At 45.7% G+C, this 125513-nt stretch overlaps 1 protein-coding gene across 1 annotated transcript; it reads left to right on the plus strand.

Moving 5' to 3' along the window:
• The first annotated feature begins 1779 nt into the window (after window positions 1-1779).
• On the plus strand, window positions 1780-65612 carry LOC138663861 (zinc finger protein 25-like). Its single transcript, XM_069750217.1, has 11 exons — window positions 1780-1845; window positions 13106-13252; window positions 13382-13561; window positions 13644-13743; window positions 13823-13920; window positions 47332-47481; window positions 47607-47786; window positions 47870-47993; window positions 48077-48174; window positions 49345-49438; window positions 63385-65612. The coding sequence occupies exons 2-11, from the start codon at window positions 13178-13180 to the stop codon at window positions 64515-64517; spliced, it is 2232 nt and encodes a 743-aa protein (XP_069606318.1). The 5' UTR covers window positions 1780-1845; window positions 13106-13177; the 3' UTR covers window positions 64518-65612.
• The last annotated feature ends 59901 nt before the right edge of the window (window positions 65613-125513 follow it).

Here is a 125513-nt window from a genome sequence, read left to right on the forward strand (position 1 = left end):
AAATATTGGACATAGGAAATGAAAAGGTGGTAGACCCCCACAAGACTCACCCTAGCAAGCCATGAGGAGTGGAAAGAGGGTGGGGGAATATCAGATATTAGACTCATCTATCTGACATCGGAGGGGCGCTGGGTCACACCTCTTTTGGCAGAACACGGATGGTGGAATCACCAGCACTCCAATTGGTGGAGAGATAACAAATGATGATTTGGCATCCAAAGAGGTCACTACTGTGGAGGGCACGGTGAAAAATGATGGAGGAAATCCACAAGACCTAGAATAAAACAAAGACATTTTTAGAGAAAAATCCTGCCTAAATTGTACAAAAAGCGCACCAGCGGGGCGGGCGGCACAGTGCCTCACAGCGCCGATGCTGCAAGGCTGAGTCCCCAGGGACAACACCAGTAATTGAAGAGTCCCATATTGGCAAAATGTTCGGCCCCATTGACACTCCGCCCAGGATTCATCTCCACCTATCAAACCTTCCACAGTCCTTCCCACTCTTGGAAAAACTCCACTTCTGCACCATGTCCTCAGCAATCACACAGTAACAGTGCCCATCACCAGATCACATAATAGCCAGCCGCACAAAGAGACCCCCCAACACAAAGAGACCCCCAACAGCAACATAACCTCCTTCCTCATGCAGACTCCTAGCATGAAACATCACCCTCTTCCCCAGGAAGACCCCAGTATGACCACGCAAGCAACATCACCTCGTTCTCCAGACGAGACCCCCAGCACGCACACGCAGCCCCACACAAGCAACATTGCCCCTTCCCCACAGAGACCCCCAGCACGCAGCCCCATGCAAGCGTCACCCCCTTCCCCAGAGATCCCCAATACGCAGCCCCATGCAAGCAACATCACCCCTTTCCCCAGGAAGACCCCCAGCATGCACAAGCAGCCCCATGCAAGCGTCACCCCATTCCCCAGAGATCCCCAATACGCAGCCCCATGCAAGCAACATCACCCCTTTCCCCAGGAAGACCCCCAGCATGCACAAGCAGCCCCATGCAAGCGTCACCCCATTCCCCAGCACGCAGCAGCCCCCCCCCCCCCAAGCAAGCAACATGATCCCCTTCCCCACAGGGACCCAGTACACAGCCCCCTTCCCAACAGAGACCCCCAGCCCCGCTGGCAAGGAACATGACCCCCTTCCCCACAGGGACCCCCAGTACACAGTCCCCCTTGCAGCTTCCCGTGCAAGCAACATGACACCCTTCCCCAGATAAACCCCCAGCACGCAGTCCCATGTAAGCATCACCCCGTTCCCCAGGCAGACCCCAGCATGCAGTCCCATGTAAGCATCACCCCCCTTCCCCAGCACGCAGCCCACGCAAGCAACATCATTCCCTTTCCCAGGCAGACCCCCAGCATGCAGTCCCATGCAAGCATCACCACCTTCCCCAGACAGACACCCAGCACACAGTCCCAGGCAAGCATCACTCCCTTCCCCAGGCAGACTCCCAGCACCTGCACCCCCATGCAGGTTGCCTGCAGTCCCATGCAACCTGCATCCCCTTCCCCAGGCAGACTCTAAGCATGCAGTCCCATGCAAGCATCAGCCCCTTCCCCAGGCAGACTCCAGCACCATGCAGCCCCTTCCCCTGCTGGGGCATGTGTATGAACATCCACTTACCTGATCTGCGACCCCAAAACACTCAAGATCCCACCATGACACCCGCAGCTTCCTCCTGCCTGCTCTGTGTCTGTTCTATGGACTATGAAGAGGCTCCGCCCCTACCTGTGACATCTACCCACACATGGTCACATGGGCGTGACGTCAGCAGAGGTCCTTCTGGCCTGGATTTATCCTCATGGTGTGCGGCTCTGCAGGTGGAGGTAGGTGCTGGAGATTCCCCATTACTGGGGGGGCAGTAACCCCTTCAGCGCTGAGACTGTTTTGGAGCTTTTCTGTTGCCACTTTCTAAGAATCATAGCGTTTTGTTCCTGTTCCTCTGATACATATGACCCAACTGTGGTAAACAGGAAGTAAGGGAACAGGTATTCCTCACATAGCACACTGCCCCTTTCCTGCCCCCACACAGTATAAGGGTATGTGTCCACGTTCAGGATTGCATCAGGATTTGGTCAGGATTTTTCATCAGTATTTGTAGCCAAAACCAGGAGTGGAACAATTAGAGGAAAAGTATAATAGAAACATATGCATCACTTCTGTATTTATCACCCACTCCTGGTTTTGGCTACAAATACTGATGAAAAATCCTGACCAAATCCTGATGCAATCCTGAACGTGGACACACACCCTAATATTCCCACAGTACCGCCACCCCCCCCCCCACACACACACACACACACAGTATAATGTTCCCACAGTACCGCCATCCCCCCCACACAGTATTATGTTCCCCCAGAACAGCCGTCCCCCACACACAGTATAATGTTCCCACAGTACCGCCATCCCCCCACACACAGTATAATGTTCCCACAGTACCGCCACCCCCCCCCCCCACACACACACAGTATAATGTTCCCACGGTACCGCCATCCCCCCACACACAGTATAATGTCCCCACAGTACCACCATCCCCCCACACAGTATAATGTTCCCACAGTACCGCCATCCCCCCACACACAGTATAATGTCCCCACAGTACCGCCATCCCCCCACACAGTATAATGTTCCCACAGTACTGCCATCCCCCCACGCACAGTATAATGTTCCGACAGTACCGCCATCCCCACACAGTATAATGTTCCCCCAGTACAGCCATCCCCCCACATAAAGTATAATGTTCCCCCAGAACAGCCATCCCCCCACACACAGTATAATGTTCCCCAGTACAGCCATCCCCCCACACACAGTATAATGCTCCCACAATACCACCATCCCCCCCACACAGTATAATGTTCCCACAGTACCGCCATCCCCACACAGTATAATGCTCCCACAATACCGCCATCCCCCCCACACAGTATAATGTTCCCACAGTACCGCCATCCCCCCACACAGTATAATGTTCCCACAGTACCGCCATCCCCCCACACAGTATAATGTTCCCACAGTACCGCCATCCCCCCCACACAGTATAATGTTCCCACAGTACCGCCATCCCCTCCACACAGTATAATGTTCCCACAGTACCGCCATCCCCCCACACAGTATAATGTTCCCACAGTACCGCCATCCCCCACACAGTTTAATGTTCCCACAGTACCGCCATCCACCCGCACACAGTATAATGTTCCCACAGAACCGCCATCCGCTACACAGTATAATGTTCTCACAGTACCGCCATCCCCCCACACACAGTATAATGTTCCCACAGTACCGCCATCCCCCCCACACAGTATAATGTTCCCCACAGTGCCACCATCCCCCCACACAGTATAATGTTACCACAGTACCGCCATCCCCCCACACACAGTATAGTGTTCCCACAGTACCGCCGTCCCCCACACACAGTATAATGTCCCCACAGTACCGCCATCCCACCACACAGTATAATGTTCTGACAGTACCGCCATCCCCCCCACACACACAGTATAATGTTCCCCCAGTACCACCATCCCCACACACAGTATAATGTTCCCACAGTACCGCCATCCCCCCACACATAGTATAATGTTTCCACAGTACAGCCATCCCCCACACACACACAGTATAATGTTCCCCCAGTACCACCATCCCCACACACAGTATAATGTTCCCACAGTACCGCCATCCCCCCACACATAGTATAATGTTTCCACAGTACCGCCATCCCCCCACACACAGTATAATGTCCGCACTCCCCACAGTACCGCCATCCCCCCACAAACAGTATAATGTTCCCACAGTACTGCCATCCCCACACAGTATAATGTTACCACACTACCGTCATCCCCCACACACACAGTATGATGTCCCCACAGTACCGCCATCCCCCCACACAGTATAATGTTCCCAGAGTACCGCCATCCCCCCACAAACAGTATAATATTCCCACAGTACCCCATCCCCCACACAGTATAATGTTCCCAGAGTACCGCCATCCCCCCACAAACAGTATAATGTTCCCCCAGTACCGCCATCCCCCCGCACACAATATAATACTCCCCCAGAACCGCCATCCCCCATACACATTATCGCCTGTTTCACATGTCCGTATATTTCTGGTACTGGGAAAAAATAGTACCGGAGATGTTCGTGTGTGTACTACGTGTGCCGCATCAGTACCACATGGACAGCCGCCAGAGAAGAAGCGCTACAGTAACAACTGTTCCCTGGCAGCTGGTGCTGAACCCGGCTGGCATCATTCTCCCCTGCTGCTCTGCCGGCGAGCAGAGGAGAGTGATGAACATTATATTAAAGTCCGAACAACAGCAGGTGGGGGCTTTTGGGCCTGTTGGCCCCATCATCCCAGACCTGCTGCCGCTAATAACAGTGACAGTAGGTGCGGATGATCAGAGTATTCCACAGCCGCCGGCTGCGATCTTTCAGAAATAAATGAATGAAAAACCCAACGTGGGTGCCCCCCTATTTTATTAATCAACCAGACAAAACTCACAGCTGGGGGCTGCAACCCTCAGCTGTCAGCTTCTGCAGGGTTGGTTATCAAGAATAGAGGGGTCCCCACGTTTTTTTAATTTAATTTTGTTTAATTTGTAATTTTTAATTTAATTTTGATGTCACCTTTTAGGTGACATCAAGCCCACGGCTTAGTAATGGAGAGGTGTCTATAATAATAATACTAATCTTTATTTTTATATAGCACTAACATATTCCGCAGCGCTTTACACACATTATCGTCGCTGTCCCCATTGGGGCTCACAATCTAAATTCCCTATCACTATGTCTTTGGAATGTGGGAGGAAACCGGAGTACCCTGAGGAAACCCACGGAAACACTGAGAGAACATACAAACTCTTTGCAGATGTTGTCCTTAGTGTGGTTTTGAACCCAGGACTCCAGCGCTGCAAGGCTGCTGTGCTATGTCTATAAGACACCTATCCATTAATAATCCTATTGTTATCTAATATATAAAGCTGTGTGTGTATGTATGTATGTATGTCTGGGATTGGCATCTGCACCGTCGCAACTACAGCCACAAAATTTTGCACAGTCACATGTCTGGACCCCGAGAGCGTCATAGGCTATGTTGTGAGGTGAAATTTTAACCCCGCGCTTTCCAATTCACCAAACAATTTTGCCCCTATCTACATAATGGGGAAAAACTGAAAGGAAAAGTGTTGGAGGCAAATTGACAGCTGCCAGATGTGAACAAGGGGGACTTAAAGAGTGAGAGCGATGGTGCCAAAGAGTAAATACCGTACAGTTGCTAAGGTGGGGCCCCGACATGGGATACTCACCACACATGGGGATATGAACTGTTGTGAATTCTGCTCTTGGGTTCCCTCCAGTGGTTGTAGGTGGGAATGCAGTTGTCTCTGACTCGCAGTCCTGGCCAGGTGTATCGGATGATTACAATTCTGACTGGGATATTTAGGTGTGCAGGATCCTTTAGCCCTTGCCAGTTGTCAATGTTCCTTGTGAAGTGTTGGATCACTTTCTGGCTTCTCCTCCTTGCTGCCAAATTCCTGAAAGATAAGTATTTGGTTTTTGTGTCTGTGGCACACTGCTGCGTGCTTGTTTCAGTTTTATTCCTGCTCTGATTGTAGGATTCACTGGAGTTGCAGATTTACGCTCCTACATCTTTTGGTTAGATGTAGGAAGTTTTTGTATATTCTGCTGTGGATGTTTTGAAGGGTTTTAATACTGACCGCACAGAACTCTGTCCTATCCTGTCCTATCTAGCTAGAGTGGCCTCCTGTGCTAAATCCTGTTTTTCTGCCTGTGTATGTTTTTTCCTCTCCGACTCACCGCCAATATTTGTGGGGGGCTGTCTATCCTTTGGGGATTTTCTCTGAGGCAAGATAGTATTCCAGTTTCCATCTTTAGGGGTATTTAGTCCTCCGGCTGTGACGAGGTGTCTAGGTGTGTTAAGTACACTCCACGGCTACTTCTAGTTGCGGTGTTAAGTTCAGGATTGTGGTCAGTATAGTGGCCACCTTCTCCAGTGTAAGTTCTCATGCAGCTCCAAGGTCACCGGATCATAACAATGAACACACACACAAAATGCGCCACACACTACCACGTGCTTGAACACATATACAACCCTCAGCACACATTTCACCAACCTCGCCATATAAAAGTCGAAACACAAAAGTCACCACTCAAAACTCGCCACATGCAAAACTAGGCTCACGCAAAACTAGCCACACGTGCAAAACTCACCTCATGGAAAACTCGCCACACGCAAAACTTGTACACGCGGAAACATTGCCACATGCACAAAAGTTGCAACACATGCAAAAGTTGCCTCACACAAAACTTGCACATAATCAAAATGCACCACACATAAAACTCGCCACGCGCAAAACTCACCATGCGCAAAACTTGCTGCACACAACTTGATACACTAACCTGTCACATGCAACTCGACACATAAAAAGTTTGCTACACGCATGTCGCCACACAAAACTCATCTCACAAAAGTCACTACATGCATGTCGTCACAGGCAACTCAACACACACAACTTGACACATGAAATTCGCCCTAAAACACACACAAGTCTGGTATTATCCTTCAAAAATAAAAATCTGATTACCCTAATAAGCAGACAAAAGCCGCAAATGTACCATATAGAAAATCCGGCAGCTGTCAGTCACATGACCTGTCAATTATGTGTATGTGTGAGCTAATATATACTGCCAGGGGGGAGTTCTTTTTGTTGGCTGTGGATTTATCAGGCTGCCAATTTAGCTTACAAATACTGAGGTAAAAATACTGACCAAATAGCGTGTGAAAGAGGTCTAATACAGGAGGAGATGACATACAGGTACATACTATACGAGGGGCGATCCAAAAGTAATGATAATCAATACTAAACACAATGAATATAGTCAAAAAATAAATTTATTTTTCTACATAGTCTCCTAACAAGTCTATACATTTAGTCCATCTCTTTTCTAAACTTAGAATTCCCTTTGAAAAAAATTCTTGATCTTGACCCTCAAAAAAATCCCCAACAGCGGTTATCACGTCGCTATTGTCGTCAAATTTCTTGCCCCGGAGGTGTTCCTTGAGCCGAGGAAAGAGAAAGAATAACTGGGGGCTAGATCTGGTGAATAGGGGGGGTGTTCCACCAGTTCAAAGCCCGCTTCTTGAATGGTAGCCATGGCAACAGCAGCTTTGTGAGCCGGCGCGTTATCTTGGTAAAACAACACTCCAGCCCGCAGTTTGCCGCGCCTTTTCTCCTTGATAGCCTCCCGCAATCTTCTTATTTGTTCTGCGTAGTAGGAGCCCGTAATAGTGGCTTCCTTCTCCAAATAGTCCACCATAATAATTCCTTCAGCGTCCCAAAAAACGGACGCCATAACCTTCCCTGCTGAGCTTGACACTTTGAATTTCTTCGGCGTCGGTTCGTCGGCTCGTTTCCATGTCATTGATTGTTGTTTAGTTTCGGGATCAAAGTGGTGGATCCAGGTCTCGTCCATGGTCAAAAAACGTGACAAAAAATTTTCCTTGTCTGCTTGGAACTTTTCGAGATTTGCTATTGAAATGTCAACTCGTTTCTTCTTTTGCTCGTCGGTTAACATTTTTGGCACCCAACGCGCGGAGACCTTTCTCATATGCAATTCTTTGGCAAGGATTCTTTGAATACTGCCATATGAGATCCCTGTGACCTCAGCTACATGCCTGATAGTCACTCTTCGATCTGCCAATACAACTTCTTCAACTTTTTTCACGTTTTCTTCATTGAGGGACGTGGATGGGCGTCCTTCACGATGTTCATTTTCCGTCGATGTTCTTCCCAGCTTAAATTCCATGGCCCAGCATGCAACTGTGGAATATGGAGGAGAAGAGTCCCCCAATGTTTCCACCAAGTCGCTGTGTATGTCTTTGGTAGTCATTTTTTTCAAGCAGAGGTATTTGATGACAACTCTGAGCTCGTTTTTTTTCCATTTTGATGTTCACTCCTCGGCAGTTCATATTCAAATGAATGTAGCTCCCGGGAATCGTGGTCTATTTAAGTAATTTTTTTTTCCTGGACTAGTGGGTGCCTAAGAGAGAAGAAAACATTTTATTTTAATTTCTGTGTGCAATAGAAATAACCGATTATCATTACTTTTGGATCGCCCCTCGTATACAGGGGAGATGACACACAGGTATATACTACATACAGGAGCAGATGACACACATATATACTATATACAGAAGGAGATGACATACAAGTATATACAGTAGGAGATGATATACAGGTATATACTATATATGGGCAGCACGGTGGCGCAGTGGTTAGCACTGCAGCCTTGCAGCGCTGGAGTCCTGGGTTCTAATCCCACTCAGGACAACATCTGCAAAGAGTTTGTATGTTCTCTCCGTGTTTTTTGGGTTTCCTCCGGGCACTCCGGTTTCCTCCCACATTCCAAAGACATACTGATAGGGAATTTAGATTGTGAGCCCCAACAGGGACAGTGATGATAATGTGTGTAAATTGTAAAGCGCTGCGGAATATGTTAGCGCTATATAAAATAAAGATTATTATACAGGAGGAGATGACATACAGGTATATACTATATACAAGAGGAGATGACACACATATATACTATATACAGAAGGAGATGACATACAGGTATACACTATATACAGGGGAGATAACACACAGGTATATACTATATACAGGAGGAGATGACACACAGGTATATACTATATACAGGAGGAGATGACTTACATGTATATACTATATATAGGAGGAGATGACACACAGGTATATACTATATACAGGAGCAGATGACACACAGGTATATACAATATACAGGAGGAGATGACATACAGGTATATACTATACTAGATGATGGCCCGATTCTAACGCATAGGGTATTCTAGAATATGCATGTCCATGTAGTATATTGCACAGCCCACGTAGTATATTGCCCAGCCACGTAGTATATTGCCCAGTCACGTACTATATTGCCTAGTCACGTACTATATTGCCCAGCTACATAGTATATTGCCCAGTGACGTAGTATATTGCCCAGCCACATAGTATATTGCCCAGCCACGTAGTATTTTGCCCAGCCACGTAGTATATTGTCCAGCCACGTAGTATATTGCCCAGTCACGTAGTATATTGCCCAGTCACGTAGTATATTGCCCAGTCACGTACTATATTGCTCAGCCACGTAGTATATTGCCCAGCGACGTAGTATACAGCACAGAGCCATGTAGTATACAGCACAGACACGTAGTATATTGGCCAGTCACGTAGTATATTGCCCAGCCACGTAGTATATTGCCCAGACACGTATGTAACAGGTTAAAAAAGACTTAAAATAAAAAATAAACATATACTCACCTTTCGAGGAGCCCCTTGTAGTCATGGCGCCTGTGTGTGGTGCACGCGGCAGCTTCCCGTCCCAGAGTTGGTATGAGCGCAGGACCTGTGATGACGTCGCGGTCACATGACCGTGACGTCATGGAAGGTCCTTCTTGCATAGCATCCTTGGCACCGGAGCCTGCCGCTTGCACTGCCGAGGACACCGCGCACGTCGGAGGGTGAGAGTAACGTTTTTTTTTTTATTATTATTATTAACATTATTATTATTTGTAACATTAGATCTTTTTACTATTGATGCTGCATACGCATCATCAATAGTAAAAAGTTGGTCACACAGGGTTAATAGCTGCGTTAATGGAGTGCGTTACAATGCGGCATAACGCGGTCCATTAACGCTGCCATTAACCCTGTGTGAGGGCTGACTGGAGGGGAGTATGGAGCGGGCACTGACTGCGGAGAGGAAGGAGCAGCCATGTTGCTGCCAGACTGTGTGTGCCTGTCGCTGATTGATCGTGGCAATGGTCGTGGGCATTTTGCCACGACTAATCAGCGACTTGGATTTCCATGACAGACAGAGGCCGCGACCAATGAATATCCGTGACAGAAAGACAGACAGATGGAAGTGACCCTTAGACAATTATATAGTAGATATAGGACGAGATGACGTACAGGTATATACTATATACAAGAGATGACATACAGGTATATACTATATACAGGGGAGATGACACAGGTATATACTATATACAGGAGGAGATGACTTACAGGTATATACTATATATAGGAGGAGATGACACACAGGTATATGGTATATACAGGAGGAGATGACTTACAGGTATATACTATATACAGGAGGAGATGACATACAGGTATTAACTATATATAGGAGGAGATGACATACAGGTATATACTATATATAGGAGGAGATGACATACAGGTATATACTATATACAGGAGGAGATGACATACAGGTATATACTATATACAGGAGGAGATGACATACAGGTATATACTATATACCGGAGGAGATGACACACGTATATACTATATACAGGAGGAGATGACATACAGGTATATACTATATACAGGAGATGACATACAGGTATATACTATATATAGGAGGAGATGACATACAGGTATATACTATATACGGAATAGATGTCATACAGGTATATACTATATACAGGAGGAGATGACACATAGGTATATACAATATACGGGAGGAGATGACATACAGCAGGTGTATACTATTTGCAGGGGTTATGACGTACAGGTATATAGTATATGCAGGGGAGATGACATACAGGTATATACTATATACAGGAGATGACATACAGGTGTATACTATATATAAGGGAGATGACAAACATGTATATACTGAGGTGAAAATGAGAGGTGTGAGGTGAAAATGAGAGCTGTGAGGTGAAAATGAAAAAGTCTTGAGTGCAAAATGAGAGGAGTGAGGGAAAATAGTGGAGTGATCGGAAAATGACAGATGTGAGGTCGAAATGAGAAGTGTTAGGGGGGAATGAGAGGAGTGTGGGGGGGAAATAAGAGAAGTGAGAGGGAAAATGAGAGGTGTGAGGGAGAAAATGAGAGATGTGAGGGGGAAAATGAAAGATGTGAGGGGGAAAATGAGAGGCGTAATGGAAAATAAGAGAAGTGAGGTGCTATGACTAACCACAGATATTTACTATGTCCAGGCCACGCCGGGCTCTTCAGCTAGTCTATATATATAATTGTCTAAGGGGTACTTCCGTCTGTTTGTCTGTCTGTAACTAACTTCCGTAACGTAAGTCCCGCGTCACTGATTGGCATAGCCGGCCGGCCGCGACCAATCAGTGACAGGCTTAGTCTGGCCGCGAATTGACCCCTCCCTTCTCTCCTCAAGTCAGTGCCCTCTCCCTACTCCCCACCAGTCAGTGCCAGTGTGTCGCCCCATCCCGGACCAACTTTTTACTATTGATGCTGCCTACGTGGCTGTGCTATATACTACGTGGCTGTGTTATACTACGTGGCTGTGTTATATACTACATGGCTGTCTTATATACTACGTGACTGTCTTATATACTACGTGGCTGTGCTAAGTGCGACATACATACATTCATACATATTCTAGAATACCCGATGTGTTAGAATCGGGCCACCATCTAGTATGGTAAATAAACACACAGCCAGAATAAAATCCTTTATTTGAAAAAATTACAGAGACTCCTTTAATATTCTAAATTAAGCTATACTTGCTGCATCACCCAATTCCTGTGAAGCCCTCGATCTCCTGTAATAAAAGTAAAAGAATAAACCAACAATATATCATATCTGCCCATTATTGTGTGCCACGCTGTAATCCATATCTGGGGATATACAGTTTTCAATCTGGATGGTGCCAAGATGCGACTGTCCCAGCTGAAAACCACTGGTGAATGAGCTGCTGATAGTGCAGCATCATTCACCAGTGGTGACATCATCTCCGGCTTTTCCCACGGTCCAGAGGTCACCTCAGTTCAGCCCGGCTGTGATGATGTCACTGCTGGTGAATGATGCTGCACTCTCAGTAGCTCATTCACCAGTGGTTTTCAGCTGGGACAGTCGCATCTTGGCACCATCCTGGTTGAAAACGATTTAGCCCCAGACGTGGATTACAGCGTGGGACACAACGACAGACAGATATGGTATTTTGTTGGTTTATTATTTTACTGTGTACCTGTCTCCGGTATGTGTGATAACTGTCACTACACGTACCGGAGACAGGGACGTGTGAAAGGGACCTTAGATAGTACAAGTTGTCCCCACAATATGGCACCACCCACCCACCTCCTAATAAATAACTCCTCCCTTCCCCCACTCCTGGTGCAGATACAGATGACCCCAGGACATAGCACCGACCTCCTGGATCAGTTTCCAAGGGCTGGAGATGTGGCCCCAGGGCCGGTGCTATAGATGTATGAGGGGCTGTTATCTGCGGTGTGAGCTGTACATGTAATGGAGACATTCTGGGGACAGGTTAACTCCGGAGTAGAACTTCTTATCTTGTTGGACAATGGAGCTGGATTTTAGTTTATATTTTTTCACTTTCTATTCTTAATGTCTCCGTTCTAGGACCCCATTGTTAGGCCCCAGCTGTCATGGTCATATATTGGCATGCGTTGCTGGGAACAGAGGCCCCGCTACCTCTCTATGCCCCAGATATAGTAAAAAATAATCATATTTCAGAGCGAGCTGAGACCCTCACACAGCTGTTAACCTGTTAAATGCTGCTGTCAGTGTCTTACTGCAGCATTAAACACATGTCAGCAGGGGGTCGCGTCATTCCATGTGCCCATTGGCACCCCCGTGACTTGATAAACCCTGTGTATGTCAGAGTAGAAGAAGAATACCAATCAGGTGATTCTATAAATTAGCTGTGCATATGAGCTAGTGAGTCACCCAGAGCAGATGTCTTGGTGGCCCATCAAAATGGCAAGTGGTGGCTGCGTGAAGTGTGGCATGGATGTGTGAGCTGGCTGTGGGGTGCACTTATTGTCAGCCTACTGCAGTCGCTTAGAAGACAAGTGAGTGTGAGAAGTCCCCATTTACAGTCTCATCCAAGTCACAAGTACAGCAAATGGGTGAGGTTTATGACATTCCAGATTACACAGTCTGAGAATACAACATCTACGCATTCTATCTCCTCATAGGTTTCCCATATTATCTCCTGTAATTGTATTATTCCATGGGAGTCCTTATGATGTTACATCTTCATCTTCTTCACATTCAGGTCTCTACAATATTGGATCCTCTCAGTGGAGATCTTCTATATAGGAGGATTTCTCTGATTGATCCATCAAGGATGGAGAGAGACAGAGACAAGATGGAGAGGATATTACCCCTCACCCTAGAGATCATCTTCCGGCTTACTGGAGAGGTGAGAGATTCTGATGACGTCACATTACATCATTCTTATCTATGGGAATAACAGATGGACGGAACTGGAGAGGTGAGGACTCTGGAAATGTCTGTAGTGAGATTTATTAATGTGTCTCTCCATAACCAGGATTACACAGTAGTGAAGAAGACCTCTATTGAGCGCTGTCAGGACCCTGTGACTGAGGGATGGGGAAGACTCCAGAGCCCAAACACAGGACCTCCACCTCACACCCTGATACATGAGGATGTCAATGACCAGAAGATCCTAGAACTCACCTACAAGATGATTGAGCTGCTGACTGGAGAGGTGACACTGCTGGGAATGCTGGGACATTATACTGTAATGCTATGAAGGGATCAGGGGATGACGGTATCATTGTATGTGTCAGGTTCCTATAAGGTGCCAGGATGTCACCGTCTATTTTTCCAAGGAGGAGTGGAAGTATTTTAAAGAACACAAGGAGGTTAACCAGCCCCTCACATCACCAGGTAATAGGACTAAATACACATGACCTATAATTATCTATATGTAAAGAATGAATTCAGTCCCTGTATTTGTTTCCTCCAGTTTTATCCAGTAAGAGGACAACACCAGAGAGATGTCCCCAACCTCTTCTTCCACAGGACTGTAAAGAAGAAGATCCCAATGTTCCTCAGGATCATCAGGTAGATGGAGAGAAGGTGTCATGAGATCTGCCCTATGATGTGTAGACAACTGTGAAGGTCTTGTGCTCAGTCTTGTTTTATCCAAGTCGCGGGCCAACCTTGATGTAGGCCTCGGAGAAGCAGGCTCAAGCTCACATAGTGTTGAGAGGTGTTTTTATTAGCCTGGATTGTGGGTCCAGGTCTTACGAGCAGCTGAAAGAGCTGGGTGGGATCGGCTGCTCACTTACCTCCAGACTGGATCTTGGGTTCTCTGATTTAAGGCATCTGGAGCTGTCTCACTTGGTCTGTGTGTTTTGCAAGGTGAGGAAGCTTTGCATGTGCTGCTCAGACCCTGCTGGAGTCAGAGGAAAACACTCACATTTAAACAGCTGAACCCATGTGTTATATGGACTTGTTATTTTCCGTTTTGTTCTGTTGTACCTTTGTTTACCTGGAAGAGGCTGATTTAGTTTGTAACTCTGACCATAAACTACAGCTCATCCAGCATCGGGGTTACCACTATGAGACCACCTTGTCTGTCTAAAGTTATTACACCCCCAAAGTACATTTTTCACCTATTAATGCACTGTTCTACAGCCAAACTGCTTCAGAGACAAAAACAGTTGAACGTAACTAATGTTGTGATGAGGCTTATAAATGAATAGGAATATGAGGCTTAAATTTGCTGATTAGCTCTAATTTTCAAGATCCAGAGAAGGTTGTAATTACTTTTGACACCTGTGATGCTGCTATCACTAGCTTGTTGGGTAATACTCGCTTGGCAGCCTCTGCAGACACGGCCTCTCTGTGTGCTGTTCCGGATGTCCGGCCCCACTTGGAACCCTCCAACACACAGGCCACCAGGTCCAAAGCCTCACCATGTGCTCTCCTCCAGGAAGTTAGCACCTTCAACACGTAGGCCTTCCAGCACCTTACACACAGTCCAATCAGACCTCAGTCACATTATAAAGCCGTAACCACTGCCATAGGTGGGAGGTTTGTGTGATTAGTCAGACCCGCCCAGCTCTCCGACTAACCCTGTAAGCCTCCCTTATTATAAACTACACAAAACACTTGTGAGACTACAGGTCCCAGAGCAACATTACTTCAGGCTTACAGCGCAGAGTATCTACTCTGCGAAAAACACACGGGCCATTTACAGTAATGCCAGGCGTTGCCTCACCATCACAGTTATGCCTGCGACTGCCATTCATTCCCATGGCCTCAATACGCCTCCGTGTGTATTCTGAGAAGAGCATGCAGCGCCCCCCCAGCTGTAACAGGGATCACTGCATCACTCACCTTTTACGCAGGCTTATAGGAAAATGGTGTCTTTATTATTTCATCACCATTATTGCATTAATAGCTGGTCTATTACATCATCTATTTAGTATATTTAGTTTTTTATCATCTTAAGGCGACCAATCAAAAAATGCCAACTCCGCTCTGATAAAGTAATCCTAATTACAGTAGTATCACCTACTGTATATACTCGAGTATAAGCCTACCCGAGTATTAGCCGAGGAGCCTAATTTTGCCACAAAATACTGGGTAAGCTTATTGACTCGAGTATAAGCCGGTTATTCATTGCCCCCTGATCCCCCATCCTGATTTGCGTGCTTCCTTTGTCCCTGTCGTGGTATGCATGGCTCCCCGGTCTCTGTCATTGTATGCATGGCTCCCCCGTCATTGTATGCATGGCTCCCATGTCACTGTCATTGTATGTATGGCTCCCACGGTCCCTGTCGTATGCATGGCTCCCCCGTCCTTGTATGCATGGCTCCCCCGTCCTTGTATGCATGGCTCCCCCTTCCCTGTCATTGTATGCATGGCTCCCCCGTCCTTGTATGCATGGCTCCCCCTTCCCTGTCATTGTATGTATGGCTCCCCGATCCCTGTTGTTGTATGCATGGCTCCCCAATCCTTATATGCATGTTTCATATTAAAAAAAACCCTGAACATCCTAATTACCTTTCTGCACGCATCTCGTTCTGATGCCAGCAACTCTGTTTTCTGGCCGAGCGATCACGTGGCCCCGCTCATTAACCCCTTCACCCCCGAGGGTGGTTTGCGCGTTAATGGTCTGGCCAATTTTTACAATTCCGACCACTGCCCATTTGTGAGGTAATAACTCTGGAACGCTTCAAAGCATCTTGGCGATTCTGAGATTGTTTGTTTGTTTTTTAATGACATATATTGTACTTCACGTTAGTGGTCAAATTTGTTTGTTATAACTTGCATTTATTTGTGTAAAAAAAATTGGAAAATTTAGCTATTTTCAAACTTTGAATTTTTTTTTTTTTTATCAGATAGATTTTTATTATCCGCAAAGAATAAACAATCAGAATATTTCTCATGACAATGTTTCATTAAACATTTACAGATAACCTTTTCCCCCCGACTCAGAGCCTCCCCACCCCGCCCAACCCCAGAGACCTCAGCCAGAGCCACCCCACTTCTCATCATCATACAAACATTTGAATAAACATCCGTTATATTTCCATTGAATACTAGGTTCCCTATATTCTCATTTATCATCCTAATTCAAGTCCATCCACGGTTGCCACAGCTTGTGGAAGATGTCCAGCTTATTCCTTTTGGTGTAGATACTTTTCTCCAAAGTAAGTATATGCTCCGCTTGCTTAAGAAAGTCTCTTCTTGTTGGAGGTTCCTCTCTAATCCAAAATTTGGCGATCAATTTCCTAGCAATGAATAACAATCGTGCAATAGCTATTTTAAACATGTTGTCCGCAACAATTTCCTCCACATATCCCAATATGCAAGTCAGTGGAACCCTAGGGACAGAACATCCATACACCAGTTCAATACGATTTAAAACAACTATCCAGAAGGAGGACAGTCTAGGGCACTGCCACATCATATGCAATATCCCCGCCTGTGATTGTGAGCACCGAGGGCATTCCGAGTTCTGCCTAAGCCCAGCCTTGAACAACCTGTCAGGGGTTCTATAGGCCCTATGGATTACGAATAACTGTGATAGCCTGCCAGGTTCACTCATTGATATCTTGGGCACATATTCTAGGACCGACTCCCATCTATCATTGTCAATTATTCCCAATTCAGCTTCCCATTTCCCTTTGGCTCGGATGGGATATTTTTCCAGGAAAGAAAAAAGTAGAAACCCATATATTTCTGAAATCGCCCCCTTCGTGCAGCTATTCTTAAGGATATAGTCGATCATGAGATCAATCTGTACCACTATGGCTCCCCTTTTATTCTGTGCCTGATAAGCATGAGAGATACGATTATACTGGAACAATTCAGACCGTGGCAACTGAAATTCTTCCTGCAACTCCTCAAATGTTTTATGTCTGCCCTGACTTATCAGCTGCCCCAGCCGTTTAATACCTGCTGCAGACCAAAAGTGAAAACCCTCCCTCTGCCTAAATTCCAAACTTTGAATTTTTTATGCCCTTAAACAGATTGTTAATAAATAGCATGCCCCACATGTCTACTTTACCTCTGCACAATTTTGGAAACCATTTTTTTTTGTTATGCAGTTATAAGGGTTAAAAGTTGACCAGCGGTTTCTCATTTTTACAGCAAAAATTTACAAAACCATTTTCTTAGGGACCACCTCACATTTGAAGTCACTTTGAGGGGTCTATATGGCAGAAAATACCCAAAAGTGACACCATTCTAAAAACTGCACCCCTCCATCTAATCATTCAAGAAGTTTATTAACCCATGAGGTGTTTCACAGGAGCAGAAGCAACGTGGAAGGAAACAATGAACATTTAACTTTTTAGTCAAAAAATTATGTTTTAGCAACAATTTTTTTATTTTCCCAAGGTTAAAAGGAGAAAATGGACAGATAAAGATGTTGTGAAAATAAAAAATCATATTTTTTCCACAAACATGATCTTTAGTCCCCAGTTTTTTATTTTCCCAAGGGTAACAGGAGAAATTGGACCACAAAAGTTGTCCAATTTGTCCTGAGTACGATGGTACCCAATATGTGAGAGAAAACTACTGTTTATACAAGAGGCTCGGAAGAGAAGTAGTGACATTTTGGAATGCAGACTTTGATGGAATGGTCTGCGGGCGTCATGTTCCGTTTGCAGAGCCCCTGATGTGTCTAAACAGTAGAAACATCCCACAATGCCCCTTTTTGGAAACTAGACCCCCAAGGACCTTATCTAGATGTGCCCCCTTTTTGGAACTAATCTACTGTTTCCTGTTATGTAAATTTTAAGTAAATTAGTAGTGCATGGAGGTGTGGTACAGTTTGAAGCAATCTTTCATACAGAGGCCAGGTTTTTCAGGGCAGGTGTCGCATTGATAAATGGTTTCCTTGCATATTCCCCTTTTGTAACACACTCGGCACCTTTTTTGCAACTTACCTTTTTTTCCAATTTGTGGGACCACCCCTGAGAAATGATGACATGGTACGATACGAGCACCTTCAGTTCCGGAAGAAGTGGGGCCTAAGTGCCAAATATCAGGACCTTAACCACTATCTCCCTGAACTGAAGGTATAACGTATCGGTGTGGCCTGCACATCGTGACAGCAGGAAAGCGTTGAGCATTGCCATTTGTACGATGTGCACGGCCAGCTTTTTGTACCACATCTTGGCCTTTCTCAAAGCACTGTACGGTTGGAGAAGTTGATAAGAGAGATCAATGTCCCTTATGTTTTTGTTGTACCCCAGTACACAGTCCGGTTTGCTGACCTTTGTTAGAAGTACCTCGTACAGTGCTGAGGGTGCTGCTATCACCATGTATGGTGGTCAAGAAAAAGACATCTCTCTTGACCTTGTACTTGACCACCAGTAGGTGCTTGCTACATTGGGCTCTGCTGTCACCCCTTCTGAGCATCTGCCCAAGTAGCATCTTCTGGAGGCCTCTCTGATTTTTACAGACAGTACTGCAGGCTGCGGTACCTCGTGCAAAGAGGGATTTGAACAGTGGGATGCTGGAATAAAAGTTATCGGTGTAGAGGTGATAACCTTTATCCAGCAGTGGGTGCACCGAATCCCATACAATTTTCCCACTCAATCCCAGGACAGGGGGACATTCAGGGGGTTCAATCCTGGTGTCCTTTCCTTCATAAACTCTATACCTGTGGGTATACCCTGAGGTACTCTCACACCGCCTATAGAGTTTGATTCCATACCTGGCCCTCTTGCTGGACAGGTACTGACGGAATCTGAGCCTTCCCTTAAAATGAACAAAGGACTTAACCACGCAGATGTCCCTTTGGGGCACGTACACTTCAACAAACTTTTTGTTGATGTGTTCGGTGACAGACTGTCAAAGTCGGGGTCCTCTCATGTGGGACACTGTGCATTATCGGTATATTGCAGGAATTTGTGGATGGCCTCAAAATGCGTCTGGACCATAACCATTCGGAACACTGAAGGGTTGTATAAAACATCAACCCTCCAATATTGCCGAAGTTCTGGCTTCTTCAGGATCCCCATGTTAAGGACCAGGCCCTGCATAATTTCAATTGCATCTACAGGAGACCAGTTAGAAAATGATGAACCAGGGTTTTATGCCAAAAATTGACAAGCATATAAATTAGTTTAAAATGAAAAAAAAGAGCATGAACCGCACCTCCAAAAATCATACGTTGATCTAAAGCAGCTAGGCAAAAATTTATATAACTGAACATGAGGTTTTCAGTTTAACATTCTGATCAGACTGTATGAAGCCAACTGCCACGTCACGGCAAACCTCGTAGTGGGTCCTACCGCCCTAACGGAATAGTTTGGCCCACCATGAGGTTAACAAAATCCTCAGAGAAAAAGACTTTGAAAAAGTCTATTTCTGTGAGGCCGGCGGTGTCAAACTTGATTCCTGATTCTGCCACAAAATTAGGAATCAGTGGCTCGTACATTTTGGGAGGCGAGGTCCATATGGGATCTGTAATGGGGTGCGCTGGTTTATCTTCTGGAATGGCTGGTGCAGCCTCATCTTCTGTCCTGGGATGCCTGCGTGGCGTGTTATGTAGGCAATCCAGTAACACAGTGTGCAGCAATCAGAGCACATACAGTGATCTGACAATAACCCAAAAACAATAGAACGAGCTCTGAGACGTGGAATCTCTGTAGACCGCAATACCTGAACCTATCCTAACACAACTAAAGGCAGCTGTGGATTGCGCCTGTCACTACCTATGCAACTCGGCACAGCCTGAGGAGCTGACTAGCCTGAAGATAGAAATACAAGCCTGACTTGCCTCAGAGAAATACCCCAAAGGAAAAGGCAGCCCCCCACATATAATGACTGTTAGCAAGATGAAAAGACAAAACGTAGGGATGAAATAGATTCAGCAAAGTGAGGCCCGATATTCTAGATAGAGCGAGGATAGCAAAGAGAACTATGCAGTCTACAAAAAACCCTAAAGCAAAAACCACGCAAAGGGGGCAAAAAGACCCACCGTGCCGAACTAACGGCACGGCGGTACACCCTTTGCGTCTCAGAGCTTCCAGCAAAAACGAATAGACAAGCTGGACAGAAAAAACAGCAACAAAAGCAAAGAAGCACTTATCTAAGCAGAGCAGCAGGCCACAGGAAAGATCCAGGAGCTCAGATCCAACACTGGAACATTGACAAGGAGCAAGGAAGACAGAATCAGGCAGAGTTAAATAACAAGGCAGCCAACGAGCTCACCAGAACACCTGAGGGAGGAAGCCCAGAGGCTGCAGTACCACTTGTGACCACAGGAGTGAATTCAGCCACAGAATTCACAACAGTACCCCCCCCCTTGAGGAGGGGTCACCGAACCCTCACCAGAGCCCCCAGGCCGACCAGGATGAGCCACATGAAAGGCACGAACAAGATCTGGAGCATGGACATCAGAGGCAAAAACCCAGGAATTATCTTCCTGAGCATAACCCTTCCATTTAACCAGATACTGGAGTTGCCGTCTAGAGACACGAGAATCCAAAATTTTCTCCACAATATACTCCAATTCCCCTTCCACCAAAACAGGGGCAGGAGGCTCAACAGATGGAACCATAGGTGCCACGTATCTCCGCAACAACGACCTATGGAATACATTATGTATGGAAAAGGAGTCCGGGAGGGTCAGACGAAAGGACACAGGATTGAGAATCTCAGAAATCCTATATGGACCAATAAAACGAGGTTTAAATTTAGGAGAGGAAACCTTCATAGGAATATGACGAGAAGATAACCAAACCAGATCCGCAACACGAAGTCGGGGACCCACACGGCGTCTGCGATTAGCGAAAAGTTGAGCCTTCTCCTGGGACAAGGTCAAATTGTCCACCACCTGAGTCCAGATCTGGTGCAACCTGTCCACCACAGAATCCACACCAGGACAGTCCGAAGACTCAACCTGTCCTGAAGAGAAACGAGGATGGAACCCAGAATTGCAGAAAAATGGAGAGACCAAGGTAGCCGAGCTGGCCCGATTATTAAGGGCGAACTCAGCCAACGGCAAAAAGGACACCCAATCATCCTGGTCTGCAGAAACAAAACATCTCAGATATGTTTCCAAGGTCTGATTGGTTCGTTCGGTCTGGCCATTAGTCTGAGGATGGAAAGCCGAGGAAAAAGATAGGTCAATGCCCATCCTACCACAAAAGGCTCGCCAGAACCTTGAAACAAACTGGGAACCTCTGTCAGAAACAATATTCTCAGGAATGCCATGCAAACGAACCACATGCTGGAAGAACAAAGGCACCAAATCAGAGGAGGAAGGCAATTTAGCCAAGGGCACCAGATGGACCATTTTAGAAAAGCGATCACAGACCACCCAAATGACTGACATCTTTTGAGAAACGGGAAGGTCAGAAATGAAATCCATCGAAATATGTGTCCAAGGCCTCTTCGGGACCGGCAAGGGCAAAAGCAACCCACTGGCACGTGAACAGCAGGGCTTAGCCCTAGCACAAATCCCACAGGACTGCACAAAAGTACGTACATCCCGTGACAGAGATGGCCACCAGAAGGATCTAGCCACTAACTCTCTGGTACCAAAGATTCCTGGATGACCAGCCAACACCGAACAATGAAGTTCAGAGATAACTTTACTAGTCCACCTATCAGGGACGAACAGTTTCTCGGCCGGACAACGATCAGGTTTATTAGCCTGAAATTTTTGCAACACTCGCCGCAAATCAGGGGAGATGGCAGACACAATGACTCCTTCCTTGAGGATACTCGCCGGCTCAGATAAACCCGGAGAGTCGGGCACAAAACTCCTAGACAGAGCATCCGCCTTCACATTTTTAGAGCCCGGAAGGTACGAAATCACAAAATCGAAGCGAGCAAAAAATAACGACCAACGGGCCTGTCTAGGATTCAAGCGCTTGGCAGACTCGAGATAAGTAAGGTTCTTATGATCAGTCAATACCACCACGCGATGCTTAGCTCCTTCAAGCCAATGACGCCATTCCTCGAATGCCCACTTCATGGCCAGCAACTCTCGGTTGCCCACATCATAACTACGCTCAGCAGCAGAAAACTTCCTGGAAAAGAAAGCACATGGTTTCAACACTGAGCAACCAGAACCTCTCTGTGACAAAACCGCCCCTGCTCCAATCTCAGAAGCATCAACCTCGACCTGGAACGGAAGAGAAACATCTGGTTGACACAACACAGGGGCAGAACAAAAACGACGCTTCAACTCCTGAAAAGCTTCCACGGCAGCAGAAGACCAATTAACCAAATCAGCACCCTTCTTGGTCAAATCGGTCAATGGTTTGGCAATGCTAGAAAAATTACACATGAAGCGACGATAAAAATTAGCAAAGCCCAGGAACTTTTGCAGACTTTTCAGAGATGTCGGTTGAGTCCAATCCTGGATGGCTTGGACCTTAACCGGATCCATCTCGATAGTAGAAGGGGAAAAGATGAACCCCAAAAATGAAACTTTCTGCACCCCGAAGAGACACTTTGATCCCTTCACGAACAAAGAATTAGCACGCAGTACCTGGAAAACCATTCTGACCTGCTTCACATGAGACTCCCAATCATCAGAGAAGATCAAAATGTCATCCAAGTAAGCAATCAGGAATTTATCCAGATACTCACGGAAGATGTCATGCATAAAAGACTGAAAAACAGATGGAGCATTGGCAAGTCCGAACGGCATCACTAGATACTCAAAATGACCCTCGGGCGTATTAAATGCCGTTTTCCATTCATCTCCTTGCCTGATTCTCACCAGATTATACGCACCACGAAGATCTAGCTTAGTGAACCAACTAGCCCCCTTAATCCGAGCAAACAAGTCAGATAACAATGGCAAGGGATACTGAAACTTAACAGTGATCTTATTAAGAAGGCGGTAATCAATACACGGTCTCAGCGAACCATCCTTCTTGGCTACAAAAAAGAACCCTGCTCCCAGTGGTGATGACGATGGGCGAATATGTCCCTTCTCCAGGGATTCCTTCACATAACTGCGCATAGCGGTGTGTTCAGGCACGGACAAATTAAATAAACGACCTTTAGGGAATTTACTACCAGGAATCAAATTGATAGCACAATCACAATCCCTATGCGGAGGTAGGGCATCGGACTTGGGCTCTTCAAATACATCCTGAAAATCAGACAAGAACTCTGGGACCTCAGAAGGAGTGGATGACGAAATAGACAAAAATGGAACATCACCATGTACCCCCTGACAACCCCAGCTGGATACCGACATAGAGTTCCAATCCAATACTGGATTATGGGTTTGTAGCCATGGCAACCCCAACACGACCACATCATGCAGATTATGCAGCACCAGAAAGCGAATAACTTCCTGATGTGCAGGAGCCATGCACATGGTCAGCTGGGCCCAGTACTGAGGTTTATTCTTGGCCAAAGGTGTAGCATCAATTCCTCTCAACGGAATAGGACACCGCAAAGGCTCCAAGAAAAAGCCACAACGTTTAGCATAATCCAAATCCATCAGATTCAGGGCAGCGCCTGAATCCACAAACGCCATGACCGAATACGATGACAAAGAGCATATCAAGGTAATGGACAGAAGGAATTTGGACTGTACAGTACCAATGACGGCAGACCTATCGAACCGCTTAGTGCGCTTAGTACAATCAGAAATAGCATGAGTGGAATCACCACAGTAGAAACACAGCCCATTCAGACGTCTGTGTTCTTGTCGTTCAACTCTGGTCATAGTCCTATCGCACTGCATAGGCTCAGGTTTAATCTCAGACAATACCGCCAGATGGTGCACAGATTTACGCTCGCGCAAGCGACGACCGATCTGAATGGCCAAAGACATAGACTCATTCAAACCAGCAGTCATAGGAAAACCCACCATGACATCCTTAAGAGCCTCAGAGAGACCCTTTCTGAACAAAGCTGCCAGCGCAGATTCATTCCACAGAGTGAGTACAGACCACTTCCTAAATTTCTGACAATATACTTCTATATCATCCTGACCCTGGCACAAAGCCAGCAAATTTTTCTCAGCCTGATCCACTGAATTAGGCTCATCGTACAGCAATCCGAGCGCCAGGAAAAACGCATCGACACCACTCAATGCAGGGTCTCCTGGCGCAAGAGAAAATGCCCAGTCCTGAGGGTCGCCGCGCAAAAAAGAAATAATAATCAAAACCTGTTGAACTGAATTACCAGAAGAATGAGGTTTCAAGGCCAGAAATAACTTACAATTATTTTTGAAGCTCAGAAACTTATTTCTATCACCAAAAAACAAATCAGGAATAGGAATTCTTGGTTCTAGCATAGATTTCTGATCAATTGTATCCTGAATCTTTTGTACATTTATAACGAGATTATCCATTGAAGAGCACAGAGCCTGGATATCCATGTCCACAGCTGTGTCCTGAAGCACCCTAATGTCTAGGGGAAAAAAAAGACTGAACACAGAGCTGAGAAAAAAAAATGATGTCAGAACTTCTTTTTTCCCTCTATTGAGAATCATTAGATTGGCTCCTTGTACTGTTATGTAGGCAATCCAGTAACACAGTGTGCAGCAATCAGAGCACATACAGTGATCTGACAATAACCCAAAAACAATAGAACGAGCTCTGAGACGTGGAATCTCTGTAGACCGCAATACCTGAACTTATCCTAACACAACTAAAGGCAGCTGTGGATTGCGCCTGTCACTACCTATGCAACTCGGCACAGCCTGAGGAGCTGACTAGCCTGAAGATAGAAATACAAGCCTGACTTGCCTCAGAGAAATACCCCAAAGGAAAAGGCAGCCCCCCACATATAATGACTGTTAGCAAGATGAAAAGACAAAACGTAGGGATGAAATAGATTCAGCAAAGTGAGGCCCGATATTCTAGATAGAGCGAGGATAGCAAAGAGAACTATGCAGTCTACAAAAAACCCTAAAGCAAAAACCACGCAAAGGGGGCAAAAAGACCCACCGTGCCGAACTAACGGCACGGCGGTACACCCTTTGCGTCTCAGAGCTTCCAGCAAAAACGAATAGACAAGCTGGACAGAAAAAACAGCAACAAAAGCAAAGAAGCACTTATCTAAGCAGAGCAGCAGGCCACAGGAAAGATCCAGGAGCTCAGATCCAACACTGGAACATTGACAAGGAGCAAGGAAGACAGAATCAGGCGGAGTTAAATAACAAGGCAGCCAACGAGCTCACCAGAACACCTGAGGGAGGAAGCCCAGAGGCTGCAGTACCACTTGTGACCACAGGAGTGAATTCAGCCACAGAATTCACAACAGTGGCGGTTCCGCAGGATCCAAGGAGGAAGAGGATGAATAATCTGAAATATAAAGAAATGTTGGATCTTCTCACTCGATATCAGTGTCGGAGGCAAGGAAAGCATATTCCTTCTCTACTGAATAACATTGTTGGGACAGGCGGGACAACATTTTATGAATATGGTGATTGAGCACTTTATTTTTAATTGTTTGTGTGTGGTGGGGGGATTGTGATTGGTGTAAACTTTTGTCTGAAAAGAAAAAGCTAAAAAAAAGCACGACCAGGGAGAAAAAATGCCTGTGAAAAGAAAAGTGTAAAACAGCAGACACGAGCTCTGAGGAGTGAACTATTTCACTTATCAAAGTTCGGCGGCTGCTGGATGTGTGCACTGGGGTGACACAAGGGGGGGGTGAGAAAGAAAAATGGATAACAGCAGAGACGAGCTCTTATGAGTGAACTGTGTAACTTATCAAAGTTCGGCAGCTGCAGGAGGTGCACACGGAGGTGGCCCAAAGGGGGTGAGAAAGAAAAGCGAGCGTTAGTGTTGATCGGTGAACTGCGTCGCCAATCAACGCTCGGTGGCTGCTAAATGCGCACACATGCGGCGCAAAGTGGGGTGGATGGGGGTAAAAATAGGGGGAAGGGGGGAATGGGGTGGATAAAAAGAGATCAGGCAGGGATCGGGAATCAAAACACAGTTGTAGTCTCTCTTCTTTCTTCTGTCTTGTCCTCTTTCTTCAGCAGAGATTGTGGCGTCACAGGCTTCTGTGGCACCACAAGGCCCAGCACAAGAGGAGATCGTGTAGCGTGACCGCACTGCAGGAATCCTCAAATAGTGTGAGGACCTGCAGTGCGGTCACAGAGTGGTCACAACACTGCTGTGACCTGTCATTGGTGCGATCAATGATGACATCGATCCTACCAATCAGAGCTGGCCCTGGTGAGGCCAGTGTTGCTAGGTACAGGCCTAGGATTGGAGCTGTGAGCTCCTAGGCTGCTCACTGCGGCTGTGCCCTGTGATTGGCGCGATCGATGTAATCATCGATTGCTCCAGTCAGCAGCTCCAGGCCATGCCTGGCCTTTGCTAGGCATCGGCCTAGGATCGGTGCTCTTACAGCACCGATCCTAGGCAGGTCACCAGCAGGGTACAGCGAGGTCTCACCGCGGCTGTGCCCTGCGATTGGCGCGATCGCTCCAATCTGAGCACTTTTTGCCAATTCCTGGCGTTGCCAGGCACCAGCCTAGGATAGAGTACATCGGTACTCAATCCTAGGCTGAGACATCACTGTTTCAGGCAGTCTGATTGCGTGAAACAATGAGAGAGGCTGCGATTGGCTGTTAAGAATTGAACAGTCAATCACAGCAATTGTGAGTGCGGGTGGGTAGGGACACCCCCCAAGATGCGGACACCATCTACCCACAGGTAAGATGGCACCGGAATTTTAATGCGATCACCGCAACATTGGTCGCAGTGTTGCATTAAAGAATCGACGTTCTATTTCGTCCGTGGTCAAATTGTCCCAGGTCACATGGACGGAATAGTACGTCGGATGGCAGAGAGGGGTTAAGGTAATGAATATGCATTCCATGTCTATGGGAGTGGAGAGACATGCATTACCTTAATGAGCGGGGCCACGTGATCTCTTGGCACAGGAAGAGCTGCTGGCGCAAGAGCAAAGGAGATGCAGTGCTAGTGAGGGCACGCCGTTAGGTAAGTAGGATGTGTGCTGGAAGCAGACAGCTGCGGCTGGCACTGTGCGCTATTACAGCAGCGGCACAGGCTTTAGCCACAGCCGCAGGCTCCTGCCTCTGTGACCCGCCGCTCCCCCTCCCCCCACGACTTCTGGGACAGTTGACTCATGTATAAGCCGAGAGGGGCGTTTTCAGCGCAAAAGAAAAAGTGTTGAAAAACTTGGCTTATACACGAGTATATACTGTACTTCTATACATGCTCTCTGTTTAAGGTATGCAGTTTTAGGATTTCTTAGCTTAGTCTCTTAGCATATTGACATTTTTCTATATGTTTTTTCAGATTTGCCTCTTTCATGCATTAACAAAGCAGATAGTTTTAGCTACATATGTGGACTACAATGACTTGACTACAATGATAAAGCAAGCATACAACTTTTTAGCTGCAGAATAGGAGCTCGGGACAAGAGTTGGGCTCCACACATATGCTGCAATAGATGTGCATCACTTCTTCTCCAATGGTTCCATGGGAAGAGGCAATACATGATCTGGAGAGAGCCAGCCTATTACACTGCCACTTTCTATTTCTGTATGGTGCCCACCATAAAGAAAGTAATTTCAAGGAGGAAAAAGTGGACTTTACAGTGTCCAAACATTCCATCTGCAATATGCCCAGTACCACATACAGAAGAACTGACGGTTCCAAAAGCACCAGAAACATTTTCAGTCGAGTCAAGTTAGGAAGAAGCGGGTGCTTGGTGGCTTGAAGCATCTTACTCTCACTACCTACATTTTCTGACAGCAGCTTCAACTGAATCACACCTAACATAACAAAGTGAACTGAGAGATATTGTTGGAGATTTGGAACTTCCCAAGAGTAAGGCTGAGCTCTCAGGTTCCAGGCTATAGCAGTGGAATCTTCTAGCGGCAAATGTTCGGATTTAATTAAGGTCTTGTCCAATATTTCTTCATGGAAGGTGATGTTGTGGCATGCAACAACATCAACAGTTTAATGGAAGCTCTGAAGATGAGTCATAATTCAGAGGAATGGAGGCTCTTCATTGATTAATCCAAAACAAGCCCATAAACAGTCTTTCTGCATAATGGCAATACATGCTATTTTTCTTTTTCCCCCTCTCTTTCCTACACTCTCCTAATGACATCTCATTACTGAGATAGAAACGCGTCAAGAGGGAATGATCTATTTTGGGGTAATATAGCCAGAACTACACTAGGGTACTGCCCTTGTCAGGTCAGGATCATATGGCCAACACCAAAGAGCTGTCTCGTGCGGTAAGTCTGATTCTGAGAGAGGTCAGGAATCAGCCCAGAACTACACAGGAAGACCTGCTCAATGACCTGAAAAGAGGTGAGACCACAGTCTCAAACATTACTATTCAAAACACACTACGCCGTCATTTATTAAAATGCTGCAGGGCATGCAAGGCCCACCTGCTCATGTCAGCACATGCCCAGTCCTGTTTGATGTTTGCCAGTGACCATCTGGATGATCCAGAGGAGGAATGGGAGAAGGTCATGTGGTCACATGAGACAAAAATAGAACTTTTTGGCATCAACTCCACTTGCCATGTTTGGAAGAAGAAGGATGAGTGCAACCCCGAGAACACCATCCCAACCTTGAAGCATGGTAGAAGAAGCATTATACTTTGGGGGTGTTTTTCTGCAAAGGGGAGGGACAGGACTACTGCACCATATTGAAGTGAGATTTTGGCCAACAACCTCCATCCCTGAGTAAGAGCTTTAAATATACAGTAGATCATGGCTGGGTCTTCCGAAACACACAGCCAAGGCAACTAGGGAGTGGCTCCATAAGAAGCATTTCAAGATCCCTGAATGGCCTAGCCAATCTCCAGACATTAACCTAATACAAAATCTTTGGAGGGAGTGCAAACACAATGTTGCCCAGTGACAACCCTGACATCTGAAAGATTTGGAGAAGATCTGTATGGAAGAGTGGGCCACAATCCCTGCTGCAGTGTGTGGAAACTTGATCAAGAACTACAGGAAATGCCTGACCTCTTTAATTGCAAGCAAAGGTTTCTGTATGTATTTCATGCAATAAAATGTAAATTAGGTAAAAATCATACAATGTGATTTTCAGCATTTTTTTTCAAGATTCTATCTCTCACAGTTGAAGTATACCTACAATAAAAATTACAGCCTCTTCATTCAAGGTTGGAAAACTTACAAAATTTGCCCTGTATCAAATACATATTTTCCCCACTGTATAATTTTTTTTTTATAGCAGAAAATCATCGATGAAACACCAATATTAAAAACTGACACAATGATAAAACTCAGACCGTTTTTTTGCTAGCAATAAAAATCATTATTGTCTGAACGAAGACTAAAGCATTTTAATTGGCATTAACAAATGTCAATAAATCAGTGTTCCCTTACAGGCCTTTGCAGACAGGCTAACAACAACTTAACTGTTCTGTCTCCATACAACATTGTCAAGGATAACAAGCTGCCACCAGCTTGTCAAGGGTAAGCAGCTCCGTTGCCTCCAATCATCAGGAAAATTACTCAATTGGCTAGCAAGTGATGGATGAGGCTGTTTTGCTTCCACTACTAGGCTAGTTACTGAGAAAGTCAAAGTGAGCGTATAGTATATACACCTCAGATTCAACCGTATAGAATATATATCCCCTTGTGCGGTCACTGTCAACTCCACAATAACAAAAAGAACTACTAGCTGCAACCATCAATTCATTTATGGAGGCTGATTCGACATGGTTCAGGTAGCGTATGACTTTCATGATGCGGTTTACAGATCGAGAGGCAGAGTTTTCAATTTTATATAGCTAATCCAGAAAGGTAGGCAGTGTTTATAAAAAATATATATATCAAAATGGAAACAAAACAATACCATATATACAATTACATGAATTAAAATGTATAACAAAAAAAAATTGCTAAACCTGATGTCACTGAAATGACTCAGAGCTTAGCGGACGGAGGTACTTTTTAGGAAAACGGACAGAAACCGTAGCAAGCTGCACCTTCCAGGACTGACAAATGACCAAACCTATATTCTGCTTTTTATTATCTCTAGACTACAACCACACAACTGCCCCTTCCCTACCTGTTGATATCACGTGGGGCTCGACTGTGGGAAGTGCCGAGTCTTCCCGAATTCTATGAGATCCCCAAAATACACTCTCGCCCCTGGTGTGGTGCCAAGGGACAAACACTATCGCCATGATTCCCACCCTCACATTTAGATGAAACAAGGCCTGGACAGCACCATTCATTGGACCGCAACTAAGTTTGAGGAGCTAGAAGGGTCTTAAGATGATGTGTGTGAATGCATTATGTTCGTCCCTTTGCTGTGATTCAAAAAATATATCACCCATAAATATTGGATCAATTCAAACCTCAATCTTTATCACTGACTACTGGCTCCGAAAAGTCTAGGAGACGTGCTTTGATAAGAGGAAACTTATGCCTGGGAAGTGTACTTCCATGTCTCTGTGTAAAGGAATCTTAGTCTTAGTGTATTTTTCCCAGAGGAAATATTGTGTTGTAATTACCCTGTCACAGCAGGACACCCCTACTTCCATGGAGGTTGACATGTCAGTAGTTTCTCTCTTCCCCAGCCACAATTAATCCTACATGTTCAATGTCATGTGATATGTCCCCTCTCCGAAGAGGTCTCATAGATTTAATTTTTCTCTATGACCATTATCATATTTTATTATTATATTTTGCTCATTATTGGGAGATTTCCCGCCTGCGTACACATCTCATCATCGGGAACAAGTGTTTTATAGAAATGCTTGTTTTTCAGTTATCAGCGCCTTTAAATGGGTCTTTAGGCATTCACTTGAGTGGAGTCTGTGAGATAACAAGTCTGGAGCATCTGCTCTGTATTGACAGATTCCTCTGTTATTTCTCCTGGAAACGACTGGCCTACTTGAAGACTTTGTGATGCAACTAACTGATTTCACCTATGGAACTACAGCTGCCATGCAAAACCATTTATTGCATCTTGAAACTCTAGCTCAGTGGTTAAGATCAATTTGTGGCACTTCAAAAAGTGCAGCCGAGAGCTAAAGGACAACTGGGCTCTACTCTTCCCCTTCTCATTGGGATATGTTCTTACACAGTCTGATATTGTGAGGGATAATTGGACACTGCCAGATTGTTGGTACACACAAAAATAGTGGCAATTTATTCAATTAAGTTAGCATTCACACATCTGTGTGTCGCGGTCCTTGTTCAGACCAGGACTGGCCGCAGGTCACTTGATCAGAAATTGACAATCTTTATAGCCTCATATGGATGAATAAGTTCAGGACAGGAGACCTGTGGCCAGTCCATGAATAACTGTCTGCACTCACACCGTGACCCACAGATGTGTGAATTCAGCCTTAGGAAGGGGTCACACTTGCAAGTGTGATGCGAGACACTCGCGCATCAATACCTGGCACTGCCGCCGTCACTTGGACTGGAGCGTGTGGCTGCATGTATTTCTATGCAGCCGCACACTTCGGTCCCGAATGTCGGAGGCAGAGACGAGTATTGATGCGAAAGACTCGCATGAGTTTCTCGCATCACACTCGCAAGCGTGACCCTGGCCTTATTCATAGATTTCCAGGATGTGGTCTCATAGGAAGTCCAAGATTGGTTATTATTTATATAGCACCATTAATTTTCAGGTTTTCAGGTTCCGTTTGAAGGATCCAAATGTGGTGGATATTTGGATGTGTTGGGGCAGAGAATTCCAGATGATGGGGGATATTCGGGAGAAGTCTTGGAGGCGATTGCGTGAGGAGCGAATAAGATTGGAGGAGAGAAGGAGGCCTTGGGAGGACTGGAGATTACGTGAGGGAAGATATTGAGAGATTAGCTCAGAAATGTACGGAGGAGAAAAGTTATGGATGGCTTTGTAGGTCAGTGTTAGTAGTTTAAACTGCATACGCTGGGAAATTGGGAGCCAGTGAAGGGATATGCAAAGAGGGGAAGCAGGAGTGTAGCGGGGAGAGAGATTAATTAGTCGGGCAGTAGAGTTAAGGACAGACTAGAGAGGTGCAAGAGTTTTAAAACGTAGGCCACAGAGGAGGATGTTGCTATAGTCGAGGCGGGAGGTGATTAGGGTGTACACAAGCATTTTGCTAGAGTGAGGGTTGAGGAAAGGACGGATTCTGGAAATATTTTTGAACTGTAGGTGACAGGAGGTGGCAAGAGCTTGGATGTGCAGTTTGAAGGACAGGGCAGAGTCAAGGGTTACTCAGAGGCAGTGGATTTATGGGACAGGGGAAAGTGTGAATTCATTTATTGTGATAGATAGATAGATCACGTAGGGAGGGTATGCGAGATGGAGGAAAGATAATTAGTTCAGATTTGTCCACATTGAGCTTGAGGAAGCGAGAGGAGAAGAAGGAGGATATGGCTGATAGACACTCTGAGATTCTGGAGAGCAGAGTGGTGACATCTGGGCCAGAGAGGTAGATCTGAGGGTCATCGGCATGTAGATGGTACTGGAAGCCATAGGACTTTGAGTTATCCCAGGCCAAGGGTATAGATTGAGAAGAGAATGGGTCCTAGGACAGAGCCTTGAGGGACACCAACAGAGAGGGGGCGAGATGAAGAGGTAGTATGGGAGTAGGAAACGCTAAATGTGCAGTTGGTAAGGTATGAGTAGATCCAGGATAGAGCAAGGTCTTTGACACTAAAGGAATAGAGGGTTTGTAGTAGGAGGCAGTAGTCAAATGTGTCAAAGGCAGAGGACAGGTCTAGAAGGAGGAGTATAGAGAATTGTCTGTTGGCTTTGGCTGTAAGTCGTTAATAAGGTTGGTCAGGGCAGTATCAGTGGAATGGTGGGGACAGAAGCCAGATTGTAGGTTGTTGAAGAGCTAGTTAGATGCAAGGTGAGAGGAAAGTTCAGCATGGACGTACTTCTCAAGGAATTTGGAAGCAAACGGGAGCAAAGATATGGGGTGATAGCTGGGTCAAGAGAAGGCTTTTTGAGGATAGGTGTGATTGTGGCATGTTTGAAAGCAGAGGGGAAGGTACCAGAACTTAGTGAAAGATTGAAGAGATGGGTTAGGGATGGGATCATTGTAGTGGTGAGGTTTGGGAGGAGGTGGGATAGATTGGGGTCAAGTGCACAAGTGGTGAGGTGTGATTTGGAGAGAAGATGAGCAAGCTGTCCTTGAGTGATTTTGGAGAGGGAAGTTGTGGGGTTAGGGCATTGGTCTGGCATACAAAGTATTGTGATGGTTGGATAGCAAAGACTTGCCTTGTTTGGTCGATCTTATTTTTGAAGTGCGTGGCAGAGGTGAGGGAGGTTAAAGGAGGCAGTGGTGGGCGGAGGAGGGAGTTAAAGGTGTTGAACAACTGTTTAGGGTTGTGGGATAAGGAAGATACAAGGGATGTAAAGTAGGCCTGTTTAGCAGAGATGAGAACGGATTTGAATGTGAGTATTGCTTGTTTGATTGCAGTGAAATCATCTTGCAAATGCGTTTTCTTCCAACGCCGTTCTGCAATTCTGGATACTTTCTTAAGCTTTTTAGTGATGTTATTGTGCTAGGGTTGTCTATTGATTCTTCGCACTCTGCTATGCATGACAGGGGCAGCCGTAGCATAGCGCAGCAGGGGAGGCTGTGTCAGAGGGTGTCAGCCATGTTTCGGTGAGGTCCAGGAAGGAAAGATTACAAGAGGTAAAGAGGTTGTGAATCACATGGAGTTTATTGCAGACGGAGCTGGCATTCCAGAGTGATCGAGAGAGCGGGAGCAGGGTGGTGGGCATCAAGGGCACGGGTTTGAGGTGGGCAATATTTCGGGTGTTTATATTGGGTTGGGAGCGATAGAAGGGGGTAATAATGGGAGGTATGAGATGTGGCGGTCCAGGATTGGGAGATATGTCGCCAGCAGTGAGGAGAAGCACAGAGAGACAGAGCAGGTGGGAGAAGGAGAGTGGGCGGCTTGTTTTGTGTTTTATTAGGGGAGATCTGAGGTTGAAGAGCAGGTCAGCGGAGGTGGTCAGGTGGGGAGGCAAGGGGGAAGGAGAGATTATTACTTGGTTAGAGGGTGCTGGGGTTTGGGGATGGAGAAGGAGAGTGAGGAGTAATGGAGCCAAAACTGTTAGAATGTACAGTTAGGGACAGAAATATTTGTACAGTGACACAATTTTCGCGAGTGTGGCTCTGCATGCCACCACATTGGATTTGAAATGAAACCTCTACAACAGAATTCAAGTGCAGATTGTAACGTTTAATTTGAAGGGTTGAACAAAAATATCTGATAGAAAATGTAGGAATTGTACACATTTCTTTACAAACACTCCACATTTTAGGAGGTCAAAAGTAATTGGACAAATAAACATAACCCAAACAAAATATTTTTATTTTCAATATTTTGTTGCAAATCCTTTGGAGGCAATCACTGCCTTAAGTCTGGAACCCATGGACATCACCAAACGCTGGGTTTCCTCCTTCTTAATGCTTTGCCAGGGCTTTACAGCCGCAGCCTTTAGGTCTTGCTTGTTTGTGGGTCTTTCCGTCTTAAGTCTGGATTTGAGCAAGTGAAATGCATGCTCAATTGGGTTTAGATCTGGAGATTGACTTGGCCATTACAGAATTTTCCAGTTTTTGGCACTCATGAACTCCTGGGTAGCTTTGGATGTATGCTTGGGGTCATTGTCCATCTGTACTATGAAGCGCCGTCCAATCAACTTTGCAGCATTTGGCTGAATCTGGGCTGAAAGTATATCCCGGTACACTTCAGAATTCATCCGGCTACTCTTGTCTGCTCTTATGTCATCAATAAACACAAGTGACCCAGTGCCATTGAAAGCCATGCATGCCCATGCCATCACGTTGCCTCCACCATGTTTTACAGAGGATGTGGTGTGCCTTGGATCATGTGCCGTTCCCTTTCTTCTCCAAACTTTTTTCTTCCCATCATTCTGGTACAGGTTGATCTTTGTCTCATCTGTCCATAGAATACTTTTCCAGAACTGAGCTGGCTTCTTGAGGTGTTTTTCTGCAAATTTAACTCTGGCCTGTCTATTTTTGGTATTGATGAATGGTTTGCATCTAGATGTGAACCCTTTGTATTTACTGTCATGGAGTCTTCTCTTTACTGTTGACTTAGAGACAGATACACCTACTTCACTGAGAGTGTTCTGGACTTCAGTTGATGTTGTGAACGGGTTCTTCTTCACCAAATTAAGTATGCGGCGATCATCCACCACTGTTGTCATCCGTGGACGCCCAGGCCTTTTTGAGTTCCCAAGCTCACCAGTCAATTCCTTTTTTCTCAGAATGTACCCAACTGTTGATTTTGCTACTCCAAGCATGTCTGCTATCTCTCTGATGGATTTTTTCTTTTTTTTCAGCCTCAGGATGTTCTGCTTCACCTCAATTGAGAGTTCCTTTGACCGCATGTTGTCTGCTCACAGCAACAGCTTCCAAATGCAAAACCACACACCTGGAATCCACCCCTGACCTTTTAACTACTTCATTGATTACAGGTTAACATAGGGAGACGCCTTCAGAGTTAATTGCAGCCCTTAGAGTCCATTGTCCAATTACTTTTGGTCCCTTGAAAAAGAGGACGCTATGCATTACAGAGCTATGATTCCTAAACCCTTTCTCCGATTTGGATGTGGAAACTATCATATTGCAGCTGGGAGTGTGCACTTTCAGCCCATATTATATATATAATTGTATTTCTGAACATGTTTTTGTAAACAGCTAAAATAACAAAACTTGTGTCACTGTCCAAATATTTCTGGCCCTAACTGTAGGTCAGCATGATGAGTGTAAGTGTGGAGGAAAAGAGAAAGAAATGTAGTATATTTAATAACCGTGGTTAAGCGTACCTTTTGTTCACTTCTGGCATGTTTCTGCTGTATCCTTTTAGAGACACCTCCTTATAGAGACAGACAGTCTCAGACAGACAGTGAACACCAGTACTTAGTAAATCAGACATGTCAGGAGAGCATTATTATGTACTATATTCTGCCTGTGATTTTTGTCTCATCAGTGCCGTATGTGTAATATAGTCTCCATTGTGATAATAGTCTGCAGGCCGTATGTTTTGAACTGGTGTCTAGTCACTATATGGTCACTGCAGCTTACGTATTCAAAGTGGTTGTCCAACATATTCAAGCGAGTGGTGTAACAAGTAAAGCTAAAGTCGGCGTGACCTGTCGTTGATGTACGTTTTGAGTGAGTCCACTTATTGCATATGGGCTGGTAAATTCTGTGTGCCAGGGCTGCTTTTATGTCCCAGTCCGGCCCAGGTCCTCAGTGATTGGTAATTTTTAATGGCTGACAGAAAAACTGGTAACAAATATAATAAGACTGATGAAGAGACCGGAGGAGTCTGGAAAGCGGCTATTTGTTTAGGTACCGTCACACATAACGATATCGTTAATGATATCGTTGCTTTTTGTGACGTAGCAACGATATCGTTAACTAAATCGTTATGTGTGACAGCGACCAACGATCAGGCCCCTGCTGGGAGATCGTTGGTCGCTCGGGAACGTCCAGGACTTTATTTCGTCGCTGGATCACCCGCTGACATCGCTGGATCGGCGTGTGTGCCGCCGATTCAGCGATGTCTTCACTGGTAACCAGGGTAAACATCGGGTTACTAAGCGCAGGGCCGCGCTTAGTAACCCGATGTTTACCCTGGTTACCATTGTAAATGTAAAAAAACAAACACTACATACTCACATTCCGGTGTCTGTCACGTCCCTCGCCTTCAGCTTCCTTCACTGACTGTGAGCGTCGGCCGGCCGTAAAGCAGAGCACAGCGGTAACGTCACCGCTGTGCTTTACGGCCGGCGCTCACTGTCAGTGCGGGAAGCTGAAGGCGAGGGACGTGACCAGACACCGGAATGTAAGTATGTAGTGTTTGGTTTTTTTTACATTTACAATGGTAACCAGGGTAAACATCGGGTTACTAAGCGCGGCCCTGCGCTTAGTAACTTGATGTTTACCCTGGTTACCCGGGGACTTCGGGATCGTTGGTCGCTGGAGATCTGTCTGTGTGACAGCTCTCCAGCGACCAAACAGCGACGCTGCAGCGATCGGCATTGTTGTCTAGATCGCTGCAGCGTCGCTAAATGTTTACCCTCTCTTCAGTCTGGAAAACACAGTACAGATATTTATTTTTCCTGTCAGACAAGATGGAGGAGGCTCTATATCTTATCTCTTTCTGCATCAGGTAAAATAATGGCTGCTGTATTTTGGTTACCTCAGATATAGAAGATTTCTTCTCTCTATCTTCAATGAAGATTGGGGAATGTTTTCTTTCTGTTTTGCCAAAATTTAAGATAGTTTCTTCACTTAAAACATTTTTTTTTAAATTTCGTTCAAGAATCCTCATTAGTGCGATCATGCAACATACAAGCCTCTAATTGCTCCGGTGATGCACCGTTCTACTGTAGTGCGGGGTATTATCCCTGCCTGTCAGTGTAATACTATTAGCCCCACACACGAGATAACTGTTGGCCTAATAATCATTCTCTCCTGACTCCTCCATACACGCAAACATTCTTAGAGACGGCCGGTGGTGATGTAGTCAGTGACGGACTCTTGCCAGATATGTTTCTAGAGCCGTAGTGGAAGATGAAGATGTCTTCCTCATTATGAAGTAGTTATTTATCATATCACGTGTAATTAATATCTCCTGTAGTATTGCTAATGCTGATTCCAGTGTCAGTAAATGAGATGAGAATAAGTGAGAAAAGTCTCTGTGAGAAACTTATTCAGCTGCCGACTCCGAGGAAGAAACTGCTTCTTGTGTGTGGCCTATAATATATAGAATTTATTAACAGATTGAAAGAAAACTGACTACTGTAAAATAATTAAAATAGTAATAGTCATCTAAATGATCCCCCACAAGTCTTGCGCCACCAATTCTTGGGTTTCCCTGCCAGTCTCTGTATTTTGTGGCCACTCTTAAAGGGAATCTGTCACCTAATTTTGGCCCTATAAACTGCTGCCACCGCCATCAGGGGCTTATCTACAGCATTCTGTAATGCTGTAGATAAGCCCCTGATGTAACATAAAAGATAAGAAAAACAAGTTAGATTATATTCACCCTGGGGCGGTCCCGGTGCGGTTTGGGTCCGATGGGCATCACGGTCCGGGTCCGGCTCCTCCCATCTTCATACGATGTCGTCATCCTCCTTGCTTCTGTTGTGGCTTTTGTGCAGGCATACTGATTTGCCCTGTTGAGGGCAGCGTAAAGTACTGCAGTGCGCAGGCACCGGGTGTTAGGGTTGGAGGAACGCACAGAGTGTGTATATATATATATATGTATTATTAGGTACGTTCGCAACCCGGGGTCCACCGTGCAGGAGAGGAACCTGCTGCTGGCAAATGGCGGCGCTATATGGCGGAATAAGCAAACTCTAGTAACTCCACAGAGTCGCTAGAAACAAGATGCTGTGCCCTGTTAACCTCACAGAGGTACACAGCTACCAACCAGAGCAAACTGTGGTCATGCAGTCAGAGAAAACAGACACAACTCCTCACCGGAGGTGCCGGTATTCTAGCGGCTTATTTCAGCCAAGGCCCTGAATACACTCATACAAACTCCTCACCGGAGGTGCCGGTATTCTAGGGGCTTATTTCAGCCAAACCCGAACCGCATCCAGACATGACCACACTGGCGCTGAGCTCATAGACATTGCTTTGATACTAGCGCATGGCCGTGCGGCCAAGCAAACCTTTTATAGCTGCATCAACTTCAGGACCTTCCTAGAGGACCAATGGGAGCTGCTACAGTACCTGAGCAACTTCAGGAACTTCCTAGAGGACCAATGGCAGCTGCTGCAGTATCTGAGCATGTGACCCCCGACCTCCAATGAGAGGTCTTACCCTGGGCATGCTCAGAAGGGGAAAAGCAGGACTTAGTCCCAGAGACGTCTGCTCACCGCTGACCAGTACTGGCAACAAAGGCAGAGCCTGGAAGACCAGTAGTAACCAGTCGCCAAGTATCAGCCTGAGCCAGACGCTGGGACTGACGTCTCCTCTGAGCAGGCTCCACTGCGGCTGGCGAAGAATGGGAGACCGCAGCGGAGGTGGTTTGAGATTCCCCCTCCGCAGAGGCGGGAACTCAACACCTAACACTGTGCCTCTCTGACCTTTCATGACTCCTGCACCCTGCAGTACTTTGCTCTGCCCTCAACAGGACAGATAAAGTATTCCTGCGCAGAAGCCGTGACAGGAAGCAAAGAGGATGACATCATATGAAGATGGGAGGCGCTGGGCCCAGACCTGTGACGCCCATCGGACCGGACCGCCCTTGGGTGAGTATAATCTAACTTGTTTTTCTTATCTTTGAGGTTAAGTCGGGGGCTTATCTACAGCATTACAGAATTAGCAATTCAACTTATGTTCCATGTTATGGATTGTGCTCAGGATCAGATAAATCACAATCACTGAAGCTTCCTCTGTGTAAGTATATTTATTATGAGTAGCTGACAGTTCCCGGAAGAACAAACGTTTGCTCTGTACTTCCTCATTAGCAAATAGCTCCTACATCAAAGGTGAAGATAATTGTCCCTGAGGCAGACTGGACATCTCTAGCATCACATGGCACAATGGAAATGCAAAATTACTATGCCATATCAATATTAACCCCTTCATGACCCAGCCTATTTTGACCTTAAAGACCTTGCCGTTTTTTGCAATTCTGACCAGTGTCCCTTTATGAGGTAATAACTCAGGAACGCTTCAATGGATCCTAGCGGTTCTGAGATTGTTTTTTCGTGACATATTGGGCTTCGTGTTAGTGGTAAATTTAGGTCAATAAATTCTGTTTATTTGTGATAAAAACGGAAATTTGGCGAAAATTTTGAAAATTTCGCAATTTTCACATTTTGAATTTTTATTCTGTTAAACCAGAGAGTTATGTGACACAAAATAGTTAATAAATAACATTTCCCACACGTCAACTTTACATCAGCACAATTTTGGAAACAAAATTTTTTTTTGCTAGGAAGTTATAAGGGTTAAAATTTGACCAGCGATTTCTGATTTTTACAACGAAATTTACAAAACCATTTTTTTGAGGGACAACCTCACATTTGAAGTCAGTTTGAGGGGTCTATATGGCTGAAAATACCCAAAAGTGACACCATTCTAAAAACTGCACCCCTCAAGCTGCACAAAACCACATTCAAGAAGTTTATTAACCCTTCAGGTGCTTCACAGCAGCAGAAGCAACATGGAAGGAAAAAATGAACATTTAACTTTTTAGTCACAAAAATGATTTTTCAGCAACAATTTTTTTATTTTCCCAATGGTAAAAAGAGAAACTGAACAACGAAAGTTGTTGTCCAATTTGTCCTGAGTACGCTGATACCTCATATGTGGGGGTAAACCACTGTTTGGGCGCACGGCAGGGCTTGGAAGGGAAGGAGCGCCATTTGACTTTTTGAATGAAAAATTGGCTGCACTCTTTAGCGGACACCATGTCACGTTTGGAGAGACCCTGTGTGCCTAAACATTGGAGCTCCCCCACAAGTGACCCCATTTTGGAAACTGGACGCCCCAAGGAACTTATCTAGATGCCTAGTGAGCCCTTTAAACCCCCAGGTGCTTCACAAATTGATCCGTAAAAATGAAAAAGTACTTTTTTTTCACAAAAAATTTCTTTTCGCCTCAATTTTTTCATTTTCACATGGGCAATAGGATAAAATGGATCCTAAAATTTGTTGAGCAATTTCTCCCGAGTACGCCGATACCTCATATGTGGGAGTAAACCACTGTTTGGGCACACGGCAGGGCTCGGAAGGGAAGGCGCGCCTTTTGACTTTTTGAATGGAAAATTAGCTCCAATTGTTAGCGGACACCATGTCGCGTTTGGAGAGCCCCTGTGTGCCTAAACATTGGAGCTCCCCCACAAGTGACCCCATTTTGGAAACTAGACCCCCCAAGGAACTAATCTAGATGCATACTGAGCACTTTAAACCCCCAGGTGCTTCACAGAAGTTTATAATGCAGAGCCATGAAAATCAAAAATAATTTTTCTTTTCTCAAAAATGATTTTTTAGCCTGGAATTTCCTATTTTGCCAATGGTAATAGGAGAAATTGGACCACAAATGTTCTTGTCCAGTTTGTCCTGAGTACGCAGATACCCCATATGTGGGGGTAAACCACTGTTTAGGCGCACGGCAGGGCTCAGAAGGGAAGGCACGCCATTTGGCTTTTTAAATGGAAAATTAGCTCCAATCATTAGCGGACACCATGTCGCGTTTGGAGAGCCCCTGTGTGCCTAAACATTGGAGATCCCCCAGAAATGACACCATTTTGGAAACTAGACCCCCAAAGGAACTAATCTAGATGTGTGGTGAGGACTTTGAACCCCCAAGTGCTTCACAGAAGTTTATAACGCAGAGCCATGAAAATAAAAAAAAAAAATTCTTTTCTCAAAAATGATTTTTTTAGCCCGCAATTTTTTATTTTCCCATGGGTAACAGGAGAAATTTGACCCCAAAAGTTGTTGTCCAGTTTCTCCTGAGTACGCTGATACCCCATATGTGGGGTTAAACCACTGTTTAGGCACATGCTGGGGCTCGGAAGTGAAGTAGTGACGTTTTGAAATGCAGACTTTGATGGAATGCTCTGCGGGCGTCACGTTGCGTTTGCAGAGCCCCTGATGTGGCTAAACAGTAGAAACCCCCCACAAGTGACCCCATTTTGGAAACTAGACCCCCCAAGGAACTTATCTAGATGTGTGGTGAGCACTTTGAACCCCCAAGTGCTTCACAGAAGTTTATAACGCAGAGCCGTGAAAATAATAAATACGTTTTCTTTCCTCAAAAATAATTTTTTAGCCCAGAATTTTTTATTTTCCCAAGGGTTACAGGAGATATTGGACCACAAAAGTTGTTGTCCAGTTTCTCCTGAGTAAGCTGATACCCCATGTGTGGGGGTAAACCACTGTTTGGGCACACGTCGGGGCTCAGAAGGGAAGTAGTGACTTTTGAAATGCAGACTTTGATGGAATGGTCTGCGGGCGTCACGTTGCGTTTGCAGAGCCCCTGGTGTGCCTAAACAGTAGAAACCCCCACAAGTGACCCCATTTTGGAAACTAGACCCCCAAAGGAACTTATCTAGATATGTGGTGAGCACTTTGAACCCCCAAGTGCTTTACAGAAGTTTATAACGCAGAGCCGTGAAAATAAAAAATCATTTTTCTTTCCTCAAAAATGATGTTTTAGCAAGCAATTTTTTATTTTCTCAAGGGTAACAGGAGAAATTGGACCCCAATAATTGTTGCGCAGTTTGTCCTGAGTATGCTGGTACCCCATATGTGGGGGTAAACCACTGTTTGGGCGCACGTCGGGGCTCGGAAATGAGGGAGCACCATTTGACCTTTTGAATACAAGATTGGCTGGAATCAAAGGTGGCGCCATGTTGCGTTTGGAGACCCCCTGATGTGCCTAAACAGTGGAAACCCCTCAATTCTACCTCCAACACTAACCCCAACACACCCCTAACCCTAATCCCAACTGTAGCCGTAACCCTAATCACAACCCTAACCCCAACACACCCCTAACCACAACCCTAACCCCAACACACCCCTAACCACAACCCTAATTCCAACCCTAACCCTAAGGCTATGTGCCAACGTTGCGGATTCGTATGAGATTTTTCAGCATCATTTTTGAAAAATCCGCGGGTAAAAGGCACTGCGTTTTACCTGCGGATTTACTGCGGATTGCCAGTGTTTTTTGTGCAGATTTCACCTGCGGATTCCTATTGAGGAACAGGTGTAAAACGCTGCGGAATCCGCACAAAGAATTGACATGCTGCGGATAATACAACACAGCGTTTCCGCGCGGTATTTTCCGCACCATGGGCACAGCGGATTTGGTTTCCATATGTTTACATGGTACTGTAAACCTGATGGAACACTGCTGCGAATCCGCAGCCAAATCCGCAGCAGTTTCCCATGAGTTTACAGTTCAATGTAAACCTATGGAAAACAAAAATCGCTGTGCACATGCTGCGGAAAAACTGCACGGAAACGCAGCGGTTTACATTCCGCAGCATGTCACTTCTTTCTGCGGATTCCGCAGCGGTTTTACAACTGCTCCAATAGAAAATCGCAGTTGTAAACCGCAGTGAAATGCGCAGAAAAACCGCAGTAAATCCGCGATAAATCCACAGCGGTTTAGCCCTGCGGATTTATCAAATCCTCTGCGGAAAAATCCGCAGAAGACCAGAATACGTGTGCACATACCGAAACCCTAACCCTAACCCTAACCCTAGTTCTTACTCCAACATTAGTGGAACAAAAAAAAAAAATTCTTTATTTTTTTTCATTGTCCCTACCTATGGGGGTGACAAAGGGGGGGGGGTCATTTACTATTTTTTTTATTTTGATCACTGAGATATAACCTATCTCAGTGATCAAAACTCACTTTGGAACGAATCTGCCGGCCGGCAGATTCGGCGGGCGCACTGCACATGCGTCCGCCATTTTGGAAGATGGCGGCGCCCAGGAAAGAAGACGGCCGGACCCCAGGAGGCTAGGAAAGTATAAGGGGGGGAGATCAGGGCACGGGGGGGCGTCGGAGCACGGGGGGGTGGATCGGAGCACGGGGGAATGGATCGGAACACGGGGTGGGGGATTGGAGCACGGGGTGGGGGATCGCTGTGCGGGGGGGTGGATCGGAGCACGGGGGGATCTCAGTGCGGGGGGGTGGATCGGAGTGCGGGGGGGTTGATTGGAGCACGGGGGGTGTGATTGGAGCACGGGGGGAGCGGACAGGAGGACGGGGGAGCGGAGCACAGGACGGAGGGGAGCGGACCACAGATCGGAGGGCTGGGGGGGCGATCGGTGGCGTGGGGTGGGTGCACATAAGTGTTTCCAGCTATGGCCGATGATATTGCAGCATCGGCCATGGCTGGATTGTAATATTTCACCAGTTTTTTAGGTGAAATATTACAAATCGCTCTGATTGGCAGTTTCACTTTCAACAGCCAATCAGAGCGATCGTAGCCACGGGGGGGGTGAAGCCACCCCCCCTGGGCTAAACTCCCCCTGTCCCTGCAGGTCGGGTGAAATGGGAGTTAACCCTTTCACCCGATCTGCAGGGACGCGATCATTCTGTGACACAGCATATGCGTCACAGGTCGGATTGGCACCGACTTTCATGACGCATACGCTGTGTCACAGGTCGGGAAGGGGTTAATCTAATATCATCAACATCCAGATATATCTGTGATCCGGGGACATAATTCCTTCTGTGGGTTAAACCATTAGGATTTTCAGCCTCAACAAACCACAGAAATACACTGCTCCAAAAAATAAAGGGAACACTAAAATCCCACATCCTAGATATCACAATTAAATATTCCAGTTGTAAATCTTTATTCATTACATAGTGGAATATGTTAACAATAGAACCTAAAATTTCTCAACATAAATCACAACTAATATCCCACGGAGATCTGGAGTTGGAATGATGGGTAAGTTCACACACGGCGTTTTTGCGGCTTTTTTTATGCAGCAAAGCCTGATCTTCTTGGCAGGAAAGAAGCGATGTCAAAAACACAGGTTTAGGTGCGGTTTTTGTTGCGTTTTCGGTGCTTTTTTTGGTGCGTTTATTTTTATTCTTTGTCCATTCTAATGTCCTTGGATTTTCAGAAGGAAAAACGCAGCAAATAATGATACCTGCGTTTTTGCTGCGTTTTTTTTTCAACACTCATTCAAGTCAATGGGTGAAAAAATGCAGCAAAAATGCTGAAAGAAGTGACGTGCCCTATGTCCAAAAAACGCAACAAAGCACAAAATACTGATCAAACAAAAAACCAATGTGTGTGCATGAGATTTCTTAAATCCCATAGGCTTTGCTGGTGTTGTAAAAAGCAGCTGAAAATTAGCATAAAAATGCAACAAAACTGCCCTGTGTGAACTTACTCTAAAACCTAAAAATTATCAACATAAATCACAACTAATATCCCAAGGAGGACTGGAGTTGGAATGATGCTCAAAATCAAAGTGGAAAATGAAGTTACAGTCTGATCCAACTTCAGTGGAAATGCTTCAAGACAAAGAAATGATGCTCAGTAGTGTGTGTGGCCTCCACGTGCCTGTATGACCTCCCTACAACGCCTGGGCATGCTCCTGATGAGGCGGCGGATGGTCTCCTTAGGGATCTCCTCCCAGACCTGGACTAAAGCATCCGCCAACTCCTGGACAGTCTGTGGTGCGTGATGTTGGTGGATGGTGCGAGACATGATGTCCCCGATGTGTTCAATCGGATTCAGGTCTGGGGAACGGGCGGGCCAGTCCATAGCTTCAATGCTCTCATTTTGTAGGAACTGCTGACACACTCCAGCCACATGAGGTCTGACAATGTCATGCATTAGGAGGAACCCAGGGCCAACCGCACCAGCATATGGTCTCACAAAGGGTCTGAGGAGCTCATCTCGGTACCTAATTACAGTCAGGCTACCTCTGGCGAGCACATGGAGGGCTGTGCGGCCCTCCAAAGAAATGCCACCCCACACCATTACTGATCCACTGCCAAACCGGTCATGCTGAAGGATGTTGCAGGCAGTGGATCGCTCTCCACGGTGTCTCCAGACTCTGTCACGGTTGTCACATGTGCTCAGTGTGAACCTGCTTTCATCTGTGAAGAGCACAGGATGCCACTGCCAGATTTGCCAATCCTGGTGTTCTGTGGCAAATGTCAAGCGTCCTGCACGGTGTTGGGCTGTGGACGTCGGGCACTCAGACCATCCTCATGGAGTCAGTTTCTAACCGTTTGTGCAGACACATGCACATTAGTGGCCTGCTGGAGGTCATTTTGCAGGGCTCTGGCAGTGCTCCTCCTGTTCCTCCTTGCACAAAGGCTGAGGTAGTGGTCCTGCTGCTATGTTATTGCCCTCCTACGGCCCCCTCCACGTTTCCTGGTGTACTGGCCTGTCTCCTGGTAGCGCCTCCAGCCTCTAGACACTACGCTGACAGACACAGCTAACCTTGCCACAGCCCGCATTGATGTGCCATCCTGGATGAGCTGCACTACCTGACCCACTTGTGTGGGTGGTAGAGTCCGTCTCATGCTACCAATGAGTGTGAAAGCACAACCAACATTCAAAAGTGACCAAAACATCAGCCAGAAGTCATTGTTACTCAGATGTGGTCTGTGGTCCCCACCTGCAGAACCACTCCTTTTATTGAGTGTGTCTTGATAATTGCCAATAATTTCCATCTGTTGTCTATTCCATTTGCACAACAGCATGTGAAATTGATTGTCAAACAGTGTTGCTTCCAAAGTGCACAGTTTAGTTTCACAGAAGTTTGATTTACTTGGAGTTATATTCTGTTGTTTGTGTTCCCTTTATTTTTTTGAGCAGTGTATAATATGAAGTCTTTGCATCATCTTTCTGTGCATATAATTGCCCATCTTCCTCTCACCTGAGACCCTGTATAATATCTCCTCCAGAAAATCTCATTGTCAGATCCAGGAGAGTTAACGTCCTAATTTCTGCTGTGATCTCCTCCTCCAAAAGGTTCAATCTGTAAGATGTTTCTGTGTTTAACCCGTTTACTTTTGTACTATTTTTGCCTTATGTGTAAATCTTATCAGTTCATTTTTTGTCATTTTTTAAGCACCGTACCTTTTATATATTAAATCTAAAGCTTGATAAGTTTGTTCCTTGCTGCTCTATATGTAGCCACAACCTCAGAGGAAAAGTTTAGCTTGGTTGTTTTACTCTGTGTATGCCAAAGTCGAAGAAGAATACTTATCAGATGCTTTGAAAAGTTAGTTGTGAATGTGTACTAGAAGGCAGGTGCAGGTGTCACGGTGGCCTAACAAAGTGGCGAGTTGTGGCTGCAAGAAGTGTGGATGTGTGAGCTGGCTGTGAATGGATAGGTAAATGTGGGAAGCAGAGTCCTATTTTATAGTTGCATCCAAGTTACTAGTGCAGCAAGTGGGTGATGTTTATCAGTTAACACCATCTGAGAATACATTTACACGTTATATTTTTCTGATATACTTCCCTTTTAGTTCTCAAGTAATTGTATTATTTCTTGGATTCTTTATGATCTTACATTCGTTCATCTTCTTCCCATTCAGGCCTGTATAATATCGGAACCTCTCAGTGGAGATCTTCTGTGTGAGAAAATTTTCCTGATTGACCCATCAGTGATGGATGGGGACAAAGACAAGATGGTGGATAGGATATTACACCTCACCCTAGAGATCCTCTTCCGGCTTACTGGAAAGGTGAGAGATTCTGATGATGTCACATTACATCATTCTTATCTATGGGAATAACAGACAGAACTGGAGAGGTGAGGACTCTGGAAATGTCTGTAGTGAGATTTATTAATGAGTCTCTCCATAACCAGGGTTACACGGTAGTGAAGAAGACCTCTATGGAGCGCTGTCAGGCCCCTGTGTCTGAGGGATGGGGAAGAATTCTGAGCCCAATTATGGGACCTCCACCTCACCCCCTGATATATGAGGACATCAATGACCAGAAGATCCTAGAACTCACCTACAAGATGATTGAGCTGCTGACTGGAGAGGTGACACTGCTGGGAATGCTGGGATATTATACAGTAATGCTATGAAGGGATCTGGGTGATGAAGGTATCATTGTATGTGTCAGGTTCCTATGAGATGTCAGGATGTCACCGTCTATTTCTCGATGGAGGAATGGGAGTATTTAGAAGGACACAAAGATCTGTACAAGGATGTCATGATGGCGGTTCCCCAGCCCTTCGCATCACCAGGTAATAGAGAGGACTAAATACATACGGCCTATAATTATCTGTATGAAAAGAATTAATTCAGTTCCTATATGTGTTTCCTCCAGTTCTATCCAGAAAGAGGACAACACCAGAGAGATGTCCCCGTCCTCTTCTTCCACATGTCTGTAAACAAGAAGATCCCAATGTTCCTCAGGATCATCAGGTAGATGGAGTGAAGGTGTCATGAGTAGGGATGAGCGACCTTTACTTTTATAGGATCGGGTCGGGTTTCACGAAACCCGACTTTTTCAAAAGTCGGGTCGAGTGAAATCGGCCGATCCTATAAAAAAGTCGGGGTCGGCCGAAACCCAATGCAGTGCATTGGGTTTCCATGGTTCCCAGGGTCTGAAGGAGACGAAACTCTCCTTCAGGCCCTGCGATCCATATTAAAGTGTAAAATAAAGAATTAAAATAAAAAATATCGCAATACTTACCCTCTGACGCGCCCTGGTACTAACCGGCAGCCTTCCTCCTTCGAATCCGCGCTTCTAGGACCTTGCCGTGACGTCGCGGTGACGTCGCGGCTTGTGATTGGTCGCGCGGCCGCCCATGTGACCGCTCGCGCGACCAATCAGAAGCCGTGACGTCACCGAAGGTCCTTCAAGCGCTGATTCTTAGGAAGGAAGGCTGTCGGAAGGAAGCAGGGCGCTTCCGAGGGTGAGTATATTCCTAAATAGGAATATATTTAGGAATATACTCACCCTCGGAAGCGCCCTGCTTCCTTCCGACAGCCTTCCTTCCTAAGAATCAGCGCTTGAAGGACCTTCGGTGACGTCACGGCTTCTGATTGGTCGCGCGAGCGGTCACATGGGCGGCCGCGCGACCAATCACAAGCCGCGACGTCACGGCAAGGTCCTAGAAGCGCGGATTCGAAGGAGGAAGGCTGCCGATTAGTACCAGGGCGCGTCAGAGGGTAAGTATTGCGATATTTTTTATTTTAATTCTTTATTTTACACTTTAATCTGAATTCCGATACCAATTCCCGATATCTTAAACATATCGGGAATCGGTATCGGAATTCCGATTCCAGATTCAAAAGATCGCCGACTTCATGGCCGACCCCACACTGGGGTCGGGTCGGGTTTCATGAAACCCGACCTTGCCAAAAGTCGGCGACTTTTGAAAAATCTCGACCCGTTTCGCTCAACCCTAGTCATGAGATCTCCCCTATGATGTGTAGACGGCTGTTAAGGTCTTGTATTCAGTCTTGTTTTTTCCACCAGTATTATATGTTTTATACCTGTGTAATGAGAACAGTGGAGATAGCAGGATTAGAGCTGATCATAGATGTGACTTCTCCATCTGTCTGTGACTTGTACAATATTTGTTTTAGGGTGAAGATCTGACCCATATTAATACTACAGAGACACATGTGAGGGGAGGTGATGAGGGGTGCAATGAGGAGATTTCTACATATGACTACCCAGGTGAGTAGTAACCACTAACTCCAGAGAAGTTACAGATTCTCAGTCACTGGCTGACTCTGCTCTACCTATGATGTTGTCCAGTCATCATATCACAATTAGAGGTCACCATGTTGCACTGTACCACTGTTTGCTCCTCCATCCAAAACCAGAAAATAAAAATCCCGTTTTATGAAATTTATTGTACTGCACTAATGTTTTTTTTAATTTTGTCCAAATGTGAATTTCTGTACAATTGCAGAAGAGTTTCCCTTTAGCCTGACTTTTCAGTTTCTATGAGAAACGAACCGACGAACTTCAAAAAAGTTGATGCTAAACTACATGAAAAAAACGTTACATGTATGCCATTATACAGTGGCTTGCGAAAGTATTCACCTCCTTTGGCTTTTTACCTATTTTGTTACATTACAACCTGTGTGTAAATATTTTTGTAATCTGATTTGTGTGCAATGCATCAGCACTAAATAGTCTAAGTTGGTGAAGTGAGAAAAATACAGACATAAATTAAATTTATGGGATCAAATAGCTAAAAATTGTCATGTGCATATGTATTCACTCCTTTTGCAATGAAGCCCAAAACAAATTCTAGTGCAAGCAATTATAAGTCACATACTTAGTGAAAGGAAGTTGACCTGTGTGCAATCTAATTGTCACTGGTTTGTCAGTATGTACACACTGTAGAGCTTGCATCTCTGCCCACAGTCCCTCTCTCCCTGCAGAGACACCGGCGTACTCACCGCCAAGCCTCCTGTCTTGCTCCTTCCTGGTCTGCTGCTGCTCGGGGTGCACGTACTCCTAGCAGGTCTCCAGGCACTGTGCTTAAAGCACGCGCACACACTTCCTTTTTCTTAATGATGCCTGCGAGTTCCTCTAAAGTGTTCCCAGCCAATAGCTGGAAGTCTTACTATTTAAACCGCCTCCTCCAACATGGAAGTGCCTCTGCAATGTTGTGAGTTTGTTCCTAACAAGCTTGTCAGTTCTCAGGTCCCTGTACTAGTATCTGTCTGCTGCACCCGCCAGTGCTTCCTTCAACGGCAGCAGAGCCAGCTGCATCCGACAGTGCTCACCTCAATGGCAGCATAGCCAGCTGCACCTGCCAGTGCTCATCTATCTGTCTAGACTGTCCTGTCTGCATCGGCAGTTCCTGTCATCTTTTCTACCTTCCTGCAGATGTTGGACATTCCCCTGGGCCATTCCAGCTATCCGCTCCTAGGGGGTCAGCCACCATCTACCCAAGATCAGTCCTGGAGTAGCACCTGGATCGCCTCCCTAGAAACACGAAACCCAATGCAAAGTCAATGGGAAATTATTTTTTTTTATATATTTACTTCAGTGCGATATAGCAGAAAAGCCGGTAATTCAATTGCCGGCTTTTCATTTCTCCTGCCTAAACCCGACATGATATGAGACATGGTTTACATACAGTAAACCATGTCATATCCCCCTTTTTTTGCATATTCCACACTACTAATGTTAGTAATGTGTATGTGCAAAATTTGGGCGCTGTAGCTATTAAATTTAAGGGTTAAATCGCGGAAAACATTGGCGTGGGCTTCCGCGCAATTTTCTCCGCCAGAGTATTAAAGCCAGTGACTGAGGGCAGATATTAATAGCCTGGAGAGGGTCCATGTTATTGCCCCCCCCCCCCCGGCTAAAAACATCTGCCCCCAGCCACCCCAGAAAAGGCACATCTGGAAGATGCGCCTATTCTGGCACTTGGCCACTCTCTTCCCATTCCCGTGTAGCGGTGTGATATGGGGTAATGAAGGGTTAATGTCACCTTGCTATTGTAAGGTGACATTAAGCCAAATTAATAATGGAGAGGCGTCAATTCTGACACCTATTCATTATTAATCCCAATTGTATGAAAGGGTTAAAAAAAACACACATTATTAAAAAGCATTTTAATGAAATAAACACACAGGTTGTTTTAATATTTTATTGCTCTCTCAATCCACCTGAAGACCCTCGCTCTGTAACAAATTAAAAATAATAAACCAACAATATACATACCTTAGGGGCGTGTCCTAGCTGGCCATGTGAGTGGAAGCAGGGAAGAGTGCTCCCGCTGCCAGAAGGACAAAAATCCTGCTTTAACCCCGATTTTCGGGTAAACTCACCTAAATCCGACTGGCTGAAGGTCCGGAGAGTGCAGCGGTGCGGAGCAGCGGGTCCGGAGTCGGCAGCGATGACCAGGAGGCGGCAGAAAGACGCTGGCACCAGCGATGCAGGAGCCGGCCAAGATGGCTCCGATGCTAGGGAGGACGCCGAGGAGGAGAACGCCGCATGTCAGCGGCGCATGGAGGTGGCCGCAAAGCTGCAGCAGTATGCCAGAGTGGAGGCTGCTGAGGAGGCAGAACCAGGATCTGGAGCTGGAGCTGGAGCTGACCAGGAGGAGGAGGAAGCAAGCACAGCCGAGCAGCATGAGGTACAGAGGGGGAAAGAAGGAGGCAGCATGGCTGGGGCTAGTGGGGGACCTGAAGCCATATCACAGGGAGAGGAGCCGACTCTTAGAGATGTTATCACACTGATCTCTTCATGTCAGCAATCCCTGAACTCCCTAGCCCAGCAGATGCAGGAAGTTAAAGGGGACACGGCACAGATTAATGCGGCTCTGCAGAAAATGGACAAACGTATAGGAGTGGTGGAGGAGAGGGTGAGCACGGCAGAAGATCACATAGTGAAATTACAAAAAGCTGAAAAGAAGTTTGCCCAAGCAATAGCCGAGCTCGCTGCCAAAAATGAGGATCTGGAAAATAGATCCAGAAGGAATAACATACGTATAGTGGGGCTGCCTGAAAAAACTGAGGGGAGAAATCCCACAGAATTTGTTGAAAACTGGCTGCTGGAGAAGATTGGGAGCACAGTGTTGACAAAAGTTTTTGCTGTTGAACGAGCTCATAGGGTTCCGCCGCAGCCCCCTGCCCCAGGAGCAAATCCCCGTATCATGCTTGCTAAAATACTGAACTACAGGGACAGAGACATTATCCTTAGAAAGGCTAGAGAGATGGAGGATCTGACAGCTGGAGGTCAGAAAATCGCCATTTATCCGGATTATTCTGCTGCGGTTCAGAAGCAGCGGATGAAGTTTACTGGAGTCAAGCGGCGACTGAGGGAGTTGGGATTGCAGTACTCAGTGATGTTTCCCGCCAAGATGAGACTGGTGACTTTTAATAAGACCCACTTTTTCCTGACACCGGAGGACGCTACCCAGTGGCTTGATACTCATGAGAAAAAACTTAAGGGAATGGGCGACTGACATTTCGGCGAGATCCAGTTGGGATTTGTTTTCTCTGTCGATGGAGGAGAGTTCTGCGCTCGTTAGCAATTGTTAAAGAGTTGAGCAACTGTTGGGGGTTTTGCTGGGCCATATTGAAGGAATGGCCGGAGGGGACAGTACCAACTACTAAGTACGGGGGAGGAGGGTTATGCTGGGTACTGTGAACTGGTTTGGTACTTTTTCTATATGTTAATATAAGTTGAAATGTTAAGATACAATAAAGTTAAAATTTGGGGGGGAAATTGTGATTGCTATGGCAGCGGGACGCGAATGGAGAGGGTTAAGTAAGGGAGAGTGTTCGCAGTGGGCAGTGGAGCCCCACTCTTGATGAGAGGAAGAATGCGTTATATTGGGGCGGTTAGGGGGGCTGGTTGGGAGGGGGCAGGGGGGGTGGGAGGGTTGGGGCAGCTCATACTTGGGAAATTGGATACTTTAAGAAATGATGAGCCACATGATGGGAGATTGTATTAAAATATTGAGTTGTAATGTGAGAGGTCTGGCGGATAAAACACGGCGAGCGGCAAGTTTGCAGTATGTCCGAGAACAGAAGGTCTCAATGATATGTCTGCTAGAGACACATTTAGTGCGGGAGAGGGTGAACGTATTGAATAGGCGCTGGATACAGAGGGCGTATCATTCTACTTTCTCGACGTACTCTAGGGGTGTGTCTGTGTTAATACCTGCGGGGGTGCAGTATGAGGAGGTAATGGTAAAAGAGGATGTGGATGGTCAGTATGTGGTGGTGAAATGTAAAATAAATGGAGTGTTGATGTGTATAGCGGCAATGTATATTCCGCCCCCATACTCAAGTAAGAAGATAAGAGAGGTGCTGGAGAGGGTAGAGCGTTGGGGACCGTTACCATCTCTAATTATTGGCGATCTTAACCCTCCGTCACATACAATATTCGGACTAACGAGTTCACATACAATGTGCCTGTCAGGCGCCTGCTGGAAAAATACCTATAATATCTAATGTTTGCAATTTCAGTGCTCTAAAAGTGATCAGTGACCTTCAGATGTAATAAAAGAGACTACACATAATCAGTTGCAAAAAAAAACATTTACTTAACATAAAACTAATAACTATGAAATACAAACTTTTCAAAACTCCCGCCAAATAGTCCCCAGTTCGACTCTCTCAAAAAAATGTACAAAGAAAATTTTTGAACACAAACTTAATTTTAAGGTACCTTAAGTACTATTAAAAACATATTCAATCAGAAGTAGATGCTGAGGTTTCCCCAGAAAAGTCACACTTGCAGAGCAAATAGCAAGAATTACACACCATTTTTGCATGTGTCAGGCAAATTGCTTTATGACATTTGAGACATTCATAATTTGAAAGCCCTCTGGTTCCGCTTTCCGTTTGGCAGGTGGTGCATCTCCTTCTTTTGTGAGGTGGTGCAGATGGTGACTTTTCACCATCATCTTCTGGGCGGAACCTTTTGAGCTGAACTTGAAGGCGAGAGGGGATACCGATTGTTTTCACGCTTCTCCTGCGTAGCTCTCCAAGTACTAGTTCATGGGCCAATTTTTTCAGATACAATCGTCTATGGAGTGGTTCAAGCTTGTTTTCAAGATAAATTACTTGTGAATTTATACCACCCAAATTCAACATAGCAAAAAAATATGACCATTGGCCAGCGTTTGATGTTTCTGCTGACGTTGAAAGTGGAGCACATCTGATCTGCTGTATCCAATATAATATGATCCAACTTCTTCATCCTCACCACTGTCACCATCTTGCTCTGTTTCAGAATCCAGGACACATTCTTCCACCTCATCATGAGAATCAATCTCACTTTCCTCTCCTAAATCCTCATTCAGTGTGAGGTCTCTATCATCTAACAGCATGTTTGTTACTTCCTCAACATCAAGTTGTTTGGATAAATTGTACATTTTCCTTTCCATTTCAGCAGATAATCTGAAGCAAGAGAAGGAATATGTTAGGGAACTACTGTATATGCCTGAGCAGCACACTTTCTTTTATAAAATCTCCCTTATTTCTATGAAATATCCTCACATTTTGTGCTATACATTCATAAAACAAGCTAAATAAACTATTGTGATGAATAAAAACATAAAATACCAACCTTACTGAATGTGACGTATTCACATACAATGAGCCTGAGAGATCTGTGCAGCTATATCCTCTCCCCTGAAGCTCTGAAATCCAACTGTGATATCAGGTTTCACAGACCGTCAAGAGACAGGAGACTACCTGGAGGGAGGGGGTTTCCTCACAATCTGGTGAGGAAGGAGAAATGAAAGTAAAAGAGAAGCGCCTGTCAGATCAGTTGTATGTGACGGAGGGTTAATAATATCTGTGATGACTTTTGGGACAAAAACAAAAATCCCCAGAATAGAACAGGGGGACATATCACTACGTTTGGGACCTATGTCCAGGAAGTAGGTATGATTGATTTATGGAGAGTTAGACATATTGGGGAAAGGACGTACTCATGCTACTCGCCAGCTCATGGTACTTTGTCTAGGATTGACTTGGCGCTGGGTAACTGTTTACTGGACACGATGGTAAGGGACGTGAGATATTTACCTAGGGCTCTTTCAGACCATAGTCCAGTTGAGGTGGAATTTCGGCCAGTGGGGACACGGATCGGGAGCGTGAAGGAGTGGAAGATTCACCCTAATTGGCTACACAGTATGGACTTGGAAAAGATAAAGAAGGAGTTGGTGGAATTTTTTGAGATCAACAAGGGAAGTGTAGATGTTCTTACTGTGTGGGAAGCCATGAAGGCGTACTTGAGGGGACTGCTGTTCAGGGATATTAGCAGGTGTAAGAGGAAATCGAGAGAGACAGAGAGATTGGCGGTTGATGGGCTGAGGATAGCCGAGGATGAGATGGTAATAGCGGGTACTCCGGAAGCTGGGAGGAGGCTAAAGGCAGCTCAGAGTCAGTTGGAGGAGGTATTGCTCGGTAAGGCTGAAAGGAAGAGGGAATTCATGAATCTGGCTTTTTACCAGGAGGGCGAATCTGTGGGTCATTTGCTATCGATGGTGGCTTCTGCCCAGAGAAACACTTCCTTTGTTCATTCTTTGGTATCGGGGAGCGGTGTGGCTGTCTCTGAGACTTCAGAGATTTTGGACATTTTTGCGGATTTTTATGCGGACCTATATTCCTCTCAGGTAGATGGGTTGGTGGAGGACACTGTGGCGTTCCTTGAGGAATTGGAGCTCCCAAGGCTGAGTGACATAGATAGAGAAGATTTGGAAGCTCCCATCACGGAGGAGGAGTTGGGTCGGGCACTGCAGTCTATGGCTAATGGGAAGGCATCTGGCGTAGATGGATTTCCTGCTGAAATTTATAAAAACTTTGGGGAAGTGCTGATCCCTAAATTAAGGGTACTTCTGGAGGAGGCTAGGAGTGGCGGTCGTCTACCGGCATCTATGCGGGAGGCCATAATAGTGGTGATTCCTAAGGAGGGGAAGGACCCGACACGGCCGGATTCATATCGGCCAATCTCCTTGCTTACTACAGACGTTAAACTTCTGGCTAAGGTGTTGGCGATGAGGTTAACAAGTGTTATTTCCGGCCTGGTGCACTCAGACCAGTCCGGCTTTATGCCTGATCGGTCCACTGCGATCAACTTACGAAGGCTGTATATGAATTTGCAACTCAGATCCGACAACTGTGGCCAGAGAGTTATTGCATCTTTAGACACCCATAAGGCATTCGATAGTGTGGAGTGGGGATATCTCTGGCAGGTGCTCCGGAGTATGGGGTTTGGACCGCAGTTCATATCCTGGATTCGACTCATGTACTCGATGCCGATGGCTAGGGTAAATGGGGAGTTATCACGGACCATACAACTGGCTAGAGGGACGAGACAGGGGTGTCCGCTCTCTCCTCTTTTGTTTGCTCTGGCTGTGGAACCGCTGGCTGCTAAGCTTCGACGGTCTGATGAGGTGACTGGGTTTAAATATGGGATGATTGAAGAAAGGGTGGCGCTGTATGCGGATGACATTCTGCTCTTTCTGGCTGACCCAGGTACGTCCTTGGAGGGAGCCATTGGGATTATTGAGCGTTTCGGATCGGTGTCGGGACTTAGGATAAACTGGAGTAAGTCTGTCTTGTTTACGGTGGATGATGATGGTGGGGAGCCACTGGAGGATGGGCGACTGGAGGTGACTAGCCAATTTAAGTACCTTGGAATATGGGTATCTATGCCTGTTACTGACTATATACATAGAAATCTGACTCCAATCTTAGGTGTTCTTAAAGCGAAAGCGGATGCTTGGCTTAAACTGCATTTATATGTGGTAGGTAGGGTGAATCTTATTAAAATGATTTTGATGCCAAAAATACTGTATATTCTTCATAATGCGCCAGTTTGGATACCACGCGGGAGATTTAGACAGATTAACTCTCTGTTCAGGAATTTGATATGGGGGAGACAGCATCCGCGTATCAAACTGGAGACACTTCAGCGACCCAAGGAAGATGGGGGACTGGCATTGCCTAACCCTGAAATATATTTTCTTGCAGCCCAGAGTCAGCATTTAAAAGGCTGGGCGCATGAAGGGTCATCTGGGCAGTACAGCGGCTGATGGAAGTGGTGACAAAAAGAAGGCCAGTAGTACAATGTTTGGAAGATGGATCCCTGGGGGCTCTGGGGAAATTATACCCGACTGTGTTGTTGATACGCAGGCTGTGGGGTAGGCTGAGACATATACGGGGGGTCACGGATTTGACTAGATTCTCACCGCTATGGCATAACACCAACTTACAGTAGTTTGAGGCACTGGGGGTACTGACAGAATGGCAAGTCAAAGGGATTCAATACGTGTATCAAATAATTGAGCGAGGTGAATTGAAATCATTTTCCCAATTGCAGGCGGAATTTGGTCTTGGGACTGCAGGGGAGTATCAGTATTTGCAGATGAGGCATGCTTTTGGAGCTCAGAGTAGAAACGGAGGTATTGGAATTTAGAGGGATATAGTACTGGAGTATGTGTGTAATGAAGGGACTACTGGGGGAGTCATATCTACTTTGTATAAAGATCTGTTGCATACTTTCCTATTGGGGTTTCCAATAATGGCGAGAGCCAAGTGGGAGAGGGATCTGGGTCCAATGGAGAATGAGACTTGGGAGTTGGTGCTAGAATGGGTCCCACGATTGTCACTGAGCGAACCGTATAGACTGTCACAGCTCTATGTGATACACAGGGTTTATAAGTCACCGATGGTGCTATATAAGGCTGGTTTGCGTGATGATTCTGAATGCCCGAGGTGTAAAACTGCAGATGCTGATATACTCCATGTGATGTGGACGTGTCCGAGACTGGCTGCTTTTTGGGTGGTAGTTTTGAGTCGTATGGAAGGTGCGTATGGATGTAAGTTGCCAAGGGATCCTATAGTGTGCTTGTTGGGATGTGTGGATGAGATTGGAGCGGATAACAACCTAAAGATAGCTATTGCCAGATTGTTATACATGGCTAGGAAGGTAATAGCTCGAAACTGGATTAGGGAAGAACCGCCGTCAAGAGGAGAGTTCCTCCAGTATGTGAAGCAGGGCCTGACACTGGAAAAGGGGTTTTATAAAAAAAGAGGGAAAATCTTAAATGTTCAATAAAATGTGGTCTCCGTGGATTGCTATGGGATAGAGGTATTATAGAGGGAGAGGTAATTAAGGTTCCTAATTAATGGTAATGTTAAATGTGGCTTATATTACTGGCCGAGGGATTAGATAGTATATTGGTCTAATGATGGAAGTGCTAAGCAAGGTGAGCTGCTTTGTTGGGTGGGGTTGGGGGGTGGTGGGATTGAAGGGGAATGTTTGAAGGGGGGGAAAAAGCTTTGTATTGAAAATGAGAATGTAACATGTCATTTATCTTGTTATTCTTAATAAAAATGTATTTGAATAAAAAAAAAAACAATATACATACCTTCTGTTGATCTGTAACGTCCCACGATGTAAATCCATCTTAAGGGGTTAAAATATTTTACAGGCAGGAGCTCTGCTATAATGCAGCTGTGTTCATGCCTGTAAAACCCTGGGGAATGAAGGTAATGTAGGTCAATGACCTATAGTTACCTTCATTCGCGGTGATGCGTCCTCTGCTGGATGTCCTCATATGAACTCGAGCCTGGGAGCTTTTTGGAGAAAAGATCGCCGACCCGATCGCACAGTGGGATCGGGTCGGGATTCACGAAACCCCACTTTGCTAAAAGTCGGCGACTTTTGAAATTTTCCGATCTGTTTCGCTCAACCCTACTAATGACTTATGTTGGAAAGTTCTCTCTAAATGTCTAACATTTCTTAAAGAAGGTTATCTGACAGCTATTGTCCCCAAGACAGATTGGATTTCCAATTGCTAACATGTCACACGATATGATCACTCCAGAGATGTCACAGTTTTTGTTTACAGTAGTTACTGCACAAGATCCACTCATCTAATCATTTTCTGCCGCAGACAGTTTTCTTCCTTCCCAGGCCCCATATTTTACATCTGACCTGTCACTTTACGTAGTAATAACTTTAACCCCTTCATGACCGGAGCTTTTTTCGTTTTTTGCTCCCCTCCTTCCCAGAGCCATAACTTTTTTATTTTTCCGTCAATATGGCCATGTGAGGGCTTATTTTTTGCGGGACGAGTTGTACTTTTGAACGACACCATTGGTTTTACCATATGTACTAGAAAACAGGACAAAAATTCCAAGTGCGGTGAAATTACAAAAAAAAGTGCAATCTCACACTTTTTTTTTTTTGCTCGATTCACTAAATGCTAAAACTGACCTGCCATTTTGATTCTCCAGGTCATTACGAGTTTACAGACACCAAAAATGTCTAGGTTCTTTTTTATCTAAGTGGTGAAAGAAAATTCCAAACTTTGCTTAAAAAAAAAAAAAAAATTCCCAATTTTCCGATACCTGTAGCATTTCCATTTTTCGTGATCTCGAGTTGGATGAGGGCCCATTGTTGCATATTAATGCAATGCTGCGAAGACCAAAAAAAAGTAATTCTGGCGTTTTTACTTTTTTTTATCGCTGCGCCATTTAGCGATCAGGTTAATCCTTTTTTTTTATTGATCAGGCGATTCTAAACGCGGCGATACCAAATATGTGAAGGTTGTTTTTTTATTGTTTTATTTTGAATGGGGCAAAAGAGGGGTGATTTGAACTTTTATATATAGATATATATTTAAAAAAAAAACATTTTTCTTTAACTTTTGGCATGCTTCAGTAGTCTCCATAGGAGACTAGAAGCTGCCATAGCCCGATCGGCTCAGCTACGATCAGTCGCCCCTATGAGCACCGCCCACTGGGTGGCGCTCATAGCAGGCCGGCACTGACAACCATAGAGGTCTCCAGGAGACCTCTGGTTGTCATGACGACAAACCAATGACCCCCGATCACGTGACAGGGTCACCGTTGTGTGTATTTCCGCCACGATTACCAAAAGCGCCATTTAAATGCCGCTGTCAGAGTTTGACAGCAGCATTTAACTAGTTAATAGATTCCACCCGTGGCTATTATGGATACATGTCAGCTGTTTAAAATAGCTGACATGTCCCGGAAAAGATATGGGCTCACCGCCGGAGCCCACATCAAAGGGGGGGATACTGACAGCGGCGTACTATTATGCCCGACGTCAGTAAGAGTTTAAAATCTTAACCTGATCCAAGTGATTCTGAGATTGTTGGGGGTTTTTTCTGTGAAACATTGTTGTTTTCGTTAGTGGTACCGTATTTTTCGGATTATAAGACACACTTTTTTTTCTACAAACTTGGGAGGAAAATGGGGGGAGTGTTCTATAATCCAAAGTAATCTTACCGGGGCTGGCAACGGTGAAGATCATCTCCAGAGATCTCAATCTGCGCATATGCCACCTGCACCGAAGCCCACCGCAGGAATATGATAGGGAAAATGGACTCCGCTTAGTGGTGCTGACCTCCTCTGAGATCCCAGGCACTGCAGCATCGCCCTGCTCCTGCCGCTCCCGGCCTCCTGAAGCAGCAACCCTGTTTACTGTGTCTCCTCTGCACCGTAGCCACCCCCCCAGCTAAGCTACCTTTAAAAGGGAATATAAGACGCACCACTATTTTATTTAAAAAAAAAAAGTTTTCCTATTTTGCACCACAAAAATTTGTGGTGCGTCATATAATCAGCAAAATATGGAACTTGGAGGGGTATATAGTTTAGAAACTTGCACTTTTCACAGTATCAAAAAGCACATTCAGGAAACGTAACCCTTAATCAGGAAACGTAACCCTTAAGGTGTGTGTATCACAGTAATTATAAAAAAATTGAAAAGCAAGAATGAAAAATGGGAATTAGAAAAAAATGGACATCAGAATATATGTCTCAGCTTCTCCTGAATTGGACAATACTATATTGTTTGGGCACATGGCGGGGCTGAGAAGTAAAGGAGCGCCATTTAGCTCTGGGAATGCAGATTCTGCTGAAATAGTTTGCGAGCATCATTCGCAGATCATCTAAGGTGCCAGAAAGGCAGAAAACCAGAAACGTAGTAAACAGCTAAAAGTTGAATCAGTTTTCCTCAGTGAATTCATCTGTAGGAGTAGTGACTATTTTGACTCCACAGGTATTCTCTGGAAACTAGCACGCAGTCAATATTGGAGAGTGAAAATGACAAATATGCCATTTTAGTGCCCAATTAATGATGCCCAGCTTGTACTTCTAAAGACACGCTTATCGTAAATTTTTGTGTGTTTTTCCCATTTTTGCATGTGGACGCTAACAGTGTTTGGGTAAACCTCATTACTCAAAAGCAAGGAGGGAATTTTGCTTTGAGAGAGCAAATTTTGCAGGATTGGTTTATGGAAGCCATGTTGCTTTTCAAGAGTCCTCCATCTACTAATAATGTGAAAACCCTCTATTTTTCCATTGACAGATGATGGGCATAAGTGGGTCTTGTTGTTTGAGGGGTGGATTAAAAGTCCTTTTCAGTGTCATTTTGGCTTACATAGCATTTTTTATGGATTATTATTCCAATAATTGGGAGGCAGAACGAACCGAGAGGCTGGATCACCGTGTTCTACTGGTTTGTGCTATGAGGTCTAGTGTTGAATTGTTAACTGTTTTTGTCTTAGAAAATAACTGTATTTTGCTACATAAAGTGGGTGAAATAAGTATTGAATACATCACCAATTTTCTAAGTACATACATTTCTATAGATATTATTGACATGAAATTCTCACCAGATGTCAGTAACAGCCCATCCAATCCATACAGACAAATAAATCAAACCATAGATGTCCATAAATTATGTGTAATAATGAGAGATGACACAAGGGAAAGTATTGAACACGCATATTTAAATTGAATTAATACTTTGTACGTAAGCCTTTGTTGGTGATGACCGCTTCAAGATGCCTCCTGTGTGGAAAAACTAATAGCAGGCATTGCTCTGGTGTGATTTTGACATATTCTTCCACATAAACACTCCTCAAATCCTGAAGGTCTTGTGGGATCCTTCTATAAACTTGAGTTTCAGTTCCTTCCATACAATTTCTATTGGATTCAGTTTAGGTGATTAGCTCGGCCACTCTACCAGCTTTATTTTCGTTCTCTGAAACCAATTGAGAGTTTTCTTGGCTGTGTGTTTGGGATCATTGTCTTGCTGAAATATCCATCCTAGTTTAATTTTCATCATCATAGTAGATGGCAACAGTGTTTCAGTACATTTGTCCATTCATCCTTCTTTCAATTAAATGAAGTTTGCCAGTGCCGTATGCTAAAAAACAGCCCCAAACCATGGTGTTCCCACTTCCAAACTTCAATGTTGGTATGTTGTTTTTGGGGTCAAATGCAGTTCATGTTAGCCCCCAAACATGGTGTGTATTATGGCATCCAAAGAGTATAATTTTGGTCTCTTGTGACCAGACTATATTCTCCTAATATTTCACAAGCTTGTCTAAATGTCAATCCCATAGAATGTAAGTCCGCAAGGACAGGGTCCTCTCCCCTCTGTACTAGTCTGTCACTGTAAACCTGATTACTGTAAACGATATCTATAACCCTGTATGTAACCCCTTTCTCATGTACAGCACCATGGAATTAATGTTTGTTCAGTATTGGAGTTTTGTGTGGTGAGCGTGCATACAGACCATGGAGGTTGAGCATATTATTCATTGTTTTCTTTTAAACAATTGTACCTGTGATTCCAGGTCTTTCTATAGCTATCCCTAGGTGGTCTATGGCTCTTGGACAGCTCTTCTGACAAATCTTTACACACCTCTGTCTGAAATCATGCATAGAGCACCTGGTTGTGACTGGTTTATGGTGAAATTATGTTCTTTCCACTTCTGGATTATGGCCCCAACAGTGCTCACTGGAACACTGAGTAATTAAAAAAGTCTTCTATAACAATGCCAACAGTATATTTTGCAACAATAAGGTTGCAACAGTTTTGAGACAAGTTCAATACTTTTTCCCTGTGCCATTTCTCATTATTACACATAGTTTATGTACATCTATGGATTGATTGATTGATTGATTTACCTGTGTGGATTGAATGGGTGGTTACAATCATCAAGTGAGAATTTCATGTCAATAACACCTTTAGAAATATATTTACTTAGAAAATTCAATACTTATTTAACCTTAAATTTTTGGGGGTATTTTAGAAATGTTAAAAACATATAGTTCAGGATGTGTTGTTAAAATAATTTTTATTTTTGGCAGATGACTGTACCAGAAGCTCAGAAGGACATCTGATATCTTCAATTTTTAAATCTGATGACCTTGATGTCACACAAGATATAAATGACATCTATGTCGCTATTCCAGATATTCCTTCATCCCTTCACAGTAAAGATCTATCATTTGATCCTTTTAAACAGGTTCTATCTTCCAATTCAGCTTTTACACATCAACAAATTCTCACAGAGGAGAAAAGTTTTTCTTCTTCAGAATGTGGGAGGGATTTTAACCAGAAATTGAAGCTAGTTGGACAAGAAAAAATTCACACAGAGAAGAAGTCATATTCATGTTCAGAATGTGGCAACTGTTTTTCAGTGAAATCTAAACTTGTTACACATCAAAGAACTCACACAGGGGAGAAGCCATATTCATGTTCAGAATGTGAGAAATGTTTTTCAGTTAAATCTAAACTTGTTAAACACCAAAGAACTCACACTGGGGAGAAACCATATTCATGTTCAGAATGTGGGAAATGTTTTTCGCGGAACTCACATTTTGTTACACATCAGAGAAGTCACACAGGGGAAAAGCCATTTTCATGTTCAGAATGTGGTAATAGTTTTGTGAATAAAATAAATCTAGTTAAACATCAGAGAACTCACACAGGAGAAAAGCCATTTTCATGTAAAGAATGTGGGAAATATTTTGCATATAAATCAAATCTTGTTACACATCAGAGAACTCACACTGGGGAGAAGCCATATTCATGTTCAGAATGTGGGAAATGTTTTGCAAAGAAAAGTCATCTTGTAACACATGAGAGAAGTCACACAGGGGAGAAGCCATTTTCATGTTCAGAATGTGGGAGATGTTTTGCAAAGAAAACTCATCTTGACAAACATCAAAGAACTCACACAGGGGAGAAGCCATTTTCATGTTTAGAATGTGGGAAATGTTTTAGAGATAAATCACATCTTTTTACTCATCAAAGAACTCACACCGGGGAGATGCCATTTACATGTTCAGAATGTGGAAAACAGTTTAAGCAAAAATCAAATATGGTTAGTCACCAAAGATATCACACAGGGGAGATGCCATATTTATGTTCAGAATGTGGAAAATGTTTTGTATACAAATCAATTCTTGTTTCACATCAGAAAACTCACACAAAGTAGAAACCATTTTCATGTTCAGAATATGGGAAATTTTTTTAGCAATGAAAGGAATGTTACTAAACATTAAATATCTCACAAATTGAGAAGTCATTCTCATACCTAGAAGTTGGGAAATGCATTACTCGAAAATCATATTGTGTTGACTGCAAAGGAAAACTCACATAGAATGAAACCATATATTTTTGAGAAACTGCACAAGAAAACACACAACAGAAAGTCAAAATAACGACATATAAGTACATGAGAAAACAAGTTAGAACTTACATTTGAATTAAAACATATTCAGTTATTAATATACATCTGTTGTCTAAAGAGCAAATTAAATGCAATATTCCATCTGAATTGTATATTTCTCAATTATATATATATTCACTATGTGGACAACAGTTTTGCTACACCTTCCCCTAAGCCTCACCAAAATACCCAACATTTCCCTCTCCCTCTTCTTCCTAACTCCCAGTCTCAGCGATCTGCCATTCATCAATCTCTTTCAATCCACAATCTGTGTGTGAACAAACATTTTTAACTTTTCTATAATGAACGTGCTGATGTTGTAAATTACTTTTTACATGTATGATCCATTCCTTCTTTGTTGGAACGTCTGTTGTGATCCATTCCAATTAAGATAAAATGTCTCCCTCTCCCCACCTTCCTAATCTCAATCCATAATACTGGGGTAAGATGATATATTCAGAGACGCCCTGTACAGAAATATTAGGGCTACAACAACATATATATTATACAGAAAAATAGTGCTCTTTCCATAGTTCTCTCTACAATGACATAGGTCAGACAAGATCCTTATATTTAGGCAGTTTATATTATTCTTAAACACTCTTTATATGAACAAGATCAGAGTCTCATTATACCGAGTAGAGAAGCTCCAGGGACAAAGACTCTGCCTCATACTAACACGCTGGAGGCTCGGAGTTTCCAGCTATGGGGCCCGGATTCAGTGTTTAGAATAAATCCCTTTTTCATACAGTCCTGTAGTAATGACTTTGTTATTCACGTTTTGCAGGATGGTTCGTCTGAATCCATCTAAATGTTATCAATTTATGTGCAAGAAACAATAAACATCCTACTGCAGTTTTACCGTGTGCGTCCAGTGCCTGTTCTTTTACATTATCTAATAAAAAAAAAACATGAAGTCTTCAGTCAAACCTGCTGATTATGATTTTGCAATTGCAATTTTCACCATAAAATACTGTTTTGTGCATCTAAGTTGTGTCAGACCTGAATATATTGGCAAAAACATCTGTGAAGGGAGGCTATTGTCATCCAGAAGTGGAAGAAAGGGCAGGCAGGGCACATACAATTGAGTGTAGCTGGTCAGAGGATTTTCACACCCCCTGATCTCAGACTGAATGGAACCAGACATTATCAAGAGGTGGCTTGTTACTAGCAGCCTTTTGTGAGGTGCATTTTTATTCAGCTCACTGTTATGACCTGGTGGTTAGGAGCACCCGGCACAACCTGATAGTTAAAACTCACACAGGACAAGCTCTGGGATGTGGGAGCTCTGCTGACCGCAATCCCTAATCCTATCACACACTAGAAATAGCCGTGGAGCGCTCCTGACACTCCCTAGGCGCCTCGTCACAGCCTAAGAGCTAGCTAGCCCTAGAGATAGAAAATAAAGCCTACCTTGCTTCAGAGAAATTCCCCAAAGGAAAAGGCAGCCCCCCACATATATTGACTGTGAGTAAAGATGAAAGTCACAAACGCAGAAATGAAACAGGTTTCAGCAAAGGGAGGCCAGACTTACTAAATAAACAGAGGATAGGAAAGGTAGCTTTGCGATCAGCACAAAAAACTACAAAAGACCATGCAGAGTGTGCAAAAAGTCCTCCGCACCGACTAACGGTGCGGAGTTGCCACTCTGCATCCCAGAGCTTCCAGCTAGCAAGACAAAATCATGATATCCAGCTTGACAAGAAAACAATGAACGAATTAGATACTATCAGGAACTTAGCTTCTGCTGGAGTAGACAGGTCACCAGAAAGATCCAAGAGCGAACTGAACCAATGCAGAAACATTGACAGCTGGCATGGAGTAACGATCTAAGTGGAGTTAAATAGAGCAGCTAGCCAAAGGATAAACCACGTCACCTGTGTAAGGCACCTCAGAAGCAGCAGCTCCACTCACAGCCACCAGAGGGAGCCCACGGACAGAACTCACCAAAGTACCATTCACGACCACAGGAGGGAGCTCGACAACAAAATTCACAACAGCTCACTGAGGCCAGTCTCACACTAGCGTTTGTGTACACAGCGTAGGGCCGCGTACTTCTTGCCTTCAGATCAGCATGTGTCCTGCGTACCCACTTTATCTTTAACATTGTGTATTCAAGGACATGTGTGGTCATGCATTGTGTGGGGATGCATCCCCGTGCGTCATTTTGACGTGCCCGTCGAACGCAACATGTTGCGTTCAGCGGGCACGTCAAAACGCAGCACGGGGACGCATCCGCATTCAACGAATGACCACACATGTCCCTGCATACACAATGTTAAAGATAGGTACGCAGGATGCATGTGGATCTGAAAATAAGAAGTACGCAGCCCTACGCTGTGTACACAAACCCTAGTGTGAAACCGGCCTGAGTCAATACTTTTGAAGGACCATCTTTCACTGCAATTAATGCTGCAAGTTTTTTTGGTTTCTGCCAGCTTTGCACATCTGGAGACTTGATATTTTCCCTTGGAGATGTATGCTCAGATAACTTTGATCAAGGTTTCTGACCTTAATTAGCCTGCGAATGTTATGGTTTGTTCACTATTATTGTTGGGAAAGGCCAGGTGATGCAAATTTTCCAGCTTTATAAAACACCTAGCCTCTATTCCTGTACCAAAAAACAGCAGCCATGGGTTCTTTTAAAGGGAACCTGTCACCCCCAACAGGGCTGCCACTAGAAATTTTGGGGCCCCATACTGGCAAAATTTTCGGGACCCCCTTGAGACTCTGCCCAGGCTCCACCCCAGCCCCGCCTCCAGGCTCCACCCCTCAAACTGTCCATAGTCCCACCGCTCTCTCTTGGAAAATCTCCACTTCTCACCTATCACACATTGACAGTTCCCATCACCAGATCACACATATAGCCAGCAGCTTTTGTTTTGGCCAAAAGATTTTTTAAGCCGCCACCATAACACGGTAGACACTTTTGGCCGGGCCCTACTCTGCTGTAACCTACTAAATATTTGTTAAAATATGCAATACAATTTAGGTATATTTTTATTTATTTTTCAATTTTTAAAATGACATAATACTACATACAAGGAACAAATACCACAAAACTATGACCAGATGACATATTACCACCACAGTGATCAAATAATATAAAATACAAGGAACAAATACAGCTACACCATGACCAGACCACATATTACCACCAATGACTGAATACTACAATACTGATCAGTAATAAAAAAACCCACAATACTATCACCATAAGTGCCATTATACACAGGAGTTCTGTAATTAGTATGCAGTGACTGTGTAGAGGTAATACAGTGATCACCGGTGACATTATACACAGGAGCTCTGTATATAATGTATAGGTAATACAGTGATCACTGGTGACATTGTACACAGGACCTCTGTATATAGTATACAGTGTATAGTGTCAGTGTATAGGTAACACTGACTCACCAGTGACGTCTCTAGGTGAAGTCCTTCATCTTTCATCCAGCACAGACCGCCATCACTTCATCCAGCCAGGACTCGTCTCTGCAGGAAATAACTTATCTCGAGTTCCGCTTGTAGAACACATTACTTAATTTTCCCAGCCTCTACGTTACACCACATGAAGAAGGCAACATAGTATCACTCTACACAGTAACAGGACCGCCCCCCATTTAAAACAGTATACTCAAAAAATAAAATAAATGCATCACTGCAATAATAATATCCCTTAATTAGCCCCTATGGTAATATTCGCCATCCTAGCCCCCGTGTGTCTCATTCCAGGCTCCAGCGATATGTTCTCCCATCCTGCCCTCATGAGTATCCATTCTGCCCCATATGATCTCCCCATCCTGCCCCATCTGTCTCCATCGTATCCATCCTGCCCCATCTGTCTCCAATCCTGCCCCATCTGTCTCCATTCTGCCCCATCTGTTTCCAATCCGGAACGCCGCTCTCAAGAAAGAAAAAAAAAAAGAAGTTCTTACCTGGCCGTGCTCCTGCGCCGGGCGAAGTCTCCGCAGCTGCAGTGTGCACTCGCCGGCGACTGATAATGACATCAGACGCCGGCGACATGGACGCACTCTGCGGCTGACGTCAGCTGCCAGCCTCAGATTGGCTGGCGGCTGTTAACTATTGACATGCGGGCCCGCGCCCGCACGTCAATAGCTTTAAACAGCTGCAGCGTCAGCGCTAAGGGCCCGGTTAGCCTGCGGCTGCCAGTAGGGGCCCGGTGAGCAGATGAGATGGGGCCCGATGCGGGCCCCCTCTGCCCACCGGGCCCCATACGCCAGTCACGGCCGTCATGCCCTGATGGCGGCCCTGACCCCCAAAATCGATGGTGAGGTAAGCTCATCGTCATCAGGGGCTTATCTACAGCATTCTGTAATGCTGTAGATAAGCCCCCGATGTTACCTAAGAGGAGAAAAAGAGGTTAGATTATACTCACCCAGGGGCGGTCCCGCTGCGGTCCGGGTCTGACGGGTGTCTCAGGTCCGGTCCAGAGCCTCCCATCTTCATTCCATGATATCCTCTTCTGGTCTTCACGCTGCGGCGCAGGCGTACTTTGTCTGCCCTGTTGTGGGCAGAGCAAAGTACTGCAGTGCGCAGGCGCCGGGACAGGTCAAAGAGGCCCAGCGACTGCGCACTGCAGTACTTTGCTCTGCCCATAATAGGGCAGACAAAGTACGCCTGCGCCGCAGCTGTGGCAAGAAGACCAGAAGAGGACGTCATGGAATGAAGATGGGAGGCTCCGGACCGGACCTGAGACACCCATCGGACCCGGACCGCAGCAGGACTGCCCCTGGGTGACTATAATCTAACCTCTTTTTCTCCTCTTTTAGGTAACATCTGGGGCTTATCTACAGCATTACCAAATGCTGTAGATAAGCCCCTGATGACGGGCTTACCTCACCATCGATTTTGGGGGTGACAGGTTCCCTTTAAGCAGCTGCATAGTGCTATGAAAATGGTGGAGGCAAAGTGTTTTCCAGTTGCCCTTTCCTCATTTCAAAATGTTATTAAGAAATTACAGTTAAAAAGAACATTGGAAGCCAAGACAAGGTCTTCCAAAAGCAAAGCAAAATTTCAGTAAGAGCTGCTCTAGGATTGCTAGAGAGACAAATCAGACCCCCTTCTTGACGGCAAAAGGCCTTCAGAAAGATTTAGCAGACTCTGGAGGTGTGGTACATTTTTCTAAAGGTCAGAGATACCCGCACAAATATGGCCTTCATAGAAGGCATCAGAAGAAAACCTCTTCTGTGTCCTCATCATAAGGCCCGGATCACACTTGCGAGAAACTCGCACAAGTCAAGTATCTCAATATGCGGCACTCGGGACCGGGGTGTGCGGCTGTATGTATTTGTTACGGATCTGCAACAGGACTACGGTAGAAGGAGAAAAATGACCCTTCACTATGACTAGGCTGAAACCCTATGATGGAGTGGGCGACCCATTCCTTGCGAATAGACCCACCGACGATCCTAGGTTAATCTCAAGCGAAGACCTATAGATAAGGGGAAGGGGTTCCCTAAAAGAACTAAGGACTGAGTACAAAAACGGGTCACCTCCTAATAGAAAACAAAGAGAAGGCTGCAAAAACCAATAGAATACAGAAACTAAGGCTAGCAGAACCAGAGGTACCAGCACTGCACAAATAACACAGAAGACAAAGCAAAGCACCAAGCTAGAGCTCAAGCAGATAAAAATTTGTCCAGCAAGGACTGGGAGGCAGGTGCTGATTAATAAAGAGTAAAACAAACACCTGACCCAAGACAAACCCAGAGGAAAAAGACCATCTGTAAAAAAAAGTTGAAAAGAGAATGGATTCTACAATTGATAATGATCCTAAACACATGTCAAAATCCACAATACACTACTTTAAAAGGTGCAAACTAAAGGTTTTATAATGATCCTGATAGTCCCCTGATCTGAACACCATTGAAAATCTGTGGCTAGACCTCAAAATAGTGCATGCAAGATGACCCAGGAATCTCACAGAACTGGAAGAATTTTTCAAGGAGGGATGAATGAAAATCCCTCAAACAAGAATTGAAAGACTCTTGGCTGGCTACAAGAAGTGTTTACAAGTTATGATACTTGCAAAAAGGGTAGGTACAAGCAAAGCAGGGTGCCCAAACATTTGCATCTGCCCATTTTCCTTTTTGTAATTTTTAAAATGTAAAAACTGACTATATATATATTTTTTGTTTAAAATACAAAATAAATGTGCCTTTTTAGAGATCATTTCATCTTCAACTTGCTTAATTGTTCACTATAGTAATTTTGACGAAGGGTGCACAAACTTTTACATTCCACTGTATGCGTGACGTCAGAGATCACGTATCCAGGCACGTGACAATGTACAGAGCTCTGTATGGACCAATTCCTATGCGTTTCGGAATACACAGATTCCTTCATCAGGGATGGTCCATTGATTGACAGAGCTGTCTTTTATCTTCAAAGTGTGTCATATAACATAGAGTTTAATCAGTGAAGGAGAAGAGTCCTATTTCACTGTTGAGACCTCTAGGTGAATTCTGTCGTTCCATTTGAAATATTTAATTGTTTACCGGTTTGCATTGTTTTCCCTGTAATTATGAAAATGGGAACAGCAAGCTATATATAGAAATCACGGAATACTGGCAAACCTGGTCCTCTGGCATCGTTTTATAGACATAGGAATTGTTCTAAGACCCATGACTTTAATAAAGAGGCTGATTTTCTGGCAGAAAAATTAATCAATAAAGGGTATGATAAAAGCCAATTGATGCAAACAAAAGAATGAGTGGAAAATATACCGAGAATAAATTTACTCCAAAACAAAGAAATGAGAGACCCTAACATTGGGGAAGATATTCCTATCACTATTCAATACAATGCAAACAGCCATATTTTAAGGAATATTGTGGAAAAACATTGGAACGTTCTAAAAGAAAAGAAAATCATCGGAGATCATTTACCAGTTCATCCCAAATTTATTTACAAGAAAACTAGAAACTTGGGCAATCTAATAGCCCCCACAATTACTAATCCATCAATAAATCATCCTTCACGTTTTTTACAAGACGATAAAGGGTTTTACCCCTGCCGCAAGTGTAAGACTTGCAAAACATTGCAAACAGGTAAACCATTATATATTTCAAACGGGACGATTGAATTCACCATTAGGGACTGTATTACATGCAAAGTTAAGTAAATAAGGCAGCACGCTGCAGCGCTGAAACATGCAAACTTGAAACATGAAATTTGAACTGCATTACTGCACTAGAAATATGAAAAATGAGAGCGTTTAGCGCATAAAAATGGCCAATTTTATGTGTACCTGGTAGCCCCTTTACGGCACCTCTCTTATACCAGGTCCTACACTTGCCTTACCTCGCTGAGAATAAACGTCTCCATCTGAATGGGTACATGTGAAACCTCTTCCTAGACTAAAATTCTCTCTCTGTGGAGGGGTATTGGACCTGCTGTAATTAAAACTATATACGAGTTGGCGACTTTAGGTTCAGCACCTGTTCACACTTAATCTATGTTTGGATGTGCCGGTCAGGTTTTTGAAATGTATTCTTTAGCCTTCTGATCGTGCACTCCGCCTCCTAGCCACAGGTGTTTTAATTACAGCAGGTCCAATATCCCTCCACAGAGAGAGAGAATTTTAGTCTAAGAAGAGGTTTCACATGTACCCATTCAGATGGAGACGATTATTATCAGCGAGGTAAGGCAAGTGTAGGACCTGGTATAAGAGAGATGCCGTAAAGGGGCTACCAGGTACACATAAAATTGGCCATTTTTATGCGCTAAACGCTCTCATTTTTCATATTTGTAGTGCAGTAATGCAGTTCAAATTTCGTGTTTCAAGTTTGCATGTTTCAGCGCTGCAGTGTGCTGCCTTATTTACTTAACTATATACGAGTTGGCGACTTTAGGTTCAGCACCTGTTCACACTTAGTCTATGTTTGGATGTGCCGGTCAGGTTTTTGAAATGTATTCTTTAGCCTTCTGATCGTGCACTCCGCCTCCTAGCTTCAGGTGTTTTAATTACAGCAGGTCCAATACCCCTCCACAGAGAGAGAGAATTTTAGTCTAAGAAGAGGTTTCACATGTACCCGTTCAGATGGAGACGTTTATTCTCAGCGAGGTAAGGCAAGTTTAGGACCTGGTATAAGAGAGATGCCGTAGAGGGGCTACCAGGTACACATAAAATTGGCCATTTTTATGCGCTAAACGCTCTCATTTTTCATATTTCTAGTGCAGTAATGCAGTTCAAATTTCGTGTTTTCAAGTTTGCATGTTCTAGCGCTGCAGTGTGCTGCCTTGTTTACTTAATTTTTCTACTAATAGTGACCGTTCAAACTTCACACCGTTAAATGGAGTGCTGCCACTTGTGGATGGGATATCGGTCCCTGAGAAAGCAAGTTCGGGATCTCTGGCAGTACCCAGGGAACCGATACGGACATTGTCTTGAGCCAGGCAAACCAGGTTCTTCTGGGCCAAAAGGGGGTGATAAGGATGACTTTTGCTCGATCCTCCCTGATTTTCCTCACCACTAGAGGTATCAGGTTCAGCGGTGGAAAGGCATAAGCCAGTAGAAAATCCCATTTTATTAGAAAGGCGTCCACCGCCAGGGGATTCTCCCTGGGATTTAGAGAGCAAAAAAGTTTAACTTTTCTGTTGCTTCTGGTGGCGAACAGATCCACCACTGGCTGACCCCATCTGTGGACAATAATATTGAAAATGTCCTCTTTGAGAGACCACTCTCCTTGCTTTAACACATTTCGGCTGAGGAAATCTGCTGTCACATTCTCTTTTCCTTTGATGTGGAGAGCTGTCAAAGATTGAAAATTGAGCTCTGCCACCTGGAACAAACTATCCGTGATCTGCATTAATGTCTCAGAACGTGTTCCCCCTTGCCGGTTTAAATAAGCGACTGCAACTCTGTTGTCCGACAGAATTCTGACGTGCTGGCCCTGCAGATATATGAGGAATTTTTTTAACAGCCAATTCAACCGCCACCCTTTGGTTGGATGAGAATGTTGTGAAGGGTTCCCATTGCCCCTGGACCACCATGTCCCCCATATAGGCTCCCCACCCCAAAGAGCTGGTATCTGTGGTTATCACCTGGGTGACATCTACTATCCAGGGAACCCCTGCTGATAAATTCTGTTTATCTAACCACCACCTAAGGGAATCCAATGTTATTGGCCCCAACGTTAATTTCCCCTTTAACGCGCCTCCTAAGGCTCTGTCATGGAACAAGACTTCTTTTTGTAGGGATCTGGTGTGGAACTGAGCCCACTTAACTGCTGGAATGCAAGATGTGAGTGACCCAAGTAGGGATATTGCTTGCCTAAGTGTCATGGAGGGTGTATTAATTGCTTTTAATACATAATTCTGAATTAGATCTATCATTCTTATAGGGAGAAGACACTGTTGCGTTACTGAATTCAACATTAATCCCAGGAATTTTTGAATATTTAGGGGCTGTAACTTCGATTTTTCGAAGTTTATGACCCAACCCAGGTGTTCTAGTTTAGCTTTAGTAATCTCCCATTGTGACAGACAGTGATCTACCCAGTTCCCTACAATGAGGAAATCATCTAAGTAGGGGATTATAAGGACATTTGATTCTCTTAAAGGGACACTGTCACCTGAATTTGGAGGGAACAATCTTCAGCCATGGAGGCGGGGTTTTTGGGTTTTTGATTCACCCTTTCCTTACCCGCTGGCTGCATGCTGGCTGCAATATTGGATTGAAGTTCATTCTCTGTCCTCCGTAGTACATGCCTGCACAAGGCAATCTTTCCTGCACAAGGCAATCTTGCCTTGCGCAGGCGTGTACTATGGAGGACAGAGAATGAACTTCAATCCAATATTGCAGCCAGCGGGTAAGGAAAGGGTGAATCAAAAACCCCAAAACCCCGCCTCCATGGCTGAAGATTGTTCCCTCCAAATTCAGGTGACAGTGTCCCTTTAAATGTGCCATGACTTCAGCGATTATTTTAGTGAACACTCTAGGAGCAGAAGTTATCCCGAAGGGGAGTGCCCTGAACTGAAAATGTTGAATCCTTCCCTCCATTAGCACTGCTACCCTCAGGTATCGTTGGAAATCAGCATGAATGGGTACATGATAGTAGGCATCTTTCAAATCCACTACTACCATAAAACAGTTGTTGAAAAGCATTTTTATTGTCGAATTGATGGACTCCATTTTGAAAGTATGTTTTACCAAAAACTTATTGAGACCCTTAAGATTTATAATGGTTCTATAAGTCTTATCTGGTTTTTGGATTAGGAATAGGGGAGAGTAAAACCCTTTCCCTGCCTGAGAATACGGCACAACATTTTTAGAGCAAAGAGTCCTCACTTCCTCTTCTAAGGCAAATTGTTCAGTGGGAGATGAGCGCCAGGGTGTTAACTTGAATTTGTCCCGTGGAGTATGAACAAATTCAAGTTTGAGACCATGGGAAACAGTGTCTTTTATCCAAACGCTATTTGTGATTCTCGACTATTCTGCAGAGAAATGCAACAGTCTCCCTCCCACCGGGATTGCTAGTCATTGATCCTGATTTTTGTTTTCTGTTGGGTTACGGCAAAACATGAGACCTGTACCTCGTTTTTGCTTATCATCCCATCTGGATCGATCTCTACCCGGTGAGAAGGCGCGCTTCCCTCCCCGACTGAACCTTCTCTTGTTGAAGGGACGACGATATGCATTGAATAAATTGGGAAACTTTTTCTTATCATCTCCTGCTTTCTCCAGGAGTTCATCCAGGGTAGGCCCAAATAAATACTCGCCTTTACAAGGGATAGCGCAGAGCTTTGCTTTCGCCTGCATATCCCCTGGCCAGCATTTCAACCATAGGGCTCTCCTTGCAGCATTAGAAAGTCCTGCCGCTCTAGCTGCCAACTTAACGGAGTCAATTGAAGCGTCCGATAAAAAAGCCACCCCCTCCTGGATTACTGGAGTCTCTAGAGGCCCCCTGTCTTAATTGGGTCTCTAACTGGTCCAGCCAGACCATCATTGACCTTGCCGTGCAGGTTGACGCCACCGCAGGTCTTAAAGGGACTCTGTCACCTGAATTTGGAGGGAACAATCTTCAGCCATAGGGGCGGGGTTTTCGGGTGTTTGATTCACCCTTTCCTTACCCGCTGGCTGCATGCTGGCTGCAATATTGGATTGAAGTTCATTCTCTGTCCTCCATAGTACACACCTGCGCAAGGTAAGATTTCCTTGTGCAGGCGTGTACTACGGAGGACAGAGAATGAACTTCAATCCAATATTGCAGCCAGCATGCAGCCAGCAGGTAAGGAAAGGGTGAATCAAACACCCGAAAACCCCGCCTCTATGGCTGAAGATTGTTCCCTCCAAATTCAGGTGACAGTGTCCCTTTAAGGAGCAGGCTGCCATTTCCCAGGTCCCCTTTAGGAAGGTATCCACTTTCCTATCCAGGGGGTCTTTAAGCATTCCCATATCTTCAAACGGGAGAGAGGATCGCTTCGCTACCTTGGCAATTGCCGCATCCAGTTTTGGGGCCTTTTCCCAGTTACCTACTGCTGAGTCATCAAAAGGATACCTACGCTTCTGTGCAGGTGGTAAGGAGCCTTTCCTCTCTGGTTTTCTCCACTCCCTGTTGATAAGTTCCTGTATCTTTTCATTCAGAGGGAAAACTCTGCGCTTCCTTTGTTCTAACCCACTGAACATCATTTGTTCTTTAGATAGTTGAGGCTTGGGTTATGTTATACCCATCGTGCCTCTGACTGCCTTTATTAATTTGTGTATTCTCTCTAAGGGTAAGCAAAAACGAGCAGCGTCTTCTTCCGAGAAGGAGGATGATGCTGCTGAATCGTCCGATTCTTTGCTCTTGTCCTTATCCACAGACGAATCAGACGTCCACTGAGTTCTCTGCTTAGAGCCTCCTGTTTGTGAAAGGTTCCTAATGGACTGCTTAACTTCCATCCTAACCATTTCCTTCAGACTGGCCGCAATAGAAGAGGATTCTTCCGCTACCTGAGGGGGCAAGTAAGGCAAACTAGTCTATAGATCTAATGCCAAAACCCCTCCACCTCTCCCAGACCTCACCGTCTGCTGGATACAGGGGTCGCATAGCTTTTTTGGGTATGAGTCAGGCAAGGGAACCCCGCAGATGGCACATTCCCTATGCTTTGTCTTACTGGTGTTTTTCTTCCCCTGTGAAAACATATACGAGGGGAGACTAATCACTGAGTGAACATTCTCGAAGATCACTTACCAGTGGATGCCCATACACAGAAAGCTACCGAAGTACGAGGGGGATTTTTCCTGGCTGATGCTCCAGACCCCTGTCTGGAGGAGCTTCTGCGGCCAGATCCATTGCTCCTTTTCTCATGTTCCTTCTCCATAAGCTTCTGGGGTGCTTCGTCCAGCAGCAGAGGCTGCTGATCCTGATCGGACTCCATCCTTAGAAGTTTGGAGACCAGAAGCAAGGAACGCGCACCTGGAGCCCGATATATAGCCCCTCCTTCGGTCAGCGTAATTGCGCCGCGCCCTCCGGTTATTCTCCCCCACCCTGCAGCTGCAGGGGATGAACCAACACCTGAGGGTGATCGGCGCACGTTTTCCGCTGGGCGCCGCCATCTTGGAGCCCCTGCGCATGTGCAGAAGCTCCGCGACCCGGAAGTCACCGCCGGCTCCGCCTTCCGACGTCACCTCTAGTCCACAGCGCTTCCTGTCAGTGCTGTGAACAGCGTGGGACGCCAAGACCTTGCCAGGAGACTCCGAGTGGCGCCACCATGATGCCACCGTCCCCACAGAGCCCCCACAGCACTCGAGGGAGGGAAACCGTCATACTCACCACGCGCTGGCTCCGGAGACAGGACGGCCCCTGGCGACCGCTCCTCGCTGAATAGCCACCTCCGTGCAGCCCTGCCAGGGCCACCGTGACTACCTCAGGTACCCCGCACTGGCCGAGGTAGGAGACCCCCTCGCTACCTAAATCGGTCCGGCCGGCCTGGAACTCCTGTAGAAATCTTCTGTAGGATCCAGTCCCTTCAGGAACAGGAAACCAACTGATGCATGGGAGAGGTGCCGCCTTTTTGTATCTAGGTTTCCTGTTCCTTAAGGGCGGATCCCCTCTCTCGTAGTGCTATCATGGGAGTCCGAATAAATATGGTATAACACCACAGTTTGGTTATTAAACTTCACTTATCGTGACTATGCGGTTCCGTAATCACATGCAGTCTGATAAGAGATGTAATACCGGCAGACGCCAGCACTGCATCTTCAGGCGTGCCCCACCAACACGAAATCTAACTTCTGGCAGCAACGGGCGTTCACCGTTTTTGCCCGTTGAGCCCCTAGTCCATTAATCTGTAAAGCTGAAGTGGGGAGTGCCGTAAAAGTCTCTGTCTAATGAAAGGGAACACACTTCACGATCCTGCACTTGGCATTCGCTTCTCAATGCGACCACCACATGCTGTTTAGCTGAGCGCCCGATGCTTCATGCGCTCACTGATTCCCGGGGGCTCCTGGATCTCGGCTCTGCACTTTCTCTCACTCTGCAGAGCGCGACGCACCCTTGCTTCCTCTCTTGGTGGAACTCTTTGCCTTTTCCCGCGCTTCCTGCTCTCTCGCCTCTCTGCTCACCACATGCCCTTTCACCTGGTCATAAGTCCTATCCGGTTCCCCATTCTTTCCCCCCAGCAACACTGGATGCAGCCTCGACAGTTCTGGACCCGGCATTTCACTGGTACCCGCAGCCTGGTCTTCCACCTTACACCGCCATCTTTATTACATGGATTTGCTGCATCCTGGGAGTGCATTAGTTCAGATACCTGGACAGGTAAGCACTGCAATCCCTTTTTGCAGTATTACCATATTTTTTGAACCTTAAGACACACTTTTTTCCCCAAATTTTTTTGGGGAAAATGGGGGTGCATCTTATGGTCGCAACATACTTACAAATCCTAGCAGCGATCCCGGTGGCTGAGGTCCCGCTGCAGCTGGTGCGGCTGTAGCTGTGCTATGTGGTGTGATGGCAGCAGGGCTCTGTGCTACGCGGGGGGCTCACCAGCATTTCGTTAAAGCCCGGAAGCCCCCACAGCTCTGTTGACGAAATCTGAATCTGAAATGGGCAGAAAGCCGCTGCCGGCCCAGTACAGAGCCCCGACACCATCGCCCCACAGAGCCCTGCTGCCCCAGAGCACCACAGGCCACCGCAGCCCCTCAGGCCACTGCAGCCCCACAGAGCTCTGCAGCCCCCACAGAGCCCCACAGCCTTACAGAGCCCCACAGAGCACCGCAGCCCCAGAGGCCACCGCAGCCCCACAGAGCACTGAAGCCCCACAGGCCACCGCAGGGAACTGCAGCCCCATAGGTCACTGCAGCTCCACAGAGCAGCAGCACCGCCGCACCATCCTGGGATGTGATTTCCTGGAGGCCACTGCACCAGCCTGGACCACTGAACAACCTCTGTGACTAATCCTCCAACAGTGCCAAAACCCCCTCCAGTAAGCTGAATTTGGACTGTAAGATGGACCCCATTTGACACTTTTTTCCCCCTATTATCCTTCTGAAAATTTGGGGTGCGTCTTATGGTCCAGTGCATCTTATAGTCCCAAAATACAGTAATTCTAGAAGGCGGTGTTCAGCAATGCAGGAGCTCCGCCAACATTTTGTGAAAGCCCGGAGCCCCTGCACTTACATGGTTTCAATGTGGTGGACTCCAGGAAAATGGTTGCCAGAGGTGGTGCATGCGCAGATTGAAGTCTCGGGAGATGAGACCTTGGTGCCAAGGTCTCAATCTGAGCATGTGCCATTTCCCAGAGTCTACCGCTTTGAAACGATGGAAGTGTAGGGGCTACAGGCTTTCACAAAATGTTGATGGAGCCCCTGCACACCGAGCACCACTGAACACCCCCTCCTACCAGTCTGGGACTCACAGTATCATCCTTTAGCATCGCACCTCCAAGCACCCCCTCCTTCCAACCCAGGGTCCACAGCATCACCCGCAGTATCGCCTGACTCCCCGCCGGTGAGCTAAATTCAGACTATAAGACGTGCCCCCATTTTCCCTCCCAATTTTTTTGGGAAAAAGTACGTCTTATAGTTAAAAAAATGCGATAATACAAAAATAAAAATGATGACACCTTTCATTTAAACTGATCCCAGTGATCCTGAGATTGTTTTTTTTTTCCATGACACATTGCGCTTTATGATAGTGGTGAATTTAGTCTCATATGTTTTAAGATTATTTATAAAAAAAATTGCCAAAAACTTTAAAGATCTTCAAATGTTCAAACATTGAATGTGTATGCTCTTAAAACAGATGGTGATATCACACAAAATATTATATCTCCTTTTCCACTTTTGAACAAACAAAATTTAGGAAATTTTACATATTTAGGAAAATGACATCACAGGAATTAACAATTTTGCTAAAATTATGCTGTAGCCTTAATATTTTTCATTTTCACAAGAGGTAATAGAAAAAAATGGATCCCACAATTTATTTAGCAATTTCTCCTGACACTGACAATATCCTACCAGTACAGTAAAAAATCTCATAAAGTGACTCCATTTCCCTCAGGGAATTAATCTATAGGGGAAGTCTGGGGAAGCCTGACTATTTTAACTCCATAGAAACTTCCTGGAAATTAGCATGCAGTTGATATTGGAGAGTGAAAATGCTAAATACGCCATTTTAGGGGTCAATGCATAGTGCCAACTTGTGCTTCTGGAAACATGTACATAACATGTTCTTCCTGCTACATGTGAATGCTTACAGTGTTTGGGCTCCCTACAAGGCTCAGAAACCAGGGGAACATTTGGCTTTGGAGACTGGATTTTGCTAGAATAGTTTATGGAAGCCATGTTGCTTTTCAAGAGTCATTGATAGGAAACCCTCTATTTTTCCATTGTTCCACAATGGAACTGATTGAGGGCTTATTTTTGTAGGATGTGTACAATTTTTTATTGATATTGTTTTGTGCTACATAACATTTTTTTGGTGGCTTATTATTCCACTATTTCGGAACGAAACTAACAAAAAGAGTAGAACATAACTTGCAATTTCCTGTTATAAATATTATAAAAATGTGTTTAACTATCTTTTATTTAAAAATCATATTCTTTATAATCTTTATTCTTTGCAGATGACTGTATGAGAAAATCAGAGGGGCGATTCACATCTTCAATTTTTTTAAATATGATGATCTTGATATTCCACAACGTATAACTGAAGTGTATATCGCTATTCCAGATATACCATCATCCCTTCACAGCAAAGCTCTATCATCTGATCCTTTTAAACAGGTCCTATCTACTGATTCATCACAGACTATTAAGAAAAAAAAAGACAAAAATGGGACATTAAAACTCAAACAACTCTTACAGCAAACCAGTAATTTTCAAGTTCAGAATATAGAAAGAGTTTTTTCCCTCAAAACATCACATCAAAAAATCCACACAAAGGAAAAAAGATTTTCTTATTCAGAGTGTAAGAGATATTTTATCCATATATTAGAACTTATTAGACATGAGAAAATTCACACAGGGGAGAAGCCATATTCATGTACAGAATGTGGTAAGTGTTTTTCAAGGAAATCAAGTCTTAATTCAAATCAGAGAACAGAGGAAAAGCCATTTTCATATTTAGAATGTGGGAAATGTTTTGGAGATAAAACAAATCTTGTTACACACCAAAGAATTCACACAGAGAAGAAACCGTATTCCTGTTTAGAATGTAAAAAATATTTTGGAAATAAATCATCTCTCATTCAAGACCAGAATATTCATGTGAGGGGGAAGCCAACTTCATGTTCAGAATGTGGGAAATGTGTTCTAAATAAATCAAATCTTGTTAAACATCAGAGAACTCACCCAAGGGAGAAGTCATTTTCATGTTCAGCAGGAGCAGACACTAACAGCTTTGGGCCCCTGGTCAAGAAATGCGGCTATATATATATATATATATATATATATATATATCTATGTGTGTATGTATATATATATATATATATATATATATATATATATACACGTATATCGTGGCGCAGCTGTAGTGGTGCTCAAAAGAAGGTTACCTCCCCAGAATACTGATATAATACATTTTGGCACTCAACTTGTAGAATGAATGAATTTTATTGGCAGTCACTGGTAGTAAATGTTTCGGTCAATACAGCTGACCTTCCTCAGTACACTCACTGCAGTGCATGGGGCCGAAACTTTCGGCCCCATTTTTTCATGCAGTAATCAGAATCAGATCACTTACCGGCTGCCCCAGCCCCCTGGCTTTCTGCTGACCTTATCTCTACTCTTCAGCAGATTAAAACAGGCGTGCAGGTGATGAAAGATCAGCAGGCGAGCACACACACAACCTGTAGTGTCTGCAACCTGCAGTACAGTGCCAGCACCTGTCTACTGAAGCAACAAAAAGCCCCTGTATGCAATGGCCCCAGTGCAGCTGCAACGGCGGTAGGTCCGCCCCTGATGTTCAGTATGTGGAAAATGTTTTGGAGATAACTCAAATTTTGTTAAACACCAAAAAACTCACATAGGGGAGAAGCCATATTCATGTTCAGAATGTGGGAAATATTATGCAGATAAATCACGTTTTAATACTCATCAGAGAACTCACACAAGGAAGAAGTCATTTTCATGTTCAGAATGTAGGAAATATTTTAACCAGAGATCACATCTCATTATTTACCATAGAATTCACACAGGGGAGAAACCATTTTCATAATCAGAACACAGAAAATGCTTTACCCACAAATTATATAATCTTGAGCATGAATAATCTCACATGAGGAGAAGACATAATCATACCTAGGTGAGAAATTATTTTGTTGACCCTAAAAACAATTGACATAGGGATAGCAGATAGCTATAGCAAAGACAAATAAGTGAACAAGAGGGAATGCAATTTGTTACGCAATTTAATACTAACATTAAAATTAAATTACTGTATGTTCCGTTACTAATAGATATTTAAAAAAAAAAACAGATAAAAAGCAATACTCCATGTGCACTGAATATTTCACATTGTTACATGTGTCTGTATTAACTATATGGACAAGGTTAATGAACCCCCTCGCCCCCATCCCACCAAAAAATATCCTTCTTCCTCCTCCTAACTTCCAGTCCGATTCATAACTGTTTCTTTCAGTCCACAATCTCCAAGTCAGAACAAACGCCTATTATCTACGTTACAATAATAATGATATATATCAGTAGCGTAGCTACTGGGGGGGCAGAGGGGGCCATTGCCCCGGGCCCAGTCACCTGAAGGGGCCCACTGGGAGATCCACTGCCGAGTGTGAGGTGTCAGGGAGAGAGCAGCACAATGCCGGCTGCAGATCCTCCCTCCTGCAGAGTGCGATGTGGTCTCACCCAAGGAGTCTCTTCCTGGGTGGCAGCAGCAGATGCAGTTACTTATGTTTGGTTTGGCTGAGGCACGCTGGGTCCTAGTGCCCTCCTTGCATCTATCTGGACACTTCCTGGTTCTCACTGCCTGAAAACTTCATCAGTAAGTGGGGATGGAGTTTATTAGGGTATGTGTCCACGTTCAGGATGGCATCAGGATTTGGTCAGGATTTTTCATCAGTATTTGTAGCCAAAACCAGGAGTGGAACAATTAGAGGAAAAGTATAATATAAACATATGCTCCACTTTTGCATTTATCACCCACTCCTGGTTTTGGCTACAAATACTGATGAAAAATCCTGACCAAATCCTGATGCAATCCTGAATGTGGACACATACCCTTAGAGTAATTCGATTTAGGCATATCATGGTCACTGTGGGGGTGAATGTGAGAGGATTGTGTTATTGTAGGGGCTGAAGTGGGAGAGGAGGACAGGGCACTGTGGGGTAAATGTGAGACCATGGGGGTTATTGTAGGTGTGCAGGGGGACAGGGCACTGTGGGGTAAATGTGAAATGATGGGGGTTATTGTGGGTGTGCAGGGGGACAGGGCACTGTGGGGTAAATGTGAGACCATGGGGGTTATTGTAGGTGTGCAGGGGGACAGGGCACTGTGGGGTAAATGTGAAACGATGGGGGTTATTGTAGGTGTGCAGAGGGACAGGGCACTGTGGGGTAAATGTGAAACGATGGGGGTTATTGTGGGTGTGCAGGGGGACAGGGCACTGTGGGGTAAATGTGAAACGATGGGGGTTATTGTAAGTGTGCAGGGGGACAGGGCACTGTGGGGTAAATGTGAAACGATGGGGGTTATTGTGGGTGTGCAGGGGGACAGGGCACTGTGGGGTAAATGTGAAACGATGGGGGTTATTGTGGGTGTGCAGGGGGACAGGGCACTGTGGGGTAAATGTGAAACGATGGGGGTTATTGTGGGTGTACAGGGGGACAGGGCACTGTGGGGTAAATGTGAGATGATCATGGGGGTTATTGTGGGTGTGCAGGGGGACAGAGCACTGTGGGGTAAATGTGAAACGATGGGGGTTATTGTAGGTGTGCAGGCAGGGGTGGATTAAGGGTAGCCAGGGCCCCGGGCTGTTCACACACTGTGGGCCCCCCCGGTCATGTGACGGGGGTCATGATATACCCGAACCAGATTATTCCAGAAAAATGGCCGGGCCCTACTCTACTGTAACCTATTTAATATTTGTTAAAATCTGCAATACAATTTAGGTATATCTTGACCAATAATATCACATACAAGGAACAAATACCACCGTACCATGTCAAGACCACAAATTACAACCACAGTGATCGAATAATATCACATACAAGGAACAAATACCACCGCACCATGTCAAGACCACATATTACCACTTGGTGACCAAATAGCACATACAAGGGACAAATACCACAACACCATTTCCAGACCACATATTACCACCACATAGTGACTGAATACTACAATACTGATCAGTAAAAAACAAAACAAAAAAAACAACACAATACTATCACCATAAGTGCCAGTATTCACAGGAGATCTGTACTTAGTATGCAGTGTCTGTGTAAAGGTAATACAGTGATCACTGGTGGTATTATACACAGGAGCTCTGTATATAATGTATAGGTAATACAGTGATCACCGGTGACATTATACACAGGACCTCTGTATATAATGTATAGGTAATACAGTGATCACCGGTGACATTGTACACAGGACCTCTGTATACAGTATACAGTGTATAGTGTCAGTGTATAGGTAACACTGACTCACCAGTGACGTCTCTACGTGAAGTCCTTCATCTTTCATCCAGCACAGACCGCCATCATTTCTCCCAGCCAGGACTCGTTTCTGCAGGAAATAACACAGTTATCTCGAGCTCCGCTTGTAGAACACATTACTTAATTTTTCACAACTTCTACATTACACCACATGAAGAGAAAAAGGCGATATAGTGTCACTCTGCACAGTAACAGGACCGCCCCCCCATTTAAAACAGTATACTCAAAAAATAAAATAAATACATCACTGCAGTAATAATATCCTTTAATTAGCCCCTATGGTAATACTATTCCCCACCCCATGTATCTCATTCCTCGCTCTAGCCATATGTTCTCCCATCCTGCACTCATGAGTATCCATCCTGCCCCATATGATCTCCCCATCCTGCCCCATCTGTCTCCATCGTATCCATCCTGCCCCATGATCCAATCCTGCCCCATGTCTTTCATTCTACCCCGTGTCTCCATTCTGCCCATGCCTCCAGTCCTGCCCCCAGTGTGTCCAGCAATCTGCCCCAGTGTGTCCAGCATATTACCCCCACTGTCTCCAGCAATCTGCCCCACTGTCTCCAGCAATCTGCACCACTGTCTCCAGCAATCTGCCCCACTGTCTCCAGCAATCTGCCCCCAGTGTGTCCTCCAATCTGCCCCAGTGTCTCCAGCATTTCCCCCCAGTGTGTCCTCCAGCATTGCCCCCCAGTGTGTCCTCCAGCAATCTGCCCCACTGTCTCCAGCATTGCCCCCAGTGTGTCCTCCAGCAATCTGCCCCACTGTCTCCAGCATTGCCCCACTGTCTCCAGCATTGCCCCACTGTCTCCAGCATTGCCCCACTGTCTCCAGCATTGCCCTACTGTCTCCAGCATTGCCCCACTGTCTCCAGCATTGCCCCACTGTCCCCAGCATTGCCCCACTGTCTCCAGCATTGCCCCACTGTCTCCAGTATTGCCCCACTGTCTCCAGCAATCTGCCCCACTGTCTCCAGCAATCTGCCCCACTGTCTCCAGCAATCTGCCCCACTGTCTCAAGCATTGCCCCCAGTGTGTCCTCCAGCAATCTGCCCCAGTGTGTCCTCCAGCATTGCCCCCAGTGTGTCCTCCAACCTGCCCCAGTGTGTCCAGCATTGCCCCCCCAGTGTGTCCTCCAACCTGCCCCAGTGTGTCCAGCATTGCCCCCCCAGTGTGTCCTCCAGCATTGCCCCCAGTGTGTCCTCCAACCTGCCCCAGTGTGTCCAGCATTGCCCCCCAGTGTGTCCTCCAGCATTGCCCCCAGTGTGTCCTCCAACCTTCCCCAGTGTCTCCAGCATTGCCCCCCAGTGTATCCTCCCTCCAGCATTGCCCCCCAGTGTGTCCTCCAGCAATCTGCCCCACTGTCTCCAGCATTGCCCCACTGTCTCCAGCATTTCCCCACTGTCTCCAGCATTGCCCCACTGTCTCCAGCATTGCCCCACTGTCTCCAGCATTGCCCCACTGTCCCCAGCATTGCCCCACTGTCTCCAGCAATCTGCCCCACTGTCTCCAGCAATCTGACCAACTGTCTCCAGCAATCTGCCCCACTGTCTCCAGCAATCTGCCCCACTGTCTCCAGCAATCTGCCCCACTGTCTCAAGCATTGCCCCCAGTGTGTCCTCCAGCAATCTGCCCCAGTGTGTCCTCCAGCATTGCCCCCAGTGTGTCCTCCAACCTGCCCCAGTGTGTCCAGCATTGCCCCCCCAGTGTGTCCTCCAGCATTGCCCCCAGTGTGTCCTCCAACCTGCCCCAGTGTGTCCAGCATTGCCCCCCAGTGTGTCCTCCAGCATTGCCCCCAGTGTGTCCTCCAACCTGCCCCAGTGTGTCCAGCATTGCCCCCCAGTGTGTCCTCCAGCATTGCCCCCCAGTGTGTCCTCCAGCATTGCCCCCAGTGTGTCCTCCAACCTGCCCCAGTGTCTCCAGCATTGCCCCCCAGTGTGTCCTCCCTCCAGCATTGCCCCCCAGTGTGTCCACCGTTTAACTGATAAAAAAAAAAAAACAGTCTCCTCACCTGTCCGCGCTCCCGGTGGCGAGCTCCCTGCAGCAGCGCACACTCGCCGGCGACTGACAATGACGTCAGACGCCGGCGACGTGTGTGCTGCGGCTGACTTCAGCTGCCAGCCTCCAATTGGCTGGCGGCTGTTGTTGTTAACTATTGACGTGCGGGCGCGCGCCCGCACATCAATAGGAAACCGCCGCAGCGCCGGAAGGGGCCCGGTGAGCAGATGAGAAGGGGCCCAATGCGGGCCCCCTCTCTCTGCCCACCGGGTCCGGGGGCACATAAACGCCGCCCGGCGGGCATTCACAATCACAGACGATTATCAGAGGGTTAATCTGTGCGGTAGCCCAGGGTCCCCCCAGACCACTGGGCCCTGGGCTACCGCCCATATTGACCCTCTGATAATCCGCCCCTGTGTGCAGGGGGACAGGGCACTGTGGGGTAAATGTGAAACGATGGGGGTTATTGTAGGTGTGCAGGGGGACAGGGCACTGTGGGGTAAATGTGAAACGATGGGGGTTATTGTGGGTGTGCAGGGGGACAGGGCACTGTGGGGTAAATGTGAAACGATGGGGGTTATTGTGGGTGTACTGGGGGACAGGGCACTGTGGGGTAAATGTGAAACGATGGGGGTTATTGTAGGTGTGCAGGGGGACAGGGCACTGTGGGGTAAATGTGAGAGGATGGTGGTTATTGTGGGTGTGCAGGGGGACAGGGCACTGTGGGGTAAATGTGAAACGATGGGGGTTATTGTAGGTGTGCAGGGGGACAGGGCACTGTGGGGTAAATGTGAAACGATCATGGGGGTTATTGTGGGTGTGCAGGGGGACAGGGCACTGTGGGGTAAATGTGAGAGGATGGTGGTATTGCGGGAGGGAGACAGGGCACTGTGGGGGTGAAAGGGAGAGTTTGAGGGTATTGTGAGGGCTGACGTGGGTGAGGGGGCACTGGGGGGCTCATTATTATTATACTGTTTAATGTTATGAGATATTCACTCCATCATATGTGAGGGTACGTGTCCTCGAGGTGTATTGGCAGCGCTTTGGACGCAGCAGATACCCCGCTCCGCATAAAGCGCTGCCCCCTGTTGTACGCACGGTGATTCCGCATATATTCATTGAACACAGGTGGAATCACCGCATCCTATTCATGGACTGTTTTATTTATCGTGTGGAGACATGTCCGGTTACAAAGGCCTGCCACCTGCGTCTATTTACGCATAGTGGAGACGGGATTTCATAAAATCCTCTCCACTATGCTGTAACTTCTGGAAGCTGCAATTTCGATGCTGCAGATGTACACAGCATCCAATCCCCAGCAAAACCCCAAGCAATATGCCCCTTGGAAACATACCCTAATAGTTGCTGTCTTGGGTGCTGGAGATGGGGGGGGGGGTGTCTTATTATTGCGAGCTGGGTCTTTTATAAGTATTAGTAAAACAAGCATAGCAAAGAAGGTTAATATTACTATAACAAGGATAAGTATTAACATAAGGGCACAGACAGACACTGTATAACTCATGCGACGAGCGCATTGCAATCCTCGGACTGGCCCTGACACCTCTCCTGACATAAGCGTGACAGCGTGATAGATTACTATGCAACTCTCAGCCTCAGGTCAGGAGAGCCGACGGTCAGTCCGAGAATTGCAATGCGATCCTCACATGAGAAATACGTCCGTCTGTCTGCCCCCTAACAAGTATAACAATACAGTAAACGCGGGCTGCATTTTATGTTATAAGAATAAATTGCTTATAATTAAATTATCAAAGGGAACCTGTCACTCCCCCCAGGGCCTATTAAGGTAATAGAGCCAGCCACCTTCAGCACTAAGGTTGCATTCTGTGAAGGTGGCTCTTATGTTTTTGTTCCCTAATAACGCTGAAATATTCACTTTTATAAATTGCGCCCCATACCTGTATTGAGTCTGGGGGATATGTCTTTTGTCCCCGGACACAACCGCCTCCCAGCCGTCCATCATCCCACCGGGCGCCGATGCCTGGGCTCTCATTTTTCGGGCATGCGCCGTGTGCACTGCCCTGGAACTCCCATCAGCTGATGTACTGATATCGCGCCTGCGTGTAGCGGAGGCCCGAGATCCCGCCTCGCAGTGTGTTATGATTTATTCACACTGCGGGGCTGGGAATCTGGTGCTATGCGCAGGTGCGATCTACTTACATCACTTGATATAAGTTCCAGGGCAGCGCGCACGGCGCATGCTCGAGAAATAATTGCAGAGCGCCGGTGACGGCACAAGACAGAAAGGAGGCGGTGCTCGGTGGGATGATGAACGGCTGCGAGGCGGCTGAGTCAGGGGGAGAAAACGTACCCCCCAGACGCAATACAGGTATGCCGCACAATTCATAAAAGTGAATATTTCAGCGTTATTAGGGATCAAAAACATAAGAGCCACCTTCACAGAATGCAGCCTTAGTGCTGAAGAAGGTGGCTCTTTTACCTTAATAGGCCCTGGGGGGGGGTGACAGGTTCTCTTTAAGCTATTAAAGGCTTGGGATAATTGTCTGCAGTCACTCTACAGACTGCCAAACCATGATGGGGTGCACCTGCCATCATGAGACCCCAAGACCACTGGTGTGATCAGGCGCTCATGCCAAGACCACTGGTGTGATCAGGCGCTCATGCCAAGACCACTGGTGTGATCAGGCGGTCATGCAACCACGTTTGCTATTTGCACGTGTTCACTAGACAAGTTTGACTTCTCTCAATAGAAGAAAATCGTCACATGACCTCCTGCTCTCATCAGCGATGCTGGGGCCATTATTACTGGACATAGGGGGCTCCTAAATATTAAGTAGGCACTTACGAAGCATTGAAGCCTAACTACTGGGTGGCAGGTAGTGCTGTACCGGCTGTCAGTCTGTCCCGGGGCATCAGTTACAGTCGCGCTCTCCATACAGAGCGGTGACTGAAAAATGTGGAAGTAATAGTATACACAGATGGGAAGAGTGAATGGCTCCACCGGAAAGATCGTCCTCTGTAAGTCACCATCTACAACTGTACTGTGATCCCTCTGTCATGCAGGACTGGTATCTACCACTATATGGTATTACCGTATGGCGGTAATATCAGTGCTGGTTATTGTATAGAGATTTATTTTCAATAACAGTGCGGTCATCTCCTGAGGTTCCCCTATACCACCGTAGTTACAATCATGGTTACCTAGTTAAGGGCCACAGGTGGACACAGACAGAAAAGGGTCCATGTGCAAGAACAATATATGGGCCCTTTGCAGCCCAAGAACTTCTAAAAATACAAAATTGCATCTTTTTAGAGGTAGAAAAGGGCCCCCTTAACTCTTCGGCCCATGTGCTGCCGCATAGTTTGCACTAATGATATGTCCGCCTGTTAGGGGCCCACTCACATGTTTCGCCCCCCCGAGCTGAACCCCTAGCTACGCCTCTGATATATATATATATATATATATATATATATATATATATATATATATATATATATAATAAAATATATAAAATATAATAACATAATAATAATAACAACATGTTGATATTACACACTACTAGTTACATCTATGATCAATTCCTTCTTTGTAGGAAAATCTGAAATCTACATATACTGTAGTACAACTGCCGTGCAGATGACAATGGCTCGATATGTTTGGAACAGGTTCTGTTAATTTCCTGCTGCATGTTTTCTTTCTTTGTACGGTGTTGTCCAAAATACTTTTATGTCTTCACTGTATTGTTCTGAAGGTGAGAAAAGGAGCCGTTTTAATTCTATGTTTTGTACTACCTTATATTAGAAAATGAATAAAAACTGAATAAAAATAAAAGAATTCTTTATTCCCCATGGGTCTACGGTAACGTCGATTTTACACACTTCCTCAATTCTCGCAATAATCTGACCACCAGATATTTGCACTTTAAAGTATAACTATAACATATGATGCTATTTTTCATGTCAGATTCATGTCCTCCAATGAATCTGACACTCAGGGTCTTTTTTGTTACCCACCTCGGCACACACCGAGATGGATGGGAAGGGAAGCACTGCAACTAGAGAATAATTAGCGGGACTCCCCTGTATCTTGCTATGCACAACCCTGAGCTCTCTGATGCTCTAGATGGGTTCTTTCACCCTGTGCATCGATCTTTTTCCTATACCTGTCTTCAGGGCTGCCACTGTCTTCAGGGCTGCCAGGTCTTCCAACAATCTTGAAGGAGTTCCCAGAGATTCTCAGCACTTGTTGGCCCTTTTGCCTTCACTCTGTGGTCCAGCTCACCCCCAAACTATCTCGATTGGGTTCAGGTCTGGTGGCCAGGTCATCTGGCGTAGCACCCCATCACTCTCCTTCTTGGTCAAATAGCCTTTACACAGCCCGGAGGTGTGTTTGGGGTCATTGTCCTGTTGAAAAATAAATGATGGTCGAACTAAACACAAACCGGATGGAATAGCATGCCACTGCAAGATGCTGTGGTAGCCATGCTGGTTCAGTATGCCTTCAGTTTTGAATAAATCCCCAACAGTGTCACCAGCAAAGCACCCCCATACCATCACACCTCCTCCTCCATGCTTCACAGTGGGAACCAGGCATGTAGAGTCCATCCATTCACCTTTTCTGCGTCGCACAAAGACACAGTGGTTGGAACCAAAGAGCTCAAATTTGGACTCATCAGACCGAAGCACAGATTTCCACTGGTCTAATGTCCATTCCTTGTGTTCTTTAGCCCAAACAAGTCTCTTCTGCTTGTTGCCTGTCCTTAGCAGTGGTTTCCTAGCAGCTATTTTACCATGAAGGCCTGCTGCACAAAGTCTCCCCTTAACAGTTGTTGTAGAGATGTGTCTGCTGCTAGAACTCTGTGTGACATTGACCTGGTCTCTAATCTGAGTTGCTGTTAACCTGCGATTTCTGAGGCTGGTGACTCGGATACACTTATCCTCAGAAGCAGAGGTGACTCTTGGTCTTCCTTTCCTGGGGCGGTCCTCATGTGAGCCAGTTTCTTTGTAGCACTTGATGGTTTTTGCCACTGCACTTGGGGACACTTTCAAAGTTTGCCCAATTTTTTTGGACTGACTGACCTTCGTTTCTTAAAGTAATGATGGCCCCTCATTTTTCTTTAGCTAGCTGCTTTTTTCTTGCAATAATACAAATTCTAACAGTCTATTTAGTAGAACTATCAGCTGTGTATCCACCAGACTTCTGCACAACACAACTGATGGTCCCAACCCCATTTATAAGGCAAGAAATCCCACTTATTAAACCTGACAAGTCACACCTGTGAAGTGAAAACCATTCCCGGTGACTACCTCTTGAAGCTCATCAAGAGAATGCCAAGAGTGTGCAAAGCAGTCATCAAAGCAAAAGGTGGCTACTTTGAAGAACCTACAATATAAGACATATTTTCAGTTGTTTCACACTTTTTTGTTAAGTATTTAATTCCACATGTGTTAATTCATAGTTTTGATGCCTTCAGTGTGAATGTACAATTTTCATAGTCATGAAAATACAGAAAAATCTTTAAATGAGAAGGTGTGTCCAAACTTTTGGTCTGTACTGTATAAGGAACAAATACCGCGACACCATGGCCGGACAACATATTACAACCATATAGTGACTGAATACTACAATACGGATCAGTAATAAAAAAGCCCACAATACTAATATCACCATAAGTACCAGTATTCACAGGAGATCTGTACTTAGTATGCAGAGTCTGTGTACAGGTAAATACAGTGATCACCGGTGACATTGTACACAGGACTACTGTAAATAGTATATAGTGTATAGCATCAGTGTAACACACTGACTCACCAGTGACGTCTCTAGGTGAAGTCCTTGATCTTTGCTTTTAATCTTCATCCAGCACAGACCGCAGTCACTTAATCCAGTCAGGACTTGTCTCTGCAGGAAATAAAAGTTATCTAGAGCACCGCTTGCAGAACACATTACTTATTTTTTTCCCAAATTCGAAACTACAACAGATGAAGAAAAAAGTGACAGAGTTGGTCTGCACAGTAACAGGACCGCCTCACCCCCATTTAATAGAGTATCCTCAAAAAATAAAATAAATACATTACTGCAGTAATAACATCCCTTAATTAGCCCCTATGGTAACAATATTCCCCATTCTGGGCCCCGTGTTTCTCATTCCTGGCTCCAGCCATATGTTCTCCTATCCTGCCCCCATGTGATGTCCCATCCTGCCCCATATGGTCTCCTCATCTGTCCCATGATACTGCCCCATCTGTCTCCATCGTATCCATCCTACCCCATGATCCTACACCATCTGTCTCCATCCTGCCCCATCTGTCCCCATCCTGCCCCATCTGTCCCATGATCCTGCCCCATCTACACTAGATTCCTGCCCCATCTGCCTTCATCCTGCCCTATCTGTCTCCATTCTGCCCCAGTGTCTCCATTCTGCCCCTTGTCTCCATTCTGCCCCAGTGACTCCATCCTGCCCCAGTGACTCCATCCTGCCCCAGTGACTGCATTCTGCCCCGTGTATGCATTCTGCCCCCATGTCTGCATTCTGCCCCCATGTCTGCATTCTGCCCCCCATGTCTGCATTCTGCCTCCCTGTGTCTGCATTCTGCCTCCTGTGTCTCCATTCTGCCCCAGTGTCTCCATTCTGCCCCCTTGTCTCCAATCTGCTCCAGTGTCTCCAATCTGCCCCCTTGTCTCCATTCTGCCCCGTGTCTGCATTCTGCCTGTGTCCTCATTCTGCCCCGTGTCTCCATTCTGCCCCCTTGTCTCCATTCTACCCCCTTGTCTACATTCTGCCCCCTTGTCTCCATTCTGCCCCATTGTCTCCATTCTGCTCCCTTGTTTCATTCTGCCCCTTGTCTCCATTCTGCCCCCTTGTATTATTCTGCCCCCTTGTCTCCATTTTGCTCCCTGTCTCCCTTCTGTGCCGGGCTGGATGGAGACACATGGTCCACATTGCGGCTTGCCGCTTTCAGTTAAAAAAATTTAAAAAAACCTTTCTTCTTACCTGGCTGCGCTCCTGCGGCGGAGATCCCTCCCGGCTTTTCAGCGCGTACTTGCCGGCGAATGACAATGACTTCATACGCCGGCAATGCGTGCTGACGTTAGCTGCCAACCTCTGATTGGCTGGCGGCTTTAACCATTGCAGTGCGGGCCCACACGGGCCTGCAAGGCTGCAATAGAGTAACTGATCCTGCGTCTCGGATGCAGGTTCAGTTACCGATAGAAGCCTGCCGCTGGGGCCCGGGCCCGATGAGCAGAAGAGACGGGGCCTGATACGGGCCCCCTCTGCCACTGGGCCCCATACGCCAGTCAGGGCAGTAATGCCCTGATGGCGACCCTGTCTGTCTTGCTCTAAGCACAGACCTGGCTAGTGCGTGGGGCAGCATGAACTCTAGTCCTGCTTTATAATGCAGACGCAAAGGGAAACAGAATAGGGTAAAAGAAAAAGTCAATCATTCTCAACGCAACCAGACTAAAGGATGGTATATAAGAGAAAGGCAAACCAAAAAGGGAGATAAGGAGAAGGAAGACACCAGATAAATCTCTAAATGGCTTCCCTTTCCATGGCTCACAACTCCATGGTATAGTAAGCTATCACTGGCAACTACCAAAGCCCCAAGGTGAGTACTTATACCAGAGGGGAATGGAGAAATCAGAACAGCTGAGATAACTCGGAACAAAGTAGACCCAAGAAGAGGGAACAACTCTCTGTGGCGTTACCCCTGTGACACCACCTTAGACAATACCTCTGGTGTTTAAAAAAAACCTTATGTATAATAAACAATTATGAAATTCTAAATCCTGGATTTTTAGAAAACAAAGTCTTAGTATTCTAGACAATTGTGATTCATTTGTTGGTGATCCTTCTTCCTCCCATTTACTTTTTTCTGGAGCAGAAATCGGCCCATCCCGTTCTCTCACTGTGATACTGTATAGTCTGGATACTATTCTCTTATTTCTGCAATTTCTCGGGAACAAAGCTATAAAGATTTTTTTCTTTTACTAAAAGCGTATCCTTTTATCTCTCTTGTTATAATTGTCCTTTTTGTAGGCTGAATATGAACTTGTATCTTTTGCTATCCAAAATTCATAAAGCCTCCTCAGCATCGGCACTTTACTTAACCCCTCTCTGACCTTAGACGTACTATCCCGTCGAGGTGCCCTGGGCCTATCTGACCCTCGATGGGATAGTACTTCATAGCGATCATGGGGGGAGCGCGGCAGATCGCGGCCGGGTGTCAGCTGCCTATCACACCTGACATCCGGCACAATGTGCCAGGAGCGGACACGGACCGCCCCCGGCACATTAACCCCCGGCACACCGCGATCAAACATGATCGCAGTGTGCCGGCGGTACAGGGAAGCATCGCACAGGGAGGGGGCTCCCTGCGGGCTTCCCTGAGACCCCCGCAGCAACGCGATGTGATCGCGTTGCTGCGAGGGTCTCCTTACCTCCGTCCCTGCTCCAGGCCTGGATCCAAGATGGCCACTGCATCCGGGTCCTGCAGGGAGGGAGGTGGCTTACCAAGTGCCTGCTCAGAGCAGGTGCTTGGTAAGCCTGCAGTGCTCTAAGTCAGATCACTGATCTGACAGAGTGCTGTGCAAACTGTCAGATCAGTGATCTGTGATGTCCCCCCCTGGGACAAAGTAAAAAAGTTAAAAAAAATTTTTCTAAATGTGTAAAAAAAAAAAAAAAATCCTACATAATGAAAAATATATATATATATTATTCCCATAAATACATTTCTTTATCTAAATAAAAAAACAAACAATAAAAGTACACATATTTAGTATTGCCGCGTCCGTAACGACCCCACCTATAAAACTATATCACTAGTTAACCCCTTCAGTGAACACCGTAAAAAAAAAAAAAGAGGCAAAAAACAACGCTTTATTCTCATACCGCCAAACAAAAAGTGGAATAACACGTGATTAAAAAGACGGATATAAATAACCATGGAACCGCTGAAAACGTCATCTTGTCCCGATAAAAACAAGCTGCCACACAGCATCATTAGCGAAAAAATAAAAAAGTTATAGTCCTCAGAATAAAGCGATGCAAAAATAATTATTTTTTCTGTAAAATAGTTTTTATCGTATAAAAGCGCCAAAACATAAAAAAAATTATATAAATGAGGTATCGCTGTAATCGTACTGACCCGAAGAATAAAACTGCTTTATCAATTTTACCAAACGCGGAACGGTATAAACGCCTCCCCCAAAAGAAGTTCATGAATAGCTGGTTTTCGGTCATTCTGCCTCACAAAAATCAGAATAAAAAGTGATCAAAAAATGTCACATGCCCGAAAATGATACCAATAAAAACATTCAACTCGTCCCGCAAAAAACAAGACCTCACATGACTCTGTGGACTCAAATATGGAAAAATTATAGCTCCCAAAATGTGGTAATGCAAACAATATTTTTTGCAATAAAAAGCGTCTTTCAGTGTGTGACGGCTGCCAATCATAAAAATCAGCTAAAACACCCGCTATAAAAGTAAATCAAACCCCCCTTCATCACCCCCTTAGTTAGGGAAAAATAAAAAAATTAAAAAAATGTATTTCCATTTTCCCATTAGTGTTAGGACTAGGGTTAGGGTTAGGGCTAGGGTTAGGGTTAGGGCTAAGGTTAAGGTTAGGGTTAGGGCTACATTTAGGGTTGGGGCTAAAGTTAGGGTTAGGGTTGGGGCTAAAGTTAGGGTTAGGGTTTGGATTACATTTACGGTTGGGAATAGGGTTGGGATTAGGGTTAGGGGTGTGTCTCGGTTAGGGGTGTGGTTAGGGTTACCGTTGGGATTAGAGTTAGGGGTGTGTTTGGATTAGGGTTTCAGTTATAATTGGGGGGTTTCCACTGTTTAGGCACATCAGGGGCTCTCCAAACGCGACATGGCGTCCGATCTCAATTCCAGCCAATTCTGCGTTGAAAAAGTTAAACAGTGCTCCTTCCCTTCCAAGCTCTCCCGTGTTGCCAAACAGGGGGAAAATACAAAACTGGGGGCTAAAAAATAATTTTTGTGGGAAAAAATTTTTGTTTTATTTTTACGGCTCTGCATTATAAACTTCTGTGAAGCCCTTGGTGGGTCAAAGTGCTCACCACACATCCAGATAAGTTCCTTAGGGGGTCTACTTTCCAAAATGGTGTTACTTGTGGGGGGTTTCAATGTTTAGGCACATCAGTGGCTCTCCAAACGCAACATGGCGTCTCATCTCAATTCCTGTCAATTTTGCATTGAAAAGTCAAACGGTGCTCCTTCCCTTCTGAGCTCTCCCATGCGCCCAAACAGTGGTTTATCGCCACATATGGGGTATCAGCGTACTCAGGACAAATTGTACAACAACTTTTGGGGTCCAATTTCTTCTCTTACCCTTGGGAAAATAAAAAACTGGGGGCAAAAATATGATTTTTGTGAAAAAATATGATTTTTTATTTTTACGGTTCTGCATTATAAACTTCTGTGAAGCACTTGGTGGGTCAAAGTGCTCACCACACCTCTTGATAAGTTCCTTAGGGGGTCTACTTTCCAAAATGGTGTCACTTGTGGGGGTTTCCACTGTTTAGGCACATCAGGGGCTCTCCAAACGCAACATGGCGTCCCATCTTAATTCCTGTCAATTTTGCATTGAAAAGTCAAATTGCCCTCCTTCGCTTCCGAGCTCTGTCATGCGACCAAACATATGGGGTATCGGCGTACTCAGGAGAAATTGTACAACAACTTTTTGAGTCCATTTTCTCCTGTTACCCTTGGTAAAAGAAAACAAATTGGAGCTGAAGTAAATTTTTTGTGAAGAAAAGTTAAATGTTCATTTTAATTTAAACATTCCAAAAATTCCTGTGAAACACCTGAAGGGTTAATGAACTTCTTGAATGTGGTTTTGAGCACCTTGAGGGGTGCAGTTTTTAGAAAATACCCAAGTGTGACACCATTCTATCATATAGACCCATCAAAATGACTTCAAATGAGATGTGGTCCCTAAAAAAAAAAAATGGTGTTGTAAAAATGAGAAATTGCTGGTCAACTTTTAACCCTTATAACTCCCTAACAAAAAAAATGTTGGTTCCAAACTTGTGCTGATGTAAAGTAGACATGTGGGATATGTTACTTATTAAGTATTTTGTGTGACATATCTCTGTGATTTAATTGCATAAAAATTCAAAGTTGGAAAATTGCGAAATTTTCCAAATTTTCGCCAAATTTCCGTTTTTTTTTTCACAAATAAATGCAGGTAATATCAAAGAAATTTTACCACTATCATGAAGTACAATATGTCACGAGAAAACAATGTCAGAATCATCAGGATTGAAGCGTTCCAGAGTTATAACCTCATAAACGGACAGTGGTCAGAATTGTAAAAATTGGCCTGGTCATTGACGTGCAAACCACCCTTGGGGGTAAAGGGGTTAAATCTGCCACTCTGGCAACATGACGTTAGATAGCACAATGGAGATACATGATAAACTGAAGTTACAGTTGAGGGTCAGATCAACGAGGCTGCCAGCACCTGACATTAGAGTAGTTAATACATTTTTTGTGGCATCAGTTCTTTTTATTTCTTCTCTTGCTCTGATTTCTAATAGACGATTGGCCTGAACATGAAGGGAGGGCACAAGATTAACCAGATGTGCTGGAAAGGAAAATTTCTGATTTGAGGTCTACTTGGATAGTGTACCCTACTTGGATGCCACAGATGGAGTAGAGAACTACATTGTATCTATGAGTAACAGCTGATGAGTCAGTCTGAAAACACCAGTTTGCTGTACCAGATCGGCAGACTGAAGAACATGGTCAGGGAAAAGCCAAGTCTTCACCATTAATCGCAATAAAGAAGCAGCTGGTCACACAATGGAAATCACAAATACATATTGCTGAGGCCCTGGATGCAGGGGAATGGGAACCATAAATTTCAGGCCTCAAAATATCATAATTGGTATCCAGAAAGCCACAGAGGACAGAACAAAGCTGTTGACCGTAGAGTTGAAATGAGCACTGCTATGGGAAAGCAAAACAAAGAGCCAGACAGAACACAGCAGAGTCATCAGAGTTATCAGACAGCACTCTGTCCCACAGCGTGTCATAGATCTATTCACTCATTTTTTGAAAACTTTTCTCACAATTATTTTTTTTCAAACAGAAATTGTATATATAGTTTTTATTAGTTTATTGGTATTATAACGATAAACTATTCATATATTGTTCTTGTAATGGTTTGTTGGGGTCGGTTCTTCTAGGGTTAATTCCTGTAGCCTCACACTAATCCTGGGTGGACTTTTTATAGCCTCCATCTGGGAGTTTCCTTTGTCAGTAATACTTCTGCCCTTGGCTAAGTGTCTTGACCCCCTAAGTGTGTTTTGTGCTGTGTGCTGGTTTGCCTGATTCCTTGGTTTTTGACACAGTCTGTTCTCTGGATACTGTTTGTTGGATTCCGTCTCTGTACTTTCTCTGTTTGGTATTGACCTCTGTCTGGCCCCTACTATCCTTTCTGTCTAGCCCCTTGGTACCGTTACGCTATCTCTGTGCCCCTTGTTAGCTCTTTCCTTTAGTTACCTTTCTAGGAGTTTTCCTTCAGCTCCTAATTCCTTGGAGCTTAGGCTATGCCCCCCAGCAGTCAGGTGATTCAGGTCCTGTCAGGCCTGATGCAATCTCTCTCCAGTCTTGCTTGCCCTGCATTCCTGGGAGCCTGTGGCTCTCTCCAGGTCCTGTCTTCTCGGGAGATTGTATCTGTGAGTGTCACTGTCAACTCCTACCATGATAGTTCTACTGTGTGTCCTGGTTTTGATAGTCACCAGTAGGTGTGACATGTCATTTGCTTGGATTACGACTTGCTTTTAAGTTGTTTTATATACTTGTTTGTATGATAGCATGAGGAATAAATCAGATCTATTTTGACATGCATTAGTGTCTTTTAATGAATATTCGCCGTTTTTCTTCAACACCTCATCCTTGTCTTCATCCGGACAAGGATATTGATTCTGATGTTGAGGATAACAATAGGACACGCTAAGTGGCTCTGTGTGCTGTCCTGTAAGTGGGTGGTGAGCAGAAGATGTATAGAGTTAACATCCCATAGTATTTGCAAGGAAACTTGCCATTTACTGTTTGCACTGGACATTCAGGAACTAAAGGACAAAGAGTGTGTTCCCAAAGGGAAGAGTGTGAAGTGGGCACAGGGTCAGGTGACAGCTGTGGCAGAGTTACTAAATCTAAATGGCCGAGGCGATGATGCAGAGACACAGTTGGTGCCAAAATGTGGAAGGAAGTGTACGCATGAATAACAGAACGGGTTCAACTCTGCAATATAAGTACCTGAGAACAATCTGATTCCAGAGAAGACTCGACTTCGTAGGTCAAGTACTGGAGACTCAACTTTGCAGGTCAAGCCCCAAAAGTCAGACACTGATCACCAGACAGAGAGGAACACCTTTTGTCTCTAAAGATGTTCCAAGTGAACCGGGCCATTGCTTCCTGTGCAGACGTACGGTACTACTTGGGAAAAGTTTGTAACTTGAATTGGACTTGTGCTTTAGTCCCAATAGGCCCTGTATGCTGATATTATGTAAATATCTATTTGTATATTGAATTGTTCCTACTAGGGGAAATGGTGAACGGTTAAGGTAATACTGACAATCTGCTGACAGAAAGACCGGCGTTAAATGTTAGTTAATACCTGTTAATTAGTGTCCTAAGTAGCTGAAAGCAGAAATATTGCCTATATACTTTGTATATTATTGACTATGTGTCATCACCGAGTCATCCTTAATGCGCCGTTGCATTCTTATACCTTGTTTACAGTCCGATGAAAAATGGATGGATGTGTGTATGCACCCTAAGGCCGGCCTCACACTCAGCGTATAAAAATACTGTCCGCAATTAACGGCCATAATACGCTGAAAAGTCCCCAAAATAGTGGTCCGTATCTCCTCCGTAGGCAGGGTGTGTCAGCATATTTTGCGCATGGCATCCTCCGTATGTAATCCGTATGGCATCCGTACTGCGCAGGCCTGCAAAACCGACATACGGACATACAATGGATCCATGTTCTCAAAAAATCATAAAAACATATATACTGTCTATATATATATATATATATATATATATAGATATAATTGAGACACATATATGTATATATATTAATATTTCATACAGCGCTAGATAGCTTTAAAGACGGTAATTCAATTGCCGGCTTTTGCTATCTCCTTCCTAAACCTGACATGATATGAGACATGGTTTACATACAGTAAACCATCTCATATCCCCTTTTTTTTGCATATTCCACACTACTAATGTTAGTAATGTGTATGTGCAAAATTTGGGCGCTCTAGCTATTAAATTAAAGGGTTAAATGGCGGAAAAAATTGGCATGGGCTACCGCTCAATTTTCTCCGCCAGAGTAGTAAAGCCAGTGACTGAGGGCAGATATTAATAGCCTGGAGAGAGTCCATGGTTATTGGCCCCCCTTGGCTAAAAACATCTGCCCCCAGCCACCCCAGAAAAAAATACTTTGTAATAATTTGTGTCTGTGTGTTTTTTAACCCTTTCATACAATTGGATTAATAATGGATAGGTGTCATAATTGACGCCTCTCCATTATTAATCTGGCTTAATGCCACCTTACAATAGCAAGGTGACATTAACCCTTCATTACCCCATATCCCACCGCTATACGGGAATGGGAAGAGAGTGGCCAAGTGCCAGAATAGATGTATCTTCCAGATGTGCCTTTTCTGGGGTGGCTGGGGGCAGATGTTTTTAGCCAGGGGGAGGCCAATAACCATGGACCCTCTCCAGGCTATTAATATCTGCCCTCAGTCACTGGCTTTACTACTCTGGCGGAGAAAATTGCGCGGGAGCCCACCCCAATTTTTTTCTGCCATTTAACCCTTTAATTTAATAGCTAGAGCGCCCAAATTTTGCACATACACACTACTAACATTAGTAGTGTGGAATATGCAATAAAAATGGGGATATGAGATGGTTTACTGTATGTAAACCATGTCTCATATCATGTCGGGTTTAGGAAGGAGATAGCAAATGCCTGCAATTGAATTACCGGCTTTAAAGCTATCTCGCGCTGGATGAAATATTAATACATATACATATATGTGTCTCACTGACATATATATATATATATATATATATATATATATACCTATACTATGTGTAGACATTTATTCTACCTATTCTATTGTAAGCTGTCAGTGTGATTTTACTGTACACCGCACTGAATTACCGGCTTTTCTCTCTAACACCACTGCGTATTTCTCGCAAGTCACACTGCTGGTCCGTGTTTAATCCGTATTTTTCTCGCCCCCATAGACTTTTATTGGCGGATTTTTTGCGCAATACGGTGAAACGCAGCATGCTGCGATTTTCTACGGCCGTAGAAGACCATATAATACGGATCAGTAAAATACGGCAGATAGAAGCAGGGGCATAGAGAAGCATTGTACCATATGCAATCCGTATTTTCAGCACCTCTCTTATGTCCGTGAAACACGCTAGTGTGAGGCCGGCCTAATACTGAAGAAGCCTCCTGAAAGAAATAGCAACCTCTCTGGAGCGCCAGACATGGAGGATGGTTACCTTGACATTTTCAGGTACGAACAAATCTCAGCCATAGTAAAACACCTAAAGTGTTAAAGAGATTATTTGGGACTGCTCACTTCCACATTGGAAGGGAACAGTGCTCATAACGTTATGACTCCACACACTTGCTGAGACCCGTGCACGATCGGAGGGGTCACTAACAGCTCTTGTAAATTACAGTAGAATATACTGGCCGATCATGCAAGCGTCTCAACAAATGCATGGGGTCATAATATCATTGGAACTGGTCATCTCTCTAGTGGGAGTGAATTGTACCTGACAACTCTTTAACAATCTTACTTGGGTTGGGTTTAGACGTACATTCATAAACTCAGGCCAGATAAGGACACAAATTAGAGACGTGACTGGTTCCGTGTGCTCGTCCACTAATCAAACAAGGGCAAGAACTGCCTACAATTTTCATGTACTAGTCTGATCTGTAAACCCTAAGTAGAGCATGCTACAATTTTTTTATGAAGACCATTGGTCCATATGGAAAATTGGCACATTGGCTATAATGGGTACTGGCGCTCTCTGTGTGCGTTTTGTGACGCTTAACCCCTTAACGACCGCCAATACGCCTTTTAACGGTGGCCGCTAAGGGTACTTAAACCACAGCGCCGTTAATTAACGGCGCTGTGGAAAAAGTAAATAGCGCCCCCCAGAGTCGGATTTTCTCCGGGGTCTCGGCTGCCGGGGGTAGCCGAGACACCAGAGAACATGATTCGGGGTTTTTTTTACCGACCCCGCATTTGCGATCGCCGGTAATTAACCGTTTACCGGCGATCGCAAAAAAAAACAAAACGCGATTTCTTTTTAATTTCTCTGTCCTCCGATGTGATCGCACATCAGAGGACAGAGGAATGGGGTCCCAGGTAGCCCCCCAATACTTACCTGTCTCCCCCGGTGCTCCTCGTGGCTCCCGATGGGCGCCGCCATCTTCAAAATGGCGGGCGCATGCGCAGTGCGCCCGCCGGCCGGCATCGGGAGAATCTTTGGGGTCTCGGCTGCCGGGGGTAGCCGAGACCCCAAAGAACATGATCGGGGTCGGTTTTACCGACCCCTGTGTTAGGGACTGGCGGAACGCACCAAGTATAGATGATATGAAACTAGGTGCGTTCGCAGTCCAAGGTCCACCGTGCAGGTAAAAACCCTGCTGCTAGTAAGACGGACTATATGGCGGTACTATAAGTATACACGCACGGGTTAACTTCACCCTGCGTGAAGGAAGCGATCCTGTTGCATCACAGGACCGCGGTACCGCACATAGAGCGCGAGCAAGAAGTCAGCGAACACAACCCCAACTCAGAATTGAAGTCCGATTAGACCACTTGCTGGCACAACACCACAACTGAGTGTGTAAGGAAACTATTAAATAGTGTATAGAGGCACGAGAGTGCATGCGGTGCCGCACTGACGGACGCCACTAACCACCCAGGCTTGGGTAAGGAAAGCGCAGAGGAAGCGCACGGCGCCGTACTGGCAGACACAGCAACTGGACGCTGTGATGTGTGTTACGTGCAGATGGCTAGTCGGGCGCTAGATAGCTACCATCATCCGCGAGCAGTCAACAACACTAGGGAGGGATACTTAGGAGCTTTCATCCATCGACATACATCCATCTACACACACACATTATAACAAGACAATACTAGTGCATGGCCGTGCGGTCATGCGCAGTTTATATAGTTGCAGCACAGGAAGCAGCTACAGAAGTTTTGCCCTTTCAGGACCTGTCAAGAGGACCAATGGGATGTGCTGCAGTGCCTGAGCATGTGACCCTCGATCTCCAACGGGAGATCTTGCCCTGGGCATGCTCAGTGTGTGCAAATAAGGACTTAGTCCCAGAGAAGCCTGCTCGCCGCAGATCAGTGCAGGGTACAACAGGAGAGCAAGAAAAGGCAGCAGTAACCCCCTGCACAGAATCAGTCCCAGCAAGACGCTGGGAGCGACGCCTCCGCTGAGCAGAGCCCACTGCGGCCAAAGCAGAATGGGAGACCGCAGCAGACACGGATCGAGATTCCCCCTGTGCAGCAGAGGAAACTCGACTCCTAACATTACCCCCCCTCCTTGAGCCTCACTACGCTCAAAAGCTGCAATAAGCAGCGGAGCCCGAATGTGCTCCACAGGCTCCCAGGTTCTATCCTCTGGGCCGTGACCCTTCCAGTCCACCAGATAAAATTTCTTGCCACGTACCACCTTGCACCCCACAATAGCATTCACCTCAAACTCATCCGTGGATGAACCCGATGTCCCAGCAGATGACTCAGAAAACCGGGACAACTGAACAGGCTTTAAGAGGGAAACGTGTAAAGTATCGGTGATACCAAGGCGTGGAGGAATAGCCAAACGGTAGACCACAGGGTTGACCTGTTCCAGAACCTTAAATGGGCCAATGTAGCGAGGAGCAAACTTAGTGGACTCAACTCGCAGCCTGATGTTACGGGCGGAGAGCCACACTAAGTCGCCAGGAGCAAAGACCGGAGCGGGGCGCCGGTGTGTATCAGCCGAAACCCTCATTCTCTCCTTGGAGGCCCGGATGGCATCCTGTGTGCGGTCCCAGATGTCACGTGCTTCCACCGCCCAGTCTGCCACCCTAGAATCGGTGGATGACACGGGCATGGGCACAGGGACACGCGGATGCTGGCCGTAATTAAGGAGAAAGGGAGTTCGACCAGTGGAATCGGCTACGGCGTTGTTCAAGGCAAATTCCGCCCAAGGTAGCAAAGATGCCCAGTCATCCTGCCTAGCAGAGACGAAATGTCGCAAATATGTCACCAGAGTCTGGTTGGTTCTCTCCACCAACCCATTCGTCTCGGGATGGTATGCAGAGGAGAGGTTTAACTCTATGCTGAGTAAACGGCAGAGCTCTCTCCAAAACCGAGACGCGAACTGGGGACCCCGATCGCTGACAATCTTATCAGGCATACCATGCAATCGGAAAACGTGCTTAATGAACAACACCGCCAAGGCCCGTGCTGAGGGTAACCGAGGAAGCGGCACCAAATGCACCATCTTAGAGAAAGGGTCGGTGACAACCCAAATAATGGAGCAGCCACGCGACTTGGGTAAGCCCACCACAAAGTCCATCCCGACCATCTCCCAGGGCCTGTCTGCCACCGGTAAAGGGTAAAGCAACCCAGCAGGCTGTTGCCGAGGAGACCGATTCTGGGCGCAAGAAACGCACGCCTGAATATAGTCCCTGACATCTAGGGCCATATGCGGCCACCAGTATGTTCTCGCCAAAAGCTCAGATGTCCTCTTGGTCACAAAATGCCCACCCACTCTGGAGGAGTGAGCCCAAGAGAGAACCTCCGGTCGCAAGTTAGCTGGTACGAAAGTCTTGCCCGGGGGCACAGACTCTAGCGAAACCGGAGCTACAGTTCTCAGGCTCTCAGAAGGGACAATAAGCCGAGGCTCCTCCTCCTCCGATGACACTACGGAGCGGGAGAGAGCGTCAGCACGAACGTTCTTCTCCCCGGAGAGGAAATGGAGAGTAAAATGGAACCGGGAGAAGAACAGGGACCATCTAGCCTGGCGAGAATTCAGCCGCTGGGCCGTTTGTAGATATACCAAGTTCTTGTGGTCAGTGAAGACTTGGAAGGGAAAGCGAGCTCCCTCCAAGAGATGTCTCTACTCTGAAAAAGCCAACTTCATGGCTAGCAACTCCCTGTCCCCGATGGAATAATTCCTCTCCGCTGCTGTGAAGGTCTTGGAGAAGAAGAAGCAAGGATGCTTCCGACCTTGAGCATCCTTTTGGAAAAGGACTGCTCCAGCACCAACGGATGAGGCATCCACCTCCAAGATAAATGGTTTATCAACATCGGGGCGATGTAGGATGGGAGCGCTAGCGAAGTGTGACTTGATCGAGAGAAAGGCTTTGGAGACCTCCTCTGACCACAACTTGGGATTTGCTCCCTTCTTGGTGAGGGCAACCAAGGGAGCTACCAAAGTTGAGAAGTGTGGGATGAACTGGCGATAGTAATTGATGAACCCCATAAAGCGCTGCACCACTTTAAGAGAATGGGGTTCCTGCCAGTCCATTACAGCCTGTAGCTTGACAGGATCCATAGCCAAACCCTGGGCAGAGATGATATAACCAAGGAAAGGCAAGGACTCCTGCTCAAACACACACTTCTCCAACTTGGCGTAGAGGGAGTTTGCCCGTAAGAGGTCGAAGACTTTGCGAACATCTCTCCGGTGGGAGTCAATATCTGGAGAGAAGATGAGAATATCATCCAGATAGACTACGACCGAGGTGGTGAGCATATCCCGGAAGATGTCGTTCACAAAGTCTTGGAAAACGGCTGGGGCATTACAGAGCCCGAAGGGCATCACCAGATATTCATAGTGCCCATCCCTGGTGTTAAAAGCCGTCTTCCATTCATCCCCCTCACGGATGCGAATCAGGTTGTAAGCACCCCGCAGATCTAACTTAGTAAATATCCTCGCTCCCCGTAGCCTATCAAACAGCTCAGATATCAGGGGTAATGGGTACCTGTTCTTAACGGTGATGGCGTTAAGACCCCTGTAGTCTATTCATGGACGTAAGTCTCCAGTCTTCTTCTGTACGAAGAAGAACCCAGCCCCTGCCGGTGACACTGACTTCCTAATGAATCCTCTTGCCAGATTCTCTTGGATGTACTGAGACATTGCCTCCGTCTCCGGGAGAGATAACGGATAGACTCGACCCCGGGGAGGCTCAGCACCAGGCAAGAGGTCAATAGGACAGTCATAGGGGCGGTGAGGCGGAAGGGTCTCCGCAGCTCTTTTGGAGAACACGTCTGCATAGGGCGAATAGTGCTTGGGAAGAGAGGAAAGATCTGCGGGTACCTGTGTAGTAGCAACCTGAACGCACTCCCTCTGACATCTACCCTCGCAGGATTTACTCCATCCCAAAATTCTCCCAGAGGACCAGTCAATATGAGGAGAATGGTAGCGAAGCCATGGTATCCCCAACAGGACCTCATCAATTCCCTCAGGAATGACTAATAGGGAGATTATCTCCTGATGTGATGGAGACACAGAAAGCATGAAAGGAATGATTTGGTGGGTAATCTGTGAGGGTAGTGTTGACCCATTTACCACTCGAACGGTTACAGGCTTGGCGAGCATCACCAAGGGTATTGCGTGACGCTGGGCAAAAGAGGAAGACATAAAATTACCCTCTGCCCCAGAATCCACGCATAGCTCGACCATAAGAGTGGATGGGCCTATGGTAATTGTCCCCTTGAAGGACAACTTTGAGGCAAACGTCGCCGTGTCTAGTGTACCTCCTCCAACTGCCACTAGACGCTGACGTTCCCCCGACCGCTGAGGACCCTTGGAGGCAAGATGTCCTGACTGCTGGCAAACATGACGGACCCTATGTGCACGGGCGGACTGAGATTTGGATCCCGCTCGTGTCACCTCTAAGGCCTCATGTGACTCAGATGCCTGGATTGGAGATTCCAAAGGTTTGGCGAAGGTGGGAGCCAGCCGAAACTTCTGCGTACACTGGGCTCGCTCTAACCTCCGCTCGTTAAAACGGAGGTCAATACGAGTAGAGACAGTTATTAACTCCTCCAGTGTGGCAGGAATCTCCCTAGTGGCCAGAGCGTCCTTAACGTGATCAGCCAGGCCCCTCCAAAATATGGGGATAAGGGCTTTATCCGACCACTCCAGCCCAGAAGCTAAAGTACGGAAGTGGACGGAAAAATGGCTGACCAAGGACTCACCCTGAGTTAATGCCAGTAGTTGGAGCGCTGTGTCATGGGTGACTTGAGGTCCTAAAAAGACCTTTTTCAGAGTGCTCAGAAACAACGGAGCACTCTGCACCACATGATCACCACGCTCCCACAGCGGCGTAGCCCACTCCAACGCCCTGTCCGACAAGAGAGAGACAATAAATCCTACCTTAGCCCGCTCTGTAGGAAAACGTGCAGCCAGGAGCTCGAGGTGAATAGAGCACTGACTCACGAATCCCCTACAAGTTTTGCAATCTCCAGAAATTTTTTCTGGCAACGGGAGGCGAGATAATGTCGGAACAGGGGTGGCAGTGGACAAGGTTGCTGCAGCCACGCTAGCAGCCTGTACAGCAACTGCGGTAACATCCACAGCTGAGGTTGAGCTCTCGAGAGCCGTCAACCTACCCTCCAGCTGCTGGATATACCGCAAAGATTGCTGAATGTCCGCCATTTACTAGCCAGACCGTGGCGCTAGTATTATGTTAGGGACTGGCGGAACGCACCAAGTATAGATGATATGAAACTAGGTGCGTTGGCAGTCCGAGGTCCACCGTGCAGGTAAAAACCCTGCTGCTAGTAAGACGGACTATATGGCGGTACTACAAGTATACACGCACGGGTTAACTTCACCCTGCGTGAAGGAAGCGATCCTGTTGCATCACAGGACCGCGGTACCGCACATAGAGCGCGAGCAAGAAGTCAGCGAACACAACCCCAACTCAGGATTGAAGTCCGATTAGACCACTTGCTGACACAACACCACAACTGGGTGTGTAAGGAAACTATTAAATAGTGTATAGAGGCACGAGAGTGCATGCGGTGCCGCACTGACGGACGCCACTAACCACCCAGGCTTGGGTAAGGAAAGCGCAGAGAAAGCGCACGGCGCCGTACTGGCAGACACAGCAACTGGACGCTGTGATGTGTGTTACGTGCAGATGGCTAGTCGGGCGCTAGATAGCTACCATCATCCGCGAGCAGTCAACAACACTAGGGAGGGATACTTAGGAGCTTTCATCCATCGACAAACATCCATCTACACACACACATTATAACAAGACAATACTAGCGCATGGCCGTGCGGTCATGCGCAGTTTATATAGTTGCAGCACAGGAAGCAGCTACAGAAGTTTTGCCCTTTCAGGACCTGCCAAGAGGACCAATGGGATGTGCTGCAGTGCCTGAGCATGTGACCCTCGATCTCCAACGGGAGATCTTGCCCTGGGCATGCTCAGTGTGTGCAAATAAGGACTTAGTCCCAGAGAAGCCCGCTCGCCGCAGATCAGTGCAGGGTACAACAGGAGAGCCAGAAAAGGCAGCAGTAACCCCCTGCACAGAATCAGTCCCAGCAAGACGCTGGGAGCGACGCCTCCGCTGAGCAGAGCCCACTGCGGCCGAAGCAGAATGGGAGACCGCAGCAGACACGGATCGAGATTCCCCCTGTGCAGCAGAGGAAACTCGACTCCTAACACCCTGTTTTGCGATTGCCTGTAATTAACTGTTTACCGGCGACCGCAAAAAAAAAAAAAAAGCAAAGTGTAATTCTCTGTCCTCTAATGTGATCGCACATCAGAGGACAGAGAAATAGGGGGATTCGGGGACCCTATTATACTCACCAGTGTCCCTGGGTCCTCCTGCTGCTCCTCCTGGCCGCCGGCATCTTCTTGGCAAAAGAAAATGGCGGGCGCATGCGCAGTGCGCCCGCCATCTGCCTGCCGGCAGGAGAAGAGCAGTTGGGGCTAAAATTAGGGTTAGTGTTAGTGCTAGGGTTAGGGTTAGGGCTAAGGTTAGGGTTAGGGCTAGGGTTAGGGTACGGGGCCGTCGCAATGCGTCGGCCCGACTGTTATGGACCTGGTGGTTAGGAGCACCCGGCACAACCTGATAGTTAAACTCACACAGGACAAGCTCTGGGATGTGGGAGCTCTGCTGACCGCAGACCCTAATCCTATCACACACACTAGAAATAGCCGTGGAGCGTTCCTGACTCTCCCTAGACGCCTCTTCACAGCCTAAGAGCTAGCTAGCCCTAGAGATAGAAAATAAAGCCTACCTTGCCTCAGAGAAATTCCCCAAAGGAAAAGGCAGCCCCCCACATATATTGACTGTGAGTAAAGATGAAAGTCACAAACGCAGAAATGAAACAGGTTTCAGCAAAGAGAGGCCAGACTTACTAAACAGACAGAGGATAGGAAAGGTATCTTTGCGGTCAGCACAAAAAACTACAAAAGACCACGCAGAGTGTGCAGAAAGACCTCCGCACCGACTAACGGTGCGGAGATGCCACTCTGCATTCCAGAGCTTCCAGCTAGCAAGACAAAATCATGATAACCAGCTGGACAAGGAAACAATGAACAAATAATAACTATCAGGAACTTAGCTTCTGCTGGAGAAGACAGGTCACCAGAAAGATCCAAGAGCGAACTGAACCAATGCAGGAACATTGACAGCTGGCATGGAGTAACGATCTGAGTGGAGTTAAATAGAGTAGCCAACCAAAGGATAAACCACGTCACCTGTGTAAGGAACCTCAGAAGCAGCAGCTTCACTCACAGCCACCAGAGGGAGTCCATGGACAGAACTCGCCGAAGTACCATTCACGACCACAGGAGGGAGTTTGACAACAGAATTCACAACAGTACCCCCCCCCCCTTGAGGAGGGGTCACCGAACCCTCACCAGAGCCCTCAGGCCGATCAAGATGAGCCAAATGAAAGGCACAAACTAGATCGGCAGCATGAACATCAGAGGCAAAAACCCAGGAATTATCTTCCTGACCATAACCCTTCCACTTGACCAGGTACTGGAGTTTCCGTCTCGAAACACAAGAATCCAAAATCTTCACCACATACTCCAACTCCCCCTCGACCAACACCGGGGCAGGAGGATCAACGGAGGGAACCATAGGCGCCACGTATCTCCGCAACAACGACCTATGGAACACATTATGGATAGCAAAAGAAGCTGGAAGGTCCAAACGAAATGACACAGGATTAAGAACTTCAGAAATCTTATATGGCCCAATGAAACGAGGCTTAAACTTAGGAGAGGAAACCTTCATAGGAACATGACGAGACGACAACCAAACCAAATCCCCAACACAAAGTCGGGGACCAACACAGCGCCGGCGGTTAGCGAAACGTTGAGCCTTCTCCTGGGACAATGTCAAATTGTCCACCACATGAGTCCAAATCTGCTGCAACCTGTCCACCACCGTATCCACACCAGGACAGTCCGAAGGCTCAACCTGCCCTGAAGAGAAACGAGGATGGAAACCAGAATTACAGAAAAAAGGAGAAACTAAAGCAGCCGAGCTGGCCCGATTATTAAGGGCGAACTCAGCCAAAGGCAAGAAGGACACCCAATCATCCTGATCAGCAGAAACAAAGCATCTCAGATATGTTTCCAAAGTCTGATTAGTTCGTTCGGTTTGGTCATTAGTCGGAGGATGGAAAGCCGAAGAAAAAGACAAATCAATGGCCATCTTAGCACAAAAGGACCGCCAAAACCTCGAAAGAAACTGGGAACCTCTATCCGAGACGATGTTCTCTGGAATGCCATGCAAATGAACCACATGCTGGAAAAACAATGGCACCAAATCAGAGGAGGAAGGCAATTTAGACAAGGGTACCAAATGGACCATCTTAGAGAAGCGATCACAAACCACCGAAATGACCGACGTCCTTTGAGAAACAGGGAGATCAGAAATAAAATCCATGGAAATATGCGTCCAGGGCCTCTTCGGGACCGGCAAGGGCAAAAGCAACCCACTGGCACGAGAACAGCAGGGCTTAGCCCGAGCACAAGTCCCACAGGACTGCACAAAAGAACGCACATCCCGTGACAAAGAAGGCCACCAAAAGGATCTAGCCACCAAATCTCTGGTACCAAAGATTCCAGGATGACCAGCCAACACCGAACAATGAACCTCAGAGATAACTCTACTAGTCCATCTATCAGGGACAAACAGTTTCTCCATAGGACAACGGTCAGGTCTATCAGCCTGAAACTTCTGCAGCACCCGCTGCAAATCAGGGGAGATGGCAGACAAAATTACCCCCTCTTTGAGAATACCCGCCGGCTCAGGAACACCCGGAGAGTCAGGCACAAAACTCCTTGACAGGGCATCAGCCTTCACATTCTTAGATCCCGGAAGGTATGAAACCACAAAATCAAAACGGGAGAAAAAGAGCGACCATCGAACCTGTCTAGGATTCAACCGTTTGGCAGACTCGAGATAAGTCAAATTCTTGTGATCCGTCAAGACCACCACGCAATGTTTAGCTCCTTCAAGCCAATGTCGACACTCCTCGAATGCCCACTTCATGGCCAACAACTCTCGATTGCCAACATCATAATTGCGCCCAGCAGGTGAGAATTTTCTAGAAAAGAAGGCACATGGTTTCATCACCGAGCCATCAGAACTTCTTTGCGACAAAACAGCCCCTGCTCCAATCTCAGAAGCATCAACCTCAACCTGAAACGGGAGCGAAACATCTGGCTGGCACAACACAGGGGCAGAAGAAAAACGACGCTTCAACTCCTGAAAAGCCTCTACAGCCGCAGAGGACCAATTGACCACATCAGCACCTTTCTTGGTCAAATCAGTCAACAGTTTAGAAATACTAGAAAAATTAGCGATGAAGCGACGGTAAAAATTAGCAAAGCCCAGGAACTTCTGCAGGCTCTGCACAAATGTCGGCTGAGTCCAATCATAAATGGCCTGAACTTTAACAGGGTCCATCTCGATAGTAGAAGGGGAAAAAATGAAACCCAAAAATGAAACCTTCTGAACTCCAAAGAGACACTTTGACCCCTTCACAAACAAGGAATTCGCACGAAGGACCTGGAACACCATTCTGACCTGCTTCACATGAGACTCCCAATCATCCGAAAAGACCAAAATGTCATCCAAATATACAATCATGAATCTATCCAGGTACTCTCGGAAGATGTCATGCATAAAGGACTGAAACACAGATGGAGCATTAGAAAGCCCGAATGGCATAACCAGGTACTCAAAATGGCCCTCGGGCGTATTAAATGCTGTTTTCCATTCATCGCCCTGTTTAGTTCGCACAAGATTATACGCCCCTCGAAGAACTATCTTGGTGAACCAACTAGCCCCCTTAATCCGAGCAAACAAATCAGACAGCAGCGGCAAAGGATACTGAAATTTGACTGTGATCTTATTAAGAAGGCGGTAATCAATACAAGGTCTCAAAGAGCCATCCTTCTTGGCCACAAAAAAGAACCCTGCTCCCAATGGTGACGACGACGGGCGAATATGACCCTTCTCCAAGGATTCCTTTATATAACTCCGCATATCGGCGTGCTCTGGCACAAATAAATTAAACAGACTGCCCTTAGGAAACTTACTACCAGGAATCAAATTAATAGCACAATCGCAATTCCTATGAGGAGTGTTGTGAATTCTGTGGCTGAATTCACTCCTGTGGTCACAAGTGGTACTGCAGCTTCTGAGCTTCCTCCCTCAGGTGTTCTGGTGAGCTCGTTGGCTGCTTTGTTATTTAACTCCACCTGATTCTGTCTTCCTTGCTCCTTGTCAATGTTCCAGTGTTGGACCTGAGCTTCTGGATCTTTCCTGTGGCCTGCTGCTCTGCTTAGATAAGTGCTTCTTTGCTTTTGTTGCTACTTTTTGTCCAGCTTGTCTTTTCGTTTTTTTCTGGAAGCTCTGAGACGCAAAGGGTGCACCGCCGTGCCGTTAGTTCGGCACGGTGGGTCTTTTTGCCCCCTTTGCGTGGTTTTTTGCTTTAGGGTTTTTTGTAGACTGCAAAGTTCTCTTTGCTATCCTCGCTCTATCTAGAATATCGGGCCTCACTTTGCTGAATCTATTTCATCCCTACGTTTGTCTTTTCATCTTGCTAACAGTCATTATATGTGGGGGGCTGCCTTTTCCTTTGGGGTATTTCTCTGAGGCAAGTCAGGCTTGTTTTTCTATCTTCAGGCTAGACAGCTCCTCAGGCTGTGCCGAGTTGCATAGGTAGTGACAGGCGCAATCCACAGCTGCCTTTAGTTGTGTTAGGATAGGTTCAGGTATTGCGGTCTACAGAGATTCCACGTCTCAGAGCTCGTTCTATTGTTTTTGGGTTATTGTCAGATCACTGTATGTGCTCTGATTGCTGGCACACTGTGTCACTGGATTGCCTTTCATAACAGTACAAGGAGCCCCCACATATATAGTACTAAGCGGTTCGATAGGTCTGCCGTCATTGGTACTGTACAATCCAAATTCCTTCTGTCCATTACCTTGATATGCTCTTTGTCATCGTATTCTGTCATGGCGTTTGTGGATTCAGGCGCTGCCCTGAATCTGATGGATTTGGATTATGCTAAACGTTGTGGGTTTTTCTTGGAGCCTTTGCGGTGTCCTATTCCGTTGAGAGGAATTGATGCTACACCTTTGGCCAAGAATAAACCTCAGTACTGGACCCAGCTGACCATGTGCATGGCTCCTGCACATCAGGAAGTTATTCGCTTTCTGGTGCTACATAATCTGCATGATGTGGTCGTGTTGGGGTTGCCATGGCTGCAAACCCATAATCCAGTATTGGATTGGAACTCTATGTCGGTTTCCAGCTGGGGTTGTCAGGGGGTACATGGTTATGTTCCATTTTTGTCTATTTCGTCATCCACTCCTTCTGAGGTCCCAGAGTTCTTGTCTGATTGTCAGGATGTATTTGAAGAGCCCAACTCCGATGCCCTACCTCCGCATAGGGATTGTGATTGTGCTATCAATTTGATTCCTGGTAGTAAATTCCCTAAAGGTCGATTATTTAATTTATCCGTGCCTGAACACGCCGCTATGCGCAGTTATGTGAAGGAATCCCTGGAGAAGGGACATATTCGCACATCGTCATCACCCCTGGGAGCAGGGTTCTTTTTTGTAGCCAAGAAGGATGGTTCGCTGAGACCATGTATTGATTACCGCCTTCTTAATAAGATCACTGTTAAATTTCAGTATCCCTTGCCATTATCTGACTTGTTTGCTCGGATTAAGGGGGCTAGTTGGTTCACTAAGATAGATCTTCGTGGTGCGTATAATCTGGTGAGAATCAGGCAAGGAGATGAATGGAAAACTGCATTTAATACGCCCGAGGGTCATTTTGAGTATCTAGTGATGCCGTTCGGACTTGCCAATGCTCCATCTGTGTTTCAGTCTTTTATGCATGACATCTTCCGTGAGTATCTGGATAAATTCCTGATTGTTTACTTGGATGACATTTTGATCTTCTCAGATGATTGGGACTCTCATGTGAAGCAGGTCAGAATGGTTTTCCAGGTCCTGCGTGCTAATTCTTTGTTTGTGAAGGGATCAAAGTGTCTCTTCGGTGTGCAGAAAGTTTCATTTTTGGGGTTCATCTTTTCCCCTTCTACTATCGAGATGGATCCGGTTAAGGTCCAAGCCATCCAGGATTGGACTCAGCCGACATCTCTGAAAAGTCTGCAAAAATTCCTGGGCTTTGCTAATTTTTATCGTCGCTTCATCTGTAATTTTTCTAGCATTGCCAAACCATTGACCGATTTGACCAAGAAGGGTGCTGATTTGGTTAATTGGTCTTCTGCTGCTGTGGAAGCTTTTCAGGAGTTGAAGCATCGTTTTTGTTCTGCCCCTGTGTTGTGTCAACCAGATGTTTCTCTTCCGTTCCAGGTCGAGGTTGATGCTTCTGAGATTGGAGCAGGGGCGGTTTTGTCACAGAGAGGTTCTGGTTGCTCAGTGTTGAAACCATGTGCTTTCTTTTCCAGGAAGTTTTCGGCTGCTGAGCGTAATTATGATGTGGGCAACCGAGAGTTGCTGGCCATGAAGTGGGCATTCGAGGAATGGTGTCATTGGCTTGAAGGAGCTAAGCATCGCGTGGTGGTATTGACTGATCATAAGAACCTTACTTATCTCGAGTCTGCCAAGCGCTTGAATCCTAGACAGGCCCGTTGGTCGTTATTTTTTGCCCGCTTCGATTTTGTGATTTCATACCTTCCGGGCTCTAAAAATGTGAAGGCGGATGCTCTGTCTAGGAGTTTTGTGCCCGACTCTCCGGGTTCATCTGAGCCGGCGAGTATCCTCAAGGAAGGAGTCATTGTGTCTGCCATCTCCCCTGATTTGCGGCGAGTGTTGCAAAAATTTCAGGCGAATAAACCTGATCGTTGTCCGGCGGAGAAACTGTTCGTCCCTGATAGGTGGACTACTAAAGTTATCTCTGAACTTCATTGTTCGGTGTTGGCTGGTCATCCTGGAATATTTGGTACCAGAGAGTTAGTGGCTAGATCCTTCTGGTGGCCATCTCTGTCACGGGATGTACGTACTTTTGTGCAGTCCTGTGGGATTTGTGCTAGGGCTAAGCCCTGCTGTTCACGTGCCAGTGGGTTGCTTTTGCCCTTGCCGGTCCCAAAGAGGCCTTGGACACATATTTCGATGGATTTCATTTCTGACCTTCCCGTTTCTCAAAAGATGTCAGTCATTTGGGTGGTCTGTGATCGCTTTTCTAAAATGGTCCATCTGGTGCCCTTGGCTAAATTGCCTTCCTCCTCTGATTTGGTGCCTTTGTTCTTCCAGCATGTGGTTCGTTTGCGTTCCTGAGAATATTGTTTCTGACAGAGGTTCCCAGTTTGTTTTGAGGTTTTGGCGAGCCTTTTGTGGTAGGATGGGCATTGACCTGTCTTTTTCCTCGGCTTTCCATCCTCAGACTAATGGCCAGACCGAACGAACCAATCAGACCTTGGAGACATATCTGAGATGTTTTGTTTCTGCAGACCAGGATGATTGGGTGTCCTTTTTGCCGTTGGCTGAGTTCGCCCTTAATAATCGGGCCAGCTCGGCCACCTTGGTCTCTCCATTTTTCTGCAATTCTGGGTTCCATCCTCGTTTCTCTTCAGGACAGGTTGAGTCTTCGGACTGTCCTGGTGTGGATTCTGTGGTGGACAGGTTGCAGCAGATCTGGACTCAGGTAGTGGACAATTTGACCTTGTCCCAGGAGAAGGCTCAACTTTTCGCTAATCGCAGACGCCGTGTGGGTCCCCGACTTCGTGTTGGGGATCTGGTTTGGTTATCTTCTCGTCATATTCCTATGAAGGTTTCCTCTCCTAAATTTAAACCTCGTTTTATTGGTCCGTATAGGATTTCTGAGATTCTCAATCCTGTGTCTTTTCGTCTGACCCTCCCAGACTCCTTTTCCATACATAATGTATTCCATAGGTCGTTGTTGCGGAGATACGTGGCACCTATGGTTCCATCTGTTGAGCCTCCTGCCCCGGTTTTGGTGGAGGGGGAATTGGAGTATATTGTGGAGAAAATTTTGGATTCTCGTGTTTCTAGACGGAAACTCCAGTATCTGGTTAAATGGAAGGATTATGCTCAGGAAGATAATTCCTGGGTTTTTGCCTCTGATGTCCATGCTCCAGATCTTGTTCGTGCCTTTCATGTGGCTCATCCTGGTCGGCCTGGGGGCTCTGGTGAGGGTTCGGTGACCCCTCCTCAAGGGGGGGTACTGTTGTGATTTCTGTGGCTGAATTCACTCCTGTGGTCACAAGTGGTACTGCAGCTTCTGAGCTTCCTCCCTCAGGTGTTCTGGTGAGCTCGTTGGCTGCTTTGTTATTTAACTCCACCTGATTCTGTCTTCCTTGCTCCTTGTCAATGTTCCAGTGTTGGACCTGAGCTTCTGGATCTTTCTTGTGGCCTGCTGCTCTGCTTAGATAAGTGCTTCTTTGCTTTTGTTGCTACTTTTTGTCCAGCTTGTCTTTTCGTTTTTTGCTGGAAGCTCTGAGACGCAAAGGGTGCACCGCCGTGCCGTTAGTTCGGCACGGTGGGTCTTTTTGCCCCCTTTGCGTGGTTTTTTGCTTTAGGGTTTTTTTGTAGACTGCAATGTTCTCTTTGGCATCCTCGCTCTATCTAGAATATCGGGCCTCACTTTGCTGAATCTATTTCATCCCTACGTTTGTCTTTTCATCTTGCTAACAGTCATTATATGTGGGGGGCTGCCTTTTCCTTTGGGGTATTTCTCTGAGGCAAGTCAGGCTTGTTTTTCTATCTTCAGGCTAGTCAGCTCCTCAGGCTGTGCCGAGTTGCATAGGTAGTGACAGGCGCAATCCACAGCTGCCTTTAGTTGTGTTAGGATAGGTTCAGGTATTGCGGTCTACAGAGATTCCACGTCTCAGAGCTCGTTCTATTGTTTTTGGGTTATTGTCAGATCACTGTATGTGCTCTGATTGCTGGCACACTGTGTCACTGGATTGCCTTTCATAACAGAGGAGGTAGGGCACTGGCTTTGGGCTCATGAAATACATCCCGATAATCCGACAAAAACTCTGGAACTTCAGAAGGAGTGGAAGACGAAATAGACAAAAATGGAACATCACCATGTACCCCCTGACAACCCCAGCCGGACACAGACATAGATTTCCAATCCAACACTGGATTATGGACCTGTAGCCATGGCAACCCCAAAACGACCACATCATGCAGATTATGCAACACCAAAAAGCGAATATCCTCCTGATGTGCAGGAGCCATGCACATGGTCAATTGAGTCCAGTACTGAGGCGTATTCTTGGCCAAAGGCGTAGCATCAATTCCTCTCAATGGAATAGGATACTGCAAGGGCTCCAAGAAAAAACCACAGCGCCTGGCAAACTCCAAGTCCATCAAATTCAGAGCAGCGCCTGAATCCACAAATGCCATAACAGAATAGGACAACAGAGAGCAAATCAGAGTAACGGACAAAAGAAATTTAGACTATACCGTACCAATGGTGGCAGACCTAGCGAACCGCTTAGTGCGCTTAGGACAATCGGAGATAGCATGAGTGGATTCACCACAGTAAAAACACAGCCCATTCCGACGTCTGTGTTCTTGCCGTTCAGCTCTGGTCAAAGTCCTATCACACTGCATAGGCTCAGGCCTATGCTCAGAGAATACCGCCTGATGGTGCACAGCTTTGCGCTCACGCAAGAGCCAATCGATCTGAATGGCCAAGGACATAGACTCATTCAGACCAGCAGGCGTGGGAAATCCCACCATGACATCCTTAAGGGCTTCAGAAAGACCCTTTCTGAAAATTGCCGCCAGGGCACACTCATTCCACTGAGTAAGCACAGACCACTTTCTAAACTTCTGACAGTACACCTCCGCTTCATCCTGACCCTGACACAAAGCCAGCAAGATTTTCTCTGCCTGATCCACTGAATTTGGTTCATCATAAAGCAATCCAAGCGCCAGAAAAAACGCATCAACATCACGCAATGCAGGATCTCCTGGCACAAGGGAAAATGCCCAGTCTTGAGGGTCACCACGCAACAAAGAAATAATGATTTTAACCTGTTGAACGGGGTCACCAGAGGAGCGGGGTTTCAAAGCTAGAAACAGTTTACAATTATTTTTGAAATTCAAGAACTTAGATCTATCCCCAGAAAATAAATCAGGAATAGGAATTCTAGGCTCTAACATAGGATTCTGAACCACAAAATCTTGAATGTTTTGTACCCTTGCAGTGAGATGATCCACACAAGAGGACAGACCTTGAATGTCCATATCTACACCTGTGTCCTGAACCACCCAAAGGTTTAGGGGAAAAGAAAGACAAAACACAGTGCAAAGAAAAAAAAATGGTCTCAGAACTTCTCTTATCCCTCTATTGAGATGCATTAATACTTTGGGCCAGCTGTACTGTTATGGACCTGGTGGTTAGGAGCACCCGGCACGACCTGATAGTTAAACTCACACAGGACAAGCTCTGGGATGTGGGAGCTCTGCTGACCACAGACCCTAATCCTATCACACACACTAGAAATAGCCGTGGAGCGTTCCTGACTCTCCCTAGATGCCTCTTCACAGCCTAAGAGCTAGCTAGCCCTAGAGATAGAAAATAAAGCCTACCTTGCCTCAGAGAAATTCCCCAAAGGAAAAGGCAGCCCCCCACATATATTGACTGTGAGTAAAGATGAAAGTCACAAACGCAGAAATGAAACAGGTTTCAGCAAAGGGAGGCCAGACTTACTAAACAGACAGAGGATAGGAAAGGTATCTTTGCGGTCAGCACAAAAAACTACAAAAGACCACGCAGAGTGTGCAAAAAGACCTCCGCACCGACTAACGGTGCGGAGATGCCACTCTGCATTCCAGAGCTTCCAGCTAGCAAGACAAAATCATGATAACCAGCTGGACAAGGAAACAATGAACAAATAACTATCAGGAACTTAGCTTCTGCTGGAGAAGACAGGTCACCAGAAAGATCCAAGAGCGAACTGAACCAATGCAGGAACATTGACAGCTGACATGGAGTAACGATCTGAGTGGAGTTAAATAGAGCAGCCAACCAATGGATAAACCACGTCACCTGTGTAAGGAACCTCAGAAGCAGCAGCTTCACTCACAGCCACCAGAGGGAGTCCATGGACAGAACTCGCCGAAGTACCATTCACGACCACAGGAGGGAGTTCGACAACAGAATTCACAACACCCGACATACCGACGCACGTTGTGAAAATTGTGCACAACGTGGGCAGCGGATGTAGTTTTTCAAGGCATCCGCTGCCCAATCTATGTCCTGGGGAGGAGGGGGCGGAGTTACGTCCACGCATGCGTGGTCAGAAATGGCGGACGCGACGTACAAAAAAAGTTACATTGAACGTTTTTTGTGCCGACGGTCCGCCAAAACACAACTGATCCAGTGCACGACGGACGCGACGTGTGGCCATCCGTCACGATCCGTCGGCAATACAAGTCTATGGGCAAAAAACGAATCCTGCGGGCACATTTGCAGGATCCGTTTTTTGTCCAAAACGACGGATTGCGACAGATGCCAAACGACGCAAGTGTGAAAGTAGCCTTAGGGCTAGGGTTAGGGTTGGGGCTAAAGTTAGGGCTAGGGATGGGGCTAAAGTTAGGGTTAAAGTTGGGATTAGGGTTAGGGTTTGGATTAGGGTTGGTATTAGGGTTAGGGTTGGCATTAGGGTTACGCTTGGGATTAGGGTTTGGTTTGGGATTAGGGTTAAGGTTAGGGTTGTGATTAGGGGTGTATTGGGATTAGGGTTAGGTTTGAGGTTAGGGTTGAGATTAGAATTAGGGGTGTGTTGGATTTAGGGTTTTGATTAGGGTTATGGTTAGGGTTGACATTAGGGTTGTTTTGGGGTAAGGATTGTGATTATCGTTAGGGTTAGTGATTAGGATTATGGATCGGGTTGGGATTAGGGTTAGGGGTGTGTTGGGGTTAGGGTTGGAGCTAGAATTGGGGGGTTTCCACTGTTTAGGTACATCAGGGGGTCTCCAAACACGACAGCCAATTTTGCGCTCAAAAAGTCAAATGGTGCTCCCTCCCTTCTGAGCTCTGCCGTGCGCCCAAACAGTGGGTTACCCCCACATATGGGGTATCAACGTACTCGGGATAAATTGGACAACAACTTTTGGGGTCCAATTTCTCCTGTTACCCTTGTGAAAATAAAAACTTGGGGGCTACAAAATCTTTTTTGTGGAAAAAAAAATATTTTTTTATTTTCATGACTCTGCATTCTAAACTTCTGTGAAGCAGTTGTGCATTCAAAGTTCTCACCACACATCTAGATAAGTTCCTTGGGGGGTCTAGTTTCCAAAATGGGGTCACTTGTGGGGGGTTACTACTGTTTAGGTACATCAGGGGCTCTGCAATCGCAACATAATGCCCACAGACCATTCTATCAAAGTCTGCATTCCAAAATGGCGCTCTTTCCCTTCCGAGCTCTGCCGTGCACCCAAACAGTGGTTTACCCCCACATATGGGGTACCAGCATACTCAGGACAAATTGGACAACAACTTTTGGGGTCCGATTTCTCCTGTTACCCTTGTGAAAATAAAAACTTGGGGGCTAAAAAATCTTTTTTTGTGGAAAAAAAATATTTTTTATTTTCACGACTCTGCATTCCAAACTTCTGTGAAGCACTTGGGCATTCAAAGTTCTCACCACACATCTAGATAAGTTCCATGGGGGGTCTAGTTTCCAAAATGGGGTCACTTGTGGGGTTTTCCACTGTTTAGGCACATCAGGGGCTCTCCAAACGCGACATGGCGTCCGATCTCAATTCCAGACAATTCTACATTGAAAAAGTAAAACGGTACTCCTCCTCTTCCAAGCTCTGCGGTGCGCCCAAGCAGTGGTTTATCCCCACATATTGGGTATCGACGTATTCAGGAGAAATTGCACTACAACTTTTGTGGTCTAATTTCTCCTGTTACCCTTGTGAAAATAAGAATTTGGGGGCAAAAAAATCATTTTTGTAGAAAAAATGCGAATTTTTTATTTTCACAGCTCAACGTTATAAACTTCTGTGAAGCACATGGGGGTTCAAAGTGCTCACCACACATCTAGATAAGTTCCTTAAGGGGTCTAGTTTCCAAAATGGTGTCACTTGTGGGGGGTTTCCACTGGTTAGGCACATCAGGGGCTTTCTAAACGTGACATGGCGTCCGATCTCAATTCCAGCCAATTCTGTATTGAAAAAGTCAAACGGCGCTCCTTTACTTCCAAGTTCTGCGGTCCACCAAAACAGTGGTTTACCCCCACATATGGGGTATTGGCGTATTCAGGAGAAATTGCATAACAAAATTTATGGTTACATTTCTGTTTTTACACTTGTGAAAATAAAAAAAATGGTTCGGAATTAGAATGTTTGCAAAAAAAAGTTAAATGTTCATTTTTTACTTCCACATTGTTTCAGTTCCTGTGAAGCACGTAAAGGGTTAATAAACTTCTTGAATGTGGTTTTGAGAACCTTGAGGGGTGTAGTTTTTAGAATGGTGTCACACTTCATTATTTTCTATCATATAGACTCCTCAAAATGACTTCAAATGTGATGTGGTCCCTAAAAAAAATGGTGTTGTAAAAATGAGAAATTGCTGGTCAACTTTTAACCCTTATAACTCCCTAACAAAAAAAAATTTTGTTTCCAAAATTGTACTGATGTAAAGTAGACATGTGGGAAATGTTATTTATTAACTATTTTTCATGACATAGCTCTCTGATTTAAGGGCATAAAAATACAAAGTTTGAAAGTTGCAAAATTTTAAATTTTTTTGTCATATTTCCATTTTTTTCATAAATAATCGCAAGTAATATCGAAGAAATGTTACCACTAACATGAAGTACGATATGTGATGAAAGAACAATCTCAGAATCAGCGGGATCCATTGAAGCGTTCCAGAGTTATAACCTCATAAAGTGACAGTGGTCAGAATTGCAAAAATTGGCTCGGTCACTAAGGGGTTAAGGATCGCACTTGTCAGAATAATACACTCGTCTGTATGAGCCCTAAAATTAATAATAAATACTTCCACAGTTGAAGCATTTAAAATAGGCTGATATGTGGGCTCCTCAAATTCACTTTGGAATCCAATTGGTCACCAAAACAAAAAAGAATATGCACTACAAAAGTTGACGTATGTGTAATCAGTTGCCTTACATGGGGGGCTGGACGTTCTCGTTTTGAACTCCTGAACAACGGTGACACGATACACATGCAGTTTTTCCCCTTTTTTGCAGCTCTTTGATGAAGTTAAAAGTCGTGATGGCTGTCTGGCGCCTACCTAATCGCTCTGACACGGGGACATACTTGCTTGTGCAAGGTGCCATGTACTGAGCACATTGGTTTGTTCACATTGTTTCATTCCAGCAAGAGTTATTACAGAATATTTGGGGGCTCATTTGAGTAAATATCCCTGTAGTAGACGTCCTGTAAGTGGTAATATTCCCCTCATGTATGGGGTCTATTTGTCTTAAAACAGAGGAAATCACAGATTACATTCCACACATAACACTGTCTAGGAAAGGCGGCGCAGGGTAATTGTGCCCGCAGTGCGGAGCAAATAATGCTGGAAACAGGACCAAGAGTCTGTGTAAGGCCACATTCACATGTTCAGTAGTTGGTCAGTATGTTACATCAGTATTTGTAAGGCAAAATCAGGAGTGAAACATGTCACCAATTCTGCATTAATCTCCCACTCCTGGTTTTGGCTTTGAAATAGTTATGTAAAATACTGATCAAATACTGACCGTGTGAATGTGGCCAAAGCGAGAGTCCGGGAGAAACTTCTACAAAGACTAAGCAAATCTTTAACACAGAGAGCGCCGGACCCCAGGACTGAACTCAGGTCTGAGAAATGGGATAGTAAGACCAAAACTGGATGTGACAAGGGGAAAAGGCAACAATCGTAAGTACACACACAGAGGAAATTATCCAAAATGCATAAATTCAAATTTGGCAAATCTCGCTAGTTTATCAGGAAAGGTCGATCTGCAATGAAGTTATTACCGTGAATTTTCTAAATTTGCAGAGCGAATTGTAAAAAATACGTATTCTGAAGAGAACGGATTTTTGAAAAATTCAAGGACAATTCAGTTGCACTCGAACTAGTTAGGCCATGTGCACATATTGAGTATTTGGTCAGTATTTTACATCAGTATCTGTAAGGCTGCTGTCACACTAGCAGTATTTGGTCAGTATTTTACATCAGTATTTGTAAGCCAAAACCAGGAGTGGGTGATAAATGCAGAAGTGGTGCATATGTTTCTGTTATACTTTTCCTCTAATTTTTCCACTCCTGGTTTTGGCTTACAAATACTGATGTAAAATACTGACCAAATACCGCTAGTGTGATGGCAGCCTTATACTTTTCCTCTGATTGTTCCTCTTCTGATTTTGGCTTACAAATACTGAGGTAAAATACTGACCAAATAATCAATGTGTGCATGTGGCCTTAGCTTATCTCTAATACAAAGCTCCACTCCATAAACAGCGTATCCACACAGCCCAACCCCTTCATAGTGCACTCACATTCCCTGTCCTCTACATAGTGTAACCATATAGACTCGCCCTTACAGCAGCATACACATACGGTATGCCCCGTACAAACCTGGCCCCGCAAGTCCCAGTGCGTACCAACATGTCACTGCCCACATACTCACACCACCCCCTACAGCTCCTGCACACATGACTTTGCCCCATCCACCTTGCATGAATAATGCTTTACCCTGTCCTCACATTTCACTGCCACATCCACCTTATGCACATACAACTCGTCCTCGAAAATCTCGTACACACAAGACTCCACTGTTTTCATGTATGACTCCTCAATATCCACCTCACACACAACTTTTTTTTTTTAGTGTTTTTCTATGTTTCTATTTGCTAATGAGCACAGTGTGTATGCGCACCTACATATTACTTTACCACTAGAGGTTTATGGGTCCTTGTTTGGATCTCTTGTATTAATAGACAGCGGGTGTGGCCCCCCCAGGTCTGTGCACCTTTATCCATCAAGTTTACCCCAGACTGGTGTTAATCACAATCAGACTTGGCTCCTATTTCTTCTC

This window comes from Ranitomeya imitator, chromosome 2 (assembly GCF_032444005.1).
Source record: "Ranitomeya imitator isolate aRanImi1 chromosome 2, aRanImi1.pri, whole genome shotgun sequence".
NCBI classification, from domain to species: Eukaryota; Metazoa; Chordata; class Amphibia; order Anura; family Dendrobatidae; genus Ranitomeya; species Ranitomeya imitator.

Bases quoted from the DNA above. Each gene is read 5' to 3' on its own strand.
- LOC138663861 (XM_069750217.1), top strand. From the start codon at position 13,178: ATGGAGAGAGACAGAGACAAGATGGAGAGGATATTACCCCTCACCCTA. The intron at 48,175-49,344 runs GTAGATGGAGTG...TATTTGTTTTAG, and splicing joins ATGTTCCTCAGGATCATCAG to GGTGAAGATCTGACCCATAT. The intron at 49,439-63,384 runs GTGAGTAGTAAC...TATTTTTGGCAG, and splicing joins TTCTACATATGACTACCCAG to ATGACTGTACCAGAAGCTCA.